Here is a 144179-nt window from a genome sequence, read left to right as displayed (position 1 = left end):
GACTCAGACCACGAGTTCATGGAAAGCGGGAGCAATGCTTGCCACTTTGGACAATGACTAATGCAGTTAAGCAAAAATGGAACATTTTTTATAAAAAGCATTTGCATGACTACAATGATGAAAATGCAAGTAGAGGATTCCAATCTTATTCTGGTAACCTTTGAAAACATCAAATTCAGAGACATGGAGGTCTAACTCCCAGGGACGCTTTGCTATCTAAAGATAAGGTTAATTGAAGGAAGCTGGGAGTGTGTGGGGAGTTCTTTCTGAACTGTTGGATCTCAAGACACTAGAGGTGGAAAGGATTTTAAGTGTGCAGTCCAACTTCCTCCCACTATAGGAGTCTCTGATCTCTTCTCAGGTCCCTTTATTGCTAAGTGTTTGAAATGATCTCTTATGTTGAGGTAAACTCTGTTGTGAGGGAATAGGAACCTATCTTGCCAGACATATCAACTGTTACTACCACCACCAGAGATAGAAAGTGGAGTTGGTTGGACCATGAGACAGGCCTCTATGGGTACACTTGGCAATCTTCTATGCAAGAGGGAGAAGCCAGGCCTGATCAGGGTCCTGTGATCAGAGGAGGGCTCAAGAGTTTAGGGGATTTTGGAATATGTGAGCGGTGATAGAATCATTTCTGAATTTACTCCAATCTCTACATAAAAAAGCAAATAAGTACAGAACAAAATTAAAAAAACAGAATTGGATGGTATTCCCATTGGTCTCAAAATGTAAGTTATGGGGACACTGCAGCAACTGCCCCAAGACTACCATGGTATCAATGCCTGTGCGTGAGGAAGAAAGGAAGGTACCTGATAGACCAGAGAACATGAGAACCCAATGTGGGCAGCAGGTACTTACTGGAAAACACATGACCTAAACCGAGAGTGGCAGCTGGACAGGTAAGTGTTTTGCTCACGCCAGTCATAGGGGAGCATAATGGGTCTGGTGAGAGGGTGGAAGGGCTGGAACAGCTGGAACAGTCTAGCCCCTATGGACTTCTGAAACTGACTATTTGGGCTTCCTGTGCTATAATGGGGAGAAACTGCTGGAGCAGAATAAAAATCGGGCAGAATATGGACAATAGAGATGAAGAAAAAAGTCACGGTAAAAGTTGGGGGGATGGGGGGTGAGGGAAGAGTCAGGAAACCTCAGAAAGCAATCCATAAAAAGTGTAAGAAAAAGAAGAACTGGGCCCTAGCCAGTTTTGCTCAGTGGTTAGAGTGCTGGCCCACAGACTGAAGGGTAACAAGCTTGATTCTGGTCAAGGGCACGTACCTCGATTGCAGGCTCGATCCCTGGCCTCAAGGGCCATGTGCAGGAGGCAACCAATCCATGTGTCTCTCTCACATCAATGATTCTCTCTCACTCTCTTCCCCCGCCCTTCCACTCTCTCTGAAAATCAATGGACAAATATCCTCAGGTGAGGATTAACCAAAAAAAAAAAAAAAAAAAAAAAAAAGACAGACAGACAGACCTGGGAGTGGAGGTGAGGTGGAGATGAAGTCTGTAGATTAAACAAGACATGAAGCATATGGTAAAGAATGGGCAAGGCTCATTATAGTGTTTAGGAATGTATGTTGGGTGAGAAAGCTAAAAGGAAATTTAACAAATTTACTACAACGGACTAATGTTTATATTATCCACCCAATTCATATGTTGAAATCCTAACCCCTAATGTGATGTATTTGGAGGTGGGTCCTTTCAGAGGTGGTTAGGTCATGAGGGTGGAACTCTCATGATTGGGAATTGTGCCCTTATGAAAGGGACCCCAGAGTGCTCTCTGCCCTCTTCCCATCAGGTGAGGATACAAGGAGAAGTTGGCAGTCTGCAATGTGGAAGAGTGCCCTTTCCAGAGCCCAGTCATGCTGGTACCATGATCCCAGACTTCCACCTTTCAGAACTGAGAGAAATAAATGTTGTTTATAAGCATCTAGTCCAGGGGTGGACAAACTTTTTGACTTGAGGGCCACAATGGGTTCTTAAACTGGACTGGAGGGCCAGAACAAAAGCATGGATGGAGTGTTTGTGTGAACTAATATAAATTCAAAGTAAACATCATTACATAAAAGGGTACGGTCTTTTTTTTTTTTAGTTTTATTCATTTCAAACGGGCCGGATCCGGCCCGCGGGCTGTAGTTTGCCCACGGCTGATCTAGTCTATAACACTTTGGTATAGAAGCGTGAACTGATGAAGACAGTTATTCTTACAAAAGTAAAGATCATGGTTATTTTTGGTGGGTGGCTTGATTGGATGGGGTCCATGGGTGGGCTTCTGGCATTTGTGTGGTTTCCTATATCTGTGTTTGATTTTTACCATAAATAGACAATAAAAGATGAGAGGGCTCATGGGGACTTCAGGTCCTAGCTCATACTGAATACCAGCCCTAAGGCCAACATAATTCTGGCTCACATCTACTGGCCATGTTCCTTATGCATGGTACCATGCTAAGTACTTCATTATAGTGGTTACATGTTCTAAGCCTAGAGTCAAATGATTTGACTAGTTTCATTTACTAATTGTGTGATTTGGGGCAAGTAATTAAATTTATTTGAGCCTCTGTATCCTCATCTGTAGAATGGGATAATGATGCATCTCTCATTAGGCTGTTGGAGTAAGTGAGGCTTACATGACAGGCCCTTAACACAGTGCCTAACTCGTAGTACATGCTCAATCAGTTGCAACCATTGCTACATCTCTGTGAGGTGGCTGTTACTACTCCCATTATTATGGATGGGAAAAAAATAAAGCTTAGAGAGGTTAAGTTATGGAATAAATCAGTATTTAAGCTAGGCTCTTTACATTTCCGTTCTGTCTTCCTAACTCATTAACTTCCTCCAAAAGAAAGATAGTGAAACTGTAAATGACAATGACCTGACTTGGTTCCACAGTTCTGTTTTGAAGGATATCTGGGGTCTTGCTCCCTGCCTTTCCCCAACACATGTTGTTGCAATTTCACTACAAGAGAGAGAACCCAGCAAGGCTCAGGATAGATGCCTGAAGCGTCCCTGGAAGAGTGAGTAAGGACAGGAGGATCCATGGCTGTGTGGCCCCTTCAATGGAGACACGGACAAGTCCCCACTCCCAGAGAGTCAGGAGCTCAGAGAGGCAGCTGGCTGGATGTCACACACATTGTCCTGAGCGAGAAAATAAGTGGCATTCCTCTGTGCTAAGTTTAAGTGTAAAAAGAAGCAAATAGTTGTCATGATAATTACCAAATATTAGGAGTGTATTGTTCCTTATTCACTCCCCAGACACTTGCAGGAGCTCTGCGATGCTAATAACGTCAGGAGCACTACTTTCAGGGCCACACGTATTGTTCCAAGACAAAGACTCTTCATCTATGTTTGTTCTTGTTTTCCATCAACACTTGAAACCTAATTCACCTAGGTTGTCCTGTGACTCCATGTTTTGTTTGGAAGCTGGGAGGAATGTAAAAAGAAAAAACAACACACCACATCATTTGGAGTTAAGATCTTGGACAAAGGTATTAATTTCTCTGGTCCCCATCCATTAAAAGGGGAAGTAATACAGTGAGCCCTTGGTATCCATACAGGATTGGTTCTAGGATCCCTACAGATACCAAAATACTTGGATGCTCAAGCCCCTTATATACAATGGCATAGTATTTTCATATAACCTATTTGCATACAGCCTATATACAACAATGTATGAGTACATGTCATTTCATTCTTATGGATTCTGCCTAGTGCTGGATGAATGACAAATTGAAGTTTTGCTTTTGGGAACTTTTTGGGATTTTTTGTTGTTGTTCCATTATTTGACATCCGTGGTTGGTTGAACGTGTGGATACAGAGAGCCAACTAGCAAGACTTGACATGAAGATGACTGAGGGAACATATGTAAAGAGTCTAGCACAGAGCTTGGCACACAGTAGACACCATAAATGAAGGTGCATCCCCAACTCCCATGCCAGCACACCTTGAAAATGAGAGCCAAGATAGCAGACATGTAGCACACAAGCTTCTTTCCCTTATGGTGACCACAGTAGACATTATTAATTAATCACAACATTTTTTTTCCTGCTTGGATTAGTTTGCTAATGCATGAAAACAATGCAACTTTATTATCTTCAGTTCTGTAGGTTTGAAGTCCAACACAGGTCTCACTGGGCTAAAATCAAGGAGCTTGTCTATTTTATTTAAGTTGTTGGCATTTATTATTTATTTTATAGGAATAGGGTTGTTCATAACATCCTCTTATTATTATTTTAATATCTATAAAATGTGTAGTGTTGTTACTTTTCTCATTATGGATATTTGGTAATTTACGTCTTTTTTTCTACTCAATTTGGTTAGAGGTTTATGAAATTTATTGATCTCAAAGAACCAGCTTTTGATTTTAATGAATTTTCTCCATTGTTTTTTTTATTGTGTATTTCATTGACATTTGTTGATTTTTATTTATTATTTTCTTTCTTATGAATACTTTGGTTTCAACTTACTCTCCTTTTTAAAAAAACTTTTTAAGGTGGGAGCTAAGGTCATTGATCTGAAACATTTCTTTTCTTTTAGCATAGGCATTTTAGTGCTCTAAATTTCCCCCTTAAGCTCTACTTTAGCAGCATCCCATCAATTCTGATTTGCTGTGTTTTTATTAAGTTAAAAATAGTTTCTTATTTCCCTTCTCCTTTTTTTTTTTTTTAACCCAAGGGTTATTAAGAAGGGTTTTAAATAGTTTTCAAATATTTGGGAATTTATAGTTTTCTTTCTGTGATTGATCTCTAATTCTATTTTGGTCAGAAAATATATTTTGTATGACTTGAATCCTTTTAAATGTACTAAGACTTGTTTTATGTCTCAGAACATGGTCTACCTTGATAAATGTTCCAAATAGTGTTAAGCACTTTAAATAGCTTTGTTCTATATTTGATCTTCACAACAATGCTTACTATTGTCCCTGTTTTAATGATCCTATCTAATAATAGACAAACATGGTAATTGACCGTACCTTCACTACACCTCCCATTGACTAATCAGCAAGATATGCAAATTAACCGCCAACAAATATGGCGGTTAATTTGCATATGTAGGCACAAAGCGGTGGAGAGAAGACTGAAGGCAGCTCCGGCTGGAGCAGCGAAGGCTTGAAGACGACTCCAGCTGGAGCGCAGGCCTGGGTCCTGGGTGCCGGAGGAAAACTGGTGCCAGCAGCCAGGGGAAGGGAAGGCCTATTGCGTGAATCTTTTTGTGCAACAGGCCTCTCGTGTAGAAATAAGTGCACTATATCCCCATTTTAAAAAGAAAACACTGAAGGTCAATCAATTTAAACAACTATTCAATGTCAGACAGATATTAAGCAGCATAACTAGAATATGCTCCCAGGTCTAACATCAAAGCCAAGTTATTAACCACTCTTTCACAATTCCTACATACCCATCCCTCATCCCCAGAAGCAGGGGAGGAACACTTGTGCTCAAGAGGCTGAGTTCAGAGCTTAATTCCCTTTCTCTGAAGGGATCTACTTCTCAAACTGCTCCTTTCTAACATGAAAACAGTCATGTCAGTTGCTGCTGAAGACATAAAGGTGAGTTCTGTCTGATGGTAAGAGTTCTCCCAATGCCCATCTGCTAATATGAGTCAGAAACTTGCTACTGAGCCCTGCTGTTGACTGATGTTCAATTACTAGGTCATTCTGATAATTTCCAAGAACAAAGACTGACTTTAGGTGCTTTTGCCTCTTCCCATAAGATAGCAGGGGATAGCTGATTGCCCCTCAGAGCCCAATAATACTTAGGGAGGCTCTGTACTAGCAGACTCTATTCGTGTGTTACTTGGGTTTGCCCTCAGGTCAACCTGTATTGAAATGACCATTTCCTTATTCCTTTCTTGAATTTAACTATCAGGTATTAAAAGCATGATCTTGCCCTGGCTGGTATTGCTTGATGGTTAGAGCATTGACCCATGCACCAAAGGGTCACAGGTTCGATTCCTAGTCAAGGGAATGTACCTGGGTTGCAGGTTCAACAGATTGATGTGTTTCTCTCTCTCACATCGGTATTTCTTTCTCTTTCTCTCTCTCTCTCTCTCTCTCTCTCTCTCTCTCTCTCTCTCTCTCTCTCTCTTCTCCCCTCCCTTCCTCTCTCCCTTCCACTCTCTCTAAAAATCTTCAGGTGAGGATTAACAACAACAAAAATGCATGATCTTATTGCAAATAAACATGGGTTAACTTGTTCACTGGGAGTGATGCCAATCTGGGAGCCTATAATTCAATAAAAAAGTTTTTTTTTAATCATCTGCAGCTCCAAGTATCCAAGTTGTCCAGACTCTTTCTTATTCTTATTACCACAGAAATTTGACCAGCCTGTTAAAGATCTTTTCTGGCTGCATCCATGGCCCTGCAGAGTGGGTTCATTTGAATTGATGTCTTGCAGGGGCATGTTCCTCTTATATACAAAGTCAATTTAACTTCTACAGTTATTTGCAGGAGCCCAAATTGTCCATAATTGACTACTTCTGAATGCCACTTAGGCTAAAATCTGAAAGGAAAGAAGTGTGCTGCCTGAGTGAGTTGTTCATTCCAAGTGCCATTTCTCCACCACTTGAAATGCTAAATGGCCAGCACCAAAGGAAGGAAAAGAACTCCTGGGGATCTTCTTTGAGCACCTAAACTTCTCATCTTTCACTGACATAGACTGGCTTTGACATGTAATTATTAGCTTGCAGAGTTAAAACAGGTAAGAGTAGTCACCAGAAGTTAATCTGTGGTGTGTAATATCTGATTTTTAAATTTCTTCTGAAGAATGATGCAAAGGATATCGACTGGAGGAGTTCTGAAGCAACTTCAAAGCCTGAACAAACCAGTATTCTAATTGATAGGTAACTGCTTAAGTCTCTGCTTTCACACAGATGAAAACTACATGATTAAAGAAATCTTTTCTTAAGATTCTGCAAAACTTTTGACAAGCCATTAGTCAGAAAAGGCAAATCAGCTTCTTAGGATTCTATGTTGAGAATGATTCTGAGGCCATACTATTGATCCAAGGGGAAGAGTAAGTTAATTGATTAGTGATGTCTGTCATCACAGTAATAAGGAATGGTGACACACCCAGAGTGCTAGGCACTGAGAAGGTAGCAGTGGCTAAGACAGATTCAGCTGAGGAACTCACAAAACTTACAGTGTGGGAATGACTATGAAGGTTGCATCTTGTTTTATTACTAGAGGCCCGATGCACAAAATTCATGCAAGAATAGGTCTTCTTTCCCCTGGGTGCTGGCACGGGCTTCCCTCTGGGACCCGGAACCCAGGCTTCCCTCTGGCAACCGGGGCCTGGGCTTCCCTCCGGCCACTGGCAGGCACCCGGGACCCGGACTTCCCTTGAAGCCCTGGCTTCATCTGGAAGGTCGTCCAGAAGGATGTATGGTCTAATTAGCATATTATGCTTTTATTACAGACTAGAGGCCCGGTGCATGAAATTCATGCACTGGGGGGGAGGGGGGTGATGCCCCTCAGCCCAGTTTGCACCCTCTCCAATCTGAGACCCCTCGGGGGATGTCCGACTGCTGGGATCAGGCCTAAATCGGCAGTCGAACATCCCTCTCACAATCTGGGAATGCTGCCTCCCAACTGCTCACCTGCCTGCCTGCCTGACTGACCCTAATCGCTTCTGCCAGCCTGATCACCCCCTAACCACTCTCCTACCAGCCTGACTGATGCCTAACTGCTCCCCTGCTGGCCCAATTGCCCCCAACTGCTCTCCCCTGCTGGCCCAGTCACCCCCAATTGCCCTCCCCTGCAGGCCTGGTCCTCCCCAACTGCCCCCCCCCTGCTGGCCTGGTACCTCCCAACTCCCCTCCCTTCTCTGCAGGCCTGGTTGCACCTAACTGTCCTCCCCTGCTGGCCATCTTGTGGCTTTGGGCACCGCCATCTTTGAGGGTGTGGGAGTCAATTAGCATATTCCCTCTTTATTGGCTGTGGGCGCTGCCATCTTTGCGACAGTGTGAGGGTCAATTAGCATATCCCTCTTTATTAGATAGGATTTGAAATATTATGGTCCTTGTTCTGCCCATTAGTCCCAATATTAATGGACTAGAGGCCCAGTGCACAAAAATTTGTGCACTTGGGAGGGGGGTTCCTCAGCCCGGCCTGTGCCCTCTCGCAGTCTGGGACCCCTCAGGGGATGACCACCTGCTGGCTTAGGCCCACTTCCCGGGGGATTGGGCCTAAGCTGGCAGTCAGACATCCCTCTGGCAGCCTGGGAACCCTCGGGGGATGTCCACTTGCCAGCGGGGAGCAGGCCTAAGCTGCAGTCAGACATCCTTAGCACTGCTGAGGAGGCGGGAGAGGCTCCCACCACCACCGCTGTACTGGCAGCCGGCAGCCTGGCTTGTGGCTGAGCAGAGTTCCTCCTGTGGGAGCACACTGACCACCAGGGGGCAGCTCCTGCATTGCGCGTCTGCCCCCTGGTGGTCAGTGTGTGTCATAGTGACAACTCATTCCCAGTCGTTCTGCTGTTAGGGTCAGTTTGCATATTACCCTTTTATTATATAGGATAGAGGCCTGGTGCATGGGTGGGGGCCGACTGGTTTGCCCTGAAGGGTGTCCCGGATCATGGTGGGGGTCCCACTGGGGTGCCTGGCCAGCCTGGGTGATGGGCTGAGGGCCGTTTTCAGACTGGGCCATACCCCCTTCAGAATAGGGGTCCCCGCTGGGGTGCCTGGCCAGCCTGGGTGAGGGGCTGAGGGCTGTTTGCAGGCTGGCCAAGCCCCCTAGCAGGGCCTCTCACCCCATGAGGGAGTGACCAGCCTGGGTGAGGGGGTGATGGCTGTTTTCAGGCTGACCATGGCCCCCAGCCACCCAAGCTCCCAGTGGAGGCTGGCTGGAAGCAGGTATCTGGGATTTATTTATCTTCTATAATTGAAACTTTGTTGCCTTGAGCAGAGGCCACAGCCAGCCAGGGCAGGCAGGAAGCTTGGCTTCCTCCATCGCTGGGGCAACCAAACCTCCTGCTTGCTCCAGCTCCGTGGCTGCCAGCTTCCATCTTGGTTGGGTTAATTTGCATATAATCACTCTGATTTGCTGGTGGGTGTGGCTTGGGGCATAGTGGAGGTGCAGTCAATTTGCATGTTTCTCTTTTATTAGATTAGATTCTTGTAAAAAAGCCACAATGTCAATTAAGACCACTCAGTTTGGTTCTCTAGCAGGAAAACTCAACAAGAGGAATGGTATTTATCGCAGCAAGTAAGATGTATCTTTCATTGTATTTTCTTTCTCTTCAAGAGCATACTGGCCAAGAACTTCATCTTGATGAAGATGCTTCTTACCAAACTGGTATATTTCTCCATAGAGGATTGCCGGGAGCCGGTCCATCCGTGCTGTTTCAAGGGACCTGGCATATATAGCATACGGTTCTTAATATGTTTGCTCACCTTCTTGGCGCTGTGTTTTAACCAAGGTCACCTCTCCTAGAAAGGTTGAATCCCCAGGTAGGGATTTTCCCCTGAAGTTAGGGAGGGAATAAAACCTCTTAACTCAGTGCCAGGCGGGTAATTAATCACTTTAACTACGAACAATCATGCTTAAGCTACATAATCTTTACTCCCTGGAATGGAGATAAGAAACGCCCTAACCTTTGTAATAGAGATTGATAGGATTGAATCAACTGGTATAAATACAGATGTAACAAGACAGAAAGACACAGAACTCAGAACACAGGGCTTGGAAGACAGGACCAAGAGAGACAGAGCCTAGGCACAGAACCTACACAGAACGTTCTCTAGAGACAGAAGAACTTCGCTGGAGAGAGCATGCCGGAGGATCCTGGACAGGGACTGGCCTCGGAGCCTAGAGACAGAGCCTAGCGGGAGAACATGGCAAGGGATCCTGGACTGAACCTGACTGCAGAGGTTGGCAAGAGAGCCTGACTAGAACCTGGCTACTGAACCTGGCTAGAGGAACCTGGCTATGATGATCACCCGAATGCTGCCTCTGTGTCATGCCTTCTTCGCCGACTCCGTCCACACCTTTGGGGACCCCTGGACCCGCTGGGGCAGGAGTGCGGGTTACTGAGGGGTCCCTGTTCGGGCGCCAGATGCCGGGGTCCTGCCCCAGCGGGTCCAGGGGTCCCCAAAGGTGTGGACGGAGTCGGCGAAGAAGGCATGACACAGAGGCAGCATTCGGGTGATCATCATAGCCAGGTTCCTCTAGCCAGGTTCAGTAGCCAGGTTCTAGTCAGGCTCTCTTGCCAACCTCTGCAGTCAGGTTCAGTCCAGGATCCCTTGCCATGTTCTCCCGCTAGGCTCTGTCTCTAGGCTCCGAGGCCAGTCCCTGTCCAGGATCCTCCGGCATGCTCTCTCCAGCGAAGTTCTTCTGTCTCTAGAGAACGTTCTGTGTAGGTTCTGTGCCTAGGCTCTGTCTCTCTTGGTCCTGTCTTCCAAGCCCTGTGTTCTGAGTTCTGTGTCTTTCTGTCTTGTTACATCTGTATTTATACCAGTTGATTCAATCCTATCAATCTCTATTACAAAGGTTAGGGCGTTTCTTATCTCCATTCCAGGGAGTAAAGATTATGTAGCTTAAGCATGATTGTTCGTAGTTAAAGTGATTAATTACCCGCCTGGCACTGAGTTAAGAGGTTTTATTCCCTCCCTAACTTCAGGGGAAAATCCCTACCTGGGGATTCAACCTTTCTAGGAGAGGTGACCTTGGTTAAAACACAGCGCCAAGAAGGTGAGCAAACATATTAAGAACCGTATGCTATATATGCCAGGTCCCTTGAAACAGCACGGATGGACCGGCTCCCGGCAAATTCCCCCTTTTTTATTTTTTAAAAGCAGGCATTAAAAAGAAAAACCTCAAATGCTCTCTTATATCCATTTTAAGAGTAGGATTGGCGCTTTCTGCTATTACCTGAGTCCTGATCTATCACCCCAGGGAGAGCTTGCCAATCCTGCACTTTCCCGGGGTGGAAAGGCTGCAGTGGGGTTAAGGATAAGGCTCCTTGGGCCTACCTTCTCCCATGCCTCTACATTTACCTTTCCGGCACCTTTCCTTCCTCAGAAAAGCATGGACGTATTTCTTGTATAAAATGTTCTGTCTGACTGGGAGTAACCTTAATTCCTCTGCTAACAAGCATATATGTTAAAAGATCAATACGGAGTCTTTTTTCTTTAGACTCAGTATGGCACATCTTCTTAATCTAAAGATCAATACAGAGTCTTCTTTCTTTGGACTCAGTATGGCACATCTTCTCAATCTAAGAATCAATACAGAGTCTTCTTTCTTTGGACTCAGTATGGCACATCTTCTCAATCTAAGTTCTGTACTATCCACCTTCTTACCCTACTTATCCTCTATAGGGGGGTCTATAGCACCCTGGTGGAGTCCTATCCGTCCCGAGTGTGGGGGTTCTCAATGGGGGGGCTTACCTAGGGGAATCCTTTTCCAGGGGTTCCCAAAGGTGTGGACGGAGTCGGCGAAGACTATCCACCCTTTTCCTATGGTGGAGTCCTATCTGTCCCGAGTGCGGGTTACTGAGGGGTCCCTGTTCGGGCGCCAGATGCCGGGGTCCAACCCCAGCGGGTCCAGGGGTCCCCAAAGGTGTGGACGGAGTCGGCGAAGAGGGAAAGACTCGGAGACAGTGTTCAGTTGATCAGCAGCCTAGCCAGGATCTCCAGCCAAGTTCTGGTCTTGATCTCCAGAGAGGCTCTGCTTAGGATCTCCAGCCAGGTTCTGTCCAGGTTCTCCAGGCAGGTCCAGTCACCAGGTTCTAGTCAGGCACTCCTGCCAAACTCCGCAGTCAGGTTCAGTCCAGGATCCCCTGCCATGCTCTCTCGCCAGGCTCCGCCTCCAGGCTCCGAGGCCAGTCCCTGTCCAGGATCCTCCGGCATGCTCTCTCCAGCGAAGTTCTTCTGTCTCTAGAGAACGTTCTGTGTAGGTTCTGTGCCTAGGCTCTGTCTCTCTTGGTCCTGTCTTCCAAGCCCTGTGTTCTGAGTTCTGTGTCTTTCTGTCTTGTTACATCTGTATTTATACCAGTTGATTCAATCCTATCAATCTCTATTACAAAGGTTAGGGCGTTTCTTATCTCCATTCCAGGGAGTAAAGATTATGTAGCTTAAGCATGATTGTTCGTAGTTAAAGTGATTAATTACCCGCCTGGCACTGAGTTAAGAGGTTTTATTCCCTCCCTAACTTCAGGGGAAAATCCCTACCTGGGGATTCAACCTTTCTAGGAGAGGTGACCTTGGTTAAAACACAGCGCCAAGAAGGTGAGCAAACATATTAAGAACCGTATGCTATATATGCCAGGTCCCTTGAAACAGCACGGATGGACCGGCTCCCGGCAGATTAGATTCTTGTAAAAAAGCCACAATGTCAATTAAGACCACTCAGTTTGGTTCTCTAGCAGGAAAACTCAACAAGAGGAATGGTATTTATCGCAGCAAGTAAGATGTATCTTTCATTGTATTTTCTTTCTCTTCAAGAGCATACTGGCCAAGAACTTCATCTTGATGAAGATGCTTCTTACCAAACTGGTATATTTCTCCATAGAGGATGGCATTCTTGGCCAGGGTCAACTCTTGTTTGTGGGGAACAGAAAACAATGGACAAGAAATTAAGCTTGGGGATGGAATAGTAGCTTATCATCTTCTCTGGGCCCTTAAGAGAAGGCAATTCCTGAGACAGAGCAATCAGAGCAGTGCAAAGGGCATTCACCTTTTTGCTAACTGAGCAGCAGCTGTTTCCAAATGCCCTGCATGCTGGTTATGCAAGTTGTTCTCACTTACATGTAAAGCCCCTCTCCATGTAGCTCAGCTAATGCCACCAACAGCTTGTCAGTCTAATGGGGACAGGCCCTCTGTCTATGAGGGCCTCGAAACTGCAACTCTGCATTGCTGGCATCAGGTCCAGAGTTTGCTGCAAACGGCCCTCCTCTGTCCACAGATGATGCAATGGATTTGTGTCTTTTTCACCATGGTGACAGCAGTTGACATGGAAACAGCTGTTACTTCCACACATAATTATTGTTCCTCACCCGGGCTTGCCAAATGTCAAAAATGTTTGCCGGCTCAGCATCTATTTCTTCTATCTCTAGGAATGGCTCAAGATTATCTTTGGGGAAATCATCCTTTCAGTACAACCAGACCTGTTGTTTGGGATAGTATCTGTCCAAGCTCAGCATGTGATCAATAGTTGGTCCAACAAGGAACTGGTTTTATTATAGACTATGTGACCCATTCTGAGTCCATGACTGTCAGGTCCAGATTCTGCTAAAATGATTAGGAAAGTGCCTGTTGTTGTCAAGCTGATGGAATAGAAGCCTGAAGCTGTTTTTCCCACCAGCTGTATAGAACATACTTAAAAATAGAGACAAAAACAGAAATGAGGGACTGAAAGAGACACATACCTACTAATAAAAATTGAGCCTCTGGATATAGCCTTACCTGAACCTAACTACACCTTTGGCCTTTTCAATTATATGAACCAATTTTTGCTTAAGGAAGTCTGAATTAGGTTTTGACCCTCTTACATCCCCAAAAGTCCTGCTGAATATACAAGTTTTCTTTCTTTTTTAAAAAATAACGTTTTTATTGATTACAAAGAGTAAAGGATAGGGAGAGAGAGATAGAAACATTAATGGTGAGGGAGAATCATTGATCGGCCACCTTCTGCATGCCCCCCACTGGGAATTGAACCTGTAACCTAGTACCCTGACATGATGTGCCCTGACTGGGAATCGAACCAGGACCTCGTGATTCATAGGTCAAGGCTCAACCACTGAGCCACACTGACCAAATACAAGTTTTCTTATTTCATAGAGTTTCTCATAGGAATTGGGCAGAACTAGAGATGTACCTCTGAAAGTTTCAGCATTTGAGCAACCCATATCTATAATAATAAAAGCATAATATGCTAATTAGACTGGATGACCTTCTGGATGAAGCTGGGGCCGAGGCAAGCCGCTGAGGCTATGAGGGCTGAGCCCCTTGCACGAATTTCGTGCATTGGGCCTCTAGTCTTTCTATAAGCAATATAAGGAATATAAGCCTAAAGTGTTAAGCCCGATATCAGCTCATCAGCACACAACTAGATAACAACTGCTAATGCCAACCACTTCCATGGTGGAGAAGGAAGAAGCCAGCCAGGGCCCCTGTCCTCACGCAATTTACAGTCTAGCAAGGAAGGCAGACCTAATACAAGGTAAAACTCAGAGCCAAAGCTCTCACCTTCAGGACCACAGTGCATGGGTGAGTCACCCTATATTATAAAGCATGCCACAAGAATTTGTGACTCATGAAGCTAAAGTACCAAGATTGGCAGATGATTTCAAAAGTAAACTTGAGTTAGAGTGGATCCAAGGTTATTGAAATAATACCATCATATTCATTCACTCAGTTCTCCAGAATGTTTTTGAGTGGGACAGAAAGGGTTGGCATAATAGTTAGCGCCCATAGGCCAGTGTGTTGTTCCCAAGGATGCCATTCACTGTATGTCCCCAAGCACGGATCATAATATTCACATGCAGGAGGAAAACCAGCAGCAGGAGAACTTTCAATGTTTACTGCACACTAATTAGGCACCAGGCATTATAAGGGTTGTTTCATTTACTATACAGGAGAAACCTGAGTGGTTATTCTTCTTGTCTGACAGATTAAAGAACAACTCAGTGCTAAACAGTGCGAGTCTGTCCAGCACAACTAGGTTCAGCAAAGGGAGTGATCTGCATAGGCTGGAGTTGTTGGAAAGTGTCCCGAGGAGGGCTGAGCCTTACACAGGGCCATGAAGGATAAGAGAACATACACAAGCAGGGGAGAGGGAGGGCATGCAGACTCTGGAATAAATGAGACAGACACAGACATCGGGTGCCAAGCTCACCTTCCGGGCACCATGAGGGCCAGTACCAGTTCATTGCAAGGTAAGTGCACCTGCCCAGCAGCCACTTGGCTATTCCATGCATTCTGTTCCATCTCCGACCTTTGTCCATGCTGTTCCCTTTACCCTTGCCTTCTCAAAGCTCCGCACTCTGAGCTTCTTTCTACCCTCTCTTGAGAAGAGAAGCTGCTTTTCCTGGGACAACCAAAGCAAACTATTCCCTTGGCTGCTGAGGACTTCAACTTCCCTCAGGCTACCAGGTTCCAGGACTGCCCATACCTGGGGGCAGACTTGTCTCCATCCTTTCCCTCTGCCCACTCCTAATTCTAGACCAGCCCCTCCTCAGGCCAAAATATAGCTCTCCCACACTCCACTCAGTTTCCTTCATTCAGCCAGACAGCTTGTCTGGTTAGCCGGGAGCTGGCATCCTGATCAAACAAACAAGCAAACCCTTAGTCTTATAATTTCCGTGCCAAAATCTTCATAGTGAATAACAAGCATTTATGAACTGCTTTGTATGCCCCCGAGCACTGTCCTGAGTAATTACATGCATTGCTTTACTGAGTCTTCACGAGAAGCTGTGAAACAGAACTGGTTCCATCTATATTTTAGAGGCTGGGAGACTGGCTCCAAGAAGTTAAGTAACATAAGTGACACCCCAAGCTGGGGCAGCAGCATGTTGCCAGCCAGACAGGTGTTCCTTAGCACCTTTAAGGCATCAACCATGGTCATCAAGATTAAGTCCCATGCCTCAGCCTAGCAGTCCAGGCCCTCCAGGCCCAAGACGTGGCTCAGTTCTCTAATCTCAACCCCTCACTACGCAATCTGAGCATGGGACCAGTTGCTCGGGGTTCTCTGCCTTTCCCTGTGCTTTGGCTTATACTGAGCCCTCTACCTGGAATGCCATCCCTCACCAACCTCCATTATTGATTCACCCTTTAAAATCTGCCTCTTTCTCAAGGTTTTTCAATATAACCTCCCACTTCATTACCATCGAAATTCATCTCTGCCTCTCCCACGTATGTCCTTCATCTTTCTTTCATAATGCATCTCCCAGCCCACCTTGCTTTCTGCTGTTTGTGTGCAGTTACTCTATCATGAATCCTCGACAGGCAGGAACTGGGTTTGGCTCTTACGCAGGTTCCACACAGGTGTTTGGATCAGGGCCCTGTGTGTGGGAGCTGTGCAAGAAATGTTAGCAGAGTGAAACGGAAGGCCAAGCTTTACCTCTCTCCAAATACCTTCCTCCTACAGCCCACCAAATTACCCGAAATTCCCACCATTAGAGTCACTCCCTTGATTTAAAACTGTCCCCAGAAGGTCTCTGCTAAAATGTAAATATAATAGCCAGGAAGGGTAATGAATTGACTCATTAATACCTCAGGTTATGAGTTATTCAACCATTGGAGTCAAATCACTAACCTGTCTGGAAAGAAGGGAATCATTTTCCAAGGTGAATGAGGCCTCATTTCTTGGTGATGGAAAAACAAGAGGAACTTCCAAACCTGCCCCTTTCCCCAGCTAAATGATTCCCAAGTATCTATAGGCCTCAACCCACTCGCTATTATAATTACAGAAGGTCAGCATGACCTTTCTGGCTCTGGAGGTGATACGATGGAATGGGGCTTGGGGACACAACACTCCCCAGGTTCTGACCATACACCTGCTGCATCTCACTCTCCTTGCTCAGAAACCCTGCATTGGGAGAGAGGGATTAGAAAGAATCTATAGTGAGTTGAATAGTGCCCCCCCCCCCCAATTCATGTCCACCTGGAACCTTAGAATGTGACCTTATTTGGAAACAGGGTCTTACCGATGTAATGAAGATGAGGTAATTCTGAATTAGAGTGGGTTTTATATCCAATAACAGGTGTCCTCAGAAAAAGAAGAGGGGACATACAGGATAGAACAGTGTGAGTCTGAAACTAGCTCGGGTTCAGAAGCTAGAACCAGAGGCATGGGGCAGATTCTTCCTCAGAGCCTCCAGAGGAACCAGTTCTGCCAGCACCTTGATTTTGGACTTCCAGCCTTCAGAACCATGAGAGAATACCTTACTGCTGTTGGAAGCCACCACATTTGTCATGGCAGCCCTAGGAAAGGGATACAGGAACCAACATGCATAGATGGCCTAATGTGTACCAGGCACTTTACTCCTGCTAACACATAATCACCAAGAAGGGAGTTACTACACCCTTTGTATGGACAGGAAAGACTGAGACCCAGAGAGGTTAAGAACTTGTCCAATGTCACAAAGTTGGGAAAATGGTAAAGCTGGGTTTTGGTCTATGAAGCTGTATCAGGCTGTAGCTGATCTACCATCTCTGAAACCCTTCTAACTTTCTTTCCCTGGAGACTTACTAAGTGCCAGGAACTTCTGTGAAAGGTCTCCATGTGGCTCCTAGGGCAGACATCTTTATGTTGTTCACAGATGTATCCAAAGTGCACAGGACAGCTCCTGGCACATAGTGGTTGCCGAATTAATGAATCCTCCCCACAAAAATCTCATGAGGTATATGTACTCATGATAATAATTTTTCAGAAGTTGAAACTGAGGCACAGAGGGGGTCAGTGACTTCCCCAGAATGCTGAGCCTTTGGTATCAAATCACATGGTGTGATTCATTCCCTCACACATCTGACATTCATAAACCCAGTTCCTAGGATTAACTGTTCTCTATCATCTTCCCCTATCGCCATCATCACTGTTATTTACTGAGCATTGCTTGGTGCCAGTTCTGGGCCAGATGGTGTGCAGTCTCATCTTTAACTTTTATTATACCCCTATGGGCTAGTTACTATAGCATCCCAGCTTTAACATACTGGGAACTGAGGCACAGAGAAATGAAGTAACGTTTTGGTGTCACACAGCTGGTAAGTGACAGGTCAAGTCTCTCTCATTCCAAAGCCCTGTCCTTATAGCCATTAAGTAGATGGGCTCCTTAGCAGGAGCCCCAGCACTGTGAACAAGGCCCTGACCTCCCAGCCTCTTCCAGGTTCCCTTCTCCAGGCATGAAGATGGGACTTCTATCTCTAGCAACTTTGGATTGTCTATGCTTTCTCAGCTCATGTTGGGTTGATTTCTAGTTGATTTGCTAGAAAGTAAAAGGTTCTTCCCAGGACTTCTCTCCACCTTCTTTCATCCAAAGCTGAGGTTCATTCATTTGTATGTCAGATAGATGTGGACTTAAAGATAGATGAGGACTGTGGACACACCAGGGATATAGCAGTGAAAAGACAAATGTTTCTCCTCCCAGGAGACTTCATCTAATGTTTCCTTCCTGTTAGCTCCCAAAAGTCCTATCTTATTTATTTCCCCAGGAAACTGCCAACTTCATGCCATAGTGAACGTTTTCTTACTTAGTCCCAAGATGCATTTTTCTCCTGAGCTAAGGATACTTAAAGCTAAGATTCTCTTATCATATGGCATTAAAAATATTTTTTTTAACTGATTTCAGAGTGGAAGGGAGAAGGAGAGAAAGAGAGATAGAAACATCAGTGATGAGAGGGAAACACTGACTGGCTGCTTCCTGCATGCCCCACACTGGGGATCAAGCCCAAAACCTGGGCATGTGCCCTGACCGGGAATCGAACCGTGTCCTCCTGATTCATGGGTTGATGCTCAACCACTGAGCCATGCCGGCTGGGTTTATATTGCATTTTAACAAAGATTCAGTTTCCCAAAATAAGGATAATATGGGAAGTTTCCGGCATCAGAGAAGGGAGTGGGGGAAGGTGGGAGGGCTTTCCACTTCTGAATTGTGCAGGTGAATCTCACCCTGCTTATGAGAAAGCTTGGCTTTGCCTGGAGCAACCCTATAGACCCTTTGATCTGTCTGCATGACTAAGAAGATCCTTTGACTATGACAGTGAGAAAAGTAAGGAAACCCAGACAACATCCTGACCAGCCTTCCCGGTTTACTGATGGGGAAAATGGGAAGACACTTTCCAAGGTGACAAGCACCAGCTGGCCTGAACCCCAGTATCTTCCCATATGCCACCACATCACTGGTCTTTCTGGATGTTCTTTAAATGCCCCAAAGTGAGAGAGAAGGGAAGGAAAGCAGATTCATTCAGGGCCTCTCCTGGAACTTGCCATTTATAATCATGTCAAGGACCTATCATGGACTTGGCTCTGGAACTCATGAGGAAGGGAAGACTGGGAAGGGGCCTTGATGCAGAGCAGGCAAAGGTAGCAAAGGTAGCGTTGAGTGGAGCAGGGTTTGAGGGTTTATCATCCGCTCACCAGGCGGACCACACATTCAGCAGAGGGCCTCAGCCATTGTGCAAAGCAGGGGGGCCCTCAGGGCAGGCTTTCCCAACTGAACTGGGCACTCTCTGGAAATAACAACCCGGCTTAAGAACAAGGTCAATTAGTACACCTAGTCTAGGGCCATGTGGTAAAAGGAGAGGACCCTCTTCATTTATCTCTCATGGCCCCACTTTGGACTAAGTCATGTAGATTCTAGAACCTTCCATATGCATCCCCACATATGGGGTGTGATAATGGATGTGCAATCAATATTTATTGAATGAATGAGTCTCCTGGGAGGGGTAATATATTAACATATTATCTGCCGGTAATGGCTTTGTGCAAATTAATTTAAAATTAAAATGAACACTTCTGTGGTACTTTGAATCTTATTAATATAGTACATTCAGAATCCCATTTAGTTTTCACAGTAATCTTGAAAATGGTTTATTTGTGACCTCGAGTAAATTATTTTATCTTTCTATGCCTTGGTTTCCCTATTTATAAATGAAGCTAATAGTACCTACCACAGAGAGCTGTTGTTAGAATTAATAGGATAATATGTGTAAAGCATTCGAGAGCCTTTCCAAAGGAACTGTGACCTCTGCCTGTCCTGTTTTTCTGTTCTTGGAGGATGGGCTATTAAGTGGTACCTTGGGCTGTGGGGCCAGAGCTGGGCTGATGTCAACTCCTTCCCATGGTTGCCATCTTGGGCCCTGACCTGGTTGGCCATCTCCCACCAAGACAAATTGCAGGCTGGTGATCACTCTGGCCTCACAGCTTAAGCCCAGAATTTTGCTTTGGAAGGCACTGGAGATTCTTTTCCTTCTATTGTTTACTTGTTCTCGGATTATGTGGAAAGACCTCTGGAACCTTCAGACACTATTGTTATGGGACTAGAGACCATGAGGGAGAAGCTGGGAGGAAAGTGCAAGAAAAGCATGGGGATTGCTGGGAGCCCCTGCCTTCCTGACTTGGCATTTATTCTCCAAATTTTTCTAAGCTGTATCTTGGCAAGTGCCCAGGGGCTGTGGCCAAGCTGAACTCTCTCACTCCACTGTCTGTCTCCTTTCACCCCACAACCACCAGCCTGAACCTGGTGGATGAGTCTCCACTCTTCCTGGTCCCACCCGTCATTTACTCTCTACTGACTCTGCAGGGAAACACAACTCTGCAAACATCAGAGGCAAAGGGAAGAATAGGAGACAGAGAGGGGAGAGGGGAGTGGGGAGAGGGGAGAGGGGTGAGGGGAGAGGAGAGGGGAGAGGGAGAGGATATTTTAAAAAAGGAGTAAATGCTGGGCATGGTGGGGGTGGTGAGGGGGGAGTAAACCTCGGGGAGATGAGTACTCAGGAAGTGGAATGGGTTCAGCCTTTGACAGGGACTCTGGGCCAGGGACATTTAATGGTAGCGGTTGTAAGTGGTCAGCTTATACGTTGAATAAAGCCAAACACTAATTATGAGGTCCATACAAGGTTTTAAAATTTGGAAACTTTTCCATAAGACCCAAGATATCCAGTTTTAAAAATGTGGTCATACTGAATTCACATTTCTTCATGGTAACAATGGACTGGAGCTGGGTAGCAGCTATCTCCTCTAGATGGAGCACATGTCATCTCCAGTTTGCCACAGTCCCCACCACTCTCTATTGCATGGCTCTCAGCCTGGTTCACTTACTTAAATGGTCTGCCTAGTTTCTTTAGGTACCTGATTAAGGCAGCCTGAGTTTGTATGTATCAGTTTTTAGCACCAGTTGGTGAAGCCACCTTCTTCTTTATCTAGCTACCCCCTAAATACAGACCTGTGTGTAAAGGCAATATCTTAGAACTGGTTTTTAAATGAAGAGTAGAGAAGTGTGGAGAGGAGAGTAGGGATGAAAAGGGAGAAAGAGTTTGAAAGTGGGGGAAAAAAAATCCAGGGCCAGGGAAATGGAGGTTAGATAGGTGGAGAGAGAGAAGGAGGAGTCAGAATTCTTTTTTTTCCTGTCTGTTCCCACTGGCTTCCTGATTTCCTTAAACAAGGTGTGTCATCTTTGTGGGTCAGTAACTTTCCTCATTAGTATAAGGTTGCACAACATGTTCATCATCAAATAATGAACTTTCCATGAGGCTCCTCTGAGAGTAAATTAGATGGAGATTCTTAAATAAATTAATCAATGACAATACACTATTTAGATTGGATTTCCTGGATGATTAATTTAATATTTATTAAGCCTAGAATTTGCACTACAGTATAAATGACACCATTACTACCTTCTTCCAGCTTGAATTAATTTCACAAAGCAAGGCATTTGATTCACAAGCACTTTTAGGTTAAAGCTTGCATAAAGGGCGGCAGAGTTGTATTGGTGGAGTAAGAAGAGAAAGAGAGAGAAAGGTGAGGTTTATTGTTGATTATTTCATTAAACCTTCAGTCAAACTTAATCACCCTTTAAACAGTTCTCATCTCCCTGACGACCAGATGTTTGCCAATATTGCAGCTGATTTGCTGTAAAAATGCTGAAACTATATGCTATTTCTAAAACAAAGAGCTCTCATGCTAAAGAGGTGTTAAGGACGTTCTGTTTATTTGTTCAGGTCTATCAGGTTCAGCTCTGTGATCAACTTTTGTGAACCCAGTCTCCAAAATGGTCTAGAAACTGCACATTTCATTCATTCCATGAATAATTCCCTAGCACCTACTATGCACCAGGCACTGTTCCAGGTGCTGGGACAAAACAAGAAAGGCCTCTCCTCTTGTGTAGCACCCATCCTAGAAGGAGGAGACAGGTATTAGATAAGGCCACACAGATCTGAGGTAACTTGCAGTGGGGGCTGGGAATGAAGTCATCTAGGGCACCCTGAGTAAGGTAGAGAGAGTGAGGACGAGGGGGTGCTTAGGGCAGTGCTCACTGAGAAGCAACCATGCTCTGGCTCCTGAGGGTTGGAATGGAATCTTCTCTGTGAAGATCTGGGGAAGGGTGGCCTGACAAAGGGAACAGCAAGTGCAAAGGTTTGGAGGAAGGGGGGGCTTGCTCTGTGCCAGATACCGATAGAAAGGCAGCATTGGAGCAGGAGACTTGGCTTGCTGGAACCAGGGAGAAGACCAATTACAAAATGTTTTTTTTTGTTTGTTTGTTTGTTTTTTTTTTTTAAATATATTTTATTGAGTTTTTACAGAGAGGAAAGGAGAGAGATAGTCAGAAACATCAATGAGAGAGAAACATCGACCAGCTGCCTCCTGCACACTCCCCACTGGGGATGTGCCCGCAACCCAGGTACATGCCCTTGACCGGAATCGAACCTGGGACCTTTCAGTCCGCAGCCGACGCTCCATCCACTGAGCCAAACCGGTTTCGGCAACAAAATGTTTTAAGAGACCTGCAGTTTTGTCACTTATAAGCACCAGCACCAGTAGGCTAATAAATAACTTTACTGTAGCAACCCTTAGGGAACCTAACTCTGACGAACAGAGAAATACTTATAATAAAAAAATGATCTGTAAATAAACACTCCTAAAAATGCCTAATTTGACATTTTAAAAACAGTTTGTTCTCTTAAGCAGTTTAAGCACACTGTCTCGCAAGTGTTGTTAAGACCTTCCACTTGTGTTCTAAATCTTGGGTCTCTTCTTTCCCTCTTCCCCTCAAATAACTTCTAAACAGCTCTTCAGAGATTGGAGTTCATTCACAGATTTTGAAAAAGTCAACACCAGCCAAATTCTTGCCTGAATTATCACAAATTATTATTTAATAAAGTCTGGATTTCTGAGGCATTCCTAGAATAACAGTTGATATTTAGTCCATAAATTATATAAATTTATGGGCATATTATTTTATTTATTTACTTAATTTTTAATCCTCACCTGAGGATGTTTTTCCCTTTGTTTTTCAGAGTAGAAGGGAGGGGAGGAGGAAGAGGAGGAGGAGGAGGAAGAAGAGGAGGAGGAAGAGGAAGAGAGATAGAGAGAGAGAGAGAGAGAGAGAGAGAGAGAGAGAGAGAGAAACATTTACATGAGAGAGACACATCGATTGGTTGCCTCCCAACCTCCAAACCAAGATACATGCCCTGGATTGGGAATTGAACCTGAGACCCTTCAGTCTGTGGGCCAGATGCTCTAACCACTGAGAAAACTGGCTAGGGCTGGGTACATTATTAACCTCATTTTGCAAATGAGGAAAATGAGATTTAGAGAAATTATAGAACTTGGTCAAGGTTATATGGAGGGAAGTGGTGGGGTCAAGACTAAAACCCAGGTTCTCTGAACTACTTACTTTGCTCTGCCATTAACTAGCTTGTGAACTTGGGGGAGGTGCTTACCTTCTCTGGGGCTTAGTTTACTATTGGTAAATATTGCCTTCATGCTACCTGTGTCTAACCAGAATGTACCTATTCCACAAATGTCACCTTCGTGTCATGACATGTGCTGGAGACCGCAGATACCAGGGAAACAAGATGCAGGAACTGGCTTCATGAAGATTACTATCATGGGAAACAAAGATATTGTTCAAACGATCCCACCAATACATGTAAAATTATAATGGAAGCAGGTGTGCAGAGCCTTTACACAGGTGGGCCTGGCCCAGCCCAAGAGTCCACCTGAGCCAGTGACTTTGAACTGAGAGCTGAGTGTTGAGGGATGTTAGCTAGATAAAGGGGTGAGGGGAGGCATCAGTGATGCAATGGGGGATGTTCCAGGAGCAAGAACAGCCTGTGCAAAGGTTCTGGGGAGAAAGAAAACTTAGCCCTGAAATAAGGTCAGTGTGTCTAGTACACAAGGGGGTGTCAAGGGAGAGGAAGCTGAAAAATTAAAGACCAACCATGCAGGTCCTCGAAGGCCATGTTAGAGTCCTAAGGGCTCTAACAGTTTCCAGATTTTATGACTTCTTTGTGTTGTCTCCTACCTTTCTCCTCCTGTTCCATGAAACTATTTCCCTAACTCTGCTATCCTCTTTTCTTTCAAAAGGATGGGGAAAACCTGCCTAAGGGGTACCATGCCTTGCACTGCTTCTGGACAATTTTAATTGTCACCGGCCAGCACAACTGGGGCTTCAACCTGGCATTTGGGGCCAGTAGACAACACATTCCTTTCAGAGATAAGACAGGCCCTGACATTTGTTCCTCAGTAAAAGAGCCAGACCTGCCAGAAAGGCCCAGTGGCTGAGGCCTCGAGTGTTGGAAAGGAAATTAGTTTCAGCAAAAACACAGGGCTGAATGTCAGGCCCTTCCATTCCCTGCCTTGGATGCTAATCTAGCTGGTGACAGTGGACTCCACGAGACAAAAGGTCACATAGGCACTCTCTATTGAATGCCACTGTCCCTGCCCCAACTCCCCACCAAACACATACTTTTATTTTTTAATTTCTGATGGTGTGATGAAGGTTTCAGGCTGCTGGGCTCCTGCCTTAATAAGATTCATTCTAGTGTTAGGGAGGGCTGTTCTCTGGTGTCTCTGAGGAAATAAAGATGAGAAATATAAGGAAGTCTCATACTTGATTAGCATGAATGGGCAGAGAGATCCCAGTAGTAATTAATCCCAGGATGTTTACAAATTTTTTTCTTCTCTGTCAACTGAGAGTCAGGGTTTGCAGCTGTTGCCATAAAGGAGTGGAATGGAATGGAAGCTGAGCCACCCTGTCCCCTCATGGAGTGGAAAGAGTGATGGCAAGATATTGATTAACCATTTCACAGTGCTTAGCAAATAGCAAGGTCCTAAAGGTCAAGGCCCAGCACCCTAAGGAAAAGCAAGTTACAGGCGTGCAGGACTCTCTAAAGACAGCTTAGAAAATCCTGTGGCTTATGCCTAAGATAGCAGATTTTTGGGGGATAGAGAAAAGGGGATATATAGGATGTTAAGCCCTCCTGCCCCCAAACAATGCAAAACAGCTACAAATGCATATGGGAATTGGGCTGTTGAGAACTTTTATGAGTAATAAAAGATCTGGCAGAAAATCCTTTTGATCCAATCCTGGGTTTGTGCAACGTATTTCCAGAACATCTAAGTTCTCTTTTCTTGCCTAGTAAGGACTGGAGAATAGCTAAAGGTCCGTCATCCCAGGACAGTCATTATGGGATGATGTGGGTTGTTGTTGAGGTTTTGGGAACATGATGATAAGCTCTGACCCAAGAACAGGGGATTCAAGTTTGGGTCCTGACTCCAGAAAGCATGGATCATGTGACCTTAGGTAAGTCATTTCACCTCTCTGAACCTCAGTTTAATCATCTGCAAGAACAAGGGATTGTGGCTCTGTGTAGCTTAAAATTTCTATGTGGCTGAATTTAAAAGTCTGTACTTATAGCAATTTTAGGCTATTGGGCTGTGTATGTAATCAAACTAGGATAGACACCCTCATGCCTTTTATACATACTTTGGATGTGAGAGGTATCTTTGTGGAGTGATGGTGGTAGGAGGAGATTTACCCACTTCTTAAAGATCTTTGGAAAACATTAAAAATAAACAACTAAGAATTATTTGTAGTTTGTACACTGACTATACAGGTATTTCTTCATTTCTTGTGTGTGTGTGTGTGTTGTGTTAATCCTAACCTGAGGATATTTTTTCCATTGAATTTTTTAGAGAGAGTGGAAGGGAGGGAGGGAGGGAGAGAGAAAGAGAGAGAGAGAGAAATATCAATGTGAAAGAGACACATCACTTGGTTACCTCCGGTACACACCTGGACTGAGGCCAGGGATTGAACCTGCTACCCAGATATGTGCCCTTGACTGGGAATTGAACCTATGACCCTTCAGTGCGTTGGCCAATACTCTAACCATCAGGCACACCGGCCAGAGCTACACAGGTATTTCTAAAGAGTTCTACACTGCTTAAAACAATTAGTTCTCTTGGACACTTCAATAATACTCTTCAAAGGCTTTTTTCCCTTTGCATATATTCTCATTTTGCTTTCAGACACTTTATTCTTAAAACATAGAAAGGTCAGGCTCAGCCAATAGATTAAGATTTGTACTGTCTGAATTAAGGACAGCTTCTTATGCTTTCTGGAGCTCTAAGCATCCCATCTTGAATCTTCTGAATTCTGGGAAGCTCCAAATCCATTTGCTGAGGCAAAAAGGAAAAAAAAATTCTTGGAGGGTATCCAAAAGAGAATTAAACTGCATTTCCAATGGTCTTCTGGCCAACCCCAGGCCTTTTTGACCTGACAGGGGTCCTGCCCATCACACTCTGCTCATGAGAAAATGGCCAAGAAACACCCACAAGTTTAAAGCAAATAAACTACTTCCCTGGAGATGCGATTATTATACCTTCAATCACTGGGCAAAGCTAACATTGCCAAACAAAAAGTCTAAAGTCAAGAAAGGGAACACAAGGCTTGTTTCAAGATGCAAAGTGGGAGAGAACATCATTTTCTCTCTCTTGGGACTCAACCTCCACTGTGAACCAAAAACTAGAGTTCACCACACTCATATTCCAAACCTGTTGAACCAGATCAGAACCTCTGTATCCAAATATGCTGCCAGCTGAACCTGAACAGGACCAATATTTCACTTGGTTCAAATCCATGTTCTTTTTTTCTGCTCACAGAATTACCTAAGTGGTTCAGTAGCCAACATTTCTCACTTGAAGAGCCTTCAGATGTGTGTGTGTGTGTGTGTGTGTGTGTGTGTGTGTGTGTGTGTGTGTGTTAGTCAAGATTAGAGCTTTTATTTTATTTTTTTACATGAAATATTTATCTTTGTTATTTGGTAAAATACAATTTTGTGGATTTGCGGGGGGGATTTTTTGCTTTGCTTTTTTTTTTTTTTTTTTTTTTTTTTTTTTTTTACAAAACCAACACAGCTGTAAGAACTTTCACATATAATAACCCTAGATAGTTCCTGTTTGCCCTGTTCCCAGATAAAAGAAAAACAAAACGAGTGTGGGGCGGTTTACAGATTTTTGAAACAGGATACATTTTTCCCATGTTCAGATCTGAAAATACTCAGCTGTAATTTAATCTACCTTTATTAGATTACCCAGTTATGTCCACAACATTGTGGAAACCATCCTAAATTAGTAAGGTCAGGGAAGAAGGGAGCTGGATGTGAGAATTCCCGCTGCTCTTGCCTGTCATGTCTTCTGAATGGAGAGACAAGCTGTTGGCAAAGCAGTGGAGTCACCAGGGACAGAGGAGCTCCGCACCCCTCGTGTGTCCCAGTGGGAAGTCTACCTTCTACTTCTTCCTTAATGACTTCGGAGTAACCTCAGTCCTCAAAAGGATGTTGAAAAGCTATTGAACAGGCCAGAAATGGCCAGGCCATCCAAAAGTTATTTACTGATCCAAAAATGCTATGAGTATGTAGAACTCTACATAGTGTGTCAGATAAAATACAGGACACTCAATTATATGCATACTTCAAATATTAAAACAGAAAGCTTTTTAAAGTATTAGTATGTCTCCAATAGTACATAGGATAAACTTATACTAAAAATTTTATTTGTTGTTTATCTGAAATACAAATATAGTTGCGTGTCCTGTGATTTTATTTGCTTAATTTAGCAACAGACTTTAAATCACCCAAAAAGGCCCCAACAGCAGCTATGAATAGCAAAAATAAAATGAAATAGCCCATGTAACAGGTATGAATGTCAGGCTGTAAATATGAATCTTGCAGCTGTTCTCATTTTTTAGAGAACAACAGGTTCTGCCTCTGAGTGCCTACGCCAGCAGCAAATGCAGCCTCAGTCATCACGAGACCCGGAGCCCACCCAGGGTCCCATCTCAATCTAGGACTTTAGATGGTATCCAAAGAGTAGGGGTCGGGCTCCAAACGCCAAGCTGTCATGGTGGCTAGTGATGCCCTCCTGGCTAGGGGCTCAGTGGTCACTTTAGGAATAGGGGCTCTATTTTGAGCTTCCTGTGGGGCTAGGGGAATTTTTTTTAAGTCAAAGTAGCTTTGCACTTAGGAGCTACTTAGAGTTGCCAAACAATTTAAAGAGGGTAGTATTTGACTGATAATTTCTCCATCCTAACACTGACTTAAAAAAACACAATTTGTGAACTCTCTTCCTTTCTTCACTAGTTAACGTTGAAGGCATTCTCTTACTTCTGGTGGGCCTCAGTAATTTTTAGGCTTTTATTTATGAAAAGCAGGAAGAGTTTCTGTCTTCAGGTATTTCTATTTCTCACCTACCACTCACCTACAAAATAATCCTTTCGGAAGTAATTCCTTATGGGTGTGAACTGGTCATGTGACTTGCTTTGTCCAACTGGGTGTTAATGGATCTGATCAAGCTAGGGCTTGAAATGTGCTTGTGTAGTTGGGTGTGCCCTCTTGTGCTCCTTCATCATCATTGCCAAGTGTCCAAGGAGGAGAAGAGACATAAAGGGCAGGCAGATCTGGACCAACTCACAGTATAGAGCCAAACCTAGCCAGATCTAGCCCAGATCAGCTGATCTTCAGACACATGAATGAGAAATAAATATTGATTATTGTATACTACTGAGTTTGGGGTTGGTTTGTTATGCAAAATAACTGATACACATACAAATGAAAATTCATATTTTAGTATATTAGCAAATTATCTTGATACACCTAATGTTTTAATGTGATATTAAAACATTTATTACAACCAAAAATCACAGCTTTAAGCCTGTGATCCTCTTTCTCCCTCTCTCCCCCCCCCCTCTCTCTCTCATATCTAACATCATTCTCAAGTTATCTATTCCTTCCAATAGCTTATATTCATTTAATGCCTTGCAGCTTACACAGTGCTCTCACATCCGTTATCCTATTAGGTATTTTTAACAATTCAGTGGTGAGGTGAGGTCAGTATTACTAGCTCCATTTGAGAGACAAGGATATGGAACAAAGCCAGTTCTCGGTTAGGGATCAGAGCTGGGACTCTAACTAGGTCTTCTTGCTCCTCCTGCAGACTCCTCCCATCATGCTGTGGATGACCCTAGAACAGTGGTTCTCAACCTTCTGGCCCTTTAAATACAGTTCCTCATGTTGTGACCCAACCATAAAATTATTTTCGTTGCTACTTCATAACTGTAATGTTGCTACTGTTATGAATCGTAATGTAAGTATCTGATATGCAGGATGGTCTTAGGCGACCCCTGAGAAAGGGTTGTTCGACCGCCAAAGGGGTCGCGACCCACAGGTTAAGAACCACTGCCCTAGAACACCCAGCACAGGGCTGGGCACATTATAGTCCTGGTAAACACCTGAGGAATGACAGAGGGATCAAATCTTTTGACCAGAGGTGTAAGGGTAAACCAAAGCTCCCAGGAAGTGTTTCACTAGAGATTATCTGTACATAGCTTCTGTTAATGCTTCCCAAAATGTGTGTTAATAGGAGTTGGGGGAGAAGGGGTTAGATCAGTGATGGCGAACCTATGACACGCGTGTCAGAGGTGACACATGAACTCATTTTTTTGGTTGATTTTTCTTTGTTAAATGGCATTTAAATATATAAAATAAATATCAAAAATATAAATCTTTGTTTTACTATGGTTGTAAATATCAAAAAATTTCTATATGTGACACGGCACCAGAGTTAAGTTAGGGCTTTTCAAAATGCTGACACGCTGAGCTCAAAAGGTTCGCCATCACTGGGTTAGATGGATGGAGATGGTGAAGATTACTTGTTATTTGATATGTTTTAAAAAATTCTGGTTTAGCAAATTACGTCTTTTTTGCAGTGCCTTTAAGTAAGTCTGAAGGGCTTGATGACTGTCTAGGGTGAAGAATAGAGTATAATGCATTCCTTTAACTTATTTGACCATGGAAACTTTTCATTAGGAACAATCTTGCTGGATTGGGTTCCACGGAATCCACTTTGGGAAACATCAGTCTTGGGCATTGAACTACCAGGTTCTGCTTTTTGGCATTTTCCTTTTGTACTGTCCAGAGCTGTCTGTGCAGCAGCTACCCTTTGGGCCCTTTAGCTCTTACTAGTAACTCAGTTCTAATTCCAAGAAGCTTTTAACTTAATGGGATGATAACTTTGTTTATTAATTAAGGTTCCTTCATTGCAAACACAAAAAGCAACTCTGGCGAACTTCCTTAAAGATATTAGGAAAACACAGAATCATAAGAGTTGCCAAACAATTAGGATTTAAAGAGGGAAGTTTTGGGGATCTCAGCCCTGGGAGTCCTTGGAGCTGCCACTCAAATAACTCTGCTGCACAGACGTCTCTGTCTGTACCTCTCTGCTCAGGACCCAGGTTCCTGGAAGGGAGAACCTGATCATTGTGATTTGGGCCTGGTGTCTCTGCCCAGGATCATTCAGCCATAGGAGATAGGACAGAAGACACCACAGAGGAAACTGCTGTGATATGGGCAGCTGCCCTGATTGTGTCTCCCACATCTGGTATGCAGTAGAGTCGCATCTTTTGTGGGGGTTGGTTTGATGTGGATGCACATAGCTTATGCTATCCTTGGAAAGTGCATTGCACTTCTCTCTAGGTGTTTCTTCTTTTTGATCACTAAAGAAAGATGCTCAAGATCATACTATTAAAAAATTCTAATTTTCAGCATTAAAACTTACACTTGGCTGAAGAAACACTTTTGCAGTTAGAGTAGCCCCTGGAACCAATTAACAATGGCTCAGGGTCAGTGGAATGGTGGGTGGACTGGCCCACACCTTCTGAATCCTCTCTACCTCCCTCCTCTTTTGCCAAATACAGGCAGTTGAATTCATAGAGTTCAATGTGCACATGATGCAACTCCACTGTGCACAGAGATGGATGAATACAGTAGCCCTAAACAAACCTTAGAATATCCTTGCTCGTTACTTATGAAATGGATAAGGCCATCAAGGATGGTATCCTAGAGAAAGAGGAGAGCTTTAGGGGTGCCTTTTTTTGTACTGATTTAAAAAAATTCGAAACTACTTTTTAAACAAGTCAAACAGGTTTTCTTCTGCCTGCCGAAATTTCAAGTTCAAATTAGGCATTAAAGAAACCGCCGAAACCGGTTTGGCTCAGTGGATAGAGCGTCGGCCTGCGGACTGAGGGGTCCCGGGTTCGATTCCGGTCAAGGGCATGTACCTGGGTTGCGGGCACATCCCCAGTGGGAGATGTGCAGGAGGCAGCTAATCGATGTTTCTCTCTCATCGATGTTTCTAGCTCTCTATCTCTCTCTCCCTTCCTCTCTGTAAAAAATCAATAAAATATATTTAAAAAAAAAAAAAAAAGAAGAAAGAAACCTCCGACAGCACCACCACCTACCACTGTGTTACACTCCAGGGCTTCATTTGAATATATTTTGCTTTTATTGCTTTGTTCTCTTTCCTCACTGTGATTTACAAAGCAGTGTGGGAAAATGGTTAATACAAAATAAAAGTTAAAATTAAAACCACTTTTTCCACTATGGTGCTGTCTCTCCCACCCCCTTATCCCTGGGGGCCTATTCAACTCAGTTTAGTAGCACAAAGGCTACTGAGTCCTAGAACTGTACTCATAGCCTCCCTAAACGGATTGATTTCCTAGCTCTAGGACAAGATAAAGGATTAATTAACTATGGTGGATAACATGGAAGGAATTCATAAATAATGGAACAAGCTCATTTTAAGATGCCTTAGAACTCTGTAAATTTATTAAACTATTCAGGTTTGTTCAAGTAACTTTTTGTTTGGAGGTGAACCCGCTTATGGGCTCAAATAGTTCCCAAGGAAAGAAACCTACTGTTCACAGCCCTGTGACATCAAACTTGTTAGATTGACAGGGACAACTTCTCTTGTTTCTCTCTGTCCATCTGAGGGATGACACGTAAATTACTTCATCTTGAGGAGATGGACCTTGTCAGAGTCCCTAAGGGGTGTCCCTCAACCCCAATCAGGGACCCAGCCTACGCTCTTACAGTCACCTGAGTCTTTGTTGAGCACTTACTACCAGTATGTGCCTGGGTCAGTGTTGGCCACTTTTGCCCCCATTTTGGGGTTTAACCCAAACATCATTTTATAGAAAATGTTAACATTTTATTTTACATATGAAGATATTGAGCTCATAATGATTAGGAATCTTTCCTTGGTCAGACAATTCTACTGCCAGTAATAATAATAATAACCCAATGGAAAGCAAAGAAGGTTCACTCAGAATATGGGGTAAATGTGGAAGACTGAACTGGTACCCGCAAGATACATATATTAAATGCAGTAACAACAGCATGTCTGAGGCATGGTGCTAAGTGTCTTAAAGTACTGTGTTTACTTGAATAGTCGGTAGTAAAATGGACTCTATTTTAGAGTTGGGAAAACGGAATCCTAAGGGAAGTTAAGAAAATTGCCAGTAAGTGAGCATTGCCTGGTCACTCCTGCAGGCACAGCTTGTGTAATAAAGCAGGTATTGATGCGGAGGATGTGGAGTCAGAATAGCTTCCAGTTGCAAGTAATCACAATGAAGGCTCCAAGTGGGGCAAAGATCCTTCCACTTAAGCAAGTATATGGTCTGTGACACCACGCAGCCCAAGTGTTTGGGGATGTGAGTAGAAAGTTATCTCTGAGTCACAACTCTAGAAGTCGAGGAGGAGAGGCTGCCTGGTTGGTATCAGGTGAATGAGGTATACCTGCTTCTCTGCCCTGTAGGCACGGGGCACTCAGCTAGGGCTTTCTAGTGCCAGCTACAATGCAGTGTTTTCATGGGAAAGTCGGGCTCCAAGGAGTGTTTGAGGATGAATCAGTCCCCATTACACCTGACCTTTTCCTCCATCACTACCTTCCGGCAAAGTGAATGATTCTATTTTTAAGTCAAACAGTACATTAGGTATCTCTGTGAAACACAAGCCCTGTTGAATTTTTAAAGGGATCAAAGCCTTACACTAAAGGAGTGAACGTCAATGAGTCAGTTAGCAGAGTGGCAGGCATTGGGAAAAGGGACAGTGGGATTCGGATAACAATGTCTTTCCAAGGTGCTGGAAAATACTAAACAGACAGACAAAATGACAGGATACCTAGGATTTGTTTCCCAATAATCTTGGGGATGGGGTGGGAATGGCTGATAGATGCGAGTAGTTGGGAGTAGAGATAACATTAGGTAGGCCATAGATTGATAATTGATGCACTTCTGTACTGAGTGTGTTGGGAGTTCATTATAGTCTTCCAGTCTAATGTATGTTTGAAATTTTCTATAATAAATTAAAAAAATAAAATAGTGTGGATATGGTCCAGTCTTTTATTCCAAAGGAATCATCCCACTGGAAATATAAATGTGACCAGGGGGATGGCCTGGATTTTTTGCACAAAGCTGTGGCTACCTCTTAGAAAACAATTTCCAAGTCCTGACCCTTTAAACTCCAAAATTTATCTCAAACCTGTCCACTTCTCTCCAATGCCACTACCACTACCCTTGTCCTAGCCACCCCATCACCCTTGTTTAGACAACTGAAGTGGCCTCCCTGCTTCCAATAGGAATGTCTATTTCCAGTCTTTTAAAAATGCTGATATGAAACTCTCATGAGAAAAAAGCGAGATGCAGAACAGTATATATAACTTTTGTGTAAGAAAGGGGAAACCACATACATACACACACCCACATATGTACAGACTATTTGCTTATATTTGCAGAGGAAAAATCTGGGAAGATAAACCAAAAACTAATAAAAGAAATAAGGGGAGGAAGTACACAGTGGAGAACATGGGTTGTGGCAAAACTTCTCTGAATATGTCCTCTTATACATCTTGACTTTGGAATAAAATAATAACATTGTGTAAAAGTATAATAAAATTAGAGAGTTCTAAAAATTGAAACCAAGTTGAAATGTAAAAAAGTACAACTTGTGTTCACTATGGCATATACTAGTACTAAAATTGGAGTGATACCGCCGAAACCGGTTTGGCTCAGTGGATAGAGCGTCGGCTTGCGGACTGAAAGGTCCCAGGTTCGATTCCGGTCAAGGGCATGTACCTGGGTTGCGGGCACATCCCCAGTAGGAGATGTGCAGGAGGCAGCTGATCGATGTTTCTCTCTCATCGATGTTTCTAACTCTCTATCTCTTTCCCTTCCTCTCTGTAAAAAATAAATAAATTATAAAAAAAAAAAAATTGGAGGGATACCGAGAAGAGGTAAGCATGGGCCCTGTACAAGAAGGACACTCAAATTCATGAAGTGTTTCAGATTTTTTTATAGAATTGTATACCTGAAACTTATCTAATGTTATTCACCAATGTTACTCCAATAAATTTAATTTAAAAAACTGTTCCTCAAATTGGTAACATTAACTACACCAAGAAATAATTATTTTAGTAACTTTCATAAAAAGTATTTTGACTTTACATTCTCGTGAAATATATTTTAAGAACTAAAAAATAGTTGCAAGTAAATATTAGATGTCATTCAGAATCTAATTGTTATATTAAGTTGAACAATATGAAGTTGCCTATATTTGACCATTTTTGACCTATAAAATAATAATTTTTATGTTGTAAATATATGTTATAATATAAATATAGTAATATTTTTATATCAAAATACCATGTTTATATATAACATAAGTATAATATCATTCATATAAATATATTATAAATATAGTATAATTATAGCAGTACTGGTTTTGTTTTGGAAATAGTGTATATTGTAGGATAAAGCAAATAAGTAATCATATTAATGTTAGAATAGAGATTTTCAGCAAAATACAATAATACAACTATATTACAAGTTAATAAAAGCTTGATTTTTTTAAAAAAATTGAGATACAACTGACATCTAATATTGTGTAAGTTTGAGGTGGACAATGTGCTATTTGATACATTTATATAATGCAATAATATGATTACTACAATAGTATTAGCTAGCAACTTTATCATGGCACATAATTATCATTTCTTGTATGGAAAACAATAAAAATATAGTCTCTTAGCAACACTGAAGTTTGTAATACAGTATTTTTGACTTTAATCACTATGTGGTGATCTCAACTTATTTATTGTTGCAAGTTTGTACCCTTAAACAACATCTCCCCAATTTTCCCACCTGGTAACCACCATTCTACTCTGTTTTTACAAGTTCAGCTTTTGGGGTTCCACAGATAAGTGATATCATACAGTATTTGTCTTTCTCTGTCTGACTTATCTCACTTAGCATATGACCTCGATTGAATTGCAAATATCAGTATGAACTCATGATTATTTTTCAAAAATACTTATTTCCTGACTGTTCACTAAAAAGGCCTAGAAACAATAGCAACCCAGAGTAAGCCTAGGACCCAGACTGTGGCCTCTAAATACCTTCCCACTAAAAGGAAGCAGTGATCCTTTAAAAATTGCAGAAAATAGACAAGTTGAATTAGGGATATGTTATTGTAAAGAAAGCAAAGAAAAAATTAATAGATGAAGCAAATGTGGCAAAATCTAGGTAAGTGTGGACTCTGAGTGTTATCTGTAAGAGAGTATGTTATGTTCTTTGTTTTGTGTATATTTGAAGCTTTTAAATAAAAATATTTTAAAAACTGAATCTGATTATGTCACTGCTTTGATAAAAACCTTTCAGCTGTATACAATGGAATATTACTCAACCACTAAAAAGAATGAAATCTACCATTCTCAACAGCATGACTGGACCTAGAGGTTATTATGCTAAGTGAAATAAGTCTGAGAAAGACAGATACCACGTGATTTCACTTATATGTGGAATCTAAAAAACAATATAAACAGAAACAGACTCATATAGACAATAGACTGATGGTTGCCAGAAGGAAGGGAGGTTGGGGGACTGGGTGAAAAGGTGGAGGGACTGAGAAGTGCAGATTGGAAGTTACAAAATAGTTATGGGGATGTAAAGTACAGCATGAGGGGAATATAGTAATTAATATAGCAATTACTATGCATGGTGCCTGTTGGGTACTGGAAATAGCAGGGGGAACACTAGTAAAGAATATGATTGTCTAACTGCTATGCTGTACAACTGAAACAAATACAAAATAATATTGAATGTAAACTGTAATTTAAAAAATTTAAAAACAACAACAACAAACTTTTAGCATACTATTACCCAGAGGGTAAAAAGTCCAAACTCATTCCAAGGTTCTTCAAGTTCAGCATCTGTTCATCATCATCATCTCTTTTTTCATTGATAATACTTTTATTGAGTACTTACCATGTGCCAGGAACTAGGTTAAACCTTATACCTGTTTTATTGGTTTAAATATCACAACAACCAGAGTTATCTGTCATTTACTTTTTGCAAATGTGAAAACACGGAGAGGTTGAACAACCAGTCTGAGATTTGATAGCTAGTCAATTGGGAAACTGGGATTTGAACCCAGTCAGGCTGACTCCATCACCCGTGCCATTACCCCCTTGATTTTATGGTCACTTGGTATTTCTCTCTCTTGTATGCCCACATATCAATATGGTGCCTAGTGTCTGGTAGGTATTCAGTAATTTTTATTAAATAGATGCTGATAGCTAGGTTTCTACCAGTTTTTTTTAATATAGTTTCCTTCTTATCAATTATTTTGTATATAGTCATTTTCTTGTTGGTATTCTAATGCTATCAGGATGACTTATAAGTACTTGCTTAAAAGGAGCATTACAAACACAGAGGAAAAATGCCAAGTCCACGCCTTAATATGGCATTTCTTATGACTGTTTTGGGTTCACCAAATGACTATTGCTCTTAATACACTGTAATATAATTCTTTGTTTACCTCTTGGCTAGTCTATGAGATCTGAGAGGTCACAGACTCTGTCTTATGTATTTATTTCAACCCCTAGTACTTAACATAGAGATAGGCATGTGTTGGGTATGCTATCAAGTTTATCAAATGGATCAGGGCACAAGAGCTGCTGAAGAACTCCTTTTTACCATTCAAAGCCATTTTACCATTAACTCAGGGTTGTGTCTGTAAAAAATTTCCCACTGCCTTCCAAAGGTAATCACTCCCTCCTCTGAACTATTATTGAGTCTTACATACACATTTGTAATTTCATTTATGTTGCACCATACTTTTTGCGTGTGTGTCCATTTGTGTCCACAACCAGACTGTGAGCTTTGCAAAGCTTGGCTGGTGCTCTATCATTTCTGTCTTGCTAAATCCATCAACAAAGGGCTCAATACATTTTTGTTCAAATGCAAAACTATCAAAACTTTGCAAATTCTCAAAATGTAAAACTAACTATATTCATATATTATCTTAGCAGATATTATAAATGAAGGAATATGTTACATTCTGGGCCTTGAGGAAAGATTTCTAATCTGACTTCTGATGTGCCTTAGGAAATGCAAAGCCTCCTTCGTAGAGTAATACCATCACCAACACCTCAAGTCTTCTGTCACTTTCTATTATGTGCCTTTGAGACACAAGCTAGTCATTGTCACTTTGTATTTATGTGGCCTCCTTTCTGCTAAGGTTGCAGCTTGCCACATGGCCATTAATTTATTTGTTATTTGTGGACATATTCCCACATGGGAAGTTTGATTACTTTAACTGGGGAGACAAAGTTGGAGAAGGAGTAAAGCAAATGAATGGGCTGTTGTGGGAAGACTGGCAGCCTGCATTTCCCTCTGTAACTTCAGACAAGCCATGTCCCTCCTCTGGGACTCAGTTTTCTTATCTGTAAAATTAGATCTCGCCACATGATCCCAGAAGCCTCTCCTGCGTTCCAGAATCTGCTATCTCTGCCTCAAAGAAATAAAAGAGAAGGCAACAATAGACTTCTGCAGGGGGCAGTATCTGTTTGACCAAGAGATCACCCCTCTGTGAGAGGAGGAACAAGCAAAAAGCTGTTATCTGGCTGGCCCAGGACCTGATGTTCCAATTTATCTTCCTAACTCAGGTAGGATGGGGAATCTGAAGTGATGATTCACAGCCATTCCCACCCCGTGCAAAATAGAATACGCTATGAGATAAATAAAAATACAGGGCCAGTATAGGAAGGAGGACAGAGAGTACAATAGGCAACCTAACTTCAGACCATCCCACTACCATCCCTGCTCCACCTACCTTGTTATTCCAGAATTCAAGGTCAGCAAATCTGTAGCAGACAGATCTCTCACTCCTGACTGTTGTCCATGTCAGACATTGCTAATTGATTACAGCATGATTTTCTTCTAAAGCCAGACTGAGAATATTTCTCAATACAGTGCTGCTCCAAAGGCCAACAACGGATTGAAGTTGGCATGTTAGCTGAAATCTACTTGCCATTCTGGGCTCAAATTTCCTGATTCCATCAGAGAAAAGTACTAAGAAAAAGTTTGTAATTTAAACTAGATAAGGTACAGGGCAAGTTTCCTAATTTGGGTGCCAATTTATAAAAAGAAAATTCCCTGGACCTCTCCATTCAAGAATTCTGTGTTGTTGTTTTTTTGATTCTAGAATCCTTACCCCTTTTGGAAAATAGGGGCATCTCTGTGACCCTGCTATCCCAAAGCTCTAGATTTCTCATGACATACTAGGATTTAAGCATCCTGATGTGTATCTGGACACAACTGATGCAACGAATGTTAGGTGTCCACGCAACTACAAGAGTTGTTAACCCTCCCCAACTTCCAGACAAGTTCTCTAGGGTCGGAACAGTCAGATTAGGCTGAAGTGAAGCTTGGCTGACAGTGTCAAAGAAAGCCCTCAGGGCTGGCATCTGTTACACAGTCATTGCTAGCAACTTCCTTGGCAAGAAACTACTTTTTCTTGTCTTGTTTCAGGCTTAAATTGCTTTTATTTGTCCTGGAGACTCGATCAATAATCTCAACCTCTCACTTTCCCTCTTTGCCAGTAGATATGGGATGAATAATTTTATACAGAGAAAGAAAAGGGGGGCAAGTGGCAGGGTAGCAGAGGGTAAAAAAGGAGGTAGTTGAGAATGCTCATAGAAGGAATAGTAGATCATATGTATTGAGCTGTGTGTCAAGCACTGTGTTGTCACACTTAATCTTGACAAACTATCAGATATTTACTCTTATTGATCTCCATTTTACAGGTGAAAAAATTAGGGTGTTAATTTTTGTAGGATCCTAAAGTGAGCTTGTAGTAAGGGAAAACCAGAGTCATGTCTCTCTAACTTCACCACACCACAGTGCCTCTTCCCATCCAACACAGAAGGACTTTCCTTCAGTTTCCATCATCAGGGAGTTGTCCCTCTCCATCTATTAATCTATTAATTCTGCATTTGCTCTGATTGTAGGCAATTATCCCTTCATGGTGACTGTGGTCAGTACCAGATTAGACCCTGGGCCTTCAGTCACCTAATTTAGTGCCATTCTAAAGGGCCATCCAGCCTCCAGAACGCTGTGAGTTGGCCAAGGTCTTTATTAGAACTGTCTCCAAGCCCAAATTCTCCTGCCCACGTCAGCTTCATTCTTCTTCTTTCTGCATAGGTTGATTCCAGGAACACCCCATCATTAGCATCTTATGTGCTGACCTCTATCTCAAGGTCAGCTTCCTATGGAACACAGCCTACATGTAGCAGTTTCTTTAGCTGGGTCCTCATTTTCAGGAGAATGTTGCTACTATATCACCACTAAGAATAAGGTTGCAATAGAGGTTTTGATAGATACCCTTTATTTGGTTACGGAAATTCCCTTCTATCTCCCATATGCTGAATGTTTTTAATATGAAAAGGGGTCTCTCATAAAAAAAGGAAGAGATAAATGATTGCTCTATGTACACCCACCAATGAAAGGCCATGTGAGGATATAATCAGGACGACAGACCTCACCAAGAACCTAACCACACCGGTACCCTGATCTCAGACTGCCAGCCTCCAGAACCGTGTGAAACAAATGTTGTTTAAGCCACCCAGTCCATGTTATTTTACTATAGCAGCGTAAACGGATTAAAATATTCACACTCAGAAAATGTTTCCTGTTGTTATTATCATCCATCTTGGTATTTTACACCCACTAGGTGCTATATATTTTTTTAATCAATGAATCAATAAAAGACTTTGTAGATGGATCTCTGAGTCCTCCTTGTCTGGCCCTACTTCAGCAATGATTTATTGTTAGTTCTCCCACCTCTGGGTTTTGCCCCTTCCTGGACAGGAAGCTCCAACATTCAGAATCAAACCATCACTCATTTCTTTTCACTCATTTCTACTAATGTCAGAGTTGAACATATTTTAATCAGGGATCAGACATCTCCTTACAGAGAGGAATTTCTATCGTCTTCTTTCAAATGTACATCCAAGGGCAAAGTTCACATGAAGACCCAGGCAAAAAATGCTCCTCTGGCTTCCTTCCAGGTCAAGAAGCTCGTTCTGGGAAGAGTCCCATGTAAATCTGAAATCTGATGCTACTTGACAAAAAATGTCATTTGAATCTAATGCTGCTTTAGCAATAGGCCAGCCGAATTGCTGATGCTATCAGCTGCCGGAACACTAGTTTTTACAGTTCTGTCATGGAAGCCTAAGAAAATAACTCTACAGATTCAGGGAAGAACAAGCAAGAGATAATGTCCTCTCAGACAGTGTTAATGGGGTGCAGCTTTTCTGAGGGTGTCTAGCAATTGTGGCTGGGTTGCTCCTGTAGCTTTGAACTACTGTGCGCTAGCACTGCCCTGAAAGAAGGAAGCAAGAACCCGGGGCCAAATTGCTGACCCATTTCCCAATGGCAAAGTGCTTCACAGTGGTAGATGCAAAACAGATGCTTTCTCAGGACAGCCAGCAAGGGTGGGCAAATGAAAGACATAGTGGCATTTTGCTTTTATCCTCCAAGTCCTAATCAGGATATTTTCTTGGAGATCCCTTTTCATCCTCAATCCCAGGTTAAAAGAATTCTGACCTGATTACACCAAGTAGGAAGAACTTGCTTCTCTCCATCTTTGTTTTCTTGCTTGGCCAGCATTCTGCAGGATTTGGCTAAGATTCTTGCTGTGCTCTCTGAAGCCAGAGAGTTTCACTGGCTCAAAATTGTTGAGCCTCTGTTCATTTTATGTACCCCAGGTGAGGGGAAAGGAGAGGGGCTTGTGTTCAACTAAGAATGGAATCCCTGGCAGAGAGGAGGAGGATAAAGAAAGAAGAGAACAGCAGCAGAAAAGTATAAAAGTACAATAGAAGGCCCAAGGCCACATATGGGCTGGGAAAGAGGATCAGCAAGGAGTAGTGGTTAAGATGAGTAAAATCAAATCCAAATCTCATCCTCGCCACTTACTGCCTGTGGGATGTGGATGAGGTTCCTTAACCTCTCTGAGCCTCACTTTCCTCTTCTTTAAAATGATATAATAATGCTTTGTTGTAAGAAAGTGCAGTGCACAGCACACAGTGATCTCTCAGTGAAGAATGATGTTATTGTTACTATTCTCCCTTTCTTTAGCCTGGATCTTCCTGTTTTTCTAAGATTGTGGGCTATCTACACATCATAGACACCATTACTGGTGTAGGTGGTAACCTGGTAAAATTTGAAGAGACAGAAAGTCCACCAACTCCCATCAAATGTCCCCCTGAGCTGCCTAGTGAATGTGGCCTGAGATTCCCATCTTTGAAGTTAATCCAATAGGAAGGAAGCTGTACCACATTTAATATAGATATATTATCCAAGAATATGTAACCTCCTGAGGTCAAGAATCCTAAAGCAGTATATTGCACAGTCATATTTTGTTCTCTTTTCTTTCTTTCTGTGGGGGAGGAGTGCTTTTCTGGTCACTCTTAGACAACACAAAGTGTTCTCATCACTATAACTCCTGAAGTGCCCTATCACTGGGTCCTAAGGTGAAAGGTCAAAGCTCCTCGTTCACTCATATTCATCACCTACCCTCAACCAGGTAGGGTGTGCGGGAAGGGGACCCATGTCTTTCTTTCCATCTCTTTCCCCAATGCCCATCTGTTCCTCCTCACTCACGGACCTTGTTTGATCCAGAGGGTACCCAGACTATAGGAAATCTGGGAGTTCAAGGCAATCCCAGCACAGCCACCTATCCTCAGCTTGCCCATGGCTATAATCTGTCGTTCTCTGCCCTTCAGATTTCAGTCCCTGTGTGCCCTCAAGCCTCCTGGTTACCTTTAAAGCTCCTGTCACCAGGTTAGAGGGGAGTGGAGTAAAGAGGAGGGTGAGACAGCACAGCTCCCTCCAAAGAAATACCACAAGTCCTCAACCCTTTTATACCCTCACCCTGGGTAACCAGTGTAAGAGTCACCTAACTGATTCTCAAAGGAAATTTTTGCATTGTGGTCAGCCACAGTTGACTTTGGCATTTGATAATTATTGTTTCTTGAGGCCTTAGTTAAAACTTGTAGTTTAACACGTTGCATAAACCTATGCCCAAGGATACTGTGGTGAAGGTGGTACATTCTTCTGGGGGTGGGGGGAGGGAGGCCGTATGAAAGCAGAGCGGCTAAATCTATTACCTGGTAAGAAATACAAATTAAAAATGAAAAAAAGAGAATACATTGTAGTAAAGAAAACAAAATTGAATACAGTTTAAAGTATAACATGAAACTCCAATGAAATATTGTATTTGTGATGGCTTTTTCTAGCGGAGCCTTTCACCCACCCCCACTCTTCACCACCACCAGGATAAGTAAGTGTTCACACTTCTCTCCCCTTAGGAGAGTGCTTGGGAGGAGTGCATGGGCAAACTTAGCCCTCTAACCTGGTGATAGGTGGGAGGAGGCATTGCCTAAAGCTCAGCTATTTACTAATTGCAGCAGAGCTAGTCTACAAGTCACGCAGAAGCTACACTGACCTACTAACACTCATCACATTTTTTGCAGACTTGTATAGTAAATTATCAAGGATGAGAAAATGGAATAAAACTGCCTGCCTTGCTTTGTGTTTTTGGTAGAATGTGGGACAGAGATGTAGATCAGAACCTCTTAGAACTACGTTGTCCAGTGTGGTAGCCTCTAGCTACATGTGGCTACTGAGCCCTTGAAATGTGACTCATTCAACTGAGACGTGCTGACGTGTAAAATACAGCCTGGGTTTCAAAGACCTGCTGTTAAAAAAGAGGGAAAACTATGGCATGGGTAAGTTTCCATACTGATTATATGGTGAAATGATAATGTTTTGGATATACTTAGTTCAATAAAATATATTATTAACATTGATTTTACTTTTATAGAGGAACTTAAAAACTGTGGTTATCAGAAAAGTTAGAATCGTGTCCATGGTTAGTATTTCTGTCTTTCATTCTTTTTTAAAAATATATAAATTTATTGATTTCAGGGAGGAAGGAAGAGGGAGAGAGACAGAAACATCTATGATAAGAGAAAATCATCCAACAGCTGCCTCCTATACACCCCACACTGGAGATCAAGCCCGCAACCAGGGCATATACCCGACCAGGAATCAAACCGTGACCTCCTGGTTCATAGGCTGATGCTCAGCCATGTCAGCTGGGCTGGCTTACATTCTATTTCTATGGCAGAGCTCTGTCTTTAGATCATCTAATTTAATGGATGCAAACAGTGGCATGTGGGCCAAATCCAGTTTACTGTCTGGTTTTTTCTTTCTTTCTTTTATTTTTATTTTTAAAATAAGCTTTTTAATTTTTTTATTACAAAGGGTATTACATATGTGTCCTTTTTTCCCCCCCACCCTTGACAGTCCCCTGGCCTCCCCTACCCCCCAGTGTCTTATGTCCATTGGTTATGCTTATATGCATGCATACAAGTCCTTCGGTTGATCTCTTACCCCCCTCCCCCCTGCCCCCCCAACCCTCCCTGACCTTCCCGCTGCAGTTTGACAATCAGTTTGAGGCAGCTCTGCCTCTGTATCTATTATTGTTCATAAGTTTATAATGGTTTTTTCAATGAAGTCACAGGGGCACACAGTTACACCATTTCTTTGCATATTGTCTCTGGGTATGTATGCACTGTAATGTCGGCTTTGAGTTGTTACGAAAGAGACCATAGGGACTGCATAACCTAAAATAGTTATTATCTGGCCCTTTATAGAAACAGTTTGCAGACCCCTGATAACCCAACTCTATATTCCAAGGGAGGAAGCATAGCCCAGAGAGAAAAAATGACTTACTCAAGGGCACCTGAACATGTGAGACAGAGGCAGGGTTGCACCTGTCTCTGCTCCTTACTCTTGACTGTAGTGTTCCTCAGTTTACTTGATGGAGCTGAGGTTCAGCCTCCACCTCACAATGAGAGACTCAGCTCCATTCCAGGGCATAGGAGGGCCCTGAGCAGAGAGCAAGGCACAAGGAAAAGGCTGACAGAGAAGGCTGGAGCCCACCTCGGGGCTGGGAGGGAGATGGGAAATCCTATGGCAATCCTCCTATATCATACTCCTTTGTTTCACATGATTTCAGAAATACCCTCAGTGGGCACAATCGAATGCTTTCTCCACTATATCTTAGAGAGTTGATACAAGAAACTTCATTTAAAAGATATCACTGGGTCACTTACATAATACTTTTCAAAGATATTGGCCATTATACTACTCAATGAGGATAAGCCACATGGTACATTTCTCCCAGGACTTACTACCAGCTTATCCAAGGGGTCTTCTGATAGTTAATTTTGTGTCACATTGACTGGATCACTGTGTGCCTAGGTATTTAGCTAAACATCATTTCTGGGTGTATCTGTGAGGACATTTTCAGATGAAATTAGCATTCAAATCTATGGACTCAGAAAAGCAGATGGACTTCCCTGATGTGGGTGAACATCATCCAATCTATTGAGGGCCTGAATAGAACAAAAAGGTGGAGGAAGGGAGAATTTGCTTATTCTCTGCTGGCACATTGGTCTGGTGCCCTTGGATTGAAACTTAAACTTCCACTTCCCCTGTTCTCAGGCCTTTGGTCTTGGACTGAACTACACCACTTGCTTTGCTGGGTCTCCAGCTTATAGACAGCAGATCTTGGGACGTCTCAGCCTCCATAAATTGCATGAGTCAGCTCCTCATCATAAGTCAATAGATAAATAGAAACTATATCTATCAATCTCTATCTATCCATCCATCCATTCACCCATCCATATATCCATCTCCTACTGGTTTTATTTCTCTAAATAACATGGCTAATACAGTTCTGTTACACTATATCCTTCCTTCAGTCTCATGTAGCTTTAAACTTTTATTTAGTAAGCCATTTATTTACCCACTTACGTATGTTACCTCTTTTGTGCTTTTCCAACAAATATTTGTTCAGGACCAACTAAAATCCATACCCCTTGAGATACAAAAAGAAAAAGTTTTTATTCTCAAGGGATTTATAATATAAATGTTGACACGGATAAAAACATTCACCCACTGGAAATATGATCAGTAGTGGCAGCCAACCTTTGAGTGGAATAGGTGATACCCTGCACAGCGTGATTTCTTGAATCCTGAAAAGCTCTCCCTGCTACCACAAATATTGCTCTCCTACAAGCTACAATCAGGATAGTAAGTATGTGATTTAGATATGGCCACTCCCAATTTCTGTGCCCATGGCAGACATCACAATGTACCACAGCATCATTTTTCATAAACATATTATACACAAGCTGTGGCGTCTACATATAGAGAAGCATTCATCAGGATACACTTTCAGCTTCACATTAAAATATAAATAATTGTGGAAAGAGGAAAGCTAGATGGAAAGTTATATCGGTCATTAGCAATTTAGTATAAATTAAATACCTCTCTCTCTCTCTCTCTCTCTCTCTCTCTCTCTCTCTCTCTCTCTCTCACAGCAAATTCACATATGTAGTTTGGCCTTAAAGACATTAGTCACCTGGGGTTGGCAAAGAAGAAAACATTAGAGACCTAAGGAGGGTTAAGAACAAACTCTGCAGATTAATGACGTTTTACCTGGATAATAAAGAATCCCCAAACTTTCTCCTTGGACCCCAAGAACATGATTATTGCCTGGAATTGCTATCATGTTCCTTTCCCCTTAGCTTTCTATCTTCTTTCTCATTATATATTCTTCCTAACTGTAAAATTCCTGTATACATGTGTATTTAAAGGAAATTAATCATTCAAATACCATAATTAGTTCAAGAATTGTGTCTTTTCAAGGTGGAAGAGCTAATTAATTTTTTTTCTCTCCCAGGGAACCTGCACTCAGATGTGAGCTAATTAGTGAGCTGCACATCAAAAGAAGGGAAGTGTATCTTGTAAATAGGATGTCATTTAAAACAGATCAAAGGAAGGTGCACCCAAGTCACTTTGCCATCCTCTGGTTTCTGCAAGCATCAGGCTGATGGCAAAAAGAACAAGTCACCAGCCTGATAAACGTAACTCCAAAGGAGCAACTGCGGTGCCGAGTCAAATATTAATGAGGAGAGCAAACCAAATATATCTGGGGGAGAAGTTCACTCCTTGGATCTTTTACAGTGGGTTTCTGATGGAGATCGGAGGGCAGCCATCCATGTTTGTGATTCAGCTATGACCAAAGCTGGAGGTTTGCATGAACAGTCTCTAGGCTTAGTTCTCTCTGATTGAAAAGCTGTGTGACCTTGGGCACATTGCTTAACCTCTCTGGGATTCACTTCCCTACTCTGTAATATGTGAATCCTAGTCCCTTCTCTACCCACCTCTCTTGAGACTTGTAATGATCAAATGAGATGATTAATGTGACAAGACTTTGGAAAAAGCTAAAATGGCTATACAAATGTGAAGCATTTTTGGCATGATTAACAAGGTCTCCATAGGCAGAATAAATGAGAAGGAGAGAAAAGTTTCCCAGATGATTTTGGCCAAAACTGTAGCTCCTGAGGAAAACAGCATCCCAGTGGGCCGCCTCTGCAGATCAGATTCACAGCATAATTTCCCAAACCTCCTTTCTCCTGTGATTACAGTTAGAAATTAGCTTCCAAAGAAGAAACAGCTTAGACTAAGGAAGGGGATGAAAAGGTCCTTTTGTTTTCCTTTGAAGTTCCAGATTTCCAAACATGATAGATTTCTAAAGAATGAGCTTACTTGTTCTTTTAAATGGTCACATGTCCATCTACCTAGAAGGACAAATAGGGCCAAAGCAGCTGGTGATTGACGGTGAGAAAGGCCTTTGCCTTGAATTTAAAGTGCAAGCTGATGTAAAGTAAATCAATAAATACATATTTTTCTATAAAAAATAGCTTCATGTCATTTTTTTGGTGATGGTCATTAAAACACTAAGAATGTCAAGGTGGATGAGGAAGTGGGTAGGATGTTCCCTAAAGCAAAGCCCCTCCCCCAGACACAAGGCCAATGCGTTCCTGCCAGCAAGAACATGGACACAGATAGGGAGCTCCACTCTGACCTGGTGGCGGGAAGACTCAGGGAGCAGCTGGTGAGGAAGGTGGCGGCTCTGGGCAGCACTGGAAAGGCCTCAGGTCCCTTTGTATATTAACTGGTAACAATATAAACCCAGAGCTGCTATCTAGGTCTGTGGATGTCCTTAATACAAAGGCATGAGAGGATTCACTTCCTTTCCTCAACCTCACCAATCTTGGAGGACTTGTCTCTTCTCACAGGGAAGAGAAAATAAGAGAGAAAAGGAGGCCTGGAAGGAAACTTCTCATTGTTTCAGACAAAGCAGAAGGTCCTGTTTAAGGGGTCCAGGCAAGAGCAGGGGCTGGAAGGGGGCGATGGGAGATGATGGTCAGTTTTACTCCGAACCATAGCTCTGCAGGCACTATGGCAACTGGCAGATATTTTTTAACTTTATTTTTTATAGAGATGAAATTCACATAATATAAAATTAACCATTGGAAAGCCTACATTTCAGTGGTATTTAATACACTTGCAATATTTTACAATCATCAGCTTTATCTAGTTCCAGTGGAAGGTAATGCTCAGATTTTTATTAAAAATGGTCTGGGCTCAGCATGGTTATTGAGAGAATAAGATATAACATTGAGGTTGTCTGGCAGTCTTTTTAATACCATCAAGGGCAGTTCAGCCTGATAATGAAACCAAATAGAAGAAAATAAAAACAGTAGTGAGCTCTGATGACATTATTTGAGCAGCTGGATCCAACTGTGCCTGAAGCCTACCTATCCCTGATCTTTCATGTGTACAAGACAGACAATTTTTTTTCTTCTTTTTGCTTAAGGCATTTTGAGTTTGGTTTCCTGGCACTTTTAACCAGAGAATCCCTAATTAATATTTTTTATCTATATATATAAAAGCCTAAGCAACAGTTATGACAGGTCAACCGAATGACCGGTTGCTGTGACACACACTGACCACCAGAGGGCAGACGCTCAATGCAGGAGCTGCCCCCTGATGATCAGTGCGCTCCCACAGCCAACCTCCAGCGGCTGGCCAACCTCCCACGGTCCCTTCCCTCCCTCCCCCCCGCCGGCGGGCCCCAATCGGCCCAATTGGAACTGGGCAAGATGGCCCCCACCAGGCCCCATCGCCGGCCAGGCCCAGGAACCCCAACCATGCACAAATTCGTGCACCGGGCCTCTAGTTTAATATAAGTAAAGAAATAACATTCAAGGAAATGATAGCTCTATCATTTTCTGTGCAGGTCACAAAGGTGAAGAAAGGGATTCCTAGATGGAAGAGAAGAGCATTCTAGTAGGAGCCAGAAGTTATTGAATAGTTACTTTGTTTCAGGGACTGTACTTATTAAATCCTCATTACAACTCTATAGGAATTAACATAATTCCTCATATTATAGGTTGGCAAACTGAGGCTTACAGAAGTTAAAAAGTTCCATTAAATTCACAGAATTAATAAGGGAAGGAGCCAAAGTTGAATCCATGACTACCTGGCCCTAGAGCCCATGCTCTTGACTTCCAACATGAACTACTTGCACCCCTTAAGAATTTTACAATTCAAAGAAATACCTACTCTGTCAATAAATATCTATGTCTCTGAAAAAAAGTTGGAGGTTGTGGAGGGGGAGCTTTTATGGCCTCCAACACACACACACACACACACACACCCTTCTGGGGAAGGTAAGATATGCTAATAGAAGGTCCATTTATTAGCTGAGGCCAGTGATGGATTTGTATGAAAATTTGGGAGCAATAACTTATATGCCACAGTGGAATTATTCTTCATGATAAAATAATGGGGAATTTAGAGGCTAGTAAATGATCTAGAAGGAAATAGAAGCTAGGAAGCCCGAGTACTGCAAATAAGAAATGGAGGGACTAAGGATCTCCCCCCTCCCTTTGCTTATGTCCCCTTGTTTCCCAACTTACCTTGGGAAGAACAGAGATAAAAGAATATCTAAGGAGTAATGATGGTTATTACTGCTGTCCATCAAACATCACTGGGTCTCTTCCCAGCCACATGTAGAATTACATTTCCCTACTTCCTTTAAAATTAGGTGTGACCACATGACTGGCTTCCCTCTGTGTAATGTGAGCAGAAGTGAGGAGAAGAGATACATGTTCCTTCTGAACCTTGTGTTCTTCCCTTTGCTGAAGTGATTACTGTTTGAAAAATTACATACATTTGGGAAAGGACTGGGAAGGAATGTGAAAAATGAAATGAGTTGTGTAAAAGGGCTATGAGTATGGGTAAGTGCTTATTGTTTAAAACATTTAATTTAATGTTTTTAATAGTGGTTGAAATATGAATAAAAATTGGAAAAAGGAAATAGAAAACTTGATGAAGCTGAGTGGAGAATGATTTTGTCTTATATATTCCTGAGAGGGTGTGGACCAATTTTAGCTCAAATATTTTTGGAGTTCCAGATCCAGCATCTGGTTAATTTTATACCTGTAAATCTTACAATTTTGAAAAAAAATCAGTAATTAGTATTTGCTGATTATTTACTGTGTCCTAGGCAGTGGGCTAAGTGCTTTATGTGGGTGATTTTATTGTTCCCTCTATAAAATTCTGATGATTTAGATATGATTATTGTTTCTATTTTACAGATGAGGACACTGAAGCTCAGAGAGGTTAAGTAGCTTGCCCATAACTACACGGTCAGAAAGCTGTAAGATGAGGATTGCATTCCAGACAGCTTGAAATCAATGTTCATGCTCATAATCACTGTGCTACATAATCTCCAAGCTATTTCATTTGTCATCGTTGGGGAAGTCTAAAGACCTGAAGGTTGTAATATTTCTTTGGAATACAAATTGGTCCCTTCCTCCTTACATCTACTATATTACTCTCTTCTCACATCTGTTTAGTTTTGTTCATGGTCAGATGAAAGGTAATGTCTTCTCTAATGTCACTTCCTATTGATTAGCAGTGTCTGTCTAGAGAGTGATATTGACAAGGATTCTAAGGCTACAAGAAAAGAAATGCCATGACTGATTTGCAATGTCTTTTGTGGGCATGGGAGGGGTAAATGTTGACCAAGAGCAAACAAGTTGGGTAAAAAGAAACATTTGGATGGCAGGATTAAGACCACTGCTTCTTAAAAGCCACAAGGCATTCAAGGGAAATAGAAGTGATGCTGACTCCCAACCACTTACTTGGGCCCAGCATAATGGCTCCTGCAAAGAAGGGTGGTGAGAAGAAGGGCCGTCTGCCATCAACAAGGTGGTAACCAGAGATACAGCATCAACATTCACAGTACATTCATGGAGTGGGTTTCACGAAGCATGCCCCTTGGGCACTCAAAGAGATCCTGAAATTTGCCACAAAGGAAATGGGAATTCCAAATGTATGTATTGACCTCAGGCTGAACAAAGCTGTCTGGGCCAAAGGAATAAGTAATGTCCCATATTGTACCCAGATACAGTTGTCCAGAAAACATGATGAGTATGAAAATTCACCAAACAAGCTCTATATGTTGGTCACCTATGTACCGTGACCACTTTCAAAATTCTGAAAACAGTTAATGTGGATGAAAACTACTGCTGATTGTCAAATAAAGTTATAAAACTGCCCAAAAAAAGTGATGAGGGAAAAAGCATGCATCCCAGGTGAGAGACAGGACTCTGGCCCATCACAGAACTTCATTGTTCCTGCATCTCACTAGCTGCAGGATCTTCTATTCTTTTCTATGTCAGGTCCATTCATTTATTTGACAAGTATTAAGGGTCTACCACATGCCAAACATTATTCTATGCACTAGGAAAAAGCAGAGAAATAGAAAGACAAAATCTCTGCTCTAACGGAACTTATATTTTAGTGGAAAGAGTGGCAAAAACTTGTAAAGAAGCAATCTATAATAATAAAAGCGTAATATGCTAATGAAGACTGGACAGCAGAACAACCTTTCAGACATCATTCCAGACATCCTTCTAGATGAAGCCATGGTGGCGGGGGCCGAGGCAGAGGCGGTTAGGGGCGATCAGGCAGGCAGAGTGGTTAGGGGTGATCAGACAGGCATGCAGAGTGGTTAGGGGTGATCAGACAGGCAGGCAGAGTGGTTAGGGGTAATCAGGCAGGCAGGCGAGCAGTTAGGGGCATCAGGCAGGCAGGCAGAGACAGTTAGGGGCGACCAGGCAGGCAGGCGAGTGGTTAGGGGTGATCAGACAGGCATGCAGAATGGTTAGGGGTGATCAGACAGGCAGGCAGAGTGGTTAGGGGTAATCAGGCAGGCAGGCGAGCAGTTAGGGGCATCAGGCAGGCAGGCAGAGGCAGTTAGGGGCGACCAGGAAGGCAGGTGAGTGGTTAGGGGTGATTAGGTAGGCAGGCAAGCGGTTAGGTGCGATCAGGCAGGCAGGCAGGTGAGCGGTTAGGAACCAGCAATCCTGGATTGTGAAAGGGATGTCCAACTGTCGGTTTAGGCCTGATCCCTCAGCCTAAACCGGCAGTTGGACATCCCCCCCAAAGGGGTCCTGGATTGCGAGAGGGTGAAGGCTGGGCTGGGGCATCCCCCCATGCACAAATTTCATGCACTGCGTCTCTAGTTTTATATAATATTTCAGTGATAAGAGTTTTGAAAAAGTCAAGCAGATAAGGAGAGCCAGTGTAACAAGGTTGGGTTATAGGGGGGAGACCTATGGAGAGCATGGCTGGGAGGGCCTGGCTGCCTAGTTGTCAGCTCTATGATGACACTGATCCATTTGTACCTTCAGGTCCCTACAATAAGTTGTATGGAAAGGTACACAGTTTAGTACAGGAGATGCCTTCGTTTCCAGATTCTCTCACTTCTGCTGTGTGATCAATAAATCTCTCCCTATAGCCATACTTCTCATGTATCCCTACAAATTTGATTTTTCTTCATGATTTTTTCCTGTATTTTCCAAATTCCTACAATGTTCTACCTTTAAAAAAAATTTTTATTGTTTTTGCCTGTACTGCTCCCTCTCACACACACCTAGAGTATGTTTCTCATGTCTCTATCTCTTGAACACGACTCCTTCTTCAAAATCCAGGTTGAGTTATCCCCAAACCACCCACACAGAGTTAAATATCTCTTCCTGAGGCCACCATGACACTCTGGACATTGCTTTTTGGGTGTCCCAGTGACAACCTCTGGGACCACCAGCTTTCTGACTCCAAGGCCTCTTCAAGTCAATTCCAGTTTCACCTACCCCATGATTAGTGTTGTAGGGGCCATATTGTAGGTTCCCTTGTAGCCCCAATGCCTAGTCCAAAGCTTGACACATAGTAGAAACTCACTTATAATACAGAGAAAAAGATGGCGGGATTGATGGGTCTGTGGGTCTGACACATACTCTCTGCTTCACCTTCCACAGGTCACTTAAGCACTCTGAGCTACAGCTTCTCATCAACTTAAATTAAAGATAAAAACAACCAATTCAAAGGATGGTTTTGAGGATCGAGATGACTCATATAAACCACTTTGTATAAACCCTGACAAAAGTTAGCCCTCAATAAATGATAGTAATTAATAGTAAGTCCACATTTGAGTAATTAATCATTGTAATAGCAGTGGTACAGAATGACATATGAATGGATGGATGGATGGGTAGATGCTGCATTGTGATTGCGCTTGACTTGAAATGACAGCCTTGTTCTGAAGTCCTCTGGCTTCGCATGGTGTCTGGCACCACATCCGCCCCTAGCCTGTGCCTGTCTTCTTGATGCGCCTCTGCTCATGGCTCGGGAGATATCCAGAGATTCATCAAACATGAGACTGACACCGCATCCTATTCGGCTGGGCTATTTTTACTCCTTCCATTCACCTCCTCCTTTTCTCATCTCCACATCAATAACTAGTTATTTATGTGTCATTTAATGGTGCATAAATGTTATGGGCCTTTATACTGCACTACCTGGGAGGGATTCAGCGAAAAGAGTTTACTTGGCATTTTAAATCTAATTTCTCAATGTTATTCTTGTGTTTCCCCCTGGTGGTTTGCATATTTAGGTCCAGCACCCGGGGCTTTCGCAAGCAAATTGTTATTGATGCGTGGAGTTAAAAAGGCAGGAACAAGACTTCTCTTACTGTGCTAACTGGTGACTCTGCATGCCTTAGAATAAATCACGCCAGAGCAGCCAAGCCATCCTGGCTCTCCACTTGCTGATCTGTGACAGAGGCTTGGACCTTTCCCTGAGCATGTCTTATTCCCAGCCCGCTGGCAGCAGAGCCCTCCTGGCTTCTGTTCGTGGGCAGAGGGATAAGCAGCAACAAGATGGTCTCTGCCTCTGACATTTCTGACATAGTCGCCGTCCTGGCTGGGAGGCTTAGCTGTGACCGGGGCTGATGTGGGTTGTAGGGCCCTGACTACTAGGACGCAGGCCAAGAAACACAGGGAAAAGCCAAGCCTGTCTTCACAGCCCATGGTATCCTTCCTGATTCCAGAGCATAAGGTTAAATCAGGAAAGAGGTCAAGCACATAGAAGTCAGTGGAAAGACACACTTGCACACACACATGAAAATTGTGCCACCATTAAAATTATGCTTTCAAAAATATTTAACATGGGGGAGTGTGCATGATCCAGTATTAAGTGAAAATACTGTATATATATATCCATATTAATAAAAGGGTAATATGCTAATTAGACCAGACTTCTTCCGGACGTCCATCTGGACAAAGCCACAGCAGCTGTGAGGGCCCAGGGGCGCGGGAGAGGCAGGGCGGTGCAGGAGAGGAGGCGGCGCCGGTCCAGCGCTGCGGCCCCTTCCGCAGAGGCAGCAGGAGAGGGGGCTGCACGGTCCCGGTCCCAGTGCTGCCCCTTCTGCAGAGGCAGCCACAGAGGCAGCAGCGTGGGTCTGGTCCTGGCACCACGCCTCCACAGAGGCTGGATGGGATGCAACCTGCTGTGCCTCAACCTCCCACAGCCCCTCCCCCAGCCGGCCTGGCCCCAGATCGTCCCCCACCCACCAGTGGGTGAGGGCTGAGGGCTGAGGGCCAGCAGCTGCAGCGACCAGCAACCAGCGGGGTTATGGGGGCGGTGCCTTCCCATGATTGGCCTGGTTGCCTCCTGTGGGAGCGGGCCTAAGCCATCAGTAGGACATCCCCTGAGGGCTCCTGGACTATGAGAGGGGGCAGGCCGGGCTGAGGGACCCCCCACTCCAGTGTACAAATTTTCGTGTACCGGGCCTCTAGTGTGTGTGTGTATGTGTGTGTGTGTGCGTGTGTGTGTGTGTGTATATATATATCCTCATATGTGCTTATATGTAAATGATTAGAAAAAATGAGAAGAAAACAAATATAATTATCTTGAATTGGTTTATCGCTTGCAAATTTTATTATATCTTTAGTTAAGATATCTTAGTTTTAGATATCTTCATAACTTTTTGTATTCTCCAGATTTCCACAATGTTCTAATATTAAGTTGTAAAGTTATTGTTTAAGGCAAAGCAATAAGACAAAACACAGAATGAAAGATGATGGAAGGCAGAGTAGTGTAGGCAAGTGGTAAGGGATAGGAACCCAGCTCAAACTGGCTTAAGTTTTTTTAAAAAAAGGAAATGTACTGGTCACTCCTGGGGATCCAGGAGCCCTGAGTTCAGACAAGACTCAATCCATATCAATACTGCTTAGTGACACACAGCTCAGGAGCCATGTTGCCTGGGTTAAAATTGTGTTTCCACACTTAACAGCTTTATAATTTTGAGTTACTTAACCCCTCAGTGACACAGTTTCCATATCTGTGAAATAGGGATAAACATAACAATACTAATTATAATCATGACAATAATAATCATGAGTATAAGGTATGTGAATGCATGTAAAGCACTTAGATTAGGTCTTGGCATGTGGGTAGCACTCAGTCAATGTTATCTGTCACCATTACCACTGTTACCATCACTCATCTTTGTTGACTGAGTTTTGCAGATAAGATCCCATCAGTGGGAAAATAGCTACCGGCAGCTACACCTACATCTTGAAGTTTAGCATCCTCAAAGGAAAGAGGATTTCCTTTCATCTGTGTTTAATGATCAATCCCAGGAGATTCTAACTGGCCTGGCTCAGTTCCATGCCCAGACATGAGCCAGTCACAGTGACCTAGAAAGTGAAGGGCACATGGACTGTCCAGTCTGGATCATAGATCCTTCCTATTGTGGGACTGGAACACTGGGATTGAAAGCTCCCAGTGGAACACTGGGACCTCAGAGAATGAGAAATCTCCTGGAAAAGAAAAGAAATAGGCAATCAAAAAAATATTGCTGCCAAACAAGACCTTTTCTCAAATTGAATCTTCTAAACCTCTTGAAATCAAAGAAACCAGTGACTGAATCCTTAGGGCATGGCCTCAACTCAAATTCCATAGGCCTATAACTTGCAGCAGAGAAGTGGACTCTGTCTCAGGATATATTATGAAATGCAGGCTTTGGTGGAATATACAAGGATATGAAATGCTACCCACCCACCCTGTGCCCAGGAGGTAGATGGTCACGTGGGATGGATATGGGCACCTATTTATCAGATTTAAGATTTAAGTTGGCATGAGGGAGATCATTTAGGAAGCCACTGTTGTCATCCACAAGAAATTTTGGTGTCCTGAACCAAAGGAAGCAGACAGATAGGAGAAGATGGGGGAGTAAGTATGACTGGGTTTACAAGTGGTCAGTGAGGAGAGAGAGGGGTCACGATGGTACCCATGGTTTCCTTTTTGGTCAAGTGGGTGAATGGACATCATTCAATGAGATGGAAATACATGAAGATGAACAGGTTGGGGACAGTGGGAGATCAGGAGAGATAAAACCACCAAGGCCATCCAACAGCATGAGATTTCTTGTGTCCTTTCCTCTGCAGACCCTGATGTCAGAATCACTCAAAGAATGTTAAATAAACCCTGGCAATTTCTATGTGTTGATGTGGAAGACTGAAGACAACTGTTTTGTAAGCAAAACACGTTACCTCTGGCTTTAAGACCAATGTGCACTTCTTAAAGTGCATTTGCATGCTGGTGAGTCAGTAACAAAGGCTTTGGGCCTCACAACGCATTTGCAACATTTCCAAACTCAGAAAAAAATCTGCAGTGTTTTAGTGATCAACATGATCAACAAAAACAACCAGTTTGTCATGGAGTAATCTGTGTAAATTATCATAGCAAGAATATTTTCTATCATCTGCATGGCTTAGTAGAAAGCATTTTCTTCTATTAGCACATAATTCCTTGGACCTCAGGGAACTGTTTTATAGTGATCTAACATAGCAGAAGCCTGGTTTACTTACAGGACTTAGTAGAAATGATACTGCTTTGCTCTCTCCTTGTCTTGGAGGCTAAAATAATGAGTAAAGGAAGCAAGTCTGGAGATTCTTGAGAAGACTTGGGAATTTGGATATAGCATTAAAATCATTCATATTCACAAAGTCTTTTAAGGGTCATGTGCTAAGTATAAAGATGGGCATTAAAAAAAAGAAAGGCACAAAAATATCTTCTAAATCAGTGGGTCTTAACTCTTATAGGTCTCAGGCCCCTTTGAGAATGTTATAAAAATTACAAACCCATTCCCAAAAGAATCCACATGCATGCGCACAAGTCGTATATGACATAGGGAAGACTCATGGATTGAATAAAGTCCATCTGTGGTCTCCAGATTAAAGACACCTACTGTGAATTTTCATGGCCTCCCGCCTTCATTGTTCCCATTTTAATTTTCAGGAATGAACACAATGAACAATGTGGTTCTACTTGTGTGTACATATCATAATATACATTTTCTGATTGTGATAATTCTATAATTCCATTGCATGCATAAGCATGCTATTTATATCTTACCCCCACCTCACAATTCTAATCCTTGTGAGTTTAAAAGGTATTGCTATTTTGGTAGGGCAATCTCAAGTTTTCCTTTGAAATGTCTGGGAAAACCGTGGTTGCCAAATGCAAACTATGGACTTTTCATATCAGAATTTCCTGGGGTTTTCATTAAAAAGGCAGATTCCTGGAACCTTACCCCAGATCTACCAAATCACTTCAGGTAGGAGCCCATGGAATCCATACTTTTCACTGACTGGCCAGGAAGCTGTGATTAGGAGCCACCACTTTAAACAACTCAGAAGAGTAAACCATTTATTCACTATTCAAACAATACATATGCTACTTGTACTTTAAAGAGATGTAAGGCCTTCCATTTGCTCCCATTTGGGAGAGGGGCACCCGAGAGTAACTGAATACGCTTTAGAATAATTCATTGCATTTTTAGAATATTCCTTAATTAAGTCTCTTTAGCATTTACACTCAGTCTAATGCTTTGATAAATATCAATGAGTAAGAGGCCAAACTGAAGCTAAGCTGACTGCAGAAAACCATCAGCTGTGGGTTCTGTTTCCTTTCCTCTTTACCTTGCAACCTAGGTGAGCTATTCCAATCCTGTTACTTAAATGCCATCTACATGCCCATGACTCACACGTTTTTAACTTCAGCCAGGGCCTCTCATGTGCATTCAGGGTCATATGTCCAAATGTCTTCCTGTCATCTCTACTTGTAGTTTCACACAAGTCTTAATTTTAAGGAGGATAAAAGTACCTAATTCTTACTTAAATCATTCCACCAAAACTTCTTTCCCAACCTGCATTCTCAACATCAGCAAATGGTACCACCATTAACCTATTCCCTCCAGCCAAAATCCTGGGTGGGTTCATTCTTGACCCCGCCAACTTTCATCCCATCCAACACTTCATTATGTATTCCAAATCTGCCCATTACTCTCTACCTCTACTGATAAAACCTTGATCCAAGCCACCACCCTCTCTTGCCTTATCTAACAGGTGAAGGAACCATTTCTCCTTCAAGCCATCTGACCACAAGGGCCAGGGGGCTCTTTATTTTATTTTAAATATGTTCTTATTGATTTTTAGAGAGAGAGAGGAAGGGATAGGGAGAGAGAAACATTGAACGACTACCTTCCGCACGCCCCCTACTGGGATAGAGCCTGCAACCAGGGCACATGCCAAACTGATGCATGGGACCATACTCAACCAACTGAGCCACATGGGCCAGGACCAGGGGCCTCTTTAAAAATTATATCACATTATGCCCCTGTATCATATCCAAATCCCTTTGCAGTGTCCAAGTGAAATGGCCTTCCCTCCTCTTCCATCTTATCCAGGCTGTGTCCTTCCATCACCACCCTCCAGGTTCTTGAATGTACACCAACTCCTAACTCTTCCCCTTGCAAGGCCATCACGCCTTCTCCTTCCCTCATATGGAAGTCATGATCTGGCTAAATTCTCTTCCTCCGGGTCTGTACCAAATCTCATCTTCTCTAAAGGTCTGCCCTGATTGTCTAAGCTAAGATTTGCACACTTTTTCTGTAAGGAGCAAGATAGTCAATACTTTAGGCTCTGTGAGCCATGAGGTCTCTGTCAAGACTACTCAACTCTGCTTTTGTAGCAAAAGCATCTATAGACAATATGAAAAGTAATAGGTGTGACTGTGCTCCAATAAAACTTTATTTACAAAAACAGGCAACAGGCAAATTTGGCCCCTCAACTGGGGGTTTACTGATCCTGACCTAAGCCAAGTATGACTTTTCTGTTATTCTTTCTCAGAATTCCTAAATATGTACCCACTTTCTATCTTTCCCACTAGTCTTTTAGCATCATGAGGACAGTACCTGGTAGAGCTCTTGCCATAAAAGTGAGGCCTCAGTATCTCTTGAATAAAGAAAAAACAGGGAGATAAGAAAGGAAGGGAGAATTTCTCTTTGGAGCCCAAACACTTTCTGTAAATATGGCTGGCCCATATTTTTAAACCTCTTCTCTTTGTCAGCACAGTTCCAGGGTGAATCACTTATTCACATATTACTTTGTTCATGCCTTCATTTCTTAAGCGATGCCGTGTTTGCTAACATCCAGTCCTCTGGGCTGAAGGTGCTGCCCAATTCTTTGCTCCCAGAGGCCTTCTTTCTGGTTTTTCTGCTGGGAGGCCATGGAAGAGTCAAGTTGGTGACATGAAATGGAGAGGGGGAAGCAATTGGCAGAGGCCAGTGGAGGAGCCTCAGCCAGCAGGGAGCCCTGCCTTCTCCTTCCCAACTCCTAACTGTGAAACAGCCCTTGGCATAATCTCCCACCATTTCTCCACTCTGACAGATGAGTAAGTGGGCACCCTGAAAGCTTAGCACCAACATTCCTTGGAAGGAGACACTTCTCTGTGGGTTGCATGTCCCACTCCCTCCTCCCGGCCCCCCAGTCATCTCCCGTGTCTCTACCCTCCTCCAGGCTGCCTGGAACACCAAGGAGGAAGCTGAGAGCTGAGCTGGGCAGTCATTAAAGATCATCAACTAAAGAGCTCTTCACCAGGCAGGATTATGTTTAACAGACAGCCAGAGTGTTCTTGCTGGCTCCTGTTAAGTTTCATCAAAACTGTGCCTAATTAAAATCTTCAATTTAATTATGCTCTTCTGCATTACAAATTTTGATCAAATTGGCCTAATTTGGTGCCAAGGAGAGATGATCCTTTCACATGCGAAGTGAACCTGTCCTGAGGCTAAATTCTGTGTCCGGAAGCCATGGGAGCCGCTTGTGTAATCTGAATTGCTCCAGCCCTCCTATATCCCTGGATCTGGTGAATAGCCCATCCCATGGCAGCTGTTGCTCTGCCCACATCTGCAAGAGCTGTCCTGAAGCCACACTGAAGCTGACAGCTGCCTTCCCTACCCAGCCTCCCTTTCCTCTTCTGCTTTTGAAATGCCCCATCTTGGGGGGGGGGGGGGATTGCACCCGATCTGCCACTGAAATATGCTGTGGGAATGAAGTTCTAGCAATCTGTTTCCACCCTGGAGAGAAATCTCAGCCTGTTAGTGCCCTGCTCCCAGAGGCCTTCTTTCTGGTTTTTCTGCTGGGAGGCCAGCGGAAGAGTCAACTTAGTGACATGAAACAGAGTGGTGGAAATTCTTGGCAGAGAACTGTCAAGTGTCCTTGGTTCACAGAGCCCCAGATCATTCAACCCAATGCTTTCTCCTTCACCTTCCACTTGGAGTCAACAGCACTGCCAGAGCCCAAGGACTTCCTTCTGGGGTCCTTCACTCCGTTCCATGAGGTCCAGAGATGTGATGTCACCCAGGCAACCTCCTCCACCATGTACTCTCTGGGCAACCAGACCCTTCCTGATGGTCTCATCCTCATCAAAACTTCTCCATCTGGGGTCGCACTCACTCTCTCGGACTGCTCCTGTTAATTGGCTAGCCAATGTGATGATCAGATTCACGCCCCCCCCCCCATCCTGCAAATAATAAAAAAACAACACACCTTGCTGAATGCCTGGCTTCACAAGCTGAAGTGTGAGCTCCCTTCCCTGTGCATGTGCCAGGGATAACTCACCCTATGTGAAGCCACGGACAAAATGCCGCCTGTGATCCTAAAATCAGTTTTACTTAAAGGTAATTTAAAATCTTATTTGCATATTGTGTAGTAAAATGGAAAATTCACATGATGTTTTAAAATAGAACAGGAGCCCTCTGGCATGGCTCAGTGGTTGAGCATTGACCTATGAACCAGGAGGTCGCAACTCGATTCCCAGTCAGTGCACATGTCTGGGTTGCCGGCTCGACCCTCCAGTAGGGTGTGCAGGAGGCAGCCAATCAATTATTCTCTCTCATCATTGATGTTTCTATCTCTTTTCCTCTCTCCCTTCCTCTCTGAAATCAACAAAAATGTTTTAAAAAAACAGAACAGGAGATTTCAAAGATAAGCTACTGGGAGCTGCAGCCCCAGACCCCTGGGGTCTCAGTCAATTTTAGCCACTTTGGGCAGAAACGTCTAAGCAGCACTGGTGATGTGTTACCCTGGTCAAATGTGACCTGTTCCCTGCCACTTCTGATGTCAGATGACTTTATTTAAAGTGGCCATCCCCTCTGGAAAGGATGCCTAAACCTAGGGGTGCCCTGAACTCTCTGCTCAACTCCATCTCCAAATTGCCAACTGTTGGATTGGACATTTTAATTTGTATGGCCTACCATGGTCTTAAAATGAACTTATCTACAACTCCAAACTTACCATTCCCCACCAGCACCAGTAAGCCCGCTCTCCTTTGTCATGCCTGCCCCCGCCCCTCACCCCCCACCCCCCTGCGCCTTGTCCTGAGAGTGCTCTAGGCACTGGGCTGGGAAATATGAGGGACATACTTACATCATGCATCGAATAGATGGATGATGATAGATAGATGATAGATAGATAGATAGATAAGCTGCTTTTAGTGTTGTGTCAAAACTATCACATAACAAATCCTTACTTGTTCTTTAATAGATAAATTGACTAAATCTTAGTTGTTGGATTTTTTGTTTTTGAATAAATATGCTTTGAGTCACTGATACTATTTGAGCATGCACTCCATAACAGTTTAAGACTAGATGTTTCAACCCAACTTCATAATCCAGTGATTATGAAGCCCTTAAGTAAGGCCATCACCAAGTTCTGCCAGCATACAGTATGGGCTCAGAAAATGTTAGATGTTAATAACATTTATACTAAATAAAAGTATACCTTACCATGGTTAAAGCTGTCACTGGATGTATACAATTAACTGTCAAGTGAGTGAAAACAGGAGGCTGAGGGGTGAGGAAGACGGGGATCCTCTGTCTCCCCAACAGTGTGGGGAGACAAACAGTCCAAGGAGATTTAGGGAGGAGACTTTGGGGCCTACTTGTGGGAAAGACAAACCAGCTTCCCCAGAGCTTGTGGTTTCTGCTTTTTGGCAAGAGGACACCTGACATGGGAGTAGGATCCAATGGGAGAGAGTCAAGTGCTCGGACAATGGCTGTTGTGGCATGACGCCAGCAACCACAAATAAAACGTACAAAAGGCACCGGAGAGAAGGTACTCAAGTATTTATGGAGGGAATTAATTATAATAATACCATAATGGCTAAAACATTTAGTAAAAGCCTGCTCTGCGCTGAGCAGCATGCTAAGTGCTAGGCAGGCATAGCCTGTTTAATCCCTGCCATGGTCCTGAAAGGGATCTTTTATTACCACCGTTTCATAAACGGGGAGCTGCGCCTCAGAAAGGTGACGTAGTCTGTACAAGCGTGCACAGCGAGGAAGTGGTGGAGGTAGGATCTGAATCCACAGTCTGAGTGTTTCATCCTTGCACGTTTCTTCTCCTGCTTCAGTGCCCATATTATTATTTACATTTTCTCTTTTCCCTCTGAGAATGTTCCAACTCAACACTCAGTAAACGCTATGAAGATAGAAGCAATGTCTTAGAGTTCAAATTCTCCTCAATGCCTCACCCAGTGCCTTCCATGTAGTAAATAATAAATCTGATTGATTTACTGATAGACTTATTTGTTGAGAAAATCAGGCACTGTAGCAGCCAGGGGAGAACTTGCTGGATAGGACCATTCAGTGCTGATCTAGAGAAGCCTGTGTACTATCAGCAGGCTATATGCAAATCTCTCTTGGCCCACACCACAGGGCTGGTTCTGTTGTCTGGGACTCCCTTTCCCCACTTTCTCCCCCTTTCCTGGTTTAGTTCCTTTTCTCTGATAGGCCTCAGCATCGACACATCTTCCTCCAGGAAGGCTTCCTGATTGGCCAAATGTGGGCTAGAGATTCCCACAAAATCCTATACTTTTCCCATCACAACACTTGCCCTACTGTATTACAATTGTCTGTTTACTCTTTAGCCTTCCCCAAGTAGACCATAAGCTTGTTGAGAATGAGGTTGCCCTCAGCACCCAGCACATGGTATACATTTTAAAATCTCTCTCTATATATGCCGGGAGCCGGTCCATCCTTGCTGTTTCAAGGGACCTGGCATATATGGCATACTGTTCTTAATATGTTTGCTCACCTTCTTGGCACTATATGTTTTAACCAAGGTCTCTGAGAAAGGTTGTTTTCCCCAGGTAGGGATTTTCCCCTGAAGTTAGGGAGGGAATAAAACCCCTCAACTAAGTGCCAGGCGGGTAATTAATCCCTTTAACTACGAACAATCATGCTTAAACTACATAATCTTTTCTCCCTGGAATGGAGATAAGAAACGCCCTAACCTTTGTAATAGAGATTGATAGGATTGAATCAACTGGTATAAATACAGTTGTAACAAGACAGAAAGACTCAGAACTTAGAACACAGAACTCATGAGACAGAATTCAGAAGACAGAACCTACATGGGCCTGGAGACAGAAGAACTTCGCTGGAGAGAACATGGCAAAAGATCCTGGACTGAACCTGACTATAGAACATGGCAAGAGAACCTGACTAGAACCTGGTGACTGGACCTGCCTGGAGATCCTAAGCAGAACCTCTCTGGAGATCCTAGACAGAACTTGGCTGGAGAACTGGCTACAGAACCTGGCTGGAGACCCTGACAAGCGAACCCGGCTATGATGATCAACTGAACGCTGTCTCCGTGTCATTCCTTCTTCGCCGACTCCGTCCACGCCTTTGGGGACCCCTGGACCTGCTGGGGTTGGACCCCGGCATATGGCGCCCAAACAGGGACCCCTAGGTAAGCGCCCCCCACTCGGGACGGATAGGACTCCACCATAGGAAGAGGGTGGATAGTCTTCGCCGACTCCGTCCACACCTTTGGGAACCCCTGGAAGAGGATTCCCATAGGTAAGCCCCCTCCCCATTGAGAACCCCACACTCGGGACGGATAGGACTCCACCAGGGTGCTACAGACCCCCCTATAGAGGATAAGTAGGGTAAGAAGGTGGATAGTACAGAACTTAGATTGAGAAGATGTGCCATACTGAGTCCAAAGAAAGAAGACTCTGTATTGATTCTTAGATTGAGAAGATGTGCCATACTGAGTCCAAAGAAAGAAGACTCTGTATTGATCTTTAGATTAAGAAGATGTGCCATACTGAGTCTAAAGAAAAAAGACTCCGTATTGATCTTTTAACATATATGCTTGTTAGCAGAGGAATTAAGGTTACTCCCAGTCAGACAGAACATTTTATACAAGAAATACGTCCATGCTTTTCTGAGGAAGGAAAGGTGCCGGAAAGGTAAATGTAGAGGCATGGGAGAAGGTAGGCCCAAGGAGCCTTATCCTTAACCCCACTGCAGCCTTTCCACCCTGGGAAAGTGCAGGATTGGCAAGCTCTCCCTGGGGTGATAGATCAGGACTCAGGTAATAGGAGAAAGCGCCAATCCTACTCTTAAAATGGATACAAGAGAGCGTTTGAGGTTTTTCTTTTTAATGCATGCTTTTAAAAAATAAAAAAGGGGGAATTTGCCGGGAGCCGGTCCATCCTTGCTGTTTCAAGGGACCTGGCATATATGGCATACTGTTCTTAATATGTTTGCTCACCTTCTTGGCACTATATGTTTTAACCAAGGTCTCTGAGAAAGGTTGTTTTCCCCAGGTAGGGATTTTCCCCTGAAGTTAGGGAGGGAATAAAACCCCTCAACTAAGTGCCAGGCGGGTAATTAATCCCTTTAACTACGAACAATCATGCTTAAACTACATAATCTTTTCTCCCTGGAATGGAGATAAGAAACGCCCTAACCTTTGTAATAGAGATTGATAGGATTGAATCAACTGGTATAAATACAGTTGTAACAAGACAGAAAGACTCAGAACTTAGAACACAGAACTCATGAGACAGAATTCAGAAGACAGAACCTACATGGGGCCTGGAGACAGAAGAACTTCGCTGGAGAGAACATGGCAAAAGATCCTGGACTGAACCTGACTATAGAACATGGAAAGAGAACCTGACTAGAACCTGGTGACTGGACCTGCCTGGAGAACCTGGACTGAACCTGGCTGGAGATCCTAAGCAGAACCTCTCTGGAGATCCTAGACAGAACTTGGCTGGAGAACTGGCTACAGAACCTGGCTGGAGACCCTGACAAGCGAACCCAGCTATGATGATCAACTGAACGCTGTCTCCGTGTCATTCCTTCTTCGCCGACTCCGTCCACGCCTTTGGGGACCCCTGGACCTGCTGGGGTTGGACCCCGGCATATATATATTTGTTAAGTATATGTTAAATAAAATATACACTGGTTTAATATATACTCACTGAAACAGATGCAATGAAAGCCCTCCTACCTCACTTCCAAGCAACATTAATGTGCCTAGCATCTTCCAGAACCAGTAGAGGAGCAGTGGATACAGAATCCCCCACCTCACCACGTTGCCTCAGTCAGGACTGAGATTCTCTCCAATATACTAAGGAGAAAGTGGCGGAGAGAAGCTGGAAGAGGTAAACAAGATTATGGACCTCAATCTGGCCCCAATTACCCAGGCTTTGTGACCCTGGGCAAGTCCCACATCCTGATACAACAAATTGATCCCAATTATGTAATGGTTCAAACATCACTGCCATTAGAACTTGGCCACAGATCCACACATTCAACTTCAAGGAAGGCTCATTTGCAAAGTTTATGTGAGGAAGCAATGAACCATTCCACCTCCCTCATGGGATTGTTGTAAAGATTCATTAAGATGTAAAACAGTTAGCACAGTGCCTGACAGAGTATCTGCCCAGTAAGTGTCAGATACTGTTATTATTTTATTAGCATCATCTGGTGTGGGAGTGTGAGATTTTCCATTTCTACTCATACAGAGAAACTCTGCCTGAACACCTTAATGTCACTGGGATGTTATTATTCACTTAATAGATACAAGGGAGATAGGAAAACAAGATGGCGGCATAGGTAAACACCAGAGTTTGCTGCCTCGAACAACCACTTCAAAAATACAACTAAAAGACGGAACGGACATTGCCCAGAACCACAGGAAGGCTGGCTGAGGGGAAATTCTTCAACTAGAAGGAAAGAGAACAGCATACCGAGACTCAGAGGAGGCGCAGTGTGGAAAATACAAAGGTGCGGAGGTGCGTGTGGAGCGGGCTGGTGACTGAGGGTGCGGTTGTCATTTTCAATCGGGAGGGAGTCTCAGATTCTGAGCTCCAGTTCTGGGCGAGTCTCTAGGGACCCAGACTCAAACGGGAGAAGCGGGACTGTCTGGCATCGGTCAGAACGTGAGAGCAGCTTTCTCTCTGAGGTTTGCAGCGGTTGCTGGGACTCTGAGAGGCAGAGCCTCTGGGGATGGGACTGAGAGCAGCCATAACTGCTCCCTCCACCCGCCCTGTTGATCCAGTGCGACCCACCCCGCCCAAGCCCTGCACAGAGCCATTTGCCAGATAGCCTCAGGCAAAGGCTAGATTAGCACCTCCCCAGAGGACAGAAGTTTTCCCACTGCAGACACAGCTGATTCTCACAGCCAGCTGGCCTGGAGGTCAAATCCCCCTAGTATTAACTACAACAATCAAGGCTTAACTACAACAAGACTGTGCACAAAGACCACTAGGGGGTGCACCAAGAAAGCATAAAAAATGCGGAGACAAAGAAACAGGACAAAATTGTCAATGGAGGATATTGAGTTCAGAACCACACTTTTAAGGTCTCTCATGAACTGTCTAGAAGCCGCCGATAAACTTATTGAGATCTACAAGAAATCTAATGAGACCCTTGATGTTGTGATAAAGAACCAACTAGAAATTAAGCATACACTGACTGAAATAAAGAATATTATACAGACTCCTAACAGCAGACCAGAGGAGCGCAAGAATCAAGGCAAAGATTTGAAATGCGAAGAAGCAAAAAACACCCAACCGGAAAAGCAAAATGAAAAAAGAATCCGAAAATACGAAGATAGTGTAAGGAGCCTCTGGGACAGCTTCAAGCGTACCAACATCAGAATTATAGGGGTGCCAGAAGATGAGAGAGAGAAAGATATTGAAAACCTATTTGAAGAAATAATGACAGAAAACTTCCCCTACCTGGTGAAAGAAATAGACTTACAGGTCCAGGAAGTGCAGAGAACCCCAAACAAAAGGAATCCAAAGAGGACCACACCAAGACACATCATAATTAAAATGCCAAGAGCAAAAGACAAAGAGAGAATCTTAAAAGCAGCAAGAGAAAGAAACTCAGTTACCTACAAGGGAATACCCATACGACTGTCAGCTGATTTCTCAACAGAAACTTTGCAGGCCAGAAGGGAGTGGCAAGAAATATTCAAAGTGATGAATGCCAAGAACCTACAACCAAGATTACTTTATCCAGTAAAGGTATCATTCAGAACTGAAGGTCAGAAAAAGAGCTTCACAGATAAGGAAAAGCTAAAGGAGTTCATCACCACCAAACCAGTATTATATGAAATGCTGAAAGGTATCCTTTAAGAAGAGAAAGAAGAAAAAGGTAAAGATACAAATTATGAACAACAAATATGCATCTATCAACAAGTGAATCTAAGAATCAAGTGAATAAATATTCTGATGAACAGAATGAACTGTTGATTATAATAGAATCAGGGACATAGAAAGGGAATGGACTGACTATTCTTGGGAGGGGGGGAAGGGGTGTGGGAGATGCGGGAAGAGACTGGACAATAATCGTGCACCTATGGATGAGGATAGTGGGGGGGGGTAAGGGCAGAGGGTGGGGTAGGAACTGGGTGGAGGGGAGCTATGGGGTGAAAAAAAGAGGAACAAATGTAATAATCTGAACAATAAAGATTTAATAAAATAAAAAAATATAGATACAAGGAATCTTCCAAGTAACATATGCAATTAATTGAATATACAGAAATGCTGAGGTCTTGGAAGCAAAGTCAGACTGGCCAGCCCCAGCCTCGTCTAAGGGACCACGAGTATGGTAGGAAGCCTCCCAGCAGCGGGACCACAGGACCCATCAAAAGCCTCAGGTCTCTGGCTCAGCAGCACGTCTCACTCCTCACTCCTTTCCAATTCAGTCCACGTGGCCAAACATTAAAACAAGTTAATAAGAACCATAACATTTAGATACCAACGAAATGTATGGATAAAGTTTCTTTGGTCATAAGGAGTTTGAAATGTTTGACTAAAAGAGAAAGCAGCATGGCTCAGAGACAGTAACATGAAGAAAGTATGCATGATAAGCTTGGAGAGATGAACGGGGGCCAGCCCTTTTAGGGCCTTGTAGGCCATGTTAATAACTTTTGGCCTTTATCCCATGTACACTGGGAAGCAATGGCGAGAGAGCATGTAAGTGAGGGAGTGTTGGGCGGTGGGTGAGTGACATAATCCTTGTAGTTGCACAGTGAAGAACAGGTTATAGCATAAACTTTAGGAGACCAGTTAAGATACTACTGTGGCCAACTAAAAAGCTATGATAAGTAGAGAATGGGGATTGAGTCAAGAAATCCTTAGAGGACAAAATGGGTAGAATTTGGTGTTTGGTGTTGGATTTGAGATGCCAAGGTCCTAGAGTTAAGTTGATAAGAACTTGCCAGGTGATGGTGTCATCCAGTGAAAGAGAAAGCAGCTTGTGAGGACTAGCAAGTTCAGATTGGGACAGGTTGTTTGGGGTGCCAGTGGAGCTGTCTAACATGAGATTAGATAAGACAGTCTGAAATTTAGAAAGGAAGATGGACTTAATGTAGAGACTTGTGAGTACTTAACATTTAGATTTAGAGTGAGGTGATGTCAATGCTTAAAGTATAAGGTCATTTAGGGTATACAGGGAAGCAAAGGTCAAAGAGAGAAAAAATAGCTAGGAGAATCCAAGGAAGTGGTGAAATTCAGGAATTGTCAAATACTTAAAGGGTCACCTGAAGATAGGAACTGAAAAGTGTCCATGGACTGTGGTAGTTAAGAATATCTTTGGGGACCTCTATGCCAAAAGTTCCAGCAGAGCAATGGGGTTAAAATCAGAAACTAGCAATGTGAGGATATAGGACAGACAGTGGGTGTAAATCACTCCTAGGGGCAGTTTAGATGACAGAGGGCAGAGAGAGATTTGACAGTGGCCATGGGATCTTGACTGGAGGCACATCGTTCCATTGCTCATTCATCATATCTGTCTTGATATATTTTATGTTCCAGGCACTAAATACAGTCATTCACTGCATAACAACATTTTGGTCAGCAATGGGTTACATATACCACCGTGGTCCCTTAAGATTATAGGAGAGCTAAAAAGTCCTATCGCCTAGTGATGTCCTCATAGCTATCGTGATGTCTTAGTGCAACACATTACTCACCTGTGTGATGATACTGATGTAAACAAACCTACTGCGCAGTCAATCATATAAAACTATAGCACATGCAATTACAGTAGTAGGCCATACCACCTAGGTTCATGTACGTACACTCTATAATGTTCACACAATGATGAAATAACCTAACAATACATTTCTCAGAACATATCCCCACATGACTCTAGACACAAGAAACTAAAGCAGGCAGTACCCTGCCTCAAGAAGCATGTGCTCTGAGTGATCTTTCAAACTCTAGTCCATAGAACCCTGGGTAGTTGCAATACTATTAGGGGTGGGAGACCAGAGGAAAGGCTGAGCATGGGGGCTCTGGACTCCTATCCCTCCCCAAATCACCCCATATTTTTTTCATGGGCTTCTACATTTAAAATATTCTTTAAAATATACATTCTGTTGCTAAGAGAAAAAAATTTGTAAAGGAGTGCTCTAGAACAGCGATTTTCAAACTTTTTCATCTCATGGCACACATGAAACTAATTACTAAAATTCTTGCTGCACACTGGTTGAAAAATCACTGCTCTAGGGGATTCATCACTCCAGACCAGGGTCGACAAACTTTTTTCTGTAAAGAGCCAGATAGCAAAGATTTGGGATGTTGTGGACCATCTGGTCTGCTGTAGCCACTCTTCTTGGTATAGAGTAAAAAACAGCTGTAGACAATGGCAATGAGTATGGTTCTGTGCCAAGAAAACTTTATTTACAAAAACAGGAGACAGTCTAATTTTTGACCCCTGCTCTAGAAGTTGATGAGATACAGCAGGACTTTTAAGCCTAACATTCCTGAAAGTATTTATGTAAGACATAGGATATCATAAAAGAGTAACAAGGTGCTGGCTCCTCTCCATTTTGTTAGTTCTCAGCTTTCTCTCACCCTTAGCTTCCTGACTTTTATGTCCTACCAACTGGAGGGGTCGTTAACTCTGATCCCCCACTGGAGACCAGAAAAATTAGTCTTTTCCTCAACCTCACTCCCTTATATTTATCTTCTTAATCTACTGTCCATTTTATTTTTCCTCTCCATTAAAAAAAAAAGTTTTAAGAACATCATCCCTCAAGCCATGTGAAAACAATCCTTAAAAATGTTGGCAGAAGACTCACTGCCCTCATCAAAACACAGTACTCATGAAATGGGTTTTTATTAATGGCACTTTGGAGAAATATTGGCCTTGATGATTCTGATACACTAAGCCCCATGGCACACCAGAAGTCAGAAAACAGAAAAACAAGGCAGCATGAGCCAGACTCTCCCCAGGAGGGAAGCTGCTAGCTACCTGAAAAAGGAATTGGAAGCTGAGTTGGATGCTCTCTGGAGCTGGGTAATAAAATGACGAAAGGGAAGGAGGCCTTCCTTATGCAGAGAGGAAAAACCCTGTTGCCTTGTTTTAGAAAGTAGAGGAAGGGAGGGGGCAGGGCACAGGATGAAAGAGTCCAGAAACTGGCCATTTGGAATCAAGCAGACTGGCTGGACACCACTTTGCTTGGCTTGTGATGGCTACACAGGCTAGGGTACAGGGCCCTTGTCCCCAATGTCATCCTGGCTGACCTGGTGCTAATGACTCATATTTCTCTACTGAAATTCTCTAGGAATTCCTTGACAAAATACTTTGATAAAATTAATGCAAACAATCTGTTTAAAAACAAAAGCTGAGCCCTGGACGGTTTAGATCAGTGGTTAGAGCATTGGCCCGTGGTCTGAAGGATTGTGGGTTCAATTCTGGTCAAGAGTACGTATCTCAGTTGCAGGCTCTATCCCTGGCTCTGGTCGGGGTGTGTGCGGGAGGCAACCAATGTCTCTCTCACATCTATGTGTCTGTCTCTGTCTCTCCACCTTCCTTCCACTCTCTCTAAAAATCAATGGAAAAAATATCCTCAGGTGAGGATTAACAACAACAATAACAACAAAAGCTGAGTCTTGAGAGTGCCAGAACCTATGCCACACACCTTCATGGGAACTGGATTTGGGGCCAGTTAACTGGAGACCTGGCAGGAAGGAAAGGAGTTTCGATAGAGGGAGATGATTGCAAAGCAAAGGACAAAGGCTGGAGTGGTGTATTGCTAGACTGGCCTGGGGGAGGTAAAAAGAGTATATGGGACAAAAAAGAAGGGCAGGGGAAAAGGAGAGGATCAGGCCCCAATACATTTTTATCCTAGGCCACAGGCAATAGGAAAAGGCATGCAAGGTTGCAGTTAATTCGTAATAGCTTCCATTATTACCTGCCCAGTGACTCCCCTACTTTTAATATAATAATAATGATCTCTGGCATTATTAACATGGCAGATTCCCATCATAGCAGACTCTGATTCAGGATGCAGCTGGTAATTCTGAAAACCACTACCTTTTGTTTATTGAGCAAAGATGCTTAGGTCTAGGGATGCTGAATCTGAGTATGCCACCATTATATTGAGGTGGGGGAATACTGCCTCTCTCTCTATAAAAGTGTTGTGACTTCTAACATGTAGTGTTTTACAAAGTCATTTCTTCATTTGATCCTTATGACCCAATGAGGTAAGCCAGGAATGAATTATGGGTCCAATTCTACAGATGAGGCACTGAGTCTCCCAGTGACATTTGCCCAAGGTCATGTGGCTAATAAATGGCAGGGCAAAGACTGGAAACTAGACCTTCTGATCCCTTATCCATTATCTTTTCTCTCCACCCCGCTGCTTCTCACCACTCCACCCAGAATCTTCATGGAGGCCACAGAGTTAGTCATTAGCTGACTTGAGCTGCAATTGGCCCTGTGACTTTTAAATGTAACAATACCACATTTTAATGAAGCGATAGCAGGTTTGGATCACCTAGGCTTCTTGGCCAAAATACAGATTCCCTGGCGCCAGTCTAAATGTGCTCAACCTGAACCTCTGAGGTGGGGCCTGGGAATCTGCAATTTCATACAAGCTCCCGGGAGTCCAGAGGTGGGGGGAGGTGATGCTGAAGTGTCTGTGAATCAATGCAACACACGAAGCAAAGCCAGTTCAAAATCAACTCTCAGCTAATCTTGGACTCATTACCCAGGGAATGGATTACTCAGCATTTAGATTCTGACCCCACTGCAACTCCAAACCCCAATTCTACATTTTCTCATTGTTTTGTTCATTAGCAGCATTTCTTCAGGGAAGAGAGAGGCAATAAAATTTGAGTTAATCTTTTAATTTGGGAGTGCCTCTGATGATTTTTGTACAAGACTGAAATTCTTCTCTCCCCAAAATCACAGGCAGTCTGTCAAAACCATGGAGGGTTCAGAAGGCTAATAAAAATATTCTGACTTCACAAACTGCAGCGGATGCTTCAAACACACCCTGGTGTGCTTGCTGATTCTGTGAGAGTTCTGTGTAGAAAAGATCAACCCGTTCTCAAAATAGAATCTAGAGATACAAAGGAATCAGCAATAGCCTCACGTATTTGTACACAATGCACAATGCAGTGTAGCTTCTGGTATTTTTATTAACAATCAGAGGAGGCTTGTCACAGTCAGCCATCTGCTTGAGTCACTGCCGGCTGCAAAGGCCCTGGCTTTAGAGAAGGAACACTGGAACCAAAGCCCCAGCTCATGGAAGCGTCACAGGCAGAGAGCCAGCAGTGTCCTGTGAGTGACATCCTTCAGTGTCCTGCAGGATCCAGTCAGTCTACGTCAGAACCACTCGCCTACACGCTTGGATCCTTAAAGAGGACATACAGCTATGACATCAGGTGGAAGCTATTATATTTGTTCTTGGGAAGATGTTCAAAATTTCAAAGTGGTCTCTGCAGGCCCATTAAAATTACAGACTCTCCCCCCACCCCCCAGCTGCTTTTTCTACATTCTAATATAGGTTTCTGAAAGAAAAAATGTAAGGAGCTAGCATGGGATTTTTTCTCCAGAGAGTCAAAGATATCCTGACTCTGATTACTGACCTTACATCCAAGGAATCATCTTTATTTTTTTTATTTATTGATTGATTGATTGATTTATAGCAGTGGTTCTCAACCTGTGGGTCGCGACCCCTTTGGCAGTCGAACAACCCTTTCACAGGGGTTGCCTAAGACCATCCTGCATATCAGATATTTACATTATGATTCATAACAGTAGCAACATTATAGTTATGAAGTAGCAACAAAAATAATTTTATGGTTGGGTCACAACATGAGGAACTGTATTTAAGGGGCCAGAAGGTTGAGAACCACTGATTTAGAGAGAGGTAAGGAGAAGGAGAGAGAAACATCAATTAGAGAGAACCATCAATAGACTGCTCCCTGCATGACCCCCACTGGGGACTAAACCCACAACCCGGGCATGTGCCCTGACCAAGAATCAAAATGACAACCTTTCAGTGTATGGGATGATGCCCAACCAACTGAGCCACAGCAGCCAGGGCTACTTTTAAAAAATCAATGTACAAAACTCTTTCATGTGGGTAAAAAATGTTCTGCATCTGGGAATACTCTTTGACTACTAAATTAATAAAATGTTTTAAACTCTTTACTCCACATCTAATCCTGACACTGAAGGTTTAGGAAGCAGAAAGTGAAGACTTGCCAAGCCAGGAGCTCCCCTCATACACTTGGCATCAATGAAAGTCTATAGCCTAAAATAAAACTGTAAAAAAACAGACTTTTGTTGTTGTTGTTTTGTTTTTGTAATTCAATCACTACCTAGGAGAAAAGCGTTTGGAGTTGAGGATCACCAAAGAAAACAGATTAGGAAAAAATCATTTTGAGATCTGAAAGTAATGATGAGTAAGCCCAGAAAAAAACATAATAAGGGGTGGGATTTTGATAGGCAAAGAAAAGAACAAATGTCTGGTGATTGACAAGAATGTAGTCAAGCTTTTGCAAATACGAAGTCTGCCATGGAGAACAGTGATGGTCTCAGAGGGTCTGTACTTAACCCATCTCATAAATGTTACTTGGCATTTATGCTGGGTAAATCAAGGACAAAATAGGTGGGGGAATGTTACAGCCATTTCTCTAGAAAACTATCCCAGACTTGTGGGAGGAGGTCAAGGAACAATCAAAGGGTAAGGCCACTTTAGGGAAATGGTCAGCCCTGCATTTGAAAACACATTGAGAGAATCTGTTCTCAAGCCGAACCGGAAGCCAGCCACCGAAATCAAACTTGATGTCTGGGCTTACACCAGCAACTGTAGCTGCTGTTTCCTGTTCTACAGCCTTCATAGCTAGAGGCAACCAGATGTGCTACCCATTTGCTGGGCCATATACTTGAAACCTTTGTAAAACCTGTCAATTATTTTACCAACAAAATGAGTTTATCCAGAGATAGCAGAGGGATTGTAATTCTGGACATGCAAACCATGGTGAAGCATAGGCAAGTCAGGAGAACAAAGGAGAGAGCATACTTTTATTGAGGAAAAGAGGAAGTTAGAAGGAGCTGTTTTGAAGAGAGATTTATTGGAGGAGAGGAGACTCCAGGTTGTGTTGGCTTTTCATTGGCTGAGTGTGCTGATTTCTCATTGGCTGGGATGTTGCTGGGCAAGGAGAAAAAGCTCTTTTCCTCCTGCTGGTGTAGTAAAGTAAGCTTCTTCCTGCTGAAATCTGTAAAGAGGCTACTGACGGTGCCTGCATGAGAGCTCCCCCTTTGAGGCTTCTTCACTCTATTTGAATGAGGCTTTCCATTATTTATTTTCATAAACCAGAGAAGTTTTATATTTGTCTGTTTTCCTTTAAAAAAAAATCCTAAGCCTATTCCAAGTGGACAACCCATTTAATTATTTATTATCTTTTTCTTTGACAATTAGATTCATTTTAATTAAGTTATTTATCACCAAAGCGATTTAGTTGACAGAATGTTAATTTTCTGGGGTTTTTTTCTTTTTTAATTTAACTTTTTTTTTTTATCATTGACACTATTGCAGATGTCCTCCATTACATCCTCCCTTATAACTATTATTTCCTTGTGGTAATTACCAAGAAGTGAAAGATTAGAAGTAAAAAATATCAATTGTGCAATTTTAACTATTTTCAAAGGAAGATAAAATAAATGTCAGGTCCAACAAGGTCATGTGTCCTTTCAGCAAATAATTGTCTCCACAGCCTCTTTTGATGTATTGAAACTGAAATAAATTGTTAATGCCTTTCATTTACAGAGGGGAATTCATGGCTCTGCAACATTATAGAGTTTAGAATCTAAATCAAGCCCCCCAGACATTAGTCACTCTTTCTGGGTAATCATCTAAAAATAGGGATGGCCTTTCCAGCTATCCTTTGTAGAACATTAAAAATGGGATGATGGAGGTGCCTTCTAATATACATTTCATAGACTCTCTGACACTATTTCTTTTTTCTCCCAAATTCTCCTGTTTTGGAGGAAGAAACTTGTATTAAAGGTTATAAAAATTGGGCTATGTTTCCTGAATTGTAGCTTAATTAAAACACTTTAATTCTGTGTAGACAGAAGCCCACTCAGACTAAAATAGAGGGAGTTTATTATAAGGGTGTAGGAATAAAACCCTAGAAAATGCAAGGGGATGGCTCATAGATTCCGTGGAACCAGCAAGTGGAAAGCCATTAAAAACCAAAGTTACTGTCTCTAGTATGCCAAATTTTCTCATGTCTGTACCATGTGTAATGAATTAATCCTCCTCCTTTGATTAGATTTTTTCACAGGCCATAGTGAAAGATGGCTGCTCTATAGTCCTCAAGTTCAAGTGACCAGAGAGACTGCCTAGTGCAGGGGTGGGCAAACTTTTTGACTCGAGGCCCACAATGGGTTCTTAAACTGGACTGGAGGGCCGGAACAAAAGCATGGATGGAGTGTTTGTGTGAACTAATATAAATTCAAAGAAAACATCATTACATAAAAGGGTATGGTCTTTTTTTTTTTTTAGTTTTATTCATTTCAAACGGGCCGGATCCAGCCCGCGGGCCGTAGTTTGCCCACGCCTGGCCTAGTGCCTCTTGCTATCAATTCTAAATTTTCTGAAGGGGAAATATGATGGGCTGAGGTAGGGATTGGTGTTCACCGCTGTGTAGTACAAATACAGCTGCCGGGACCCACCACTTTAATATGCAGCAGTGGGGGCCATGCACTAGATACTAGTAGACAACCCCAAATGCACTGACTACAACCTATCACTAACTTCATTCCTTCATCAGGAAATGTTAAGACCTGCCTGTGACCCATACATTCTGAGAAACCCTGATTTCTAATCAGGAAACTGAAGCTGAGAAAGGAACGAAAGTAGACAAGTAAATACAAGAGTCAGGAAGTATGATAAGTGCTATGATAGAAATAATAATAAAGCAGGGTCTCTCAACCTCAGAACTCTTGACTTTTGGGATGGCTAGTTCTTAGTTGTGGGGAAAGGAGGGCTGTCCTATGCATTGCAGGATGCTAGAGTATCCGGAAAAGCTAGAACAAGAGGTTGAAGTTTTGAGAGGCAAGTTAGAGTCAGATAGGTGAATTAGGGCTTCAGGGAGGGGCGGAGGGAACCCATGTTCTTTGATTCATGGTTCAATGTGTTTTTCACTACACCAATATTTTCGGAAGTGTGTTACTGAGGACACTAATCCTTCAAAGCCCTGCTAGATTTTTGTGTGAATACAAGCAGACTTAGGTGATATTGAAAGTTGCAATACATACCAATTTAATAAAGTGAGTATTTCAATAAAGTCATAATATTTTTTGCTGGTGGAAGGTCTTGCCCTCAATTTGTAAAGAACACAAAATCTGTGAAGGACAATAATAACTAGGTATGCCTGTAGAGAGTTCCGTGGTCAATGATTCAGATCCTCCTTTGGGAAGTTCTAATACACTTTATTTTACAAAATAAATTCCAGTACACTGAAGGCTCTGAGAAGTCCTAGGGAAAAATCACTATCTTTGTAATTCACTTTCATAAAGATGAAGTCATTGGAAAGAGATTCTCTTGATCTGAATCCTGTTTCTACCAATTACCCACTGTATGTCACTGAAAGAGATATTTAACCTGCTAAAACTTGGCTTACTTATCTGTAAAAATGAGATGATCATAACAGAAGCTACATCATAAGGTATCTGAGAAGATTAAATGAGATAGTACATCTAAGGCACCCCATACAGTTCTTGTCTTACAAGAGGTGCTCAGCAAGTGTTATATGTTTTAAACATCCAATTTCCCCCAAAAGATTTTGTTCACAGAAATCCATTCTCACTCAGAGAAACATATTTTAGAAAGTTGTATAAAGCACTCTGAGCTACTCACCCACCAAAATCCAACTTTTTATCTTTAACACACAGAACCTACCTGACTACCTGGAAGGGTGTGAGGATGAGACAGGAATATGAATGGAAAAAGGCTTGGAAAGAGAAGATGGGATGGCACTTGTGGCGGGTGCTGTGAGAAACCTACCCCACGGCCAGTCTCAGCTTCCTCTTTGCTCATAGAATACTGATTTTGTTCAAGAAAATACTTTTTCCAGCCTCAAGAAGTTGTTTTAAGCCAATTTTGGTACTTTTTCACTTTTACTAATCAGCCTTTTTTTCAAGCTTCCTCTGTATCGAGGGGCAGCGATGGGACCCACTTTTGTCCAATAATAGATACGCAAAGGGGATTCTGTGAGAAGCAGGTTTCAAATGTTTAAAACAAGAATTTTCAACACTGGTTTCTACCCAGCTAAAATCCCACATGAATTTTTATAGTTTCTTAACTCGGTTTCCTCGACATCTTTCTCCCTAATGTAAGTTGACCTAACTATTTCTCTATGTCACCATCTGGACAAGATGCACATTTGACATCTCCCTGTTAAACCTCCCACCTTAACTCTGCCATAGGCTTCTCTTTACTCTTGGAAAAGAACAGGAAGCCCTCTTGAAATTATCCTGTGAAATTCAATGCTCTTCCCCTACTACCTTTACATTCACAGATATATTTAGCTGTAAAGCAGCTCCAAAATCTATGATTACCCATGCCTTCTGGCCTCCTTTCTAAATTTCTGAATGATTATTGGAGGCTAGAAGTTCCCTACCACTCTGGTTGAGTTTCTCTCTGACTCTGCCAAGCCCGCAAGTCAAGTAGCAGTAAATTCTGTGAAAACAAACACTAAGTGTTCCCGGTAGAACACTAGATTTAAACAACACTGCATTCCTTCTGCAAGGAAACACATCTGCTTTACAGCTTCAGACTTTCCTATATATGTTTTTCTTAAAGAAAGGCCTGCCTTGAGCCAGTACTCAATCCCATGATAATGGTTTATAGGAATGGAGGCTTCAAAACAGTGGTTGAGAGTGTGGCCCTGATTTCTTGGGTCCAAGTCCTGGCTTAACCATGTCTTACTGGGTCTTTGGACAAGTTTATTTCTGTAAGACGCCCACGCTTCATCTATAAAACAGAGATAAAATAGTACTAGCCTCATAGGACTGTCATGAGCATTAAATGATACGATGCCTGGTATATAGCAAGCACTCAGTAAGTGGTGGGATTACCCCCATATAAGAAAAAGTGATTAGATCAATTTATTGACATAAAAAGATGCATGATGTGGGGAGAGAAAGAGAGCTAGAGAATGCACACTCTACCCTGAGTGATGTCATGGCTCTAACTAGGAACTAGGACACAGAGCTAGAGAGCAGATGCCAAGGCTGATGAGAAATGAGGATTAAAGAGGCTTCTGGAAGCTTTGAAATGCAATCTCACCTCAATCCCCAGGGAAAACAACAAGGCTGGGGGATGTAGTTATCTATTCTATCTAGAAACCCTCACCTGGTTGTTCTTACCACCCAAAGGGATGGGCTGCATGGGTGATTGAACAGTCCAGATTGAGGCTGATATGTATGTATTACTCTCCCCAGAAAATATCCTTGACTGCCAGGTTTAGCAGTGAATTTTGGAAGTTATAATAAAGAAACAGCACAAGGAGACAGAAAGAACAGTGGATTCATGATTGGTGGTTTAAGTCTGAGTCCTGCCTCAGGCACTGACTAGCAGGCTTAAAGGTCCTGGAAAACTCATCTACCCTGCTCCAATAGTTTTTTCCATTGTATAATCAGGAGGTGAGATAGGTGATCCTAAAAGACACCTCTTCAGTTTCAATATTCTATGATGGTGAAAAAGTTGTGCCTATATCCCCAAATTCCCCCAACAAAAGGGGCGGAGGAGGAGAGTGGGTCACCTACATCAAGAAGTAACCAGGGAAAAGCTTGCAGAGTCTTCAAATTAGCACCTCACCACTTGTGTTCACCATATTTAGCAAGACTAAATTCCTAACCTAAACTAGAAGGGCTAAAATGAAAAAGAATCAATACCAACTATTAGGGAGGATGTGGAGAGACTGGAATGCCCATACACTGCTGCTGAGAGTGCAATTAGTACAACCAGTCTGGAAAAACAGTTTGGCAGTTTCTGTTAAAGCTCAACCTCACACATACTCTCCCATCCAGCAATTTCACTCCTCAGATTATCCCCAACACCAATGCTCACCTATGTGCAGCAAAAGACATGTACAAGAGTTTATAGCAGCACCATATGCAATAGCTAAAAACTAGAAACAGCCTGCCTAGAGAAGAGTGCAGACATAAATCCTCATAGTTTCCTCGATGAAACACCTTATAGCCATAGAATGAAATGAATTCTAGTACATTGTCACCACGGATGAAACGCATAAAATAAGTCCAACAAAAATGTCCAGGTTGATTGATTCCACTTATATAAAGTTTAAAAACAGTTGACAATCTGTTGGAAGTCAGGAGAGTGGCTACCCTTGAGTGATGAGTGTGATTAGAAGTGGATATGTGTATCTTGGATTGATATGTGAAAACTGTTTGCCTATCACTTACAAAAATTGTCTTGTTTCCTACTTTTTCATGAGTCATGAGCAAAGTATGACTTGTTTTAGAGTAATTATGTAAATCATACAACCACAGGCTGCCTGAATTGGAGTATCCTAGAGATTTTCTAATCTAGGAGTAGCAGATGAACAATGTGCATCTCACCATTTCGAGCTCTGTGTCTGTAGCAGACCTCACTAATCTATGAAGGCATTTTTTCCCATTGAGTTGAATGAATACAGCTTCAGAATTGTTCCCAATATGTGACTTCAAAAGATGAGACCAATTTGCTATCTATTGGGAAGCTCAACTCCATTCCTCCCAATACATGAGAAAATTGAGACCCATGGTAAAGAAATGTGTCCATGATGATGGTGGCAGAGCTAGAACTGGAAGTCCATCTCTTACCTCCTAAGGCCATGTTTGTTCTGCCCTCTCCCTGAGGGTTTTCCAAAATGTCCCAGTGTAACACAATCATGAACATACTGCTGCATTAAACAATCATTTTTTTTTCAAACTTTCTGATCATGTCAAAGAAGCCTTACTTGGATGTTATTATGTCTTTAACACTCTAATTATATTTTTAAAGAAAGAGTAGGTTCAAGTCTATAGCCTTCAGTAGGCAATAGAATTTAATGTCACCAGATTGCCTTTCTTTTATTTATGCTTATAATTACCATCCAATTACAACAAACCTTCCACATGTGGCAGTGATGACATACTCCTTTTAAAATAAATTTAAGTTTTTTTTTTCAAGAGTTAGTATGAAGACAAATATTAATCAAATATGGTATAACACACGAATGTGGCACCATGCAAGTACGGTGTTCAGGTCTCCTGGGTACTTTCTTCTCCAAGACAAATAGTGCTCCTCCCCCTCTTCTGCCTCTCTCCAGTTGCTAGACTCTGTCGTTTTCAGCATAGCTCCCACCACCTGCCAAAAAGCCCAATCTGAGGCTGCCTCTCTGCAAACCATATGGCCTGGCAGACAAGGCAAGCTCAATGTTGATTCAAGAGTTGAAAGCAAATCCAGCTTAACTCCATCCTCCCTTCTTAGTGAGAGAGAAAGCAAACTCTGTTGTCCTGTCTCTCTTATCCTGAGCCCAAAGAAGGCGGTCCAAGCGAACCCGATGGTGCTTGACCTGAATCCTGCTGCCTCGCTCCTCTGCAAGGATATTCTTAGACCTCTCTGGGACCTTAGAAAGGAGCATTTTGTGTTCTTTGTTGGATATGTTTCAAGCTGACAGACCTTCCTTGGGTCAGCCGGGAATGGCCCAGTCAGCCTCCCTTACAGTGCAGGGCAGTGTACTTTTCCTTATAGTGCAGGGCAGTGCCACCTTGAAGTTGTTTCAGCAACTCCTCCAATCTCCGATCCCCAAGCTAGAGATGCACAAGGTATAGAGATTAGAAGCTGTGCTGGACTCACTCTGAGATGGCCCCCATTCTGTGCTTTCTGGTGTTCATGCCTTGTGTCATCCCTCTTTTGACCTGCTTCCAAACTATAGAAATGATGGCAAAGGTGATGGGATGTCACATCCGCTATCTATATATATAAAAAACTAATATGCAAAGTGTCCCCTCGGGAGTTCAACTGGGAGAATGGGAATTCAATCACTCACTATGATGTGTGCTGACCACCAGGGGGTGGCACGGAACATGGTAGGTGACTAACAGCAGCAGGGCGCTGAGGAAGCAAGGAAAGGAGGAGGCAGGGAGGTGGGGAGGCGGGGAACCTGATCTGCCCTGATCACCGGCCAGGCCTAAGGACCCTACCCGTACCAGGCCTCTAGTATATTATAAAAGACTAGAGGCCTGGTGCACAAAATTCGTGCGGGGGCGGGGATCCCCTCAGCCCAGCCTGCACCCTCTCTAATCCGGAACCCCTCGGGGGATGTCCAACTGCCAGTTTAGGCCCGATCCTGAACCGGCAGTTGGACATCCCTCTCACAATCTGGCACCACTGGCTCCTAACTGCTCACCTGCCTGCCTGCCTGATCGCCCCTACTGGTTCCCATGCCAGCCTGATCACCCCTAACCACCTCTGCCTGCTGGCCTGATCACCCCCAACTATCCCCCTCTGCTGGCCTGGTTGCCCCTCACTGCCCCCTCTGCTGGCCTGGTCACCACTTACTGCCCCCCCTGCCAGCCTGGCCACCCCACACAGCCTGCTGTTCGGTCATTTGGTCGCCCCTCACTGCCCGCCCTGCTGGCCTGGTTGCCCCACACAGCCTGCTGCTCAGTCGCTTGGTCGTCCCTCACTAACCCCCAGCCAGCCGGATTGCACCACTCAGCCTGTTCGGTCATCGTTCACTTGCGATGGCCCCTGGCTCTTTATATATAGAGATTTTAATGCCAATCTTGCAGAAAAAAAACTCTCTTGCAGCATTGGTGAAGCAAGTGGCCATGTTCAGAAGGCCCATGTGACAAAGAATTGAGGGCAGCCTTCTACAAATAACCCACTAGAAACTAAGGGTGACTTCCACCTATCAGTCAGCAAGACACAGAGACCCTCAGTCCAACAAGCCACAGGAACTGCATCCTGCCTACCAGGTGAGCTTGGAAGCAATGTTTCTCCAGTGGAGCCTTGAGATGGGCAGTCCCAGTTGATATCTCAATGTAAGCCTTATGAGAAGCCCCGGCGAAGCCAGGCCTGGGCTCCTGACCCACAGCCAATATGAGATAATAAATGTATGCTTTAAAAAATATATATATATTTTTATTGATTTCAGAGAGGAAGGGTGAAGGAGCGAGAGATAGAAAACATCAATGATAAGAGAGAATCATTGCTTGGCTGCCTCTTGCACGCCCCCTACTGAGGAGTGAGCCCTTGACCAAAATCGAACCTGGGATCCTTCAGTCCACAGCAGCGGTTCTCAACCTGTGGGTCGCGACCCCTTTGCCGGTAGAATGACCCTTTCACAGGGGTCGTCTAAGACCATCCTGCATATCTGATATTTACATTATGATTCACAACAGTAGCAACATTACAGTTATGAAGTAGCAACGAAAATAATTTTATGGTTGGGTCACAACATGAGGAACTGTATTTAAAGGGCCAGAAGGTTGAGAACCACTGGTCCACAGGCTGACACTATCCACTGAACCAAATCAGCTAGGGCAATGTGTGCTTTTTTAGGTCACTAAGTTTGTGGTCATTTGTTCTACAGCAATAGATAACTGATCTAGAAACCAAGATAAAGAAGCAGCAGAATGCTGGGGAGAAAAGCAAAGGAGTTGAATGACCTGGGGGGAAAATAGGAGGGTTTCCTTTATGCCCATCTGAGGAATCTCCCTCCATCCTCTTAAATGTGTTTAGTGACTCAGAAGGAAACTCTAGCAGACCCATGATTTTTTTAAATATCTATACTAATAAAAGGGTAATATGCTAATTAGAGCAGACATCATCTGGACATCCTTCCAGACCAAGTCACAGCGGCTGCGAGGACCGAGGCTCAGGCCGGCAGTGGCAGCAACAGCAGGGTAATGGGGCGGTGCCTTCCCCTGATTCGCCAGGTCGCTTCCCACAGAGGGAGCTGAGTGAGTTAGGTTCAATCAGGCTGGCAGGGGGGCAAGTTAGGGTCAATCAGGCCAGCAGGGGGTCAAGTTAGGGTCGATCAGGCCAGAAGGGGGGCAGTTGGGGGCAATCAGGCCGGCATGCAGAGTGGTTAGGGGTGATCAGGCAGGCAGGCATGTGAGCAGTTAGGAGCCAGCAGTCCTAGATTGCGAGAGGGATGTCTGACTGCCGATTTAGGCCCGATCCCTGCAGTCGGACATCCACCAAGGGGGTCCCAGATTGGAGAGGGTGCAGGCTGGGATGAGGGACACCCCCCTCCCATGCATGAATTTTGTGCACCGGGCCACTAGTGTATGTATGTACACACACACACACACACACACACACACACACACACACGTGTGTGTGTGTGTGTGTGTATATTTTTTTTTATTTCAGAGAGGAAGAGAGAGGGAGCGAAACATCAATGATGAGAGAGAACCATTGATTGGCTGCCTCCTGCACACCCCCAACTGGGGACTGAGCCCAAAACCTGGGCATGTGCCCTGACCCGGAATTGAATAGCCACCTCCTGGCTCATAGGCCGATGCTCAACCACTGAGCAACACTGGCCAGGCAACCCATGACATTTTTTTTTTTTTATCACTCTTGGTAGAAAGTCCTACCACCACCTTAAATAGCAAACATGGTTTCATTTGGGTAGTTACGATTTCTAGCCCCTTGTAATAATAAAAAATGTATTGTCAACGAGATTTATGATTTCCCTTTCTCTTTTCCTTCAGATAGGGCCAGCCATAGGCCAGGCTTCTGCCTCCTGAGCAGGGCATGGGGATTTTCATTTCTTTCTCTACTTCTTTTTCCTCTGTTGAGGTATAAAAGACAATAGGAAAGAACTCTGATTCTGCTGGGAGATTGGACTTTCTGAGTCTGTAGGAGCTACACAGGTTCTTTATTTTCTGAGCATGTTTTGAGCTCCGCAGTGTCTCTCCAGTTGGATTCTTCTGTTTGATATTCCATTGACACAAGTAGAATTTCTCCTTCAAATAACTGTTCCCCCCTTCCCTCCTCAAACTCAGCTTATTTTCCTGAAGGGCCACATCATACAAGCTCTCTTTTGGAGTGACTTGCCTTCTGGAAGTAGTCCTTTGGGGCAGGATTCCTTTTAAAACAGCCCCATGCTAACATTCCTACCACAGGCTCTACATCTGGTCCCAAATCATCATGTAGCCTCTTCCGTCAATGGAGGAGAGGGCAATTACTCACAACTAAGCAGCAACTCGGTTTCCTTCTACCTTGCCATCTACACTAGGAAGTCTTCAGATTTCACGAGTATCAAACATTAGTCTCTCAGGTCCATCTCCAACTTCACGGGGCATATATCAGCTCGCCAAGTGGTCTTCTAATGAAGCTCTGTCCTTACACCTGAGGTGAGGGGATAACCACCCCATCTTGACAATGGGATTCACCAAGGAACAGATAAATCCAAGGACAGTTTGTCACAAATTCTCCTTCAACCTCTACTCTTGATCATTCAATGCCTTGAAATTGGTTATTTTTTAAAACTGTATTTTGGTTTATCACCTCACTTTGGAATTTCATTCTCATTGTATTGTGGTGCTTCTGTTGAAATGCTTTTATTTTAACATCTTGTTAAGTGATATTATTAATCTGGTGATCTCTCCAACCATCCCCTTTCCCCCTTGGCTAACTCAAGTGAACAGACCTAAGCTAATTTGGTTGTTAGGCAAATATCAGATTCTTCTTAGTGTAGGTTGGTAGCCTCTGGCGATTTTCTGCAATGTTGCTTACAAGATGGTATCTTAAAGTGCAAGCAAGTCTCAGGCAAAATTCACCAAACCTACACATGTTTATTAGCAAGTGGGCAAACAACAGCTCTGTCTCTTTAGAGATTCTCCTCCTCTCTCTGTCTTCAGGTTCCCTGTCAAGCCCCTTGCAGAAAGCTCCATGAGAACTAGATTCCTTTAAAGTATAATTGAAGGCCTCATTGCTGAGCCAGCTGGTAGGATCCTCTATGGGATGAACTTCCCATATGGGCTCCAGAACTTCCACCTCTGGTATTGACAGCTAAGCATACTAGTTTCTTCTATTTTATTTAAGCACAGATTTGTGGCTCCTGCTAACTCACTCCCAACTCATCTTAAACACAACTCATTTTGCCAATAAATACATATTCCTAACATCCCTTATTCTAATTAACCCAAAAGTATTGATTCAGATAAGGACTCTTCACATACTAATTAACCACTCATTCCTAGAGTGTTGATTAGAATTAACTTGCACTCATACACATCACACCACTTATTTTGAAGCAATTTAAAATTACCATGCACACAATATAGCACTAACAGAACTCTGATTTTGTTTGGGCTGCTGAGTATTTAACCCTGAGAGATGAATTATGATTGCTCCTCTAATTCAATCATGACAAACTTGACCTCATTTTGTCACGTATTCACTTTTCCAGCTTCTCTTTGTGGTCATGGGTGGCCATATGATCAAGTACTGGTCTACGAAATAGAAGAGGAAGTGTGTTGAGAAATACTTTCCTTACTGATCAAAGATAGACACATGTAAGGCAACTTCTCAGCACCTTGGGTGACTTTGTTTCTGTCTCTGTATGTGGCCAGGTAATAATGTGATGCTTGTAGCCGAGGCAGCCACTTTGCAATCATGAGGCCTTCAGGTTGAGAATGAAAAACTAAAATGAGAGAATGGCAGTTTGGAAAGGCCTGGGTCCTGATAATTTTGTTGAGTTACCTACCATCCCTGGGACTTCTGTCTTTTTTCAGTAAGAAATAAATCTATCTATGGTTTTAGTCATTTTTAGTTAGGTTTTCTATTATTTTCCAGTCCAAAGTATTCCAACTGATACATTTGGCCTGGAATAAAGATATAAGGGGTGGATCTTTCCTAAACATCTGAGGCCCTAAAATAAGACAGACACACACACACACACACACACACACACACACACACACACTTCCCTCCCACTCCCAAGGCTGAAAACCTATTCTCCTTAGAGAGTTAGTTCAAGTCCATCATTTCAGGGTGTTCTGAGAAGTTTTAACCTCAGGTTCTTCATTTCTTTTAACCTCAGGTTCTTCATTTCTAAAATAAGAAAAGTAGTATCTTCCCTAAAGATCTATGGGCTTATAATAACATTTAAATAAGGTAATTTAAATGAGAGATGATTTAGGTCAATGCTTAAGAAGCATGTACCCTGGAACTAGATGGCCTGGGTTAAAATCACAGTTCTACCACTTATAAATTATAGGAGCAAATTATTTCTCTATGCCTTAGTTTCCTCATCTGCAAAATGAGAATTAAAATTATAATTGTTTCAAAGGGCTTTTGTTAGTCTCTAATAAGTTAATATGTGTAAAGCACTTAAAATAGTAACCAACAAAATAAGTACTACATAACTGTCCCCTATCATCATCATCATTATCATCACATCTAAAAGGGCTTTGAAAAATATAAGTACACTATGAAAGTTGTAAGAGGATAATGATAAAACAGCATCCCCAGGTTATGAATAAAGAATATTAGTGAAACCAACAGGACTTAAGATTTTACCTAGAGAAGAAAAAGAAAGAAGAGATAAGAAAGCAAAAGAAGAGAATGAGATAGGAGGTGTTGGAAAGTAGAGGGAAAGAGGAGAGGGTGAGGAAGAGGAGGGGAGGAGAGGGAGGAGGAAATTTATAGTAAGTGAAATTGCACAGAGTGGAAATAAGGGCTGAGTGACAAGAAAAGGAAGAAACTGCTCATTTTCTTTTCAGCAGGCATCACTGTAACATTGGGAGAATATCATTCAAAGTGCACCATTTCCCACAGAGAATAATGTGGCTTACCCACAATTTCATCAGTTGTGCCCAAGCTGCATTAAAAGCATTGGAGCCAGCCCTTCACCTTAGGGAAGTGCCATGTGGTATGATCATTTCAATGACAAACAAAATCCTTCCCAAAAAACAGAACAAAGAAAGTAACTGAAATATGAAAAATTCAGGATAGCTAAGCATTTCACATTTGCACGGTTGTCTTATGTTGGAGATTCCCACCCTGGTGGCACATAAGGGTCCTATTTTTGGACAGAGAACCAAGCACTGATGTATGTAGCTTACATGTGGGGTCCAGATGCCTCATTTTCTGGTTCCTGGTACTCACTAAATCAGGAACAAGTAAATTCATTCCCAAGCCTCATCCCTTAACAGTTCAGCTCCCATCCTTCCTTGGAAAGACCTATTTCTCATCTCTATTCATGTCCCTGGCTGGGATCTTGGCCTCATGGTTCCCACGCACCCTTCATCTCTACCAGTTTCTTCCACCGCAGGGTAAATGCCCAATAAATATGTTTGCAGTTTAAAAAATAAAATGATGAATGTAAAGGGCATGGCAGAGCTCTTAGGCACCTACTACTACATGATAGCACTTAATAAACATTAGTTACCCTTCATTTGCCTTCTGTAAATTAGGTCCCTCATATCATCTCTATCTCAACCTTTCCAGAGCCAGTGAAGAACAACCTTAAGGACTAGCTGACTTTGGGCACAACAGATAGGAAAATTATCTGTAAGTAGATTATAATTTGATAAGTTATTAATCACCTTATTTAAAAACGAAAATGAGTTGGTAAAAGAATCTACTATTTCAGTTATCAGAATCAAATTCAAGAGTTCTATTATCAGTTAGGATGCAGGGGTCCATAAAACACCCTCATATCATAAAAGCAACACAGAAAAACAGATACACACACACACACACACACACACACACACACACACACACACACAAACACACATCTTAGTTTTCTTTAAAGCCTTTAAGGTCTAGGGATACAAAAGGGAAAAAAATCTGAATAAACTGAATCCAGAGAGGAAGAAGGCCTTTTTTAGATACATACAGACAAGAGACGTTTTAATCTCTTAGGGGAGTTGCTGAGTCTGGGTGAGAAGCAAGCCTGCCATAGGCAGAGCAACTTTGTGGGAACAAGGAGAAATCGGCCAAGCTTTTAAAGGCTATGCATAGGCTGGCATGGCAGATTGGAAGCTGGAAGAGCTCCAAGCTCAGAGTTAGCCCTTCCCATCCACCAATTTTCCCCATGAGAATTTTATTCCATAAGTGGAATCATCAGAAAGCCTGGAATAAGGTGTGGGAAGGAGAGAGAGAGAGAGAGAGAGAGAGAGAGAGAGAGAGAGAGAGAGAGAGAGAGAGAGAGAGAGAGAGAGCTCTCTTAATCCTGTGGTGCTGAGATCCCAGAACCTTGGAGCAAGGGGCCCAATCTCCCTCAAGACATTGAAACAAGAGGGGAACTGAGACTTACCCTACTGTCCATCCAGCCCCAGTTCAGCTCAACTGCTAATTAAATCGATCAGCCCAGCCCCTAATAATAGCTTCATGTCAGACAAAAGGGTGGGCCCTTTCTGGAAGAAAAGATAATCTATTTCAGTCTCGACTGGTCTTTTACACAGTATGTCTGAAATACAATAAATAATCATGACATGTGAAAAAGCTGGAAAATGTGACCCTTAGTTAAGAGACAGAAATGCATGTCAGTACACTCAGACTCACTGACTTGGGTCCATTTGATGAAATTTTCACAACTTATTTATAATTATTATAAGTATGTTAAAGAACTTAGAAAAAAGAAAGATTTAAATGGGGTTAGAGATGGAGAATTTCATCAAATAAATGAAAACGGTACAAAAGAACCAAATAGAAATTTTAGAACTGAAATATACCATATCTTTAAAAATATTGGATAGGCTGAAGAGTGGAACAAAGGATTAGCCAACTGTGAGTCAATAGGAATTATTCAACTAAAGCACAGTGAAAAAATAAATAGAAAATAATAACAACATCAAAGACCTGTGGAACAATATAAACTCAACTAACAAGTGTAGTCGGGAGTCTCATAGACAAAGAGACTAGAGGAGAAAAAAAGTTTGAAGAAATAATGGCCCCAAATTTCCAAAATGATAAAAATCTTCAACCCACACATGTTTTAAAAGCACAACTAACACAAAGCAGAATAAATTTGAAGAAAAACTTCACCTAGGTACATTATTGTCAAGCTGCTAAAAATCTAAAATTCAGTGAGAGGGGGAAAAAATCATTCCATCTATGGGAGCAACAGTAAGAATTACAACTGAATTCTCATCAGAAACAATGCCATGACATCTTGAATGTGCTGAAAGAAAAAAGGAACTATCAATTTAAAATGTTGTAGTCAGTGAAGATATCATTCTGAAATGAAGGCAGAAATCAGGTATTTTCAGACAATCAAATACTGAGAGAGAATGATGACCAACAGATTTGCACTACAAAAATAGGAAGAAAAAATTTTTAGGCTGAAGAAAGAATGACCCAAATATCAATCCACAGCTTCAGGGAGAAATAAAAAGCACTGGGAAGGATAAATATGTGCATAAATATAAAAGAAGATTTTAAAATGTTTCTTGATAGGACTATGCATTGTTAAAAGTACATATAATAATATATTCTCAGGTTTACAATATCTTTGAATTAAAATATATGAGGCAGAAGCAAAGGCAGAAGCAAGATGAATAGAATGACACTTCTGTACGGTTCTAACATTGTTCATGAGTTGGTATAATAATAATTTAAGGTGGACTGTAATGAATTAAAGGGTGAATATTATAGTCTCTCCATTAGTACTAAAAACAATACAAAGAAATGTAGGTAAAGGCCACTAGAAAAGATGTAATGGAAAAATAGATAATACCTGACTAATCCAAAAGGAGTCAGGAAAAGAGAACAAATAGCAAGATAGCAAATGATTGCTAATCACATTAAATGCAAATGTATTAAATATTCCTATAAATCAACAATTTAAAAATAAAAACACAAATTTTTAAAATAGAGAAAACTTGCCCTAGCTCCATGGTCGGCAAACTGTGGCTCTTGAGCCACATGTGGCTCTTTGGCCCCTTGAGTGTGGCTCTTCCTAAGCCTTAGGAGTACCCTAATTAAGTTAATAACAATGTACCTACCTATATAGTTTAAGTTTAAAAAATTTGGCTCTCAAAAGAAATTTCAATCGTTGTACTGTTATATTTGGCTCTGTTGACTAATGAGTTTGCCAACCACTGCCCTAGCTGGTTTGGCTCAGTGGCCGGTTTGGCTCAGTGGATAGAGCATCAGCCTGCGGACCAAAGGGTCCCTGGTTCAATTCCAGTCAAGGGCACTTATCTTGGTTTCAGGCTCCTTCCCAGTCTGGGCCCTGGTTGGGGCTCATGCAGGAGGTAACCAATTGATGTGTTTCTCTCACATCGATATTTCTCTCTTTCGCTCTCCTTTCCACGATATCTAAAAATTAATGGAAAAATATCCTTGTGTAAGGATTAAAAAAAAAATAGGGGAAAACTTCAGCAGACATTTCACAGAAGAAAATATTTGAATGGTCAAGAAGCATATGAAAGGGTAATTAATAACATTAGTCAACAAAGAAATACAAATATAGCCTTATTATTTTATTTCTCAGAGAGGTGAAATGCCTTATATTTTGTTTAAAAATTTAAGATAAAGTGTATTTTTAATAGTTTTCCTTTGTTAATTTTTCACATGAATCATACTGATCTTTGCTCTACGATTACACATTAAACTGACTGTTTCTTTTCTGAGTGTACTCAAAAGCATTTATATATTTATGTATAAAATGGGAGCAAGTTCCAAGCTTTGTATTACAGAAAATAAACTGGTAGACTTCCCCAGCTTTACCTCTGAGTCTAATGCATTCTGAAGTGGCTGTGAGAAAGTCAAAGGACTAGGGAACTGAATGTTTGAGTAGTGAAGAAAACATTTTATTTCTCCAGGGGAGGAGGTTAAAACATATTCCTAATGGCTGATTCACATAATTTAGAAATTAAACTTGCCTGCTTATTTCAAACAAGAGGCACCTGGCATGTGCCCGCACGCACACGCGCACACACACACACTCTGTAGACTCTTTCAAGATAAACAGTCAAATCTGTCTTATAACCAATTTTTTTTTCTTGTAAATCACAACTATTATCAACAAGCAATTTCTGAAGAGAATTAACTTTCCTTGGCAACCACATTTTCTATAAATCCAAGACTGTCCACACTGGTGTTCTCTGCAGTCAGGAAAAGAGTGGAACTGAGAATGGGGTGACCTGCCATTTGAGCAACATATTAGCTGTTGGAATGCTCTCCTTATCTTCCTGGCAAATTCACTGGAGGGACATTTCTCTCTGGCTGCCCCACAGCACAGCTGCTGTCACTCTGGCGTGGTGTGTGTGGAGGAATCCAAGTGCACTACATGTTTGCCTGGAAAACTGCCCACAGTTCATTACCAGAGAGCTAGTCTGTTTGATCTCTACCAAATTAAGTTTCCGGAAGGGTTCATTTTACGGTGAGTCTGAATTTTCCATGTCATTGACCCTTATTCCTCTTAGAGAAGCAGAGTGGAGAAAACTTAGATGTTCATTAACACAGCATTATAAATTAATCATGATGTGGATCCTAAGTTGGTTTTTCCCTCCCCCCAATAGTAAAAAGGTCAAAGCAAATGCCATGACACAGCCTGTCTTCCTACAATGAACAGTTGCTTTCCTAAGAAAAGTTATACTAACACCATTTGCCCTATAAAATTTCTATCACTATGGACTGCTTATAATCTGCCGGGCACTCTGCGAGGGCTTCACACAAGATTATTTCACGGACTCGACATAATTCTAAAGGAAAGCACTATTAGTATCCTCATTTACAAACGAAGAAACTCAGGCTGAGTACTTAAGTCATTTTCACACTATTCTTGATGTGGCTTCCCTGGCTTCAAATTCTAATACAAAGAAGTCTAATTTTCAACCACTATCCTTGATTGCTTTCCATTTAAAACAATTAAGAAATTTGTAGCATTGGAGAAAAATAACTTAGGAGTTAGAGAATTTCTTTTACAGTTTTATTACCTTCACAGTTCACTGTTAGCACAAAATGAAACAAGTTGTAGAGGGATTCACAACCATGAATGGCCAACAGAAGAAAGCCCACACTGAGAAACTAACCAGCCTGACAGGTACCATCTTGCCTCTTTCCAGTGATGCCCATTCCTTTGTGGTTTTAACAGATGTTCTGCAGAGTTAAAGTTCTGCGCTCTTTAGCCACCACATTTAATTTGCATTATGGAAATTCAAGCTGTTGGAGAAACATCTGTAACTGTAAGGTAGATTTTCCAGTATGAATAGGCCAGATCCAGGAAGCCTCATGTTTATTGCTTCCTTTGTCTGGATCCCAAGCTTCATGATGTAGAGAATACAGCACTGCACTGATTTTTTCTTTAATAATCTACAACCAGAAGAGAATTGGGGGCATTTTGTGTACTAGGAAGCAGCCACAGCCAGGCAGCATTTTTTGATGTCTCATACCTCACCAAAGTTAGAGGGAGACTCTGTGTTAGTCAGATTTCTGCTATGATAATGCTGTGTAACAAACAACACTCCCCGCTCCCATTACCATCTATCTCAATGATTTTTACAACTGGAAGTATCTACTTCATGTTCATGTGAATTGGCTTAGCTCAGCTGGGTTAGGCTAAACTTCAATCTGTGAGTTAGGTTTAAATCTGGCCCCTGTGAATTTATTCCAGGATTCGGGCTGAGAGAGCAGTAGCTACCTGGGACATACTCCCATTCAATTCAAACTCCTTCTACCCCAGGATCCCAATTTGAGAAGGCCAGCAGTGTGTGGTATCCTCCATGATAACACCAACCCTCTCCTAGGCCCCCTCCAAATAATAAATGACACACCCATGACCTGTAGTTTTTCATCACCACTGCTTCTATATGTAAATCTTAACTCCCCATTTATTCTAAGATCCTGTGGACAGATATACTGGATGCAATATTTACTATTTGTTATGGATTGAATGTTTGTGACTCCCCAAAATTCATATGTTGAAACCCTAACCCTCAATGGAGATGGGGACCTTTGGGAGGAAATTAGGGTTAGATCAGTGGTCGGCAAACTGTGGCTCGCGAGCCACATGCAGCTCTTTGGCCCCTTGAGTGTGGCTCTTCCACAAAATACCGACTTCTGCGCATGGGCCACAAAGTTTCAATCACACCATACATGCACGCCCGCACGTGGTATTTTGTGGAAGAGCCACACTCAAGGGGCCAAAGAGCCGCATATGGCTTGCAAGCCGTAGTTTGCCGACCACTGGGTTATATGACATCACAAGGTTGAGGTCCTCATGATGGGGTTAGTGCCATTGTAATAAGAGACACCAGAGAGCTGGTACTATCTCCCTCACCTTTTGTGCTCATCCACAAAGAAGAGCTCATGTGAAGACACAGTGAGAAGGAGGCTGTGTATAAGCCAGGAGGAAAGCTCTTACCAGAATCCAATCATACTGGAACCCTGGACTTTGAGTCTGCATAACTGTAAGAAATAAATGTGTGTTGTATAGGCCATCCAGTCTATGAGAAGATTAAAATAAGTTGTCCTAGGCCTCCCTTTCCTTCCTTTGCTGGACTGCCCTCTCCTTTGTGTAGGGGAAACCATCCTCTAAGTACAACAGGAGTCACCCTAGGTCTCAGCTGATTGGTCCATGTTGGGTGAGTACCTCCCTTATTCCCCACTCACACCAAGGCTGATTGGCCCAGGGACAGGTACCTGACTTAGGTCAGACTAATCAGAGAGTGTCCATAGGCTTGGGAGGACCCACAATGAGGAAGGCATTCCCTCTTCAGTGGCAGAAGCAGAAAGGGTACAATCAGGAAACATCTGTGGACATTTTTCTATTATGTGGAGAAAGAGGCCAACACACAGGGCCTAATGGATCTTAGAACTAAACAGAAATTGCTGAGTTTCTGCTTCCAATTTTCCCAAGTCCTAGCTGTGGCCTTGCCCTTCCCATGACTTGATATACATGCTTGTATTCTGGCGCCAGTAAATTCCCCCTTTACTTAAGCAACTTTGACAGGAATGTCTCTCCCTTGCTCTAGGAGGAATTAAATGTAATACTTCCTCAGAAAGCTGAACAAAGATCAAGGGACTACTAAGTACTTGTTGATTGCCTGTTCGCCACTTATTGGCTTCAGTCTTGCTGATACCATCCTGAGAAAATATTGACTGCCATAGACTCCAGCCAGGAGATGTTACCCCAGGCAATTCACACTTGCAGTACTTGTGAAAATCAAGACTACTGCCTAGCAGAGAGGGTGAAAACAAATGAGGGGGCCTCCACTGGGAGGGGGAGACACAGACACAGTGAAGGCTTTCCCCCAGGATAACACACTCAGAATGATGACAAGAGAAAAGGGAGAGGTGGAATAGTCTGGGTCCAGGATCAGAAGATCTGGATCTTCATCTCAGATCTACTATTGACTAGGAACTTGGACATCTCTAGTCTGGACCAGACACTATAGAAGGGAACTTAGGAACCATGAAATTTACCAAGGAGGAGAGCCTGGGCTTCCAAATCAAGGTGGCTGAGGGACAAGCCTCCAGGGACAGAGAATTCACTAGAGCTGCCAATGTCCCAGGGAGGGCCACTGCATAATACCAGGATCAACACATTAGAGTTGCCTTATTTGCATATATGTAATATTGGGATAAACAATTTAGGGTTGCTTGATTTGCACATATATAAAGTCTATAGCTTTTTAGCCTGGCAGGTGGAGGTAGCAGAGCCAGCATGTACACTAGTTAGACTGGCAGGGTTTACCAAGAGTGAGAACCCTGAGCTTCTATAGTGCCAGGAGGAAAGCTCTTACCAGAACCCAACCATACTGGCATCCTGGACTTTGAGCCTGGCTCCCACAGGAGGGCTCATGCTCTCCTGGTGCCTGAGGGTCTTGTCTCTGGCTAGGGGCTCTGGACCCTCCCTAGATCCAAACCCCGGTGCTAGGTTAGGTGGCTTCTGGGAAAGAGAGCATCCCGAGCTTCCAGCCACACCCATGTGGAACACTGCAATCCCGTGTGAAAAGGCTGGGGTACAATAGCCTTCCCTGTCCCAAAGGAATGTGAATGTGCCTATGTGGTAGTGTATCTTAACAGGAAGGTTTGGGTTTAAACTGATCAGATAATTTTATATTGGATAATCTTTTGCTATGTTTATAATTTTATGCTAGATACAGGCACACCTTATTTTATTGTGCTTTGCTTTAACGTGCTTAATAAGTGTTGTGTTTTTCACAAACTGCAGGAAAGACCCTCCGCTAGCAAAAATATTTCAACTCACTTTATTGCTATACTCACTTTATTACAATGGTCTGGAACCAAACCTGCAAGGTATGCCTGTAGCAGTCATGTGGAAAGTCCATCTCTGGTGGATTACAATTTATTACACCAAAGAGAGAATTTAACATGATTCATCTCTAAACTAAGCCCTCCATCCCCCAAATAACAGAGAAGTGAGGTTGAAATGTGTGTCAAAATGGAAATTCTGGTTCCCAGTTTCTGGTTCTTTTATTCATTCTCTCTTATCCTTAACCTAACTCTATTTCCTGGCTCTCCAAGGTTGAAAGACCCAAAGTAGTCCAACTTAGCCAAAGTCTCTCTTCTAAAAGGTGATAAACTCACAAGGAAACCAAAAATAGAAAAGAGAAAAAGGCAGAAAGTTGAGGAAATTTCTTTAAAAATTAATTCTAAAATTCTCATTCTTAATTCTAAAATTTGGTCATCTATTTATATTTAATTCTGTTGGTTCTTTATGCTATTGGACATCTTTTTTCCATTTACCTTTGCTTGTTTTGCTGATAAAAAAAAAAAAGCAAAATTCAGGTATTTTAAGTGTCAGAAGGGAAGGTACTCCAGCCACCACTGCAGATAAGCCCCTCGGACTTGCAGAGACATAGCTCAAATTTGGTTCAGTGGAAACAGATTGGGGACGTTGGTCACCTAAGTCTCCAGTGCTAGGGACTGTCAGCTCTGATCATCTATCTTGTTGATTATCCAGGTGCTCTGTGTTCCTGCCTATTGCCCAAGTTGGCTCAATGTCTTAATATCAGTTTGGGGAGATGAGGAAACATGGGAAAGGGTGCATAAGGAAAAAACAAACAAACAGAAACACACTCTCCAGCACACTGGAAGGAATCTTCGGAAAACTTAACCCTGATTCCTAAAGTAGAGCCATTCCTGCGCCTTGTTCTGCACTCAGGGACTACCTGGGGACATCAGCCTAGGCAATTAGTGAGCAGGATAACCAGTTGTGTCAACATCCCGCTGGAATAGAGTTCTAGACCTTTCTTCTCAAACCATGATATAGCTGTGTATCAGACAAAGAACTAAGGTATGAGTCTCACAATCTGGGATACCATAAGGTCAGCCGTCTAGGCAGCTTGGAGGGTAGAAGGGAGCACTATTCAGTTATGCTAGGACATTGGGCATAAACCAGGACTGGCTGGTGTGATTACCCATCTTAGGAACCATGGAGACAAGCAGTCCCAAACCTGATCTGATCATGGAGCCTTCGACAACAGTATGAAATTTATGAACTGTCTCCCTGCACAAATTTACATTATTTTGCATAAAAATCCTGGAGTTCCAGAAGCCCTCCATTGACCCCAGCCTAGGAAACCTTTTATAGCAAAGATAATAATAATGGCCTATAAAATTTCCCCTTCTCCAGTCTCTACTAATTCATAGCAGGAATAAAAAAGGAGAATTTTGTGTGCTCCTGAAAGACCCCACCTCAATCTTATCCCCAAATACTCTCTGCCTCACTGTCAAGTCAGCATGATCTCTTTATGTGTTTTATCTCAGATTTCTCCATTTCTCACAAGCTCCCTGGGACCCCAGGCCACTCCTTATATCCCACACTGCAATCCTCACACAGCTCAGCAGACGTCAGGAAAAGGACTGGTGCCCATCCTGCCATTACCCAGCATCCTCCCCTGCTTTGATTTTGGCCACAGCATTTCATCATCATCTAAGCTGTATTTTACTTATCTGACCCCTTTAGGCATAAAGGCAGGAATTCCTGTCTGTTTGTTCACTGTTTTATCCTCAGTATCTAAAAACTGTGCTTGGTGCATAAAAAGCACTCCATCAATGTATTTCTAATGAAAACATGATGAATAGAAAGCTAACATTTATTGAGCCCCTACTGCATGCCAGGCACATAAGCACTTTTGCATATACTATTTCATTTCTTCTTTGCAATAACCCAGTGAGGGAAGTACCTACATAATTTTCATTTCACTAAACAGATCACGATATGGAAAGGTTATGAAAGGTGCCCAAAGCCACAGAGCCAATGAGTGGTAGAGCCACAATTCACCCCAGAATCTGTGCTCCTAAGTTCTGAGTTTTTTTGTGGTTTGAAGTCATTACACATAATATTGTGGCTATCCTGTGTCACCAATGGGGTGTCTTGATCTCTGTTTCCTGTCTTTGCCTGAGCTGTGTTCTCTGTTATTCTAACAGATGAGAGAAACCTGATCTATTCCACATACACACACAACACACACACATACACACATACACACACCATTTCTTCTTATGGTATACACTGTAATGAGATTGGGAACACTGGAAACTTGAAATATTTCACTAGGACAAATATCACCATGAAACTATGTGGCATTACTCACTTCCTGCCACCCTTGAGCAAACAATATCCGCTAGATGAGAAGTGAGGTGCAGAAACCCAGTGGTCCCAACTGAGCATTCAGAGCATGTTCAGAGTATAAGCGGAAGAGCCGGCCCACTCTCAGAATGATGCATTGCCCCTGCAAGACTGCAACGGCACATTCATTTCTCATTCATGGGGAGAGTGGCTCTGGAGTGGGCAACTGGGGATTGACCAAAAAGCAAGCAAGTTGTCAGCCTGAAAGGACAGGACCACGTTCCAAAATAGAGCACTCACTGCCTCCCGCAGTGTAGTCAAGATGCTGCTGCCAGGGGAGAAATGTGAATGCCTAACTCACCACACAGAAAATGAAATCATTTGTGCAAAATCTGACTAACCTCCCCATTCCCTTTGCATGCTAAGTGGAATCATCCCTTATTTATGTGTGTTAGTGATATTATAGAAGGTTCAAATTCTGATGATCCTCTTTTTCCCCTCCAAAGCCCAAATGAAGCTAGAGATTTTCACATTAAGGTATCAAAGGTTTCTGATAAAATTCACCTGTTTGATATGCATGGAATCGGGCCGGAGGACACAGGAATGAAAACAGAAAAAAAGAAAGCCATCAACGCACCAAGCAATTTTTATATGTCCAGGAGGACAAAGCTCCTGTCTCTTGTCCTCCTGGGGCTAGACCTCAGGGAGAAGAGTCATGCTGTCTAAGGTATGTAATGTTAGCTCATTATCTGCACTGTGTCGGCCAGAGCTGTGGTGCCACTGAGTCACCCAACAGGACCAGAGACCTGGAGGTGGGCATCCCAAAGGATCTTAGTTACACCAAGTCTGATTGTAGGGTTTTCTAGTAGGATCTTGAAAGTTGTGGTGCCTCCTACTGCTCCTACAACAACTAGGTGCTGGTTTAAATGCAGATTCCTGGCCCCATCCTGTGTCTGTGAAATCAAAATTTCTGAGGACTGGACCTAGGAATGTGTATGTTAACAATCTCCGCAGGAGAGTCTGATGTCCACTGTTCATGTGACCATTGGCCTAGTCATCACGCCTCTATTCGGGGACAGTGCTGGGCACAGAGTAGGCACTGATTAACTACATGTTGAATGAAATAGGATTCTCTATCAGGCAGAATATCTAGAGCAGGAGGAAGAGTGAGAACTTCAGTGTCTGGCCTCTGGGTTTGATATCATAATTGTGGTTAGTGGGGGTGGGAGTGTGCAAAACATTATAAAAACTCTCACCCCAGAACCCACATAGAGACACTAAATCCATACTATTGACAAACTGTTAACTCACTTCCCCTAGAAACCCAGAGAATACCCAGCAGATGGAAATGTACCCAAGACCCATCAACCGTGGTATCTCCCCCACCACACCAGGCCTGAGGCCAGAGTGGATTTGGCCATAGTACACAATGGGATCAATCGTCTGTAAATAAGTCGTCTGTGTTGTGTCAGAGATGATTTTTCATCTCTAAATGATGAGTCATCGCCACAGGAGCTGAGGTGTGAAATCTCTGCGGCCTCTGGCTTTGGGATTTGACCTTGCTTTTGCAAATTGCTCTGCAAGCCAAGGGCCATATCATCCTCCAAAGTGGAGAGCATTTGGGAGCTCTCTGGTACAGAATGTCTTGGGGAGGGGCACGGGTGGATTTCAAGGGCTACACAGCTGGCTCCCCCTGGGAAAGCAGAGAAGTTATGTGGGAGAGTTCTTATGGCCACGGTTGAAAGGGGGTGTGTACTATACCCTGTTTCTTGAGGGCATCCTAATGAAGTTCTGTGACTCAGAACCAGTTCATCTCTCTGAGACTGAGTTGCCCTCATCAGTGAAACAGGAAAGGTAAGCAGTGCCTATTTGCAAAGCATAATTAATATATATATATATATATATATATATATATATATATATATACACACACACACACACACACACACACACACACACACACACACACACTAGGGGCCCGGTGCACGAAATTCGTGCACTGGGTGTGTGTGTGGGGGAGTGTCCCTCAGCCCAGCCTGCCCCCTCTCACATACTGGGAGCCCTCAGGCGTTGACCCCCATCACCCTCCAATCGCAGGATCGGCCCCTTGCCCAGGCCTGACGCCTCTGGCTGAGGCGTCCGGCCCGGGCAGCGGGGACCCGCAGCTGCAGCGGCCCCGCGATCGTGGGCTTCGCTTTAGGCCCAGGCAAGGGACCCCTAGCTCCCGGGACTGCCAGCTTCGACCGTGCCCAGCTCCCATCGCTGGCTCCACCCCTACTTCCTGCTATCACTGGCCAGGGCGGAAAAGGCACCTGATTCTCCGATCATGGCTGGGGGGCAGGGCAAAGGCGGCCCCAGGGCCGCCTTTGCCCTGCCCCCCAGCTCTTAGCTCCCCCCTGGGTTTCCGGTCACTGTCAGTGGCAGGGGGCTTCTTCCTGCTTTCCCTTTCGCCTTCCTGCATTGTGCCTACATATGCAAATTAACCGCCATCTTGTTGGCAGTTAACTGCCAATCTTAGTTGGCAGTTAATTTGCATATAGCCCTGATTAGCCAATGAAAAGGGTAGCTCGTACGCCAATTACCATTTTTCTCTTTTATTAATGTTGATGGAGACTTGCTCATGTGAAAGAGAAAGTAATTTAAACATACTCCCAGGGGAGACATGTTGCCACCCACCCTTTCTTAGGGTTTAGTAATAGCTACCAACAATAGCTAACTTTTATTGAGCACTTAGATCTCGGGTATTACCTACTCCACTCCAAAGCCTAATATTATTACTCCCATTGTATGAATGAAGGAATGTCTTGTGACTCACTAGAAGATGTCTGTATTTTTAAAAATACAACATTTTAACCTAAATACTCAGTGGAAATTTCAGGTGAGAGAGACATCTGGGAAAGACAGGTCCTCCATCCCACCGCATTCATCATTACCTTACCTCCATTTGAGAGCTGACCCCCTGAAACAGGGACTGGAAAATTAACCTAACTCATCATTGCTCCCTTGTCAGAATCAGTTTTAAAAGCCTGCCTCAATCTTAAATAAGGAGCTGTGATCGATTTGGTGTGCTAACAGACTTTAGAAATGCAGTGGTTCTCAACCTTCTGGCCCTTTAAATACAGTTCCTCATGTTGTGACCCAACCATAAAATTATTTTCGTTGCTACTTCATAACTGTAAGGTTGCTACTGTTATGAATCGTAATGTAAATATCTGATATGCAGGATGGTCTTAGGCGACCCCTGTGAAAGGGTCATTTGACCGCCAAAGGGGTCGCGACCCAGGGGTTGAGAACTGCTGCTTTAGAGTCTCAGACTGAGGTGTGGAGGGCAGCAGGCCCCCAAACTTCACAGACATCATCACTATTCCTGCTTTTTTTAAAAAAAAATTTATTAGTTAAGGTATTACAAATGTGTCCTCATCCCCCCCATTAACCCCCATCCTCCCCCCGCCCCACTCATGCTCTCATCCCCCTGTTGTCCATGTCCATTGGTTTGGCTTATATGCATGCATACAAGTCCTTTGGTTGATCTCTTCCCCTTACCCCCTCCCTCCCCTACTTTCCCTCTGGGGATTGATAGTCTGATCGCTGTTTCTCTGCCTTTGGATCTGTCCCTGTTCATCAGTCTATCTTGTTCTCTATAATCCACAAATGAGTGAGATCATTTGGTATTTATCTTTCTCTGACTGGCTTATTTCACTTAGCATAATGCTCTCCAGTTCCATCCATGCTGTTGCAAACGGCAAGAGTTCCTTCTTTTTTACCACAGCGTAGTATTCCATCGTGCAGATGTGCCACAGTTTTCTAATCCACTCATCTGCTGATGGGCACTTAGGCTGTTTCCAAATCTTAGCTATTTTGAATTGTGCTGCTATGAACATAGGGGTGCATATAGCCTTTCTGATTGATGTTTCTGGTTTCTTGGGATATATTCCTAGAAGTGGGATCACAGGGTCAAATGGGAGTTCCATTTTTAGTTTTTGAGGAAGCTCCATACTGTTCTCCACAGTGGCTGCACCAGTCTGCATTCCCACCAGCAGTTATTCCTGCTTTATTTTTAATAAAACACCGTTGATTTTACACCTACTCAGTGCCAGGGACTGGACTCAGTACCTGACAGGCTTTATTTCTACTCCTCACAAAAATTCATGATAGCTACTAAAACTTCCATTTTACAGATGAGAAAATGAAGTCAGAGCAGTTATGTGGCCTCTTAAGATAGACAACCAGTAATAGGTAGATCCAGGGTTCTTGTCCAGGGCTGTCTGGCTCCAAAGCCAGACCTCCTGCTTTAACCACACTGTGACCCAGTAGCATCCTTGATGCTGTAAACCTGCTCCTCGAGCCAAAAGGTTTCATTAGACTGGCTGCTACAAGGTAGCAGCTGAAACTGCCAGACTGGATAAAAGGCTGCTGAGTTTGTCAAGAGATGGCTGTGCCACATAAAACAAATGCCTCTTTGCAGATAGAGAAAAGGTGTGACCCAGAATACCAGCTAACATATATTAGGGATATAATGTGACCCAGGTTGTAAAGTAACTTTTATCACACCAAGGAGAGGTGGGCTGAAAAGCCTCCTATACCAGGATTCCTACCTTGGATGTCAACCCAGTGTTGAAGATGTTCTTATTCCACCACAAAAAGGTCAGCACTGTCAACAAAAAGGTCACTGCACCAATCCAATGCCAACAATGAGTCCTCAATCTGCGGTGTGGTAAAAGGAGAAACTTTATTCAGGTAACCAGTTTGCAAACTGGAAAAACTCAGCCTCTGGTGGGAAGTGAAATTGTTCTCACCCTCCCTTCCCTCCCCCTCTAACACCTGCCCCCCAACTAATGGGAGGCCAATTTTATAGAGACAGTTCTCACCCTAGTCCCTGATTGACTCATTTTTATGCAAATGAGAAATCAAAATTTGCACAGTTTGATTGGTCCTAATAGTATTGTTCTGACTGGTCTCTATGGAAAGCCTCTCTGATTGGTTGGCAAACATGTAAGTGAGGATATAGCTACGCAGCTTCCATTGGACAGAGCAGCTCTCACCTTATTGGTCAAAATACAACTCCAGGAACTCCTTTATAAGGTTTGGCTCAGACTGTAAGAACCCAGTGCAGGAGGCTTGGTAGCTTAGTCTGCGGCTGTTCCCAGTGTGTGTGAGAGGCCTCTGTAAACAATGTTTGCTAGACTCTGATTATGCAATTGGGCCAATTAACCACAAGGAGCCCTTTTTAGCCTGTATATTCCTTCTCAGGGTCAACAATGTATAGACCAGTACCACAAAAATCCCTTCAAACAGAAAAATTTTCAATAGAAATATGTTAAGTTAAAAGCAATAGAGATTTTTTAAAAAGTGATAGGACAAATTCTGACACCTAACTCTGGGGCAATGTGCCCTAAATATTATACCGGTGAAAGGGACACAGTGAAATAACATTTCGGGAGAATCATTTAGCAATACAGATCAAAGAGCTTAAAAATATGCCAACCATTCTTTTTCAAGGATTGTATCTTAAGGAAATATCAGAGATATGCACATATGAACTTATCACAGCATTATTTTTAAAAGAAAAACATAGAAACAATCTACATGGATAATACTAGAGGATGGGTTACATTAACCCACTGTGGTCAACTAGGCATGTGCTTCAAAGCCCAGGACTTTCCCTCTCAATTCTGCTTCTCCTCCAGTGAGCTCTCTCCAGTCGTTAACATCCGCATCCATCTAAGTGTACCAGGTAGAAATCTTGGAGTGCTCCTGGAAGCCTGTCTACTTACCTCCCCTTTTCAATCAGTCACCAAGTCCTGTCCCATACAACTCTTAAAGAAATCTTAAACCGATCTACTTCTCTTTGTGTCCAGTTGGCATAATCCTAATCAGACCTTCTCTCCTAGATACTCTGGGGCTCCTGGTATCCACCCAGAGTCTCCATTTATTTTCTTTTTTTTAAATCCTTACCCAAGGATATTTTTCCATTGATTTTTTAGAGAGAGGGGAAGACAGAGAGAAACATCAATGTGAGAGAAATACATCAGTTGGTTGCCTCCTGCATGCACTATGACCAGTGCCTGGGCCAGGGAGGAGCCTGAAACCAAGGTATTCGCCCTTGACTGAAACTGAACCCAGGACCCTGCAGTCTACAGGCCAATGTTCTATCCACTGAACCAAACTGGCTAGGGCCAGAGTTCCCATTTCTAATCCGTCCTCCCCACTGGGACCAGACTACTCCTTTTAAAAATGTTTTAAATAAATTTTTAGAGAGAGAGGATGGTAGAGAGAGATAAACATCTATGTGAGAGCAAAACATCAATCAGCTGCCTTCTGCATACCCCCTACCAGGGATTGAGCCCACAGCCTAGGCACATGCCCTGACCGGGAATCTAACCAGCAACCCTTCGGTACATGAGACAATGCCCAACCAACTGAGTCAACTCCGCCAGGGCGAGTGCTCCTTTTAAAAGGAAATCTGACTAGCTTCTTTCCCTGTTTTCCTATCAAAGCCTTTCTTGTACTTGTGACAAAACAATAGCAGAGGTCAGCAAACTTTTCCATAAAGAGCCAGTAAAGGGAGCTAGTAAATGTTTTAGGCTTTGAGGGCCATGTAGTTTAGGTAAAAGTTACGCATTTTTGACATCATAGAGTGAAAACAACTATAGACATTACATAAATGAATGTGCATGGCTCTGTTTCAATAAAATTATATTTTAAAAAGCAGATGGTATGCTAGAATGCTTGCTGACACTTGTTCTATAGAATCCAGCCCCCATTTTCCTGCCCTTCATTGGGACCTCAGGCAAGGTATTCCCTCCATCAGGAATTGTCTCACTCCCTTCTGTTCCCTGCATGCTCCTTAAGCTTCCCCCCCGCAGCCCCCCTCACCCCCCCACCCCCGGCCCATCACACGCCCCTCTTTACTGCGCAGTGATTTCTCACCTTTCTGATCTCAGTTTCAGGATCCTTTCCTTAGGTGCACTCACTGATGCACACAGGCTAAGCTAGGACCCCCATTCTCTCAAAAGATTCAGTACTTGTTCTTTGTTGACTTTGCCAAACTTGAGATTAAAAACTTCTTAGCGCAGTTGTATGCCTATATGTCACTTCTGCTAGACCCAAAGTTTCATGAGATAAAGTATTATGCATATTATTGATCACAACTTTAATCTCAATGCCTGGTAAGGTGCCTGATACACATAGAATGTATTATAAACTTTTGGGAATGTTGACTGAATGAATGTTCACATAGGCAGGAAAAAATCTGCATGGATATATACTGAAATATTAGGAAGTAAGTGTACAAGTACTTTTTATTTTCTTCTTATACATTCATCCATTTCTCAATTTTTTCACAAAGAGCATATATTACTAGCATACTCAGAATAATAAGCAAAGTAAAAGAGAGAGAGAGGGAGAGAAAGAGAGAGAGAGAGAGAGAGGGAGGGAGAGAGGGAGAGAGAGAAAGAGAGATTAAGAGACTGCTCCTGAATTAAAATAACCTGTAAGACTAGCCCATTTTTGGTATACCCCACTTTGAACCATCATCTTTCCTCTGATTTTTCAGAGATGCCTAATAAACCCCTCTACTTCCCTTCTTTTTGCCTATACCTGGCCATTCCTCCTGTTCTATAGATGACTCCATAAAGTCCAGGAGTGCCCATGTACCTGGGCAGTGATTGGAGTTGAGCCACTGCTACTTAGAATGCCTGTACCAGTGGATACTAGCATACACACACCCATGTGGTCTAATTGGACTTCCAGGGCCTTCCAACTCCAAGTTTAGGGAGGAAAGAGGTTAAGAGATCAATTGCTGACATGTGAAATTATAGGCACCAGTGGTTTTGCAATGCAGAAACTGTCCGTGCAGATGGGAAGTATGACAGAAAACTTATTTATTTCACTCAACAGTGTAACTCAGCTTCAAACATCTGGTCATTTCCATGCCAGGCTGATCTCCAAGTAGTACTCGGGGGCAACAGACCACATAGCCACCAAGTTCCTGCTCATTCATCCGGTAATTCCCTCCACATCCAAGAGGAAGCCAATGAAGATGAGATTAATTATGATCTTCAAATAGAGATAGCATTTTGGTCATCCTCTGAAAGAATCTGTGTGGGTGGAATAAAGAGGAGGTTAATAATTGCCAAAAATTGTGTGGATTATATAAGAGATTGTGGGGCTACAAAAATGTAAAAGGTTTATCTCTGTCTTTGATTCAAAAAGTTTCGAGGCTAGTTGGATATTCAAAAGTCACATTGAAAAAACAATACATGGTAAAATAAATAGCAGCTATAATTGTCAAACAAGTGAGGGTGAGTGTAAGTGACATGAAGGTCTCACTTCCCCCAGTTCTTGAAAAGTCAAGGCCATTGCTTCACACTCTTAAGTTTCTTGGTATATCTAGCATTATTGGTCTCAATTAATAGAAAATACTAACTCAAAAGGTCTTAGTAATAAAACAGGTATCCCTTCATATTTGATAACATCAAGAGGTAGGGCAAGGATTGGATATCTAGCAGCTCACAAAGACATCCAGATTCCTGCTTTTTTCCATTTCTTCATCCTGCCACCATGGATTGCATCACCCTCAGACTTGTAATTAAAATGGCTGTAGCAATTACAGACATAACATCAAGACATGACAATTCCTTTTTGTGGTTTTCTGCTAAGAGTAAGAAAACTTGCCCTGGAAATCCTCCAAGAAATTCTCCTAATATACCACTGGCTAGAGTTGGATTATGTGCCCCATGAGATAATCCCTAGAAAAGGGACAGAGATGACCCTTAGACCAATTAGACCCACGTCAGCTTATCTTGAAGCATGTGGTTACATGGGGGATGGCTTTTGTTAGGAAGGAGGGGAAATGAATACTAAGCATGGTAACACTAATATCTACCATTCATGGTTAATTCTAAAGGTAAGTAACCTTTTATACCTACAGAACTGGACATTGCAATTACCTTTCCGCCTTCATCTTTCACTACTTTCTTTCTCTCTCTCTCTCTCTCTCTCTCTCTCTCTCTCTCTCTCTCTCTCTCTCTCTCTCTCTCCCCCCCCCCCACCCCTTAAACTAATCAGACTCCAATTCACTCAGTTCTTCAAAAGCAATATGATTTCTCATACCACTGCAGTTCTTTCTGTTTTCAATTATAGGCTAATCACACATTTGTGTCTTCCCAGAGCAGTCCTAGTTTATATCTGTTGTCCCGGCATAACTACCAACAGTACCCCCATTACTCTCAAAAAATATTTCAATTTAGTTAAGAAAAAAAAATCAAGAAAAGAAAAGAAAGGTGTTTGGGAGATTAGGTATGGAGAGTCAAGGAAAAAAAGGAGTCTAGGATGACTCGGGCATCTGATTTGAGAGGCTGAGTAGATAATAGTGCCAGCCATCAAAACAGGGAATAAAGGAGGGGATGGTTGGGGAAAATGTTAATGCGATAGCCAGGTACAAATGACCATATAAAACTTAATCAGTAAGTTTAGAATTCAAGGACCTCACCATGAGATAGAAACACGTGAGTCAGTAACATCTAGATTCCTGGGGTCATGAATATGAATGAGATGTCCTAGAAGAGATGTAGTATAAGAAGGTGCCCATGGCAAAAATCGTGGGGAAGACAATATTCAGAAATTATGCTAAGAAAGAAGAAGCAATGATGGAGACTCAGAACAACTGTTCAGAAAATAAATTGAGAGAGACTGGAGGCATGAAAGCCCAGGAAGATAAGAGTTTCAAGATGAAAGAAGTGGTTAATAAAGGTTAAGCGTTACAAAGAGCTCAAATAAGGTAAGGACCAAAGATAGTTTGTTGACATCAGGAATTCATTGGCTGCCTTTCCTAGACCATTCAAAAAATAGCATAGAATCATATAGTTTTATGGTAGAAAAGGACATTATTGATGACCTAGTTTTTAATGGGAAAACAGTGCTCATAAGATTAGTTAAGACTCCGTGACAGAGCCTGGACAAACACTTTTTATTTGACTCATAATTTATGGAACTGTCTACCATATTATGCTGTATCTTTCTGTGTGCTGAAACTGTAAAGATGGGTCAAAGTGTGATGCATGCAGGATCAACACAAATCAGTCTCGATCAACCTAGATAAACAATTCTACTTCCTCTCTCCATCTCCACAACTGCTGGCTGTGGCCACTCTCATATCCAGCCCAGACTTCTCCAGTAGCCTCCTCACTGACCTCTCCACTGCCTCTAATCCATTTATTTACATCAGAAAATGCATCACATTACTACTACTATGCTTACTAGCCTTCAAAAATCACCAACGAAGTCCAAGAGAGAAAGAAACTGGCACTGGAACTTAACAGATGTCTAGAAAAGAAAGAACTAATCCCGATATGGTCAAAATAAAGATTCAAGGTGCATCATAGATCTAAACATAAAAACTAGCCCTAACCGGTTTGGCTCAGTGGATAGAGCATCAGCCTGCGGACTGAAGGGTCCCAGGTTCGATTCCGGTCAAGGGCATATACCTTGGTTGCGGGCACATCCCCAGTAGGGAGTGTGCAGGAGGCAGCTGATCGACGTTTCTCTCTCATCGATGTTTCTAACTCTCTATCCCTCTCCCTTCCTCTCTGTAAAAAAATCAATAAAATATATTTTTTTAAAAAAACTAAAACTATATGGCTTCTGGAAGAAAACTTTGAGAAATAATTCAGAACCTTTGGAAAGCCAAATAATTTTTAGATACAAATAAAAAAGCATTAACCAAAAAAGAAAAAAATCAAATGGACTTCATCAAAGTTAAAAACTTAATGCTCATTAAAATGAAAAAACAAGTCACAGACTATGAGAAAACGATTCAGTGTGTGCGCGCGTGCACACACACACACACACACAGCAATGGTTCAAAGACAAAAATCTCAATTAAAAATGGTTTTTGAGCTCTGACCGGTTTGGCTCAGTGTATAGAGTGTTGGCCTTCGGACTGAAGGGTCCTGGGTTCGATTCCAGTCAAGGGCATGTACCTTGGTTGTGGGCACATCCCCAGCGGGGGGTATGCAGGAGGCATCTGATCGATGTTTCTAATTCTCTATCCCTCTCCCTTCCTCTCTGTAAAAAATCAATAAAATGTATTTTTTTAAAATGGTTTTTGGAAGATTCTGATGCTGGGAGAAAATACTGACTAAACATATACTTAATAAGGAATTTGTATATAAAATATATACTTTTCAAAACTCACTAACAAGGAAACAACCTAATTTTCAGAAAATAAAAAAATATTTAGGAAACATCTCATCAAACAATATAAGAATGGCACTTAAGCGTATGAAGAGAAGCTCATTATTATCACTCATTATAGAAATTCAAATTAAAAGCAGATGAGGAGCTCTAGCTGGTTTGGCTCAGTGAATAGAGTGTTAGCCTGCGGGCTGAAGGGTCCAGGGTTCAATTCTGTCCAAGGGGACATGCCTGGGTTGTGGGCTCAATTCCCAGTAGGGGGTGTGCAGGAGGCAGCCAATCAATGATTCTCTCTCGTCATTGATGTTTCTATCTCTCTCTCCCTCTCCTTTCCTCTCTGATATCAATAAAAATATATTTTCTTTAAAAAAGAAGATGAGAAAAATGGCAGAGTAAGGATCCCTATAAATGTTCTCATCTATAAAAGCAATTTAAAACTGGCAAAAATGGCTAGAATCAACTTTTTCAGAACTCGGAATTAACCAAGTTCATGCAATAATCTGTGAAGCACTTACTCAAGAAAAACAAGATGAGTTTTAGTAAGAACATGTTTTATGGCACTTTAACTTGTCCTAGTTCCATTCCCACTCTACAGTTCAGAGTAGCCTTAAAAACTAACAGTCACAGATTATGGTGAAAACCAGTAACCTGCCAGCTACTAGAGGAAGGAGAATGTGGTTGTAGATACTTCAAAGCCTCATTCCGAAAGAATTGTCACTATTTGAAGATCTCACTTGCAAAGCTGTATTTATTTGACCTGAGTCACAGCTCACCTAGTACCTCCCTGGATGCATTTGTCAAAAACAGTTACAGGCAAGTGCTTAATTTCATGGTTGTCTGAAGTGATGGATAACAGTTGAAACAAACAAACTAATCAAAAATCTTACAACGAAAAGTTGGGAGTGAGATCTCTATTGGGGCTTTGAAGAGCTCTGACACATTTCTGAGAACATAAAAGACAATGTACTTGGATGGGGCTATGTACAGGCACAGGAGAAACCTGGCTGAACACGAGATGCTGTGCAAACAGGAAGTGAGGTTAAGGTAGAGATGTCAACTGCCTGGCTGAAGTTCAAGATATGCTCCAACGTTCATACAGAGCACCTTTGCAACGACTGGAAGTCATACTGGTTGTGTTTTAAGGCAATTTCTACCTAATAGCTGACCACTAAGCTAATTAAGCAGTGACCTTAGCAGTCCCATTTAAACAAAGAATACAGATTTTACAGAACTAGGTCAGAAACATCACTAAATAAACTAACAACAATAATTACAGCAAATAGCAACAAAAATAAACCCTGGATAGGAGAGAGAATCTCAATTCCAGAGTTGCCATATTATGTTATTTAGAATGACTAGATTTTTTTTAAAGTATTTGATATGTAAAGAAGAAAAACAAAAAGCAATCAGTAGAAATTATGTCTGAGAAAGCACAGACATTGGACTTAGTAGACAAAAACTCTAAAGCAGTTATTTTAAATATATTCAAATAAATAAAGTATATCATGTGTAAAGGACAAAAGGAAATTATGAGGACAATGTCTCACCAAAGAATATCAATACAGAGATAGAAATAATATAAAAGAACCACATAGAAATTTTGGAGTTAAAAAGTACAGTAACTGAATTGAAAACTCACTACAGGGCTCAACAGCATATTTGAACTGGTTGAAGAAAGAACTGACAAATATAAAGATAGATTGATTGGGATTATCCAATATAAATAAAAGGAAGAAAAAAGAGTGAAGAAAAATCAACAGAGCCTTAGAGACCTGGGCGAGACAATGAGTGAGGGTCTTATTGACTGTAAAAGGCCATAAAGGAACTTTTTAGGGTGATATAAGTGTTTTACATTATGATTATGGTGATGGTTACATACTGAATATAACTGTCAGAACTCATAAAATAATTTACTTAAAATAAGTGAATTTTATTATATGTAATTTATACCTCAATAAAGCTGATTGATTCAAAACATAAAATAATGTACTTACCTATGAATCAGTAATTTCACTCCTCGTTACCCAAGAGAAGTGAAAATATGTACCCTCAAAAAGACTTGTACAAAAATATGTATAGCAGCTTTGTTCATAATAGCCAAAAACTGAAAGCAAAAGTTTTTCGGCAAGAGAATGGATGAGACAACTATGGTTTACTCCTATAATAAATATTATAAATTACATGATTTCGTTTAGTGATAGAAATCAGAAGAGTGGTTGTCTATTGGGGGTGGTAACTGATTGGAAGGGGGCATATGGGAATTTTCTAGGGAGATGGAAATATTTTATGTTGTGACAAGGCAATTTTATAAGATGTATATATTTGTTTCTCCTGGTAGACTAGTACACTTAAGATCTGTGCATTTAAGCATATGTAAATTTTACAAACTTTAAGAGATTCCCATTGCACTTAGAATACAATTCAGACTCCTAGAGGCCTTCAAGATCCCAGCCCACCTCTCCAGATTACCTTATTCCACACTGTTCCTCCCTCCCCATCTTCCAGGCATATCAGCTTCTTTTAGGACCTCAAGCATGCCCTAGTAATCCAGGCCTTTACACATGCTGTCCCCTTTGCCAGATACTCTTCCCTGCTCCTTCATATGGCTGGGTCATTCTCATACTGCAGGTCTCAGTTAAATGTCACCTCCTCCAGGAGGCCTTCCTTGACCACACCCAATGTGGCCCTCCTCTGTTGTCTGCCTCTGGCTCTAGTTTGTTTCACTCATAGCACTTAATGAACACTGCTTGCTATTTTGTGGTCTAGTTACTTATTTTTGCCTGCCAGCTCTGTCAACAGCTCAGTATTTTGTTTTTTAGTGTTTGGGGGAGTGGAGGGGGGAATGCAGGCTTAAAAATAATTTTTATTAAAAAGTATCACAGCCCTAACCGGTTTGGCTCAGTGGATAGAGTGTCAGCCTGCGAACTCAAGGGTCCCAGGTTCGATTCCAGTCAAGGGCATGTACCTTGGTTGCAGGCACATTCCCAGTAGGGAGTGTGCAGGAGGCAACTGATCAATGTTTCTCTCTCATCGATATTTCTAACTCTCTATCCCTCTCCCTTCTTCTCTGTAAAAAAATCAATAAAATATATATATTTTTAAAAGTATCACACATGCCTGGCCAGTGTGACTCAGTTGTTGAACGCCAACCTATGAACTAGGAGGTCATGGTTCGATTTCTAGTCAGGGCACATGCGTACGCGTGCTCACTATATGCTATGCAAAGGTGAGAAAAAGAGTTGTGGTCTTTATGAACCATGGAAATGTGTACCCCAAATATGGTCACTTGGCAGTTATTTGGATCTCCTCACTTTTTCCGCCTCAGCTGAGTTCTTCCTCAGAATTGTTTTCCAAGTGGCAGCTTGTGTTTATTCTACTGGGCTTTTGGAGAACTTAGGAAAAGGGAAAAAAATCAACAAAGTGTAGTTATGCACATGGAAAACCATATGCTTCATAAAATTGCATATGTGCTGTGTTGAAAATGTTAAGGAAGATATGCAAAAATAGCACCTGCCAACTCCCCAATCTACCTAGACTAGAAAATTCAAAAGGCCTGTATTCATATGCAAAAATACAATATGCCTTTCACAGATTGTTAAAGCTAAAAGAGCTCTTTCAAGGGTTGCAAATTCAAATTCCTATAGGGAGCATCAGGTAATATAAATGAGTGAAGTAGGCCAGGCAGGGCCCTGGGGAATCAGGAGTAAGGGCCCTGCCTAAATGGTTTTCTTTAGGCCATTACTGCCACACAGAAACACTAAGAAATCTAGAAATACAGATTCTTATGGGAATTGTCTAGATTTTTTTCAGTATTGTTGGGTAATTCAGATTTATTTTAAAAAAGTGTAAAGGCCAAACAATACATATTTGCAATAAAATCTGATCTATGGAAATCAGTTTGAGACCTCTGTTCTAGAAAGATTCTATAATTACTCAATAGAGAAGGAGTTTGATGTAAAGAAAGACACTACTTTCTCAAACTCACACTAATTGTGAATACCAGGTGCAGCAGCAGGGCTCAGCTCTCCTCTCTGCTATTCCGCCACCTCATTCTGATACTCTATAACCTGCGTTAACATGGGAGGTTTCATATACAAGTGTTCAGATGGTCAGTTTAGTTGTGTGTCTGTACGGGTGATTTTTTCTTTCTTTATTGATCAAGGTATTACATATGTGTTCTTATCCCCATGGTGCCCCCTACCCCGCTCATGCCCTCACCCCCCTGGTGTCTGTGTCCATTGGTTATGCTTATATGCATGCATACAAGTCCTTTGGTTGATCTCTCCCCCTTATGTACGGGTGATTTTTCATTAGGCTCTAAAGATCCATTCTGCATTGCTCTCTACTCTACACTGTGTCTCAGGAGGCTGACCTATATGGCCTAGGAACCCCTGTCTTCTGGTTGGTCAGTTGAGTTTAGCCAATGGGAGGCCCCTACAGGAGTTCAGAGGGAAGGCAGGAGGACAGTGATGTGTTTCCCTCACTAAGGGCTCCTGTCAGGCAGAGCTTATTTCTCTGAGTTTCAGCAGCTATACTTTCCTCTTGCCCCTTTAGGCTGAAGGGTGGTAATGGCTCCCCATTATTGTTAGGTCCAGGGTACTGCTTAAACTGCACCTTGTTGGGTTCCCCAAACCCTGTGCATAAGTTTGTAAATAGTCCCTTTATTAAAATCTCTTCAATGACCAGTTGAAGTAGGGTGACCAACCACCCTTATTTGCCTGAAACTTTTTATATTAGCACTGAAAATTTTGTGTCCTGAAAAATCCCTAGTCCTGGACAGAGAGACAGTCAGTCAGGCAACCAATGTATGAGTTCTATTTGTACATTTCCTTAAAATAGGCTACTTCTTTTATAATACTATTCATTCTTTCATGTCTTTAATAATTTCAAATGTTCTTATTTTACAGTCTCTTACAGATACTTCTATTATATCTGACTCTTGGGGTGCTAATTATCCTTTTGCTATACCTGCTGACTCTTCCTCATGGTGGTTAATTTCCTCACCTGTGTCCTTTGTGCCTTGAGTTGTAAAAATGTCCCCCCCAAACCAGTTTTGCAATTGTATCTATTGTAGCTTAAGGGTTGAATGGACCTGAGCAGTTGGTGCTAACTTATCAGCAATATACAACTGGATAGCATACCCATATGTGGCACAGACCTGGGGTTTTGGTTCCTTGGATATAACTTTTTCTTCTTCTTTTGAACCAGGGCTCTAGACAGGTGGAAAAATTCCTTGCTTCTTTCCTAGATTTAAATGTGGAGTTGCTACAGTTGCCATTCCATGAACAGCACAACTTGTCAAAGGCTCACAGCTTTATGTTGTTGCTCAGTTCAAGCTTCCCGACCAGGCAAGGGCTTGAGGCCACATCTTCTGTATCCTAGTGGGAGTCAAACCCCCAACCTTCAGCTCATAGGGCCGATATCTGGGTCAGAAATGTTGCTGAAACCGGTTTGGCTCAGTGGATGTCGGCCTGCGGACTCAAGGGTCCCAGGTTCGATTCCGGTCAAGGGCATGTACCTGGGTTGCGGGCACATCTCCAGTGGGAGATGTGCAGGAGGTGGCTGATCGATGTTTCTCTCTCATTGATGTTTCTGACTCTCTATCTCTCTCCCTTCCTCTCTGTAAAAAATCAATAAAATATATTTAAAAAAAAAAGAAAGAAAGAAATGTTGCTGCAATACCAGCTCTCCATTACTGTCCTGGCTTTGATTTCTCCCTTCATTTCTTGTTCCTGGGATTTTCATGCCAGAGTAATTTATAAAACTCTATTTTTATATTTTTATTCAATATCCCTATGAATTTTCTGTCATATTGTCAGAACCAAAGCTCACTTTGAAACACTAAAGTTCATGTAAAGCATAAACTGGAGATAGGCTTATGAGGTTCTGCTCCTGCGCTTGAATAGTCAGTAAGAGAATTCAGCTGACAAACTGAAGCCGAAATACAGCAAGTCTGAGGGGGCTAGACTTGGATACCAAGCCAAGTGTGAGTCATGTCTGATGTTAATCTAGTCTCATTTAAGGTGATTGGCACCATGAGGCAAGGTGGAAATGAAAGATTCATTGCCCAATCAATATTGCCTAATTTGTATGTCCAAGTGTTGACAAAAGAGAAGCTCTGCTGTCTACTTTATGAGTAATTGTAAATTAATATGCAATCCTGCACCCTTTCTAGCGAGAAGAGAGTAACTTAGATTTGCCAACTGTTCAACAACATGGCCTGGTTTCAGCTGCAGATGTCACCCATCCTGTTTTTCCACTGCTGGGAACGCAGAGGGGTTAAGAGACTTCCTAAGAGAAGCAATTTTGAAGAATATTATAGAACCTGGAATCTGAAAATCTTAAACAATCAAGGTTACAAGTAACATTAAAAATTATCTTTTCATTTAATAGATGAGGAAGATGAGGCCCAACTTGTATGTCAGGTTTAGACATTTCTTCAAGCTCTTCAAAGCCCTTCAACAGCACAGCCAAACAGTCATGTTGCTCCTGCAGTGATATTTGTGTTATGTGGCTTGCTAGATTTTTCGCCCCCCTTGAAACATGTATCAAACAGATCCTGGGTTGTTCAATACCTACACAGATCTAGCAGGCAGGACTCGAGTGCTACATCCATCAGGATGACTTACAGCCCAGAGATAGCAGCTTGTTCTTCATTTCTTAATACATCGGCCCCCGAAGTTTCCTGGTGGCTCAGTTAGAAAGGAAAAGCTCATGGATTTGACACTTTGCAAATGTCACCTGAAGTTTGTTCAGATGGTTCTCTCAACTCATAGTCTGTCAACACAAGAACCAGGCCCTCACAGCACAAAGCAGGTGCCTCCTCCACGCCCCAGCCAGAGCCCTCTTTTGGGGGATTCAGCTCAAGTCAAGAGCTAGAATTGGGAGGCCTTCTCTCTGAATCTAATTTCTTCATTCAATAATGGGGGCAAGGGCCAGTGGAAGAGGATCCCAGAGGAATAAGCAAATGTGGGTGTGAAGCACAGAGGAAAAGCATAATGTAATTGGAAAAGGGGGAAATGGCCATGATAAAATTAATAAGTATTATTTATGATCTTTGCATCCATTATCTTATTTAATCATTACAAAGAAACTATGGGTTAAGTACCACCAGTAATCCCATTTAAAGATGAGAAAACTGAAGCACAAAGCAGTCAAGTAGGAGATCACGCAGCTGGCAAATAGCAGGATCAGAATTTGATGTGGGCATTCTGACTCTACAGCCTCCAGTCTTAACATGTCATATCATATATTCTGGGGAGCATCATCATCCTATCTAATAAAGAGGGAATATGCTAATTTACCCTCATGCTGTCGCAAAGATGGCGATGCCTAGAGCCAATAAAGAGGGAATAAGCTAAATGACTGACCCTCAAAGATGACAGCACCCACAGCCAATAAGGAGGGAATATGCTAATTGACTCCCCCGCCCTCAAAGATGACAGCACCCACAGCCAATAAGGAGAGAATATGCTAATTGACTGCCCTGCCCTCAAAGATGTCAGTGCCCAGTCCCCTCAGCCCCACTGGGCAGTAGGCACGCAGCAAGGCCGGGCCCACCGGCTGCTCCCCGCGCCTGCCTCCAGAGTCTCCCAGTCCCCTCATCCCCTCAGTCGCTCAGGGCCACCCAAGGCTCAGGTAACCAGAGCCGGCCGAGGCTTACGCTGCCAGCAGTGGTAGTAGCAGAGGTGTAATGGGGCGTCACCTTCCCCTGATTGCTGAGTCGCCTCCTGCCCCTGAGGGCTCCCAGACTGTGAGAGGGAGCAGGCCGAGCAGAGGGACACCCCTCCCGTGCATGAATTTTCATGCACCGGGCCTCTAGTTCAAATATAATATTTATCTGTTCCTCTGAGTTTTCTTAGGCCTGCTCCCTGATCTTAATGTTTTATACTGTAATAATAACAATATACTTATAATAATAACTGAATACTTCTTAGATAAAAAACTGGGTTAAGTGCTTTATATGCATACATTATCTCATTTATCCTCACAACTCTATGATGTATTATTATCCCCATTTTACTTATATTAAAACTGAGGCTGAAAGGATATTAAGTTACTAGCCCGAACTGAGACAGGTAGTGAAGGGCAAAGGTCTCATTCAAATGCAGACCTTCTAATTTCAAGTCTGATGTCTCAATTTGACAATGGATCTCAAATATGAATGTATACCCTGGGAATCTTAAGAAAGCAAATTCCAGGCCTCTATTTCCAGATTCTGAATCAGTAGATCTGGGTAGAGCCGAGGGATCTGAATATTAACAAACTTCCTAGAACTTGAGGATTCTGCCTTGACAACCCCCCCGTGTGCCACACCATCTCTATGACTATAGCAGGCCAGGCATATACCGCTCAGTTGTATTTTAGCTATAACAACATAGTCCTGCTAAAGCCTCTCTCTCCTGCAGCTTGAGATGATCTAATACCAGCAGGTCATACCCCATTGCCTCTGTATTTGCTCATTACATTGCAAATGTCCCTTTTTCTTCTCCCTGCATATCACCCTAAGTACCAAGGTGGCTGTGCCAGTTTGAACATTTCTCACTGCAAGTGACAAAAACTCAATTAAAACAAACTTTAGCAAAAGGCGGCATTTATTGGCTCGTTGAAATGAAACGTCCAGGGATAAGCCAACCTTCAGATATGGCTTGATCCAAATGGTCAAAGGTTGTCACCAATAATCCATCTCTCACCACTTTTCAGTTTTGTTTTCCTCTGTGTTGGCTTTATTCTCAGGTCCAGGTTCCCCTCAAGAGCTGGTGGCCATCGGAAACTCCAAGCTTATATTCATGTAGTTGAGTAACTCTGGTGGAAAGCAGGAGCTTCATTCTCAATTGTTTTGGCAAAAATTCTGAGGCTGAGTCTCATTAGGCTGTTTTAAGGTTCTCATCCTTGAACACTATGGCCCGAGGGTGTAGAATACTTCAATTGGCTAAATATTAGTCAAGTGTCCACCCCCGAGTATGGGTGGCAGCAGGGTCAGTCCAACCATAACTTCATGAAATGAGAATGAAAGAGAGGTTGTTCTCCAAAGGAGAATGATTAAGGACTAAAAGAAGAGTATATTGGGCAGGTAAAACGCTACCCATGTACAGCACTGATTCCTGGAGCCAAGATGGCTAGGTCACAGTTGATTCTCCTCTAGGGAAGATGGCCCTTCAGGATTTTCACAAACTGAGTTAGGTTGTTTTGGGGATGCTAGCAGTTTGGGTACTAACCAAACAAAAACTTGTCCTTTTACAACTCAAATAGAATACATGACAGAATTTTAAAGTTGAAAAGGTTCTTATCAATATTCCATTCTAGCCACTTAATTTAAGAAATCAACAGAATTAACCACTTTGAATTAAAAAATAATCAATAAGCCAACCATTGAGCACACAAGAGAGGAGCAAGTTTGTTGACAACTGTGGAAACAGCACTAGAAGGTTTGGAGCCTTGGGTTCTAGTCCCAATCGAAGAGGCAGGTCACTTAGGCAATGTGGTTCCCATTGTGTTCCATCTGGTGATTTATGAGACTTTTCTCTGTGACACAGTATCAGAATCAGGACTGGAACCCAAGTCCCCCAGCCTAGGACTCTTTCTTTCATCTTTGCAGTTCTTTGTGGGAGTTTGTGTCCTTTCTTGTTTGGGTCCTACTTTTCTTCCTGTGTGTGTGTAGGGGGGGGGGGAAGATTTTATTTTCCCTTCCTATTGAATGTATTTAGGTGACACTGGTTAACAAAACTATATAGGTTTTAGGTGCACAATTCTTTCATCTTTACTCAAGTTAAACTTTCTACCAATCAAGAGTTTGCATCATTCATTCAGCCAGCATGAAACACGTAAGGGTGGTGGGAAACTAGCAATAAGTGAGAAACAGTTGGTGTCCTCAAGTTCCTTGGAAATGTCAGTTACCTGCAAACTCACCCCTTGCTATCACAACTTTTCCCTACAGTCTCCAAGTTCAGGATCCTCCTGACTTTCTCATCCCTTGAAACCTCTTCCTTCTCAGGGAGTTTGTGTGGAGACAGACTCACTCCCTTTCCCCGATTTCCCATCCCACAGGCTGGAGTAACCTTTGTCAGAACTCATTCTGCACCACCTGACAGCATCCGTTAAAATTTAACAGCAAGTGCTTAGCAAAATGATAACAAGCTTTACTGGCAATTCAAATCAGGTTTTTGGGCACCATCTGCCTTCCTTCAGATTAATGGGAAGGAGGAATGAATCCTTTGGGCTTTGTTTATTTTTAGATTATTGCAAAGGAACCCAGAGGACTGCCTCTTGATCATGTTAATCCCCACTGTAAATGAGGCCGAAATATCATGTGGGACAATTAAGTGACCATAAACAGATCTCTATTCACATGCAGTAGTTATGGGGAAAGTGTTCCTGTCTCCTTGTCTTCATCCTGTCATCGCCCAAGCCCCACACCATCCCCGGACCCACTGGGGAAAAAAGAAATAGACTTATAACTGCGAAGAGGTCACTGATTGAGACTTTGCTTGGGTAACACAAGAGCAGTGAGAACATCCTGTCTCTTCCACAGCCCATATCAAATTCAGGCCAAGTCACTGGTTGTATTTCACCTTCAATTTCAGTTACTGAGAACATCAGGACTCAGGAGAAGAATGTCTTTGGAAAATACTAGACAGGTCATGTTTGAACTTGACTGAGCTTAGAAGGAAGATTCTGTGGGAGTCAGGGAGAGGACCATCTATGGTTCCCAAACTTGAGTTAACACAGGACTCCTATTGGGAACTTAAAAAGGCAGGTCCACGGGCCCATTTCCAGAGATACTATTCAATCTATCTGGATGGAAGCAGAGAATTTACTTTCAACAAACCCTGCTGTAGGGAATTATTCTGGGGCCAACCTTGAGAAATTCTCTCCATGTTGTGCCCCTCCCTCAGGCCGACTTTCTAAAACTGCCTGAAACAAGGATTAGCTCTAGAAGGCTCCAATTAAAAAGTAAACAGGGTTGTGAGGATAAATGAACCAGTGACTCATTAGCAACTCTTATCCCATCAGCACAGATTCCTGAGCAGATAGATGCCCTGCATTTTGTGGGATGAGCACAGGGTTGATCAAGATGGATAAGCACAGGGTTGATTAAGACGGATAAGCTAGAAAGGCCTGAACATGGGCCTCCCGGGAGCAAGAACATAGGTAAAGACTGAGAAGGTTGGGGTGGGGGAAGGGAGATGAAGACACTGGGTTTTATGGGGTTTGGAGGCAAGGACGGAACACTGCCAGAAAAAAGAGGGGAGAATTGGAGAGAGGGAGAGTTGAAAAGGTCATGAAAACGGATGGGAACATTTTAAATTTAATTTCTGCTACCTTCCAGTTTTTGTTCTGGACTACATTTTCTAGGATTGGGAGAAATACTGAAGTATCCGATTTGATACAGTACCAGGTTGTCTATGTCAGTTAACACTTACATGAATATATGAATAATTAAAATCATCTTATTATTCTAATTTTTTGTACATTATAGAGTATAAAAATAACTTTTGACATTTCTGGCAGAATATATTTCATTTGGGAGCATTTGTGCAGTCTTCTTTATTTAATGCAATTGTGCATTATATTTTTCAGGCTCCCACTGGTATCGTGTCAGTACCTCATGATTATAAAATTATCTCATCACTGGATATGGAAAATGCTGAAGTCCATACCCTTCGCTTCTTCTTCCAGCCATCTGTGTGCCTACATCCAGTAATGGGGAACTCAATTCCACCTGTTTGCTGTTGGAAACCTCCACTGCACAGAGCATTCTTCCTTATGTCGAATCCAGTGGTTCCGAAACTTTGGTGAACGTCAGAATCAGTGATGGGTTTGTGAAACAGCTTGCTGGGCCCACCTCAAGTTTCTGCCTCAGCAGTTCTGGTATGGGACCTGAGACTGTGCATCTGGGACTAGTTCCTTGGTGCTGCTGATGCTGCTGGTCCAGTACCACATGTGAGAACCACTGGCCTAAGCCCATCATCCACCTCCCTATGATTTCCACTCCCTCATCCCTAACTGGACTCTAAGAATGACCAAGCAAGTCTAATTCCTTTTTCACTAGAAAGAACCTCAAATATGTGGCTGCAAACATGCAATCTCCCATTGCAATGCCAGCACCATAAGGGTAAGGGTTGGATCCAGAACGATTTCCTGGCTTTATTTCCCCTTAACCGTGCTGACATCTTATTGTGCATGCATGCAAGATTTGTTGACTGAGTGGCTGGTACACAGTAATCACTGTATAATTTTTGTTCATTATTGTTATTACTTCTGAGGAATAAAAATCGCACAAGATGTTTTCCATCCAGAGGGCTATAAGAGAAGCTATAAATGAACTCTGACCCTTACCACTATGTTTCCAGACCTCAGTAGGGCCTAGAATCAGGCAAAGAGCGTACATTTGCCCAAGGTAAGAGGTTTCTAGAATTTTCCATCCACAGGCTTGGCAGGGCTTAAGTTACATTACAGCTCTTTAAAGAATGGGCTCACAAAAGGAATGAAGTGACGAATATTTTTGCCAAAGAAGTCTCTTGAGTGGAGGGAAATAATGGAACTTGACAATGACATGGGAGATGGAAGAGTATCCCACAGGGGATGTATTCCATATATCCTGGTAGTGATTCACCTCCCATTTACATCCCACAGCTGGAAAACAGTGGGCATGCTAAGGGCCTGGTGTGTAAGCAGCCACTTCTTATTACTGGTCTTCCTAAGGGAATGAATCTCTATTCAGTGTCATCTGCCATTATTAGAGTGCCCACCTTAGGCGTGGTATCTGTCCATCACATGATGAAGTTGTTTTGAACCTTGTGCTGGCCCAACCCAGTGCTTCAGTTTGAGGAAGATGAAATAAAAAGCCTTTAAATTGAATATCTCAAAAAGCAACTCATTTTTGTCCTAAAGCAGAAGCAGTATATTTGAGTTGAATGGAAAACTTCCTTTCCAGAGCCTTTGCCAGACTCAGGAACAAGTGATTCTAAAGCCATCACAGGCAATTGCCTCAGCAAAGAGACAAAGACAGAAGAAATTATTGCTGTAATTATGACTAATTACAATCCCATGACTCATTTAATCTCCATGTAAAAAGTTCACCAATTGGAGAATGCCATTGATCCTCTGTGCCCAAGACAATTAAATATTTTGGTCCAATCCAGAATGGTTGCCCAGCCTTTGCCAGAATGAGATTGTGTTTAGAATTTTATTTTTATAGCCTCTGAGGCATCCCAGATTTTAACAGGACATTGGAAACTAGCCATTGGTGGCACATCTGCTCCAACAAGATTTGCATATTTCAAAAATCATTAAGAAGCTAATACTGAAGCCCATTTTAACTTTCTCTCCAATGACAAGTTTTTTCTTTACGTTCAAATGTTTTGATATGCTTTAGAAAAATGAAAATGATTCCTGAATACCTTAGAATTTTGGTCCAGATAGTCTAGGAGGAAAGAGATTATAAGTGACATCTCAATTTCAGGCACCTCATTAGTCAAGGGAACTTGGGTTTCTGATGATTGCTCTTCTAATTGACTAGCTCAGACTGGTGCTCTCTTGGGGTGTTGGAGAACGCCAGAATCCTGCTTCCAGCCCTCCAGGGGTTTGCAGAGACTCCTGCCTACCACTGCCTAAGGTGTCCCTGGGACTGGAGCGATCATGACAGGCAGTAGGGCCCCTGCCATTTATTCACCCTGTAATCTGCAGCAAGTTATTTACTCCCTCGGACCCACCACTTTTGGAAAAGACAGATATAAGTCAAATAATCACTCGATTTAATTTTAAAAAGAGAAAACTACAATAAAGGAGAACTTAAGGCAGAGAAACTGCTGGTTAGGTGGAGATTGGGTAGAGAGAGAGGGTCAGGGTAGAGATTAGAAAAGATTAAGGAAGTAACATTTGAACTGAGACATAAAAGATGGAGAGAAAGTCACATCTTCAACCTTGTGCGGGCACAATGAGGGAAGAGGGCCCTGGAGGGAAAGTGTGGGTAGCATGGCAGAGATGGGGCTGAACTAATCACTGGCAATTTTACATAAATTATTAATAAGCTTTATCCAGTGAAGCCTTTGATTTAAATGATAAAATTTTATGTGTCATAAGAACAAACTTTTGACCTTGCTATGATATAAGGTTTATTGACAAGACTACTTCTTGACCCATTTCACTAATTTCTCTGAAAAGCTGCTCTCTAATTCATATGAAAGGGAAAACAAATAAAAATATATACAGTTGCCGAAACCGGTTTGGCTCAGTGGATACAGCGTCGCCTGCGGACTGAAGGGTCCCGGGTTCGATTCCGGTCAAGGGCATGTGCCTGGGTTGCGGGCACATCCCCAGTAGGAGATGTGCAGGAGGCAGCTGATCAATGTTTCTCTCTCATCGATGTTTCTGACTCTCTATCTCTCTCCCTTCCTCTCTGTAAAAAATCAATAAAATATATTTAAAAATCCTATCTAATAAAAGAGAAAAATGGTAATTGGTGTACGACGATACCCTTTTCATTGGCTAATCAGGGCTATATGCAAATTAACTACCAACTATGATTGGCAGTTAACTGCCAATAGTTGGCAGTTAACTGCCAACAAGATGGCGGTTAATTTGCATATGTAGGCACAATGCAGGGAGGCGAAAGGGAAAGCAGGAAGAAGCCCCCTGCCACTGACAGTGATTGGAAACCCAGGGGGGAGCTATGATCGGAGAATCAGGCGCCTTTGCCGCCCTGGCCAGTGGTAGCAGGAAGTAGGGGTGGAGCCAGCGATGGGAGCTGGGCACGGTCGAAGCTGGCAGTCCCAGGAGCTAGGGGTCCCTTGCCTGGGCCTAAAGCGGAGCCCACGATCGCGGGGCCGCTGCAGCTGCGGGTCCCCGCTGCCTGGGCCAGATGCCTCAGCCGGGCGGAGCCTGCAACCGCGGGGAGCTGGGGCTCCCCTGCCCAGGCCTGACAACTCTGCCGGAGGCCTCAGGCCTGGTCAAGGGGCCGATCCGGTGATTGGTGATCAGAGGGTGATGAGGGTCAACTCCTCTGGCCGAGGCATCAGGCCTGGGTGGGGGGCGGAGCCGGGGATTGGGGGGATATGATGGTCCCCTTGCCCAGGCCTGAAGCCTGGGTCAGAGGCGTCAGGCTTGGGCAGGGGGTGGAGCAAGCGATCAGAGGGAGATGGGAGTCCCCTGCCCAGGCATGATTCCTGGGCCAGAGGCCTCAGGCCTGAGCGGGGGCCAGAGCCAGTGATCAGGGGGAGATGGGGGTCCCCTGTCCAAGCCTGACACCTCTGGCGGAGGCGTCAGGCCTGGGCAAGGGGCCGATCAGGTGATCGGAGGGTGATGGGGGTCTACGCCTCTGGCCGAGGCATCAGGCCTGGGCAAGGGGCTGATCCTGCGATTGGAGGGTGATGGGGGTCAACGCCTGAGGGCTCCCAGTATGTGAGAGGGGGCAGGCTGGGCTGAGGGACACTCCCCCCCACACACACCCAGTGCACGAATTTCGTGCACCGGGCCCCTAGTATATATATATATATATATATATATATATATATATATATATATATATATATATATACAGTTATGTGTAGCTACATAATTACATTTAAGAAAGATAATAGAAAATGAATGCATTATAATTTATAAGTTATAAGAAGAAGTAGTCTTGGAGTTGATGAATGATGTAGGATAGGGGCTCATTACCAGTTATGTTATCTTAAGCAAGTCATTTATTTAGGCTTACATGACATATATCATTGGATTTTCACAGCTGTCCAGTAAGCTACCCAATGTCCTTATTGTTATCATCATCTCCACATTACAGAAGTCGAGACAGCAATTTAGAAAAATTAAGTAGCATGCCCCATTTTACATAAGTGATAAATAACCAAGTTGGAATTTAATTCTAGCAACTAGCTTCTGAATCTGCACTCCTAAGACCATAGTATCATCTGCTCTGCCCAGCCTAGAAGGTAGTTGTAAAGATGAAATCATCATGAAAGTCCTTTATAAAACCCCTGCAAGATCCCACACCAATATAAACAGCCACTAGGATGAACGTCACTGCTTTCCTGCCATGAAACCCAGATCCTTTCAGGTTCGTCCAACTTTATTCCAACCATCCAAGCTGGGACTTCACAAGAGTTATAGCAGGGTGCTTCAGCTAGGCCCAAGGGCCCATGGGTCCACAAAAATTATTTGCAAAGCATTCTGTGCTTGTGCAAATAGACATTTTTCTTGAGGTTGGTTACCTAAAATATTTTTGAGCTTCCAAGAAAAGAAAACTTCTCACTAAAGTCTGATTCAATGTTCGTAGCAGCATTATTTACAATAGCTAAGATCTGGAAAACAGCCCAAGTGCCCATGAGTACATGAGTGGATAAAAAAGCTGTGGTAAAAATAATAAATAAATAAATAATATATAAAAAATAAAAAAAGCTGTGGTACATTTACACAACGGAATACTACACAGCTATAAAAAAGAAGGATCTCTTACGCTTTGCAACAGCATGGAGGGACCTAGAGAGTATTATGCTAAGCAAAAGAAGCCAATCAGAGAAAGATAAATATCACATGATATCACATATATGTGGAATCTCATGAACAAAATAAACTGATGAACAAAATAGGTCCAGAAGTATGGATACATGGAACAGACTGACAGATCACACAAGGGAAAGAGGTGGAGGGATGGGAAGAGATTAACAAACAAACAAACAAAAAAAGTTGGTTAAGGACAATAAAGAACTAAGGAGTTCAGCTGAGATTTTTAATCCGGTCTGTTCCCAAACAGGAATGACCTGCTCGTGAAATATTTCAGGTAGGCCCAGAATATGAGTCCAGCCATCAAGCTCCATCTGGGCTCCTTTAAATATTACCACTGATTTACTCACTTTCTGAAAAAACTTGCTTACTCCACTCTACAATTTGCCTATTTAGAAGTCAAATAACCTTGCAACAAAAAATGGCTAAAACACAGAACTCTGAACTATCTCATCCCTCAAATTCTGCAGTCTGTGCCAATGTATTAAGATTGCTTTAACAGAGTTGCAATCAGGATGTACCTTCCCTTTAGTACTGGTTGTTTACAAGTGGTATTTCACATAAGCATGATCCCATTTCGGTATGGTCCATGCACTTGTTATTTTAATAACATGATAGTATTCCATTCTGTTAACATCTTGAATGTACTTAAAATTTTTAAAAAAGAAATCTTTGATTTTAGATCCTCAACTCCTTGATTTTTAATTTAAGATTTAAAAAACACTGATGTAGAAAATGCTAACAATGTACAGTTTAGTGGTTTCAGAGCATCGGCTTTGGAATTCAATAGACCTGTATTTGGATCCCATTTCTACTGCTTACAGGCTGTATGACCTTGAGCAAGTCACTTAAGCTCTCTGAGCTGCAGTTTCCTCAATGTAAAACTGTGGTAATAGCAATATTTCTCTCCTAATTGTTGCAAGATTAAGCAATTATAATATATTTAAAGTGATTTGCCAAGTGCCCTGTCGTGGCTAAAAGCTTGGTAAGTGATTGATAGCTATGGGCATAATAGACAGAAAATAGAGAACAGGATCCATATCCAGAGCATTTTTTTAACAGGGATGAAAAGATTATTTTCCCAAGGTCACAAGGAAAGGAAATCTGAGGAAATAGGGAAGACTTCGACTAGCCACATGTTGCTGTCAATTTACTCGCCAATTCCAAGTTTGGGTGCCTGAAACATTTTCAGCCCTAAAAAAAGATGGCAACTCGGGGCTGGTGAACATGAATAAATATAGACAGAGACTAAATACACCCTGTACGTCCCTGGCTCAGTGGATCTCATCGTTCCTCATCTCCCTGCAAAGCAAGTCTTTTGAAGCCAAGTGAGCCCTCCTCCATCAAGGAGGATTTTCTGATGCCTGCCCCGACCAAATGCTAGAAATTGCAAATTAGACAGAACCATGGTGAATCTCTCTTGTCTAACTCATTCACTTTAAAGATCAGAAAATGGGAGGTACAGGAAAGTGAAATGAATTTCCAAGGTTCTAAGGGGCAGAACTGGTATAGAATGATCAGTCCCTTCTAACCATCACCCCAGAGATTTTCTGATCAGTCATTTGTGCTCCACCTTCATGATAAATACTTAACTGTGGACCCCTATACTGATTTACTTAATTTTTAATTATCTCTTTTTTTGTTGTTAATCCTCACCCAAGATATTTTTCCTTTTATTTTAAAATATATATATATTTGTATTGATTTCAGAGAAGAAGGGAGAGGGAGAGTTAGAAACATCAATTTGAGGGATAATCATAAATCGACTGCCTCCTGCACAACCCACACTGGGGATCAAGCCTGCAACCTGGGCATGTGCCCTGGCCAGGAATCAAACTGTAACTTACTAGTTCATAGGTTGATGCTCAAGCACTGAGCCATGCCAGTCAGGCTCCATTGATTTTTAAAGAGAGTGGAAGGGAAGGGAAGAGAGAGAGAGAAACATCAATGAGAGAGAAACATCCATTGACTGCTTCCCGTACACACCTCAACCAAGGCTGGGGATAAAATCTGCGACTGAGGTAAGTGCCCTTGACCAGAATTGAACCCAGGGACCCTTGAGTCTGTAGGCCAACACTCTATCCACTGAGCCAAACCAGTTAGGGGTCTCTCTCTCTCTCTCTCTCTCTCTCTCTCTCTCTCTCTCTCTCCTAAAAATAAAAGGACATTTTATTTACTATTAATGGAAAAACCTGTAGTACTCAACATAAAAAATAGTCATAAAAATAAATAGCAGAACAATGATACCGAATTCCAGCTGAAATATACAATGATCTATCAAAGGATTATAGCTTGAGGTGAAGGCTCTCGTGAGAGAGAGAGAGAGAGAGAGAGAGAGAGAGAGAGAGAGAGAGAGAGAGAGAGAGAGAGAGAGAGATTGGCAAAGGCTCAAGTGGGGCTGAACAAGTGTCAGCAAACAAAGATTCCACCAACTGAAAAAGCCACCAAACCTTTCTCTTTGAGGGTAGAAAGAAAATGAAAAGGGAATAACTGCACTGGTTGGTACAAGGGGGATGAATTTGGGGAATATCAGTCTGCTCTATCCTGCTGTGTTTTGCTTTCCAGTGTCCCCTATACTATCTTTTAACGGTCACTCACCTTGGAATGGTTTGTAGAGCATCTGCTTAGGAATGGAAGTGGAAGTAATAGGATATGAATATCCTCATCTTTATAAGATAAGACCATTCTTTTACAGGGTGGACGCTTGTACTTTGAGATCAGTTTTAAGCTTTAACAAAGCCATCTACTTTTTTTCCTACTTTTAGAATCTCAGAGCTCTACTCAAACCCTCAGCATTTCTGCACAGTTAAACTGTTCACAGTCTTATCTGCAGCTGATCTTAGCCTTGTATATATGCATTATCTTATTCCATCTTCAACAATACCTTTGTAAGTGGGCACTACTAAAATCCCCATTTTACAAATGGGGAAATCAAGGCATGCAGAAATACCTGAACTTGTGCAAGTCCTTAGCTGGTAACTTTGAGATACCTGCTTCCATAAATCAATGCTCTTAATCATTGTGATATACTACCTTCCAGTCTAACTTCTGTTTATTTGATTTGCTTCAGAAATATTTACCCACTGTTTCTTATGATCCCATCAATGAGCTCAACATAATAGGAACAAGCAAAGAAGGAGAGATTTCAGGACTTGACCTTGAGTTTTCCATGTCACTAATATATTCAGCAAATACTTATTGCCCTAGTATAAAGTTATAATCTTATTAAAGAACCAAAATATTTACATATGAAAAAGTATGTGAATAAATAATATAGTCAAATACTAAAATGTACACAGTAGTTGCGAAGAGTTATAGGCAGGACAGGAAGGAGATGTAGCATTATGCTGTGGTTTCATTGGGGAAGGTTTCATGGAAGACATGGCCCTTGAAAGGAGGGAGGGCATTCCAGGCCAAAGGACAAAGAGAGCAAAGGGATAGAGGTGGCACCGAACACTGGGGGGTGATAGGAGGTTCCTTTTGATGATACCTGATAAATCAACAACAACAAAACAAGCAAGTGACCAGGCACAGGATAGCAAGATCTTATACTTCTTAGCTATAATTTTCAGGAATCAACTATAATAAACTCTATGAGAAAGAAGTTCCTCCTCTCTTAAGAGTGACATTGGGTCAAAGGGGTGCTTTTCCCAAGGATGCTTTAGATTTCAATTGAGTGCCTGAGAAAGCTCTGCCGCAGGCGTGGCTTAGAACAGTGGTCGGCAAACTCATTAGTCAACAGAGCCAAATATCAACAGTACAACGATTGAAATTTCTTTTGAGAGCCAAATTTTTTAAACTTAAACTATATAGGTAGGTACATTGTTATTAACTTAATTAGGGTACTCCTAAGCTGGCCTTTGCTAAAAACGTCCTCAATCTGACTGAGGTACGTTCGCTGAGGTCGACCCCTTCCAATTCTCCCATCCACACTCGTCTTGTATACTTGTTTCGTCTATCTCCTGTCGTTCATCCTCTCCATATGTCCAAACCATCTCAACATACCTTTCTCAATCCTCAACACTACGTCTTCTTTCACTCCACAATGTTCCCTAAAATTAACGTAGTAAACTTTACTTAAAGTTTTAAGTCAACTTCACACTGTACGTGCGTGCCTGCACGTGGTATTTTGTGGAAGAGCCACACTCAAGGGGCCAAAGAGCCGCATGTGGCTCGCGAGCCGCGGTTTGCCAACCACTGGCTTAGAATATCTGCTCGGGGGCAGGAACCTTTCAGGGAGCCTCCACACAGTAAAGGGAAGGAAAAAATCTACTTACTTAGATTGTCTGCTCCAGAAACCTTGAGGTAGGCTGGCAGGGCAGAGCTTAAGAAATAAGACTTGCTCCTTACAGTTAAATGCCAAGTGCTGTTGATGACTTAGGGCTGGCTCATAATGGACCTATTACAGCTAATGCTCCACAGGCAACAATCCTCCTCTTTTCAGGGATGATGGAAGCCTGGGGGAGGTCATTTCTTTTCCAGTCAGGTGTGAGGGCAAAGAGCCATTCATCTATAATAAGTCTCCAGGCTCACTGGATTCTCCATATTATAGCTAGTGAAGAATTTGCAGGTCTCTGAGACATTTAACATCTACTCTGCCCCTTCCCGGTTAAACAGTAACAAGAATCTATTTGACAGCCTATCCATCTTCTCTATGAGTTGGTAGGTTTGCAGAATAGCCATCCACATATTCACTTACCTTGTGAATTCAATCAACAGCTGAGAGTCTCCATTGTATACACCTCTATTTTAGCACCTGCACACTTGATTGCATTCATTTCACTTGGAGTCTGGACCTTGCCTATACCTCTAGCTTCATCTCCCACTGCCCTGCACCTGACATGCTCAGCTCCAGCCATACTGAGTCTGCTTCCTGGTCTGTGAGCTGGGCCTCTCCCTCTTACCATGAGGCTTTTAGGCATGCTAACTGTTCTGCATGGACATAGAGCAAATATGCCTTCCATGTTCCTCCTTCATCTGGTTCAAACTCAAATGTCACCTTGCTTTTCCATGCCTAACAAATTCAGCTTCTTGAGTCAGAAGCAACTGACCACCTGTCTGCTCACTAGTCTGTAAGCTCTGTGAGGCAAGAATCACATCTGTTTTTGCTCCCCGGCACCTAGCACAGTGCCTGGCATATAGTAAGAACTCAACATACAATTGTCATTTGAAAGAATGAATGAACAAACAAAAGTGGTCCTCTTCCCAGGCAGCCGTCAGATCCTTGAAGCCGAGAGAAGCATCTCATGGCCCTAGTACCCAGCACAAGGCCTGTCGTATGCACACTTAGTAAATGTTTGTTGAAGTGAATGAAAAAAGTTTCTATGTGCAAACCATCACTTTAAATCACCAGGAAGTGCCCAAACAAATATTAAAAAGATAGACATGTAACTACCTGGTCCCAAAATGTAAGGAGTGTCCAGCAAACGAGAAGAAAAGGAGCCAGTACACAAATAACCATAATACATGGTGAAGACACAGGTGGCATGAGAGGAGTGCAGACCAAGGGACTCAGCAAGTTCAGAGTCAGGGAAGACCACATCCAAGGAAGGGATACAGGAGTGCACAGCACAGGGGGGTGAATGGGAGAGGTTTTAGGGGGAAAGTAGCCCTGAGCTCAGCAACTGTCCTAGTTTTTAGAATCATGTGTCCAGTGCTCTGTTGTGCAGGGCTATCCCTGGGTAAACTTGGATAGAGAGGTACTCATCTACCACCACACCACTTCTGGGCCTTTCTCTATTTTATGAAGGCTTAAAACAGGGCAGATGATTGAAAAGCCTACAGGGGCCTGGAAGCTAAAATAACTAAATGTTTTAAGTTGGCTGCAGGACTGTGGCCAGTTGCAAAGCACTTTCCATTGTCAAACATGCAGAGGCAGCTGCTTCTCAACTGTGCTGGTCATGTGTGAATATGAGCCCTGTGTGGTGATGTCTTCCCATTTCTTTATTCGACGAAAAAAACCCACAGAAATCTAGATTCTTAAATGAAATCTTTCAATTTCCAAAAGTTGGCAACTAATTCAATTTTTTTGGTTCAAAACACACCCTTCAATCAAACAAAACACATCCATGAATAGCATCCAGACTATAGGCCTCATTCATCCATGCACAGCTGGTTTGCAACCTCTGGTATAAACAGATTGGACTCATGAAAATGGAAACCAACATTTCACACCTACAAGATCAGCAAATGTTAAAAAATCTGTTGAAATCAAAGGTTGCCAAGGAAGTGGAGCAACAGGAACAGTTAGATACAGCTCCCAAGACTGATGCTGGACCAGCCAGCCCACCCTGTAAAATGAGTGGTCTTTTCACTTGGAGTCTGGGCCTTGCCTACATCTCTAGCTTCATCTCCCACTGCCCTGCACCTGACATGCTCAGCTCCAGCCATACTGAGTCTGCTTACTGGTCTGTGAGCTGGGCCTCTCCCTCTTACCATGTAAAGATAAGGATATACATATCTTATTACCTCCAATTCCATTCCTAGGCAAATACTCTAGGGAAATCGCTGCAAATGTACACAAAGAAACATACAAGAAAGTTGATAACTGCATTGTTTATTATAGTAAGAAACTGGAAACAAGCTAAATGCCAATTGCCACAAGAATAAATAAGCTGTAGCACACTCCTAAAAAAGGATGAAAATAACTAAAGTGCTCTCAATGAACATGGATCTGGTGTCTTCAAGGGTTAGGTTCATGTGACCTCTAAGATCTTTCCATCCTTAAAGTGAAACATTCCTAGATATTAATAACCTACTATTAGTGGAACTTTTATTCATTGAACAACCATGCGCATCCATATACCAGGCACGTTGCTAGGTGCTGGGGAAGCAGAGGAGAATCAAACAGAAACTGTTCCTATCCTTACAGTGTGGTAGGAGACAGCGTTAAATAACCAACCAAGCAAATGAAGAATCATAAATGGTGAAAAGAGCAGGGTGCTATGAGAAAGCATCTGGAAGAGAAACATACAGTAGAGGGAGTAGGGAGGAGTATGGAGGGTGAGAGACGTCTTCTCTGTAGAAGGGTCATTTAGGTTAAGGCCTGAGAAGTTAGCCTGGAAAATATAACAGAAAAAAAGCATACCAGGCAGAGGAAAGAGCCCTGCAAAAGCTGGAGCATGGTGTGATAACATGAGAAGGCTTGCTAGCAATGAGGAATAATATGTGTTCATCCTTCCACCCAATTTTCAAGATGGCTGGCAAGACAGAATGATGTACGAAAATCTAAATGAGAAAACAAAGATTCTTAAATGAAAGAATAGGAATCAATAGACATCCCATATGTCTCTAGACTTGTACCACAAGCTCTTGCTGCATTAACGTGAAATTCTACTCAACTACCCATCAACTAGAAGAAAGAGAATACCAAGCTCGAATGACTTCCTTCTGCTCATACAGAAGGACCAAGGTTAAGTCCAGACACTCAGGGGATCAGAATTCATGAACCAAAATAGTTTCAGATGTTGAATATAGACAAATTCATGTGAGACTCTGCTCCATGCAAAAAAAGGCATTACAACCATTCAATGACTGCTTTTCTCATGGTTTCTAATTCACACACTGTTTAATCTCTATGTCATGCACACATATGCGCACATATATCACAACTAATTTCAGTATCTGATTTAAAAGTTTTCTGCCTTTGCTGTTTGATCCTTGGTCAATAAAGAAAACCCAATGGAATAGAGCTCATATGCTACAGTTAAATTTTAAAAATGTTTCCATCCCCCGTGTAATTAGGAACAGGGTAACAACAGGGTCCCTTGCAACAGACCACCAGAGGCCTCACAGTGGGCACCACCACCTTTTAAGAACAGGCAAGCAGTATTTTAATCTCAGTACTGGCTTTGGCCAAAAAACCATCCATAACTAATTTTGCAGTCAAATTCCATAAAACCTATTCAGTGTTTGGCTAAATCTCATGGAACATCTCATTTCCTTTCAATTTTTCATTAGTTTGAATTAAAAATTAAAAAAAAAAGCTAACAAGAATGGCTTGCATGTGTAATTCTAAATTAAAACACAGCAGCATTCTCATTCACTTTGTTTACAGACCCTACCCCCACTCTTTTTTCTCCCCCCAGTCTGAATGCAAAGGGAGAATGCAGAGTAGAATTGTCCTGGCACTTCGGGCAAATGAATTCTCTTCAGGACCCACACTTGGGACAGATGTCTTCAAAATTTCCCATGAAAAAAAGATTGAACATATGTGCAATCTACTTAAATGACTTTAGTGTATACCTCAACTTTCATGGTGGGGTTCCGGATCTGAAGGAGGGGCCGATGCACAAATGAAAATGCTGTACAAGAAATATGAATTTAGAAGGCATGGGGGGCCAGGTGGAGACCTCTTTCTTAAAGAGGCACCCGGAGACTGGGTCCGTCTGCTTTTGACTCAGTTTTAGATACACATCTTGCCCTCTAGCAATGCATACAGGCATATAAAAGCTAAAGTTTGGTAAACAGTAAAAGGATTATGAAGTTAGGGAATTTCCTTGAGCCACCACTATAGCATCAGCCCTGTTAACACCCCAAGGTCCATCTGCCTTCCCCGTTACTTGGTGCACTGACGGTATTGGCAAGCGGTGGCTTCCCACAAGTGGATTCATAATGCCCACTGTTATTCATTCTCGCATACTTTTTGGAACTGTGAGGCCAAATCTTCCTTGAGTTCCTAAACACTGCCAACCTTTTCATCTTCTCCTACCTCCATGACCATGTTCCTTCATTCATTCAACAAATATTTTTGAGCATCCCCTAAATGCCAGGGATTGTGCTAAGCACCAAGGTTACTTTGGTGGGAAGGGTAAGTTATGATTTGCCATCATTCACCCCCACCCAGATCTCTATAAGAGGGCTACATGATCACCCAGTGCTGGGTAACTGAGTCATTAAGAGCTCAGATCGATTGTTCTTCTGTGGGGTCCCTTAATGCTGCTGGAACAGTGGAGGGTAGCAACTGCTGGATCTATTCAATCATCTCTCCCCCTCATTGAAAGTGTAGTCTTAGGATTTCTCTTTGTGGTCTCTCCATGAGGACAAGTTTGGGCTTCCTTACAGTATGGTAGCCTCCAGGTAGGCAGGTTGTTTCCATGTGACTAAGGGTGAAATTATTCCAGACAACAAGGCAGAAGTTGAGTCACTTTTTATGACTTGCCATTAGAAGTCACATGTGTCACCTCCATCATATTCTCTTGGTTATAAGCAAATGACCCCACTCAGATTCAAGAATAGAGAAATCAGACTTTTTTTTTTTTTTTTGATGTGGTGGGAAAGAGATACTGTTGTGGTCATCTTTAGAAAATATAACTTGCCACACCATCCCTCAGATTCTCTTCCAGAATTCTTTTTTTGTGTGACAGGTGTCCTCTGCTTTCTATTCTCATAACACTGTCTTCCTGATCAGGTTCAAATAACTTTTAATATGAGTTATGAGTGATGCTAGCTGACTTTACTCCAATGTCTCTTCTTTCTTTTCCACTACTACCTAACCTCTCTACCTAATGCACAGCCCTGATCATGGCATCCATCTACACAGTAGGTTGCACATAGTACATGTTCTTTAAATACTGAATTTTTCTGAAAATCTCTGTGAATCCTCTATTATCTGTTGAGTTAGATACAAAGCCCTTGGTCTGACATTAAAAGCCTTCCATAATATTAATTTATTCAACAAATACCTATTGAGTTTTCACACTGCCAGATACTGTGCTAGGAGCTGGGGATAAAATGAAGACCAAAATGAACATGTTCCTTGCCTTCATGGAGCTTCTACATTCATTCATTCATTCAAAAATACTTAATGTATTTTTTTATTGTTTAAAGTATTACATATGTCTCCTTTTTCCCTGCTTGCCCCCCCCCTGCCAATCCCACCCCCAGGACAAGCCCCCACTGCCCCAGTGTCTGTGTCCATTGGTTATGCTAATATGCATGCATATAAGTCCTTTGCTTGATCTCTTATCCCTGGTCCCCTGCCTTCTCTCTGAGGTTGGACGATCTGTTCAGTGTTTCTTTGTCTCTAGTTCTATTTTTGTTCATCAGTTTATGTTGTTCATTATATCCCACATGAGTGAGATCATGTGATATTTATCTTTCTCCGACTGGCCTATTTCGCTTAGCATAATGCTCTCCAGGTCATTCATGCTGTTGCAAATGGTAAGAACTCCTTCTTTTTTATAGCAGCATAGTATTCCATTGTGTAGATGTACCACAGTTTTTTTAATCCACTCATCTGCTGATAGACACTTAAGCTATATCCAAATCTTAGCTATTATAAATTGTGCTGCTATGAACATAGGGGTGCATATGTCCTTTCTGATTGGTGTTTCTGGTTTCTTGGAATAAATTCCCAGAAGTGGGATTACTGGGTCAAATGGGAGTTCCATTTTTAATTTTTTGAGGAATCTCCATACTGTTTTCCACAGTGGCTGCACCACTCTGCATTCCCACCAGCAATGCATGAGGGTTCCTTTTTCTCTGCATCCTCGCCAGCACTTGTGGTTTATTGATTTGTTGATGATAGCCATTCTGACAGGTGTGAGATGGTTACTCATTGTTGTTTTAATTTTCATCTCTCAGGTGATTAGTGACTTTGAGCATGTTTTCATATGTCTCTCCTGGTACTGGCTCAAGAACAGGCATATAGACCAATGGAACAGAACAGAGAACCCAGAAATCAACCCAAACCATTATGCTCAATTAATACTTGACAAAGGTGGCAAGAGCATAAAATGAAGTCAAGACAGTCTCTTCAATAAATGGTGCTGGGAAAATTGGTCAGATATATGCAAAAAAATGAAACTAGATCACCAACTTACACCATACACAAAAATAAACTCAAAATGGTTAAAGGACTTGAGCATAAGATAGGAAACCATAAAAATCTTAGAAGACTCCATAAGCAGCAAAATATCAGACATATGTCGTAGCAATATCTTAACCGATACAGCTCCTAGGGCAATGGAAACTAAGGAGAAAATAAACAAATGGGACTACATCCAAATTAAAGCTTCTGCACAGCAAAAGAAACCATCAATAAAATAACAAGAAAGCCCACTTCATGGGAGAACATATTTGCCAGTGCTATCTCAGGTAAGGGTTTAATCTCCAAAATTTACAGGGAACTCCTACAACTTAACAAAAGGAAGATAAATAATCCAATCAAAAAATGGGGAAAGGACCTAAATAGAAACTTTTTGAAAGAGGATATACAGAAGGCCGAGAGAAATATTTAATGTATTGAAGACACAACTATTTGCCAGGCGTGGTCCTAATCAGTCTATGTGGAACAATCTATATATATAAAAGCCTTCCCTAACCAGTTTGGCTCAGTGGATAGAGCGTCGGCCTGCGGGCTGAAAGGTCCCAGGTTTGATTCTGGTCAAGGGCATGTACCTTGGTTGCGGGCACATCCCCAGTAGGAGGTGTACAGGAGGCAGCTGATCAATGTTTCTCTCTCACTGATGTTTCTAACTCTCTATCCCTCTCCCTTCCTCTCTGTAAAAAATCAATAAAATATATTAAAAAAAAAAAAAAAAAAGCCTAAGCGACCAGAACTACCGGAACAACAGGTCACTATGACATGCACTGATCACCAGGGGGCAGATACTCACTGCAGGAGTTGCCCCCCTGGTGGTCAGTGCGCTCCCACAGCAGGAGCACCACTCAGCTGAATTCCATCCAGGAGGGCCAATCTTGTCCCGGCCTCCCCCCCACTCGGAACCCTACCCATGCACAAATTCATGCACACCAGGCCTCTAGTATTAATATAATATTAACATGGCCATATTTTGTCTTATTTGACCCAATGAACTGAATTTCCTTCTACTTTTCCTCTTAAAATACATGCTCTGAATAAACTGAATGATTGATTTTCCCCACTTTTGTGTCCAGACTCCGTGTTCAAATTTTATATTTCCACATTTAAGTTTAGGTCTCTGTCTGAAATTCTTCTAGCTCTTCCCCAATCTTCAAATCCTATCTCAAATCCTTTATATTTGCAGGAAAATTACCTTACTCTGATGTCAAATTAACTGTGGACTCTTATTCCTTTATGCCTCCATGGCAAAGTGTTTGTCTCTCCCTGAGGCCACTTCCTATGCTTTGTATAATTACATGAGTCTTGGCTCCCCTGCTGGACCATTAGGCCCTTTCGTTCAAGGACTGTGTCCTACTCATCTTTATCAGTCTTTCTCACCCATACTTATGGTAAATATTCAATATTTATATAATTAGTAGATAGTTTGGAAATAAATGAGAAAATACCAATCTATTTCCTTGTTTTGAGACAGGAGTATTAGCAGAATTGTTTGGTTGATGTAATTGAGAAATCCATGGATGGTTGGGTGTCACTGGGAATCTCCTCCCTATCAGTACTGTATTGCTTTGTTCTCAGATAGGGTCTCAGGTTTCCCACCAGAATTATATCCTATGGGCTTAGCAACTTCTTAGAGAAGGGAGTATCTCTTTGCTAAGCTCCATGGTTGAGTGTCTTTGGCTCAGTTAAGGTCACATGCACAACCCTGGGCTAATCACTGTGGTCCTCTGTACCAACACATTCTAGAGGAGATGATGACTGTCCAGACTCTGGAGCAGAGGAGGGATGAATTGCTAATAGTGTTGTGAGAAAAACAGTCTGATGGGAATGTAAAGGGAAGACTGATGACAATGACAGACAAAAGAGGGAATCAGAAATGACATCTGAACTCCATGACTGGAGACCTTCATTCCCATTTTGCAGGAAAGATTAGCCAAAGCAGAGGAGCAGAAAGCCTGCTAGACCTAACCTGAAAGGCCATGAGCAGCTGCCTGACAGGACTTACCCAGGCCAACACGACAATGAGGGAATCGTGGTCAACAACGAAACAGGAGTCATGACATGGGAGTTATCTCCCTGGGTCTGCTTCTAACTCTCTTCATGATCTTGGGCAGACCACTTAACCTTTCTGTACCTCAGTTTCCTCATTTCTAAAATTAGCTGGGAGGGCTCTGTGGTCACTGACTTCCTTTTCCGTTCTGACATTCTGTGCTGCTATTTCTGGAGATGAATATACCTAATTCTTCCTTCATAATAGCTCTGGAATTCATTTTTCTCTGTCTAGTGGCCTACATCTTCACAGAGTCATTATGAGTATGACTTCTTCTACTTACCAGGTGTGGTATTTTGGGTGAATCACCTAATCTCTTCTGGCTCAGTTTCCTTATCTATAAAATGGGAATAATAATAGTCCATATATTTTGGGGTTATTGTGAAGATGAAATTAAATGAATATATATAAAGTGCTTAGGATGGATGGGGCAAATTTTAAGTGCAACCTAACTATTAGTTATTATCAAAATTACTCACTCTGTTGTTTCCTGACTTCTATTGGGATGAGGACTCTTGAAGGCAGGATGGGAAAATGAACAGTGTTGTTACATACATTCCCTTGGTCATACATATTTTTCACAAGTAGCCACAAGGACCGTCTCATTTGGGCTTGAAGAAGAAGAGCAGTTCATTATGAGTATGGTAGGCATGTTTTTGGAACTCTGAATTAGATTATATGAATTCACAAGTCTGAGTATACTCATTAGCAAATGAGAAATATGATGAAATAAAAACTGTCCTGCATTCTTGCCATAATTATGGGTAAACTTCATTTGTCTAACTCCACATTCCGGTCCCTTCAACAAACCCTGTAATAGCCCAAGAAGAAACACCACTTGCACTAGACCCAGAGTCAGTCAGACTGTGCCCTTGCTCTCTGAGAACTGCTTTCTAGATCCCTCAGGGGGAGAAACAGCACTTAGGGGCATAAATCACACACACCACACACACACACCACACACATTTTTTTTCTCCCAAATGCTGAAATTTTACCAATTTGTTAGTAATTTTCCAAAATCCCCCTTGTCTGTACTGCCTCTTAGTGCCAACTTCCTCTGTGCAGAAAATAAGAAGACATATAACTGATGGGTCCTGTTGGCTTCTAAAAACAATTGCATTTCATTTTGTTGGGAATTGTAAAAACCCAGATTCTTTCTGTAATGCCCCGCTAATATAAAGCTATCTTGAGGCTGAGGACAGAGGACAAGAGATCCTGATTGGCCCCGAGAGCTGAGGCCCTTGGTCAAGACAGCAACTTGTATAAGTGTTTATGCTTCCCAAGTGCTTTCATTTCTATTACTATACCCATTCTCATAACAACCTGTGGGTAGGTACTATCGTCACTGCCATTTTACAGATAAGGCAACTGAGGCTCAGAAAAAGAAAATGACTTGACTGAAAAAAAAATACTGCATTTCAGCAAGACCAAAAAATCTGTGCCTCCTTGAAATTCTACTTCAATAATTGTTTCCCCAAAAAATAACAAATAGGATTTCTCTCCTATTCCATTTCTAGTCTCTGGAGGCTGACCAGAGATCTTTCATTGAAAGGATTCTAAGGTCATGCCTAGGGTTGTGATTTGTTAGCAAAGTCTGACTCAGTGGATAATAAAGTGCCAGCTATTTGCCAGATATTTGCCATCTATGTCATATCATGATATTTATACTCTTTAACCTTATCCCTATATTTCAGAAATCTATAGATCCTTATGTCTCATAAGTATCCCTTTCATTGCAAGTAAGCTCAAACACACTTAAGCCAAAAACTGAAAATTTATTGTAAGAACATGGAAGTGTCTCTTAGAACCCAATTATTAGAAATGCTGATGGGCCTTTCCATAGATCACTGAAACCAAGAACTGAACTGTCATCAGGAACCCAGACAGACTTTCCCTGTTACTTTCTTTATCTCTGATTCTCTCTCCCCCCTATCCACTCTAACAACTATCCCTTCTCATTTTCTGTCTTTCCTCCCCTCCCCCCACCACCTCCTTCTAGAGCCACATATTATTTTTTACTATGTTTTTATTTATTTTTTTGAGAGAGAGGGGGGAGGGGAAAGGGAAAGGGAGAGAGAGAGAGAGAGAGACATCAATGAGAAAGAGAAACACTGATTAGCTTCTTTCTACACACCCCCTACTGGAGACAGAGCCCACAAGCAGGGCATGTGCCCTGACTGGGAATCAAACTGGTGACCTCTTGGTACCCTGGATGACTGTCAACCAACTGAGCCACCCCAGCCAGGGCTAGAGTCACGTGTTCTTGTATCTGATATCTCTGAGCACTTGATTAATTCTTCTTTCTCTGTGAATCAGTTTTCTCTATTTCTCCAGGCACATGTGACAAGATTAAAAGTAGCACTTTCCACAATGAAGATGGCTATAATTTTAAAAGTTGAAAATTACAAGTGTTGGTGTGAATTTGTGGAGAAATTGGAACCCTTGCACATTGCTGGTGGGAAAGTAAAAGGGTGCAGCTGCTTGGAAAACCATTTGGTGGGCTCTTGAAATGTTATACATATTATCATATGACCCAGCAATTCTATTTCTAAGTGTATACTTAAAAGAATTAAAAGCAGCCACTTAAACAGATATTTGTACACCAATGCTCAAAGCATCATTATTCACAACAGCTAATAAATGGGAACAACCTAAATATCCATCAACAGGTAAATGGATAAATAAAATGTGGTGTATACATGTAATGGAATATTATTCAGCCTTAAAAAGGGAATGTGATTCTTATGCATTCTATAACATGGATGAACCTTGAAAACATTATGCTAAATGAAATAAACCCAACACATGAGGACAAGTATTGTATGATTCCCCATATATGAGATACCTAGAATAGGTTAATTCAGAGAAACAAGGTAGAATGGAGGTTACAAGAGGCTAAGAAGAGGTAGGAGTGGGAAGTTTTTATTGGGTACATGACTTCTGTTAAAGATAACAAAGTTCTAAAAATAGGTAGTGGTGATGGTTGTACAATATTGAGAATGTACTTAATGCCACTGAATTGTACACTTAAAATGGCTATAATAGTAAATTTTATATTGTGCATATTTTACCACAATAAAAATATGGAGGAGAGAAGAGTAGCACTTTCCAAAACAAATACAATGAGTCACAAATTCAATTTAAAAAATTTTAGTAGTCACATTTTAAAAGGTAAAATTAATTTTAAAAATATACCTTTAATATGTGCAAAATATAATTTAACATATAATCAATATAAAAATTTAATGAGATTCTGAATTTTTCCTTCATACTAAGTCTTTGAAATCTAATGTGCAGTTTATACTTACAAAATATCTCGATTTGGACTGGCTACATTTCAAATGACCAATGTTTAGTGGCAGCCAAACTTAACAGCACAGATCTACAGTTCATACATCTTTGACTCAGCAACCAGCTGGGAATGGCTAGCATCTCTAACTCTCCATTTCAATCTTTCAGGACAGAGAACCTACTTGGCCTACATCAAGGCAGGTATTCATATCTCATCCAATCAGCCTTGCCCAGGAAGGCAAGGATCACATCCTATAAAAATGATAGCCAAAGAGGAGGGCAGATCTCAGAGAAGAGGGAGGGTTGATCGGGGTCTAAAGGATCTGTAACACAATGTTTACAGAGACTGTGTTAGGAAGAAACATCTAGTGTCCCCTTTATTCTCTGGGAGAGTCCAGAAGTTCTCAATAATCTTGCATTTGGAGACTATAAAACAGAGACACTCCTCAAGGCAAGGGCAACCCAAGAATAGTGTGTTTCCACCTGGAGGAGATAAACAAGCATGCATCCCAGATTCAGGAGACTCAGAGCTGTCCAGAGAGAAGACACTGCCATGAAGAATCAACTCCACACTGGATCAGAAGCTGTGGCAGAGGCTGGGAAACAGGCATTATCATGATCACTTTCAAGTTGAGGACTCATCTTGAAGAACAAAATTAATACAGGAAGAACAGTTGCATGCAGTTTTGAAATCTGCCCTGGCCCCTGGCCCCTGGCCCCCCAGGCCTCAGGATGGAACATTTGTCATGCTCTGCGCCAACACTGAGAGATCCCCTTTATAAAGATGCCTTTCAGTTACACAACCAATTTTTGTGGGAACATCCAGTAATCTCTACTTTTGTTTATGGAAGCTCTTCAATATGAAGAAGGCTTAAGTCCTTAATGAGAGCAGAGGAAACTGTTTATGCTCTTCTCAGGATACTGGGGCCTCTGAAGGAGCACATGCCCCTTACTTAGCTACAACCATTTAATGATGTGACTATGTCAACTGTTTGTCACAGTTCCTCACCCAAATATGTCCACTTAGCCCTCAGGTAATAACAGTGACAGAGAAAGATTGCCACCACTGCATATAACGACTACTCTGAGGAGAGAAAATGATGGAGCAGGATGGAAGGGTGAGATTTCTGGGATCCTGTTTCTTTGGCTGAGGCCAAGCTACACTATCAGTTTCTCAAAGTATAGTGTATGGACAATGGCTTTCTGCTGCTTCAAGACTTTCCAATGCTTCCCATTGCTCTTAGGATAAAATCCAAACTCATTATCATGTCCTCCAAGGCTTTCTATGATCTGGTCCCACCTACCTCCTCTTTAGCTCACCTTAGTCCAATACTGGTCTCCTCTCTATTCCTTGAACATGGCAATTCCTAAGGACCGTTGTCTAGGACCCTCTTCCCTAACTCTTCGCATGGCTGGTTCATTCTCATGGTTCAAGAATCAACTCAAATGTTGATTCTTCACAGAGGCTTCCCCTGACCCCCAAGCATAAATCAGTCCCTGATCCCTTCCTGCAATTGCAAGCCATTCCTCAACCCATTACTTGCTTCATAACACTCTTCCCAATTGGGAATGACCTTATTTTTTCATCTTTATTTTCTCCACTGGAATGTAAGCTCCTTAAGTGTATGAACAGCCTTAACAGGTTTAGCTCAGCAGATAGAGTATGGGCCTGTGGACCAAAGGGTCCCGGATTTGATTCCAGTCAAGGGCACATACCTTGGTTGCAAGCTCCACACTGGCCCAGGCTCTGGTCAGGGCTTGTGCAGGAGGCAATCAATCAATGTGCTTCTCTCACATCTATGTTTCATTCTCTCTGTCTTTCCCTCTCTCTTACACTCTCCCTAAAAATCAATGGAAAAATATCCTCGTTTGAGGATTAACAAAAACAGAGTACAGATATGTTTAGGTCATTAACTGCTGAGCCCCAGAGTCCAAAACAGTGCCCAACACATAGTACAATCTCAATAAATATCTATATATATAAAAGGCTAATATGCAGTGTCCCCTTGGGAGTTTGATTGGGAGACCGGTAGTTTGATCACTTGCTATGACGTGCACTGACCACCAGGAAGTGGCGCAGAACGAAGGAAGGCCCTGGCCGGCAGCTGGCAGCCAGGGAATGGAGGCCCTGGCTGGGAGCCAAAAGGCCCCTGATCACTGACCAGGCATAGGGACCTTACTCGTGCACAAATTTTGTGCACCAGGCCTCTAGTTTTTTTAAATAAATGAGTCAACTATCTGGAGTGCTCCAAATTCATATCCTCTGGAGTCTTCATTTTTCACAAGTGCCTCAGATAATTTGTATACATCCTAGGGTTTGAGAAAAAAACGCACTGTTTATTTGCCTGATTAACAGCCCACCTTTCCCTCTTATTCTCCACCTAAAGGCTCTGTCCTGAGA

The 144179-nt window shown here is 42.5% G+C and overlaps 1 non-coding gene across 1 annotated transcript; it reads left to right on the top strand.

Annotated features, from left to right (window-relative positions):
- The first annotated feature begins 34016 nt into the window (after positions 1 to 34016).
- On the top strand, positions 34017 to 34121 carry LOC132236269 (U6 spliceosomal RNA). Its single transcript, XR_009453223.1, has one exon. It is a non-coding gene; the product is annotated as a U6 spliceosomal RNA (small nuclear RNA).
- The last annotated feature ends 110058 nt before the right edge of the window (positions 34122 to 144179 follow it).

This window comes from Myotis daubentonii, chromosome 5 (assembly GCF_963259705.1).
Source record: "Myotis daubentonii chromosome 5, mMyoDau2.1, whole genome shotgun sequence".
Classification (NCBI taxonomy): Eukaryota; Metazoa; Chordata; class Mammalia; order Chiroptera; family Vespertilionidae; genus Myotis; species Myotis daubentonii.
The sequence above is the reverse complement of the archived record's forward strand: the minus strand, read 5'-3'. Positions and strand labels throughout refer to the sequence as shown.